At 37.6% G+C, this 135,455-nt stretch overlaps 1 protein-coding gene across 2 annotated transcripts; it reads left to right on the top strand.

Annotated features, from left to right (window-relative positions):
• Window positions 1-26,684: 26,684 nt before the first annotated feature.
• On the top strand, window positions 26,685-132,557 carry LOC127652695 (trinucleotide repeat-containing gene 18 protein-like). 2 transcript variants are annotated; one of them, XM_052139004.1, is made up of 30 exons: window positions 26,685-26,835; window positions 28,093-28,428; window positions 56,953-57,108; window positions 81,292-81,396; window positions 84,246-85,988; window positions 87,943-88,045; window positions 92,000-92,205; window positions 92,812-92,958; window positions 93,127-93,311; window positions 93,774-94,182; window positions 95,464-96,435; window positions 97,238-97,389; window positions 98,300-98,433; window positions 100,150-100,296; window positions 100,382-100,556; window positions 101,149-101,521; window positions 103,156-103,416; window positions 107,886-108,128; window positions 109,222-109,625; window positions 110,019-110,144; window positions 111,868-112,009; window positions 112,958-113,075; window positions 119,789-119,864; window positions 124,079-124,187; window positions 125,077-125,193; window positions 126,005-126,160; window positions 126,497-127,794; window positions 127,913-128,149; window positions 128,310-128,384; window positions 128,475-132,557. In XM_052139004.1, the coding sequence occupies exons 2-30, from the start codon at window positions 28,218-28,220 to the stop codon at window positions 128,679-128,681; spliced, it is 8,787 nt and encodes a 2,928-aa protein (XP_051994964.1). In that variant the 5' UTR covers window positions 26,685-26,835; window positions 28,093-28,217; the 3' UTR covers window positions 128,682-132,557. The 2 variants fall into 2 exon arrangements, with proteins under 2 accessions (XP_051994964.1, XP_051994963.1); XM_052139003.1 differs by having other exon boundaries at window positions 110,016-110,144.
• Window positions 132,558-135,455: the final 2,898 nt, after the last annotated feature.

The raw sequence follows: 135,455 nt of genomic DNA, 5'->3' as shown, positions 1-135,455 counted from the left end.
GACTTAATCTGGATGAAAGACATTAAGTTACTTGTAAAAACTTTCTACAATTCTAATACAATACAATACAAAAGTTAAGACTTAGTTGGATTTTTTGAGTGTACAGTTTATGCTCTATGCGATGTGCTGTAATAAGTAATGCAGAGAACAGATGTGCACACTGCCGTGGTGGTAGAACATTCTGGAGATGCTCTGTACTGTGTTGATATGCTTCTATGAGGAGGGAACATACATGAATGGTAGGTTGATCAGCAAACACTGAAATATATTAAAGCAATAGCCAGTTTACATCTACTCTGTAAGAATAGCAATGGGCCTCTCAAATAGGCCATACAATTCTAGGCTGTTGATCCATCTGTCTGCCTGAATGGCATGCACATGACAGATTTCCACCTAATTTAGAAGACACATTCATCTACAACCTCCTGGGTTGGTATTAGCACTCATCCAATTATTTCTTTACTAAATATAGAGACATTAGCCACATTATTAGGATTTTATTGAAATGCAGCAGGAGAAGCTTATTTTCAAAATTGTAAAATCCCTTTGTAGACTGACAATACATTTTCTACAGGCGCCTTCCCACTGGATTAACTCAGGGCTGCTCAAGAGCACAATGGCGATTCCAGTTTCCAGTCACTGTCTAATTCATGAATTGGCCATACTGGGGTTTTAACCAGAAACCCATAGGATTACCGTTCCTTTTTTCCACTTTTTACTTTAGGTAGCATAATATAGCAGTGAGGAAACAGGAAATGACATGATGAGAGCCAGACCCAAACTTGTTTTTCCGGTATGCTGTTAGCACTTCAACTCTTACTCGCCAGTTCTCCGATACGCCGCAGCTTGTTCCTCGGCCACTCCTCCACCCTTTATCGGACGACAGCCGCGCCTCTCCGGGAGGATCCGAGGCAGTCCTCCAGCCCCTGGCGGACGGAACACCCCGCCGCGTTGTCAGGGCACAGAAGGGGTCTCCCACGCCCCTGGCAGCGGTCCTCTCGCTCCAGGCGGTCGCCAGTGAGCCCCTCCCCGCCGTCTTAAACCCCGCCGCGTTTCAGCGGCCGGTAGGCGACTCCTGCGCCCCTGGCAGCGGCCCTGACCGCTCCAGGCGGTCGGCTAGGAGCCCCTTCTCCCCTCGCGGTCGGCGGCCGTCGTCCTCGTTCAGGCGGCTGGCTCCTCGTCCCCCGGCAGATGGCCGCGGCTGCTCCGTTGGGGTGGACGGTAGTGGCGAGAACTCTACTACGGCGTATCCGGCTTGACGATATAAATAATAGTTTAATGGTGGTAAACTTAAAAGACAACATAAACCATACCTGTCAACATTTGGTTTTCAAAATCCGGGAGATTTGTTTTTTGGGGGGGGTTGTTATGAGCCTACCTCTTCATGCTGTAAGAGGTAGGCTCATGCTGTTAAGTGTACTGCACGTGTTAAGTGTATTATTTACATTGCAATACCCATAAATGAAAACATAACTTAATTTATTAATATTTCTTAATTTTTTTATTTGTCATTTTATTACAACAAAACATCACAGTTTTTAACACTGGTACAAACACATAACACTGTGGTACAAACTAATTTAACACATTTATTTACAGTTCATTCCTTGAGCATCAATAACTGTCTCTCTTTTGTAAACATAAGTACAGTATGTTTTGTAAACATGAATATGTGCTCACTTTTTTTTGAAGTGTTGTAATTGTATGTGGCAAATTTTGCTGCTCTCAGTGCCCTCTTGGACGGAGTGTATTTTGAAACCAAAACGGTGTGGTTTATTTTGCAGGATAGGAGAGAGCAAAGAGTGCTGTTATTCATGCTCATGCGATTTTCTGTAACTCTCTGTCTGTCCTTTCGTGATTTCAGATCGCCTGTGTGCCCTTACTTGCCTCTTCTGCGCTGATGGTGCCGCTGTGTTTTAATGTGCTGGCTAATGTCATTTTTCCGCCGTGGCCTACATTAAAATCAATGCGACATACCTTACAAAAAGCGTTATATGACTGGGTAAGATGCACGTACATTGTTAGGTCCAACATTGTTGAAATTTACAATTGTACTTCAGTTTCTTTGTGGGGACACCGCCTCCTGCCATCATGTCTATCGGCTCGCTTTGGGTTAAACTTTCCGCGACTGCGCAACTGGGTTATACTAGGTTGCCAGGTTGAGGTGACAAATGGGTTGAAATTGTAAATGGTGTGTGGATTGTGTGAATATAATGCATTTAATACAATCTGGCAACTGATCAACATTAGACAAACATATTGGTCCGATTAATAATAATAATCGGCGATTATTCATAAAGGAGTTTGGGCCATGCAAATTACGGGAGTTTCCCGGGAGAAATAACAAACCGGGAGGGGTCCGGGAGATAGGGCTAAAAAACGTGAGAAACCCGGGAAAAACGGGAGTGTTGACAGGTATGACATAAACACGCATGACGGACATGTCCGCTAATGATCTCTCTCTCCCGCACGACACCCTGCAGTCGACCATTAAACCTCAGAGGCTTCATTAGCCTAATACGGGACCGGGTGCGTAGGATCACGACCCGGCCCCTGCCACAGCTGCCTTTATCTCCTTTTTAGGACTTCAATGGCCTGGTCACCATTAACTTGCGTTGAATGGACCTACAGAGCCGAAATATTCTTCTAAAAATGCTTGTTTGTATTCTGCAATAGAAAGAAAGTCATACACATCTGGGATGGCATGAGTACAGTAAATGATGAGAGAATTTTCATTTTTGCGTGAACCATCCTTTTAAGCGTAAAAATAAACGTAGTCCTTTAATAAAAACGTACATTTTGGACTGTTCATCATACAGAGAAGAGTGACACGCAAGTCAAACAGACTACTTTTATGACATGCTTTTTTTAAGCTTTAAAATTAGTCATTATCAGCTGTTATTATATGAAAATAAGCATTCACAACGTTCTTTAATGAGGGTGAATTTGTAATGAGGGTGAGAAAATAATGACAGAATTTTCATTTTTGGGTGAACTATTACTTTAAGCAATTTTACAGCAATCGGTCTATTTAATACCCTCACGTCCCTCACAATGAATGCTCAAGCCTGATGATTTGTCAGTTTTCCCTCACTCCCCTCTTTTTACAATTGGAGAGTTCCATGGAAACATGAACATTATGAATAGTGTTGATACAAGGTTGGCCTAATTAACTCCATGAAGATTCTCAGTCAAAGTGAGGGTTCTAATTTTGGCCTTGCCACAACAGGGTTTCTAGTGTCTAATAGTAATGTTCCTGAACATTTTTCACTTTGCTCCAGTTCTTAGGCGCTTTGAGATGCCTCCAAAACTCGGGAGGAGTTGGATCAACTCTGTGAAAGTTAAACGGGCCAAGATGTGCCAACTGACACCCAATTCATCAAAGGGAGTCATCTCCTATCCTGTGCTGTAATCCCTCTGTCCTCTAAACTGGATATACACCAAAAGAACAATGGTGGCGAGGTAACTTTATGGCTATTTGGAATGACCTTGAGTGAAAAGGTTTGGTTAGGGTTAGGGTAAGAGTTAGGTCTGGGTTAGCGTTCATTTTTACTTTTAACAATTCAACTGTCCTTGCTGTCAAATTTGCTGTCCTTGTTTTCACCTTGGACTGTCTGGTTTTAACAATCTTTCAAAGATAAAAATCCAGCAGTGTCTCATTGTAAATATACTTGTTTAGAGTATTTCTCTTGGGAAAGTAACAAATGTGGAATTCTCATTTTGTTCCCAGGCTGTGGTGAAATATTATTTTTCTTTGTAGCAATCTTCTCAGCAGAGTCAAGGATGTAGCCAAGGTTGGATTCATACTTCCTCTGACACACACACACACACACACACACACACACACACACACACACACACACACACACACACACACACACACACACACACACACACACACAAGCACTTGTGACTATTATACAGTATCTAATAGCTATTTCACAAGTGTCAGTGCACTCAAGATATGTGTTGTGATAGTTTCCACCAGGCGCTGCAACAAAAAGGTACACAGGCAATGGAGTTGGTTTGGTTGAAGGTTAAAGTCATGAAAAGACATGTGAATAGTTAAAATTGTCAATATGTTAGAGCAGCAGTCACAACTGTGGGAGACATACTGTTAACACGAAGCATTCTCAGGGGATGGAGCAGATTGCAAACTTCATGCCACCCCAATGCATTTTTTCTACTCGTATAGCTTTAATGGAGACAGTGTTGAATGTTTAATGACATGCCAGACACTGGGGCCCCAATGTTATGACTTATGCCTTCTAAGCCAGCAAGTGTACTGAGAGGTCCCATTTTTAGACTGATAGATTCATAATGATCTTCCAAGTAAAAGACTAACTCTCATTTTTGAACAGTTTCAATTGGGATGCAGTCACAGATGTTTGGGGTTCAGTACAAGTTGTCAGTCGACAGCATTTGTGGCATTATTGCTGCATCCCAATTCGCCTGCTTGTGCAATGTACTCTTTTTTTTTGTGATGGAAAAGTCTATACTTTTTAGTGTGTAGCAAAAAAGTATGGGACATACTACCACGCCATACAATTGCATCTAGAAATCAAAGACCCCATGGTCGTGCATCCTGTCAATGTATTCCACCTGTCAATCATCCTGTTACATTTATAATGACGGACATGTTTCTCTTTTAATGTTTACTTTTAAATTTTTACTTTTCTTCAGTATTCTTCATTGCATTTCATTAACGCCATCACACAATGCTTCCTACCATATTGAAGGAAAGCAGCATGTTGTGAAATATCTGTTGCAGGTCTTTCGTGTGGAGGGCCGCTGATGTTTATAACAATGCATGTACTAATGTGTAGTTAATGCAAATCAAACTTATCTCTTTTCCTGTCATCATCTCAATTTAATGTGTGTTGCATATGAAATATAATATGGATAACGGTTAATAAATCTTTGAATCAAATTAAAGATATCATCAACTAAAGATTATATACTTAACATGATCATTATATCTAGTCAGTAAAACAGAACATATACATGACACTGCTGGATCACATTATTTATTTATTTATAATTGCCAACATCACATTACAGCTGTCCACTGAAAGAAAATCTGACCTCCGCTATATAGGTGTGATATAATAAATGGCAAAAAGAGACAATTGTTTTAATTTGTTTAATGTTTTTGTTTGAGTTGTACTTTTATTCCACATGGTGCTGACATTTTTCTTAAAAGATTATTTTCAAGAAAGAAAGCTCTTATGAACACAAGAGCAATACAATAATCCACAATAAGCAATACAAATACAGTAGATTGACATGAGAGCATGCTGGATGGCAAGATAGATGTTAAGTATCATTCACTCAAAGTCAAATGCTTTTCTGTTCACTGTGTAAATGAAGCAGCTGATCATCGCAACTTAATGAGCTGGTCAGCATCTTTGTCCTACAGCACGGACAATGTCGTTTCTTTTTAAAGTGTTCATCCATTACAGGTGCACTCAGTCATTTTTTTAAATAGTTTACTTCAAAATAAATAAAACTAAAGTTTTGAAAAATACATATAGTATCATGAGCACTCACATGATGACTACATATAACTACAGTCATATCAGTAACCTTATAAAAGCAGGTTTATTCTACATGGAGAGGGTCTCCTCATGGGGGCTGCCATATTAGGATCACATGACCAGTTGAGTACTCCTCGCTTAATCTCAGTAAGCACCCTGTTGTTGGATACTTGAGGATTAAATTAATTATGGCTGAATGTGAATAGTGAATTTCCTTTCATCTCAGACCTCACTGCAGCTGAACTCCCTGCACTGCCTGGAGTTATGCTGCAGCTTTTGAAACCATGTGTATCTTAACGACTTGCTCCATGTATTTCCATTGTAAGTGCTTCACTGTAACCGCAGTTTTTTTTTTTTAAATAAGCGAGGGTCCAGTCAAAATATTTTTTGTGATAATCAGCATAATGCCACAAATGTTGTACACTGAGCTGAACTTGTGTTGAACATGGAATATTTCTTTAAGCAGGGGCAGACTGGCCATCGGGAGGACTGAGTGTTTTCCTGGTGGCCTGCTGGGTAATTTGGGCCAGCCCGCTGCAGCACACGTACCGTACCATCCAACAGGCTATATAGGCAGCTGCCCTTTGCTCTAACATGCCTGCGCAAACCTAATTACAGAGCAATATTCAATAGCTTTGTAAGGTAAAGCCACTAGAATGTCTTTTATTTTAAAATTACTTACACATCGGAGTACATATCCGTGTGAGCGCATTTACTGCAAACATACAAATCAAAATAATAGTGACAACCAAAAGTACAAGATGAGCACTGAATAATCGCAAAATGACAAATAACTGCAAGTTACAACAAATCCAATAAACAGCAGAGTAAATAAAATCAGCAACGAGTAAAGCTATGAGCAGTACATAGTCATTTGCATAATTTAGTCATACCGCAAACCATTACTGGGAGCTGAAGTGTGGCTTGCTGAATAATGCTCATGCCTGATAAAAATGCAGAAAACAAGACATGTGAAAAATATTACTTGAATAATACTTAAAATATTATTTGAGGATTTCTTTGTTTAAAGGATTGCAGAAACAGCGCTTGTCAAATTATTAGGGCTTTTTCTCAAGAATAATCTGGTGAAAGAAATTAAAAAACTGCAGATATAAAGATGCAACAAACTCACATAAAGTGAAAATATGAGCAATTAATCTGCAAAATATCTGCAAAAACCTACACTTTAAGAGGACTGTTTCTTTTTCTTGTTTTGGACATATATATATATATATATATACTGAGTAGCCCAATCAGCTGAAGAGAGATAAGAGTAGGAGGTGGGGATGCCAGAGAGAGAAAGAGAGAGAGAGAGAGAGAGAAAGAGAGACACACACACAAACACACAGAGCTGTGTGTGTGCTGTCAACGTCTGTTATTATGTTCCAGTTCAGTTTGATGTTGTGTTATGATTAAAAGTCTTTTGGTCGTAAACCGGTTCCTGCTTCCTCCCTTACGATGAGCAAGAGACCTGTCTGCCCAGTGCTACTTCAATCAGAAACAGAGGTTAGACATTATAGCTCTCAGGTGTGTGCACCCATACCACTTTCTCTCTCTCCGGATGAATGCTCGACCACACTCCAGCCGCCACAATATATGATATATTATTATTATATTATTGTTTCCACAATCTCATATTAACTTAAGGTTTGCACTTCTAGAAAAAAGTTTTATAAAGCATATGGAGGTAGTACCTCGGCTGAAAAGAAGATTAAACCAGACTAAGATGCTTTGCTGGTTTTAGCCGGTTTAAGATGGTCTCCCAGCCTGGCCAGCAGACAAATGCCCGAAACTCCACTAAAAAGCTGACAAGTGCCCAAAACTCCTCCAGACCAGGCCAGCTTGGCCTAGTAGAGTACAGTATATATACAGCACACCTCCCTTTTGATTATTAACATGAACATTAACATAGGCTTGTTTGTCACACTAATCACAAGGTGTAATAGTAGCATTCCATCTGGAAAACGCCACCCATATGTGAGTGATGGTACTTTTAAAGTAGATATGTCATAAACCCCACATTTTTTGGTGATAATTGGAATACTTAAACATTGTATGTGTTTGAAACAAATACAGAATCATGGTTTATAATCTAAAATATTTGTATGAAAAACATCATAGAAATTTGGGGATGTTCACTTTTGACTTGGCAATCTAGCAATCATTGTGTTCATATTTGCTCTGTCTCACAGTGACAAAGGATAAACAGGATCACACTGTTCATGCTGACTCTGTTGCTCTCTATATTGTTTTCCAAATTTTTTCTCACAAACCGTCAAATCCTGCCTTTCTACTTTTGGATAAGGAGATAAATACAGACAAAAGATCCCCTTTAAGCAGAAAATGCAATCAGGATTATAATTGTGTTTTATGGTCCTGCATACAAATCAGGTGTCATGACTAAAAATCAAGTCCCTTTCATGCATTAGTAAGCTAAACCTCTTTATGGGCAAAAGTGGTACGACTTTGAATTGGGTATCATTTTTTTTTTAAACACACAAGGCATTACCTGCAGTTTGCAGGATTTCAGTTAAAACCCAGGTTTATATGGGATTATACATGTACTTTTGAAGGGTTTCAGTGGCAGGTTATGGACTGGATTATGATTTGACAGGAAGAGACAGAGTTACAGATTAGTGTGACCTCAATTTTCACTCACACATGCACTCATATGGGATTGAATTTCAGATCAGGTTGAGGAAGGATAGTGTAACACTGGGGAGCTTTGGATACTTTATGTTTGTAATCTGGGCCAGGGAGTGTCTGACGATATTTAGTGAAGGTACTGACGTCTGCAGCATGACAGATCCCCTTGGGTTCTCTTGGTTCTTTAACTTTTTTATTCACAAAGTTTTTAAAGCTTTTTTGTAGAGCCAGAACCACATGAAAAATGTTACCTTAAGAAAAAGAAAATTGGTATCCCATCAGCTCTCAATATATGGCCATTTTCAATTTTACAGCAACCCAGCATGGCTCCACTTAAATGGCTACTAGTAAGATTACTGCATTGTGTAGAAAAGGAGAGCATGCAAACCATGTGACGTCACCTTCGGTAAGCTGCATTCAATGAAAGTAATTTGATGAATTGAAGCTGTGCCGTAACTCTTCTTGGGTCAGGCAGTTCAGCTCAAGTGTGTTTTATTGTTCTATAAACCTGTTTTTTAAGGACAACCACTGTTCTTCTCTCCCACTCACTTCTTATCTATGCCCCTGCTACCAACCGTGTTAAAAATAAAATTATACATAATAAATTATTGTATTGATTTTACATTCAGCCCATTTTCCACATGAACAATTAAACTGCCTCAGGACTCCCCATAGTGCAATAATGTAAATACATATCTCATGTACATATGTAAATTCACTCAGATTTAATTCAATAACTGTACACACCCCTACCTTGCACATATTTTAACACTTGCGCATGTGCATACGCCATTCTATGTTACATATCCTATTTTTTTGTATGTCTATTTATACTACCTTGTTTTATATTCAGTGTCTCACTGTAATGTTCTGTGTGCACTTGTTTGTACTATCACCAAAAAATGTTTTCCTAGTGTACAAGTACATGAGCACACTTGGCAATAAAACTCATTGTCCCATGTCTGCCAACCATTTTGAGGTTGAGATCTGCCTGTCTGCACTGGTCTCAGATAATTTGAAATGCACCCTATGTTCAACTCCATATAAAGCCTCTGAGAGCAACATTGTTTTTCTCAATGTGAAAATGCACAGTAAATATTGGATTTCTAATGAAAACCTTATGCTATTGTACACTGTAGTGTACATTGTGTTTAGCAGTGTGGTGTTTCATGCTAAATCATGTATTTTTTTAAATGGTATATCGGATGAAACTAGAAACACTAATCTTTAGACTCAAACAGGTTTCAATCTTGCTTACCAGATGTAGTTTTGTTGCCATTTTTCCAACAACTCTGCTGTGATCGGCACCATGTTGTTTTGTCATGACTCCATACTAGTGGTTTGGATTTTGGTAAGTGCAGACCCATTTAAGCAGCAGAACTTACGTATAACCTACTGTTTGATTAGATTTTGAAGGTGCGTCCCAAACGGCAATTTTGTAGTGTGAATAGTGCAAGTAGTATGTTAACACTTATAATACAAAAAAAAGAAGTGTACTATGAGTACCTGGATGATGCACTTTTTCAACCATCAAAATGGAGCATGGAATGTTAAACACTTCATGCACTTGCACAAGCTTGCAGCTTGCCTAATGTAGCAGATGGGGTGGAGTTACCTGGCTGCATTACTGGTCTGACAACACAATTCTAGCAAAAACTGAGTGAAGACAGCACCTTATAAATGTAAGTTGAATGCTTTACCATCACCCCACACTGCGTGAATGTGAATATGTATGTTGTTTGAGATACATTTGTTGAACTGACGTTGGCTAATGCGCTAAAGCTAGCGGCAACACAACACATGCGTTTGAACTGTCAGCTATTAAACAGCAAATTCTTCTGTCTAGTTAAACCATTAAGTGTTCCATTTGGGACAATACTACACTTTGAAATTCCTACACTACATGGCTGAGTGCAAAGTATATATTGTAAGTGCATAGTGTATAGCGCGTCATTTGGGACACAGCTTGAGTTTAGTTTTCTGTGTTCTTCGAGTTCCTTACATTTTAGAACATTCAAATTATGTCACTTAAGGGGTTCCATTTCAGTTAGGATACTGCCTTAGAAGGCAGCTCACTAGGTTTTGGAACAGAGCCACTATCTTTACAGAGCTCTAGACTGATTTTGTTATATTTTGCATGATTTACATAAGCTACATTACCACATTTTCTATTTCAAACAAAGATTGTAACACTAGCCAAGACTTGCAAATAAGGCCAGAGTCCCTTAAATATTGACAAGCACTGTCCAAAGGCCAGTTCAAAGAAGACAGCCAAGTCATTGGATTATTCAGATAATGCTGTTTTACTGAATACAGCTATGAAGCATATCTTCACTGAGCAATACAGACAGCCTCAGATCTTGTCATGTGAAATTCAGAGTCCATTTCAATATCCAAGCCACATTTACTGTCTCTATAAAGCACCCCCAAGGATGTCTGGCTTGCCTGTAAAAATGTTTATCCGTCAATGTATCCACTCAAGCAATCACAAATCTGGAAAAATGGTGCGACAGTAAGGACATGGGCACAGGTTTTTGCAATAAAACATATTGATTGGATCTGTGCAAAATGACATAAAAGATTTGTGTAAAACATTTTAAGGTCTTACAAAAGATGGGATGGATTCTGTTTGCCATGTGCACAGGGTTGTGCTCTGTTAAAGGCCAAGAGGGCAGTGCTGCAATGACCCAGATTTGCAGACAGCTGTTTCTATGCACTGGACACACCCCAGAGAGCACAGGTAGATGAAACCATTAGAAATAAAAAGTAAATAAAGTGTTATCAGCCTTGCTGGGCTAGAAATAGCATATGTGTTTTACTTCTTCCTGTACCAATCTGTATTCAGGTTTTATACTTTTATACTCTCCATACAGCTGGGCTTCTCATTTTAGAGGAGGTGTGCTGGTATAGTTTATTTGGTCTGAGCCAGAAAACTCATTAGACAACATGAGTAACAAAGGTTTCCACCCATGCAGTATGAATAACATTTTTGAGACATTACATCCTGGGAGGAGTAAAACTGCATGTTGCATGCAGAGCACTGCAAAGATCAGTTTCTTGCTCATTATTTTTGTCTTTGTTGTCCAGTCAAAATATCGAAACATCCTTTAAACAATATTTATTTTCTCGAGAAGCAAAATCAACTTGCCATATTAAAGGGATTGTACACCCAAAAATGACATTTTTGTGATAATTTACTCCTCCTCTTCTAAACCGGTATGACTTTCTCTGAGGCAGACTGTTCACTCAGTTACTATGCACTTTCATTGTATGGAAAACGATAACGGCCGTTTAACATTTTTAATCCAGTTAATTACATGACATGGTGATTAAGTAATCACAATTAATTTAATTGTCAATATTTGCTGAGAAAGACCCCCAATAATAATATTTCAACATAAATAATAAATCATTCAAATAATTATGCATGTCATATAATTATATAATAAATATAATTAAATATTTTGCATTATTGTGGCAGATGAGCAAAGCATTGATTATACAAAATAAAAACCTTAAAAGTCAAAATATTGTTTGTTTTATTTTCATATCAATGAACATAAGCCTGTTGGCTTAGAGTCCACAGAAATCCATTTTAAGTTGAGTTTGTATCTTGTTCTTGCATTCTGTCCATGCTATTTAAAAATGTTGGTGTATGTATATATATATATATATATATATATATATATATATATATATATATATATATATATATATATATATATATATATATATATGTATGCATCAGCATCCAAAATGCCACATTTTTCAGTCACTTTGTCCCATAAAAAGTAGTGTGAAACTTTGAAAATCGCATCTTGAGATCTTTACTTTCTGTTGTACTTCATTCAGCTGTCAAGAACGCATCTTGTTTGTCCAGCTCTCATTCACAAGTGCTGCTTGTGAGGTTTGTTGAGGCACAGCAACTGCCCCCACTGACGTGCCTCGTGAAAACATCAAGTTACACATAGGCTGCTTCAAGTTTGAATTACTCCAATGGTAGGAAACCTATTTTTTTTTAGAAACTGATGTTTGCATCTGGACACATGATTAATTGGAGAATTCTTGCACTTAATTTATGCGTTAAATTACACTAGCGGTGGCTATCAGTGCAAAACTTTCTGCCAACATCTTAAAGTTATGGAACAACATAGTAATTTATATTTTTAGCAAACTATCCCTTTATAAAGTCTTTCAGAGAAATTAAAAATGTAAGAAAAATACATATAACTCAAAGGGGAAACAAGTTTATTTTTCTTAATTGGCAAATGTTTTTTTTTACGATTTTAGGCATAAATCTCACAACATTTTGTCACATGTCTTCTGAAAACTAAACATATAGCTTCCCAAGCCAATGTATCTTTCTGTTAGGATGGGTAAAAAAAAATATACATTTTTGAGATGGCAAAGACAGGTTAAGGTATCTGTTATAAAGGTGGGGATGTGGAACATGTAGGCTGCAATTCGATAATGTGTCACTTGTGTTCAGAAAGACACAATGCTGAAGGATGTTGAATGTGGGTGTAGTGGTTTACACTGGCTACACTTCTCACATTTTAAGTGAGTAAAGGAACCAAAAGTGGAGAGGGATTATTAAATAGCTGAGACCTTGAGTGTATGAATGTAATCATTGGTAAAATAGTATATTTTTTAAATCCAATGAAAGTGAATGGTAATTCTGCCTAATATCTACATTTGTGTTTCACGGAGGAAATAAAGTCAGATTTGGAAAAACACGAGGTTAAGTAAATGATGGTAGAAGTTCAATTATTTGGTGACTGAACCCTGTAAAGTGTTGTTAGCTATATGAACACATTTCCTGCACATTAGCCTGACACCGTTAGCTGGATATAGATCATCAACAATGACAGTTTCATTAAAGTCTTTCAAACATTTGTCTCTCAGTCTTGTAATATGAAGTTGCTTTTGTGCCAAAGCGGCAAAGCTTTTCTCATCTGCATGCACTTGTCTGCTTTGTGGAGTGACATGAGCAGCTGCATCTGGGCGCCTTTTCAGAGGAAGAAGCCGATACTTATGATGTCATGATTAAAAGAATGCTGCAAAGACAGAGCATGACTATTGTTTGGCATGATAAGTCTCTGCTCCTATGGTGAGCTGTGGTTTTCATGCACAGAAATCGCATGCATGTTGTGGTTAAGAAAGGCTGACACTCGCATACTCTAGAGACTTCAGATTTACCGACTACGCCAACCACACATGGGTAGATGAAATGCTGTGTGGGTGCATTCAGAGCAAGTGGGTGCATATTAACGGGAGTTTGTTTTTATCATGCTGTGCTATTTTTGCACAATAGCTCACAAACTTTAAAGACACATCGACGCTGGGTTTTTGCAAACAGGTTCAATGCATGTAGATTTTTTTTTTTTAACTTTCTTATACCAAAATGCTTTATGGGAACAGAACTAAATTCATCATAATTGACACTTACAAATATACATACAGTTATATGTACTGTACAGTAGTAGAGTAAAAATCCTGTCATAATTTACCCTCATATTGTTCCAAACCCAGACTGATCTCATGGAATTTACCTGACAATGACAAAAACTTTGCAAATCAAAATGATGTGCTTCATTAAAAGATAGGCTGCAGTTTTATGGTAAAATGTCCATCAGGGGGCACGGCAGCGAGTGAAATTATGTTTTAATAGGACATGGTTTTTAAGGTGAATATCAGATGGATGTTTTAATGAGTAAAACGTACTTACATAAAACTAACTGACAGTGTTTCAAAAGCAAATTCAACATGAAAAGCATATTTACTGAAGTAATCGCATAATTTCATGTCGCTTATATGATACATTTGCTTCACTTTCACTAAGAGTGTATTAGGCTGGGCTTGAGGCTCAGTCTTCAAGTCCATAGTCCAACACTCTATCAGGTGAGCTATCGCACAAGCTAATCATTTTGGAATACTTCTGTAAATGTAGGTGGATCTGTAATACAAATGTTAAAATGTATTATTTTTCACATGATGCGTTAGAGTAAAAGTGTTTTGATAGCATAACATAGTTAAGCAATAAGGCACGAGAAGCCATGCTATATTGTAAATTTGGTCACAGCTGAAGGGCATTGTTCACGAAGCATGCCTGCAACACTTTCAGCCGTGACTATATTCACAATATGGCACAGCTTTGATTGCCTTATTGTTTTTATAAAATGTTCACCACATAATAAAATATTAAGGACACAAATGTTCATTAAAACTTTATATTTTGTAAGTAAAATGCTTAATTGCCATTCTTCTGCCAGAAAATATAGTCCCTGGCAGTAAAAAGTAAACAGAACATTGCAATACATCAAGAATAACTGTCAGCTATGGGTGTATCACAGAGTGATACAAATAGAGTTCCTTGAAAAGGTCAGAGCTGTGCTTTATCATGAATAAAACACAGCTGTTGACCAATCAGGATCCAGAACTGGAACTATCAGTTTTATAACAGGGTGTGAGTAATAGAGTGAAAAATACAGTAAGTGTTACAGCTATAGTGTGATTTCAGTGAAAGTGAATAAGTTGTTGTAGCACCACTAGTGTTCATTTCACCAGGAAACATCAGCAAAACTTAGAAAACGGCAAGCAAAACTCAATTTGCAAAAATGTAGTTAAAGTAACATTCATTCTATGAGACTAGGTTGTCCAAACCTGTATGATTTTCTTTCTTGGCAGAAAGATAGCTTTAGTCGCCATTCACTTTCATTGCATCTTTTTTCAGTAAGTGAATGGTGACATTCTGCCAAAAACATGTATTTTGTGTTCTATGAAAGCAAGAAAATCATGCAGGTTTGGAACAACATGAGGGTGAATAAAGGATTTTTGGGTGAATTATCCATTTAAGCATTGTGCTTTAGTTATTATGAGAACATCACTTCTGTTGTAGTTGATTTTATTGGCTTTGCAGAGCAATCTGTTATCATTATCATAAGATCATTATATTTCTGTCCTGGTTTTGATAATTTTTATGTATGTCAATATTAACTACACATTTACCAAAATAAACACAACAAAACAAAAAACAATAGCATCATGGTCAGAAACAATGAAATATTGAACCTGTGTAATGATATATCCCTAATGCATGCACTTCATATTTTTCAAAATCATGCAGGTTTAGAGAAATGTAGGCATCCATCATTCTGGTCATAGCTTCCAAAAGATCAGTAATGCAAAATGACACTTTTTATGTTCAGGCTCAAAGCGAAAGTCTTCCATTTTCTATGTGATTTATTTTTGCGCCAGAAGCTGTCACCTTCTATCACCGCAGCTTTTATCACTAAATAAAAAGCTGGGCTATAACTCTCTAGCATCGTGGGTCATTGTATCACAATGCAGTGCCGCTCAGTCTGTGCAACAACAATCCTCCTCTTCATCTGACCAATTTATTCAAAGCATCTGACCTTTATTTAACACCAGAGAGGTTAGATGACCTTCAAAGTATGTACTGTTGTTAATGATTACTTCATCCAAATTTGAATATTTTCTTGTCATTTACTCACCCTCATGGTATCTCAAACTTATAAGACATTCTTTCATCTGCAAAACACAAACAAGGATTTTTTTATGAAAATATCAGTTGTTTTTGTCAATAAAATATAATAAAGTTAATAAAGACTTAAATTGTGGTCTGTTTCTCACCCAAAGCTATCGTATCGCTTCAGAAGACATGGGTTAAACCACTTATTTTGTATGGATTACTTTTATACTGCTTTTATGTTCTTTTTGGAGCTGAAAGGTTTTGTACCCCATTGACAAAACACCTCATACATTCTTCAAAATATCTTCATTTGTGTTCCGCAGAAGATATACATTTATATGAGTTTGGGACAGTGAGAATTTAAATTTTTGGGTGAACTATTCCTTAAAGAATATTCCTTTCCCTAAACTTAAAGATCCATGTATGTAAATGTTTGGATAGGTGTAAATGAATTTGTGTAAATGAAGTTATTTTTTTATCTTGTGGTATAGAGGCCTACATAAATATCTGCTCTTCAGCATGGGAGAAGTAAAGCCTATATGCTGCACACACTTGTCTGGCCGACTGTGTTTAAGAGATTGTGAATTACAGTATATGACCACTCATTATTCACAATATAACAGGGCAAAATTATGCTTTGATTTGAGCTCTGTGATCATAAACATATCACGATTGTTTTGTTTTCTCAACAGTTTCTTTTTCTCAAAAGCATGCTTGAGCTCTGATGCTTGATCGTTAGTTAATTGTACTCTTGCCCTAATGATGTTGTTTATGCAAGTTTTTATTTTGTATATGCAAATAACGCTCTGATCTCATGCACATAAAAGCTGCGAATAAACCTTAATATCAATTGAGTTACACAGTCTTTATGGCAGAGGACTTCAGAGTGAAGAATGATATAATTTTAAAGTTATTTATTTATTTATTTAGCAGACTCTACAGAAAGACAGGGTGATTACACACTTAGTGATGTGGGTTATAGATGAGACTGTAAAGTATAATCAGTGCATCTCACTCGTTCTGATTTCAATGTAATTTATGTTGAAATGTTAATTGATCTTTGAATGTCTGGACTGCATGTTTCCGTGATATGGGAAATTGGTTTTGTTTATCTGTGTTAATGGCCAAATCTTGTTACTTTTAAACAACTGCTGCACTGAAAAGAAATGTTAATGTAAAATATGTTTAATGTGGTAACATCAAAATGAATTGGCTTTAATCAAAAACATTATCACTTGTCATCATCATGAATACATTAGGTTACACCAACAAAAATGTTTAAGGGTTAGATCAGGTAGAAATAGTTCCTTAAGGTATCAATGGCAGATTACCACTTTTTACAGTGTTTACAAAGGGAATATAATGAAAAGTACTCAAAATCAAAAGGGAAGTCAAGGGGAAAACAGAACATGCACAAAAAAACATTCACAATTCTGAAGAAAGAGGAACATTTTCAAGGAAAAAGTAACTGCCCACATGAGTTATGCTCTAAATACTGGCTGCTTATTGAAGTTTGGGCATGTCTTGTTTTGGCTTACATTATGAGTTACAGTTGCATGTTTTTACACTTCTAGACTAGCTACACTTTGCAGTTTGCAATTCAGTTACATTACGAAACACAACATGTACAACCTTTAAACCGCTTCAACCTCACATATTCCCAAATGTCATTGTTTGGTAAATGTCTTGCATGCCACTGCTAGCTTCACTAAACATTAAAGAACTTGTGAGTGTACAGGAGGGAAAAAACTATTGGCAATGTCTGTGGTTGAATAAGGGAATGCACTGAGATGAGACCATAAAATAAGCAGAGTGGGAAGCAGATAGCAGTAGTCACATAGTCATCAGAAGTCCAATGAAAAGGGAAAATGGGGGATTGCGCATTATAGGAGCTGTGACAAACAAGCGGTGAAAAAAAAACACTCTGACATTTTCAGAATCCATTGTATGTCTATTGATTCAGAGAAGAGGGACAAATGACTGTGATTTTCTGCTTTGTTTCTGGACTCCATAATGCTAATTTGCTCTTGTTTTACTTCATGTCATCAATCACATAATATAGAAATCCTTTTGTTTGATGTATTTGATTTTGTGTCAAATTCTAGGCGAATGTATTGCAGATGTGATGAATCTCATGAGAATTATTGTCTGCAGTCAATATTACAGCAGAATGCCATCGGTAATAACCACTTTATGAAAACCTAGTCTCATAAAATGACTAATTGCAAATACAGATGTTATAAATTATTTGAAAGAGTTGTGGGTTCAGCGTTATACTTTTGGGTAATAAAATAAAAAGTTTACTAAAGTGGACAATTTTTTGTTCATCCTCAAAGTAAATTCTACTGAAAGCACAATCAATATGATGTAATTTCTTTATAATTGTATTTATTTTATTTATATAGCACCTTTCAAAAACACAAGGTCGCTTTATAGAAATGTCAAACAATACAAAACAGAGCACAAAAAAAAAAAAAACTGCAAGTGAAATTAATCTTTAGAAAAATAACACAAAAACATTTTTTTTTTAAATCAGGCAGATAAGGTGCAGCCCTGAGATTTGAGTGAATTCAAAGTCTAGCACCTATTGAAGCTAGTCTAAATTTTGGGACAGCCAAAAAGCCAGCATCGGAGGACCTCAGAGAACGTACTGGGGGATAAACCTGGAGTAGCTCAGCTAGATATTGAGGTGCGAGATTATTAAGGGCTTTGTAAAAGAGAATTAGGATTTTATACTGTATATGCTTAATGATGGGCAGCCAGTGTAGGTGCTGAAGTATTGGAGTAATATGCAGTTGTAGTTGTTGTTTTTTTTTTTAAGTATAATAAGACAAGCAGCAGAGTTATGTACATATTGTAAGAGTTTGAGTGTTTTTGTAAACAAACCACTGTAAAGTGTATTAAAGTAATCCAGCTTTAACAAAGGCATGAATGACAGTTTCAGCATACTTGAGGCTTAAAGAGGAGAGAATATGAAAAATGTTACGAAGATGGAAAAATGCAGTTTGCACAGTCATACTACATTTACATTTATGCATTTGGCAGACACTTTTATCTAAAGCGACTTACAGTGCACTTATTACAGGGAAAATCCCCCCGGAGCAACCTGGATTTAAGTGCCTTGCTCAAGGACATGGTGGTGGCTGTGGGGATCGAACCAGCAACCTTCTGATTAACAGTCCCGTACCTTTCCGTCCAAAAGTTTTGCCATCACAAACAAATTATTAAAAGACAACACCCATAAATTCAGTTATCATTTTCTCTTGTTGAATACATAATGTATCTGTTGTGTCAAATATGTGATCCCTCTAATTTTTTTAAGAATGAACAATATCTTACAGGTTCTGCAATGGGTATATAAACTCATGAGCAGAACTTCCAAAGCTCAAGGGGAGATGATGGACTTAAATTCTGCTCTGGCAACAAAATGATATTCAGGCTGACACTTGAGGACCAGAAGTCAGTAGAATCTGGCAGAAAAAGAGAGCGAGAAGTTCAAAGGAGGTCAGGCGTACTGGGTCATTGGGGAAGAGCTGATAGGAGCTGCCCAGTTCTCTTAATGACTGAAATGTCTGCATCTCGACTACTGCGGTACTCTGCTAGTTTATGATGAACCCAGGGATACTACAAAGTCAGAGTTAATAAAAAATGTCATACCCCTTCAATAGGCCCTGATTTGAACTGCGTTTAATTTTTCATTGAAATAAGTTTAATTTCCTGAAAGCTCTCTCCCCTCTGAGGCTGAGAGAAGCTTTGTGTTAAATCCCTGATTGGATTTCACTGGAAATGTTTGAGCTGCAATAGCATTCTTATTCACAATGTGCCTTTCCAGAGACAGATTAGGGTTTTACAAATGGATTTGCTGTAGTCCTTGTATTAAAAACTAGAAAGTAGAAAATAAGAAATATTTTGTAGAAAACTGCAAAGTTCTGAATTATTTTCTAAGTTGCAGATGAATATCTGAATATATTTCTGCTTATTGACAGTACGTTACGTATGTTTTTACAGTCTTCATCTGTATATTATTCTCAAAGTTATTTCTGAAAAATGTGGCTGGATTATATTTGAACAAATAAGAGTAATAGGATTTATTTATTTTTAGATGATAAGAATATTGGGTAACACTTTACAATAAGGTTCCATTCATAATCATTAGCTAATGCATTATTTATGAACTATCAATAAACAATACATTTTTCAGCATTTATTAATCTTTGTTAATGTTAGTCAATACAAATACCATTGTTAGTTCATAGTGCATTTACTAATGTTAACATATACAACTTTTGATTTTCAAAATGTATTACTATATGATGAAATTAACATGAACTAAGATTTTAAAATGCTGTAAAAGTATTGTTGATTGTTAGTTTACAGTATGTTAAAGGGATAGTTTACCCACAAATTAAAATTCTCTCATCATATAAGCCATCCCGTTTTTAGAAGAATGTTTCAGCTCTGTACATCCATACAATGCAATTGTATGGTGAGCAAAACTTTGAAGCTTCAAAAAGCACATAAGGGCAGTATAAAAGTAATCCATATGACTCAAGTGGTTAAATCCAGATTTTCAGAAACAATATGATAGGTGTGGGTGAGAAACAGCTCAATATTTAAGTCATTTTTTACTATAAATTCTTCTCCCAGCCCAGTAGGTGGAGATATGCATGAAGAATGAGAATCACCAAAAATAAAAGAAGGTGAAAAAGTGAGGAGAGGAGATTGATAATAAAAAAGGTCTTTAATATTGATCTGTTTCTCACCTTAAAAAGTATGGATTTAAACAATGGAGTTTTATGGATAACATTTATGTAGCCATTATATGCTTTTTGGAGCTTCAACGTTTTAGTCACCATTCACTTTCAATGTGGGGACATACAGAAATGAAATATTCTTCTATAAATCTTTGTTTGTGTTCTGCAGAAGAAAGAAATTCATACACATCTGGGATGGCATGAGAGTGAGTAAATGATTCATTTTTGGGAGAAATATTCCTTTAACTGATGTTGTTCACTAATATTAACAAATGGAACCTTATTTTAAAGTGTTATCGAATATTTTCATATCTAGACTTTTTTTCAATTTAGCGCTACAATGAGCAGTCTAACGGTTGTTCTCTTGTCACTCCAAGACAAGCACAGGGGTGGGAGCAGTCTAACAAAAGGCAAACAAACTCATGAATAAAGGACCAGTGACTATATGTGACCATGTAACACTGCCTGGGACGAGTTGGCCGAAAAATTGATATCCCGCGGTACATTTGATTAAACGCCCACAGCAGACAGTGCATGATGAATGGTGCCCAGAGAGAATTAAAAACTGTCATGAGAGAGGGCCACCACACTGAGATTAACCCCCAGAAGGGCTCGTCATCCTGGGAAGGTCTGTGAGCTCAGTGGCAGGTTGTCTCACCCGCCTGTCAAGTGCTGAATTGTCAGTGTCTGTAAGACTGAAAGCATGGGCAGGCAGAAAGCTAGATTCCCTTAGGAATTCCACCAAGGATCCCTCAGAACTGAAGGTCTATAAAGCTCAATAAACTCTATATCCAACCAATGCTATTTCCTGCAAGTGCTGAAGATAAAAAGCGGACGGTATTCAAAAGACAAGATGATTTCTTTCCTGTTAAGTGAAAAAGAAAAGGATTATCCTGTTTCATATATCTTTAAACTAATCCAGAAAATGCAATTGTGTCTCCATAAATTTAGATAAAGCAGTAAATATATTACATTTGTCCCAGGGAAACAATGTAAAGCGTTTATGTGACTGAAACAAAAGTTATGGGGACCCATTTGAATCGAAAAGGCTGAACTTGAAAGAACTTAAAAGGGTAATTTTACTTGTGCATGGGGATTCTTGAAAATGTACCGCATTTTTAGCATGGCCAAACAATCATTACAAAAGATCTCACTAAAAATGTCCCACTGGCATTCCCCTTGCATTGCCTGTTTCAGCTTAAATGACTAGCCCAAAATATTCTTTGGTAGCACAAATTAATCTGACAAATGTATTAAAAGAGTGGATTTTCATCACACACAAAAACATTATTGTAATAGGTTGTAGATGACTTCAGCATTTTAAAATGTCCTCTAAAAATTTTTTCCTTATTAAAAATATTAAAGAATATCACTATTGTTTTTTTAAATGTGCATGATTTTTACTCTCATTACAAACAATATTTTATGGATGAAATACCAATTTCTTTATATATAATCAGCTTTCTTATTCTTATATATTTCCAAATAAACAAAAATAAAAAATGTATACCACATGCAACGTTAGTAATGTGAGCATTTGGAGGTGCTCTGGTTTGCATCTAATTGTTCGTCAAACTTTTATAGAGAGGGGTCACACCATTACTGAAACAGAGGTGAATTTCAACTGCAGTCTTGTGTGAATAACAATAATACATTATAAATAAAAAAATAGCTTAGCCAGATTTTTAAATATCAAGGTTAGATAAAAGCAACCTATTTTGAATGGCATGGGTTGCTAAGGTCAGCCTGTTTTGGATCTTGAGAAATTAGGTCCACAGACATTAACTGCAAATTGTGTGACTTTAAACTTTACAGGGCGCTATTTCTCATAAAATTTGATTTCGGTTTTATTTTAAACACCTAATTACGATTTTATTCTTCCTAGATAACAAGTCAGGACTTAGACATTTTACCCAAAGCAGTTAAGCCATAATTGAAAACAAACTTGCATGTACATTATATGTAAACTATAAAAAAATCTGGATGTCCATATGGAACAGCAAAACACTATCACTGTAACAGGCAGGGTGGAGACATCCCTTGAGATCTTCTTTACATACATTACTTTCACTGAGTCTTCAGACTGTGACTGATCATGAATGAGGTGTAAACTAATGCACTTACTTTAAGTAAATCTTTGCATATTGATACTGAAGCTTTACACACAACTAGCAACACACACAGTTGCTCCCATTCTGTAAAAAACATGAAATTAGTCCTTATAGTCATTTATGATTTTAAAAACCAATTAATATTTTAAGCTTAAATCACTGGGTCTGATCGGTTTGAGATTGTTGAAACAAAAGTCAATAGATAATCAACATACATATATCTTTTCAAATCATGCTCTCTCTCTCTCTCTCATACAGAAATGGGGAGACAGCTTCCTTGAGACCACAGATTTAAAAGCAAAAGAGTCTGTGGGAGGCAGATCATATCTATATTCTTTGGAATGGACCTTTCACGAAACTTGCACAGATGCATAGGTATAGTTCCATAGCTTTGGTTACCATAAGATAAGATTGTGTTTGTTTTAACAACCTTTGGCAAGAAAGTGCCTGCCAAGAATATAAATGTAGGTAAATATTAAAATGGTTAGATTTACAAATGTTAAAGAGTTCATGTTAGGATCTCTAAAAAGAAACAGTATTGTCTGTTGTTTTAGGAAACCAATTCCTTTCTAATCGTGAGATATTTTCCCAGCGTGTTCAAGTCTAAAAATACAATTTTAACCCCTTTACACTATTCGAATTTCGATGTGCCATTCTGCCAGACTAATTGACACACACACACACACACACACACACACACACACACACACATATATATAATTGTATTTTTATGTGGGAATATGAAGGCTTATTTTTTTCTTTTCCAAATTTCAAGTCAAATAATGGACATTTAAAGTCAGATGTCTATTCATAAAGACATAAAGTTGAGCCCAGAATATGTCAATATAGCATAGTTTACTTATCTACAAATATATTTCAGAGGAAGAATATAGAAAAATAAAGTCACAAAAGTTCAATGATTTAACCCCATCATGAATTTGCTGTGTTTGCATTATAATTACAAAGCCATCGTAACTACCTCCTATTTAAATGGCATAGGCAAAAATTATTTTACATGTACATGGGAAGTACAAGCCAATATGACTTGCAAATTCTTGTGAGGCATTATATAGCACATTTCAGGAAAAGGGCCTGTTATGCACACCATGCAAAATCTGGTGTTTGTGGGCTTACATATGTACTTTGCCTATTTTATTGTTTTGTTCCCTTTTGGCCAAAATACATTTGCATATTTGCAGTTGTAAAGGTATTTTCAAGGCCTGCAATTCTGCTTTCATGTCTGAATTGTCCCATAAATGTGAACATAACCAACTTATTTCAATACGCTGACAGTGAACCTCATGAGATGATGAAGGACGATGAAACTGACAATTCCCCACATCATTTTTCACTTCAAGAGCACTTTTATCTGAAGTCTTTTTTATTTTTGTGGTACATGTCTAGAGCATTTCTAAGACCTAAACAAATTCTCAGTCATGTAGTGGCAAGTCTAATGTTTGAGTTATGCAGTATATTTATTCTTTTTATTTGTGTAATTAATTTTCTTTACATAAACTTCATATTTCTTTTCCTTATGGTGGAAGTGAAACATACCAACCAGTAAACATGAGACGTTTCTGTTTTTTATGACTATATCTGCATTGTGCATGTCCACTTCGAACCAGAAATGATATATTCTGTGTTTTGGGGGATTTTTTTGTTGTTGTTGGTCAAATACGGAATTACAAGCAGTTTCCAGCACAAACGTGTTGTACAAAATGCTGTTAAATTGCATGAAAATAAGGATATTTAACCGAGTTTATCTATTTAAAACAACGAACTATTCTGTAAAAACGATAAAATACAGCGTCCGGCCTTTTTTGCGGAATTATCGCTTTCATTCTTTGTAATAAAATCAGTTTTTCTACGCCTACATTATTTCGATTATTTCATCAGATCCATTGCATGAGACAAATGCAGTATGAACAACATTAATTTCAGTAACACTAAAAAAATGAAACACACATGCAGGCTCTGATATATGTAAAATGTTGTTCATTTCCAGGCGCATTCAACACCCACCTTAAACAAGAGATGATGAATCACCATGAACAATGGTCGGGAGAAAGACATTTCCAATCATGCATTAAAAATCCATGCAGGTTTTTAAAGGAGCGCGGATATATGTATTAACCAACAATCCAGCACGAACATTTTTATTTTAGTGTGTGCGTTTTATTGCCGCTCCGTTGTTCATAAATCACACTAGCCCTCAGGCAGCCATGGAACTTTTAGGACTGCACTGCTGGTCATGCATCGTCTCGACGAACCGTTTCCAAAGCAAATCTGCGCTATTGTCCTCGCGAGTCTTTGGAGAAAATGGCCACTCCGATGCTCGGTGCTTTTTCCCCATCCAAAAGTGTTGTCATTTTTGTAAGAGTCGCAATTCATAAAGCCTCTAAAACCTGAGAATTTACACAGGTCTTTTCTCTTGTCTGACCCGTTACCACCGTCTTCACGAGGATGCCTTGAAACCGCCTCAATGAGAGGCGCGCTACAGGGGTGGTTTGAAACCGCAACAGATTTTTTTGTAATCATCTTTTTCTCATAATGTGGAGAGGTCTCGTGAACGGATCGATGCATCGCCTGGAGTTTGTAGTTCAAGTTCAAATATAGAAAAAAAACAAAAAAAACATTTGAAGTAAATGGTAACTCAGAAAGTTTATCAAATTAACTATCTTCTAATGTATCAGAACGCAACACTATTTATTCTATAGTGTCTATTTAGTCTTGATGTTGTCTATTTTACATGGTGAGTAGCCTATTTAAAGAGTTTATAGACTGACCCAATTCACGTCCATTGTAAGTACCTTACTTTAACAATTAAAATAGTTATGATAAACAATAAACAGTAATAAGTCATAATAAACATTATGGCAAAAAAAAAAAAAAAAGGTTTTAATTTTCACTGGCCTGGAACCCGGAATATCTATTTAGTCTAGAGCTAGGCCTATTTTTCCTGTTTCCATATGTCCCCTCATGAATAACAAGAAATATATATATATGGAGTTTATATATATATTTTGTCTTTAGACAAATGCTTTTGTGAATCATCTTATATATATAAGATGATTCACAAAAGCATTTGTCTAAAGATTATTGTTATTTATATCTGTGTGTCAATAGGAAATATAAATGTTAGACTCCCAAACATTACTTTTGCAAATAGAAAAGATTAGAATAGAAGAACAGGGAGCCTTGCAAACAGATGTCATGGCCCCATTAAGCCCCTCCACTGAACATCGTGTCTGTCTGAGATTACATAAAGAGACAGAAGCAATTGAGATATAAATATATTGAAGAACTGTGGTGAATTCTCCAAAAAACTTGGAACATCCTATCTGCCAACAACCAAGAAAAACTGTCCAGGTATACCTGGGAGAATTTGGTGCTGTTTTGAAGGCAAAGGTGGTCACACAGAATATTGATTTAGCGTTTTTTTTTTTTATATATATATGTTTACTGGATTTGTATGACATTAAGTACTAAATTAAATCTATTTGTCATTATTTTTGAAGACATCCTCACGATGCAACTCAGTACGGTATATATCTACTTATACATATACACTATATACATACTGTATATAATAAGGAAACAAGAGTATAGACATATGGGTGAAATCCTTAACTTTTTAACAAATAAACACGCGCAAAACCTTACAAGGGGGTTGAATAATTATCAAGTAATGATAAGCCCTTGGAATAATATGTTAGAAAATCAAATATGTTGAGCACAAATAGCACACAGCCAGCCCTCACATTCTTCCAGCATATGATGCAGTCCAGTTCTCATTAGTGTAGTAGGCCTACTACAACTCATACCATGCATGCTTGGCGACATCGCAACACGATATTATCCTCCACACGTTTAGCCAGTTCATAATATAACAAGTCCGCATTCGTCTTTTTTAATGAGTCGAGTTTAAGCGGCCTTGAATCTGCCCTCCAAAAATTCTTAGCTTGTTTTGATCGTTGAAGTCTTGAAGGAAGGGGGGCTTGAAACAGTTCAACATCCTTGTTCCATAATTGTTTACACAGAGTAAATGGACACTCCGAGAGACCAATCGAATGCGTCGCTGCAGAACGTGTCCGTGTGGGCGGAGCTTGTTTAACAATGCTTGTTTCATTGCAGAACAGTTTACCGAGGGCTACGGCGGTTTGAACGCAGGGCCTTCTCCGTATATGCTTTCGCGCTGCGCCACTACGGATGGTTTGTAAATGGAGTCTAAGACATTTTCCGTCTTACGGATTTCACGAAGAAACTGGATTTTATAAACTGAGTCGCCATTTCAAGTAAGACGCTGAAAGCTGTTATTCCGAATCCGCACCTCATCCGTTACACAGTAAACGTGATGTTTACCATCAAAAGCAAAACCGGAGACACTTTTTGTTTTAAAAAAAAAGAATGTGCTGGTTTCGTGAGAAAAAGCGGAGAATAGTTTGGTTAACAAGGTTAGATTTAGTTGTGCGTTATCCGCAAGTCGCCGAACACCGGGTTTGAATGTATAACGTTTGGGCGGAAAAGTTTCGTTGCTGGAAATGAAAACGGGAAAGTTTGAAACGTGGCTGTCGTCAGGTTTGTGTTGATATCGTGAAGCATAACACTCGCGCATTTAAACCTTGACGTAATCGTTATTTTTTATTTATCGGCGCAATTTTAACATTTTCACGGCACTATTTTAATGGTTTCGATACGGTAAGATCTTGAGTCATTCTGATAAACATGCAACGCTGTATTTAATTCCTGCAATATTAACTGAATTAAATAATACGTGCAAGTATATGTGAAAAAGAAACGAGAAGCAGAATGGCTTGCATTTCATAAACAAATGATAGTAAACTAACATATATTTGAAGTCAATAATACCCAATTCATCGAACCGTTTAGCACGGCTGAACCGAACGATGAGGTAATTCGTTGGTGGGGTTATTATCTTCATCACTATCTTGTTCAGACATTAAAATAGTAATGAGAAGAATACCGTAGTCCATTGTAAATATGCATAACATTTTTTTTTCTTCATGCAAACGTTTCAGCAGAGGTCAACATAATATGTCGCGAGAAGCCACAACATGGAACTAGCTAATTGTGTTCTAGTCACCCAAAATCAATCAGCATGGTTGTAATAGCCTAATATATGCTTTCTATACCAAAATGTGGCGTTTAAATAGCAACTATATGCGGTTCTTGACCTTTTACGTGTAATTATACAATATTACGAACAATTACAATTCTGTCTGTAATCTATTTACACGACTGCTCGGTTTTTACCTAGTACGAGAGAGCCATTACCACCGCTGTTTATCCTAAAACGGACTGTTAGCAAGTAATTTTCAACGTTTTGAAGTCATTTTACAGTATCGTACCTCGTTTGTGTTCTCACCACACGCTATCGAGAAGATTACTCTTTTCCAGTGATCTAGTTTGGATTAAAACTGCGTCATTACATGACAGCCCTGTTTGTTCTATTTCGAAATAATTTTAGATTTAGTTTAGCAGTCATCCGCATATATCCAAGACTAGTTTCTTGTTCTGTTTTGTTTTTATAGGTCGGCAGAATGCCGGATAAGGACACGGATTTGCCTAGAAATATAGGGACATTATAGCCAATGAGACCGGCTCATTCGGAATTACCCGATCGGACTGTTTCTTTGATCAACTTTGGTCATTGTGGATGATGGATGGCCGAGACTTCGGACCTCCCAGATCTGTTCACGTCCCGCCGTCACTGCTCTCGGGGTTGGCCATGGAGTCACACCGACTCGGCGCGGCCGCTGCAGCCGGTAGAATACCACCGTCTCCCGGTCACCTGGGCGCGGGGCACCCGGCGGCTCTACACACTGGAAAATATCTGTCGTCGGCCATGAACATACATTCTCACCACAGTAAGTAGATTTTTTTTATTTATTTCAATTTGCTCATGTTTTAGGGTTTTAATTTAATTTAGCATTTTTAAACGGAAGATGAACAACATCGAAGCGCAAGTGACTTTCGTACTTCTGCTCTCTGGCTTCTGTGTAATGTAGTGGTGTTTGCATATTCGCATTTTGACATTTGGTAAGACTTAACAGTCAGTTGGAAATCCGTGAAATATGGTTTAATTGCACAATTGGGTTTGTTAATAATGTCTTTAATGCATAAAGGCTTTGCGGGGGGCATCATGTTAGCTATCAAACTTGTATATAAAATGCTAGAAAATATAGGAATGATTCCTCTTAATATACATTGTAAAAAAATAAAAAGCAAGCCATGCGTTCAACTGTAGGCTAATCATGAACACATGTATGCGAACAGTTGTTGTTGAAAGCAGCACAGAGTGTATCGTGCAGTGCCGAGTGACAGCGCAGAACTCGCCCGAACGATGTTCTTCCGCTTGCCACAACATAAGGAGAATGCTTAAAACATGGAAAGTATTGCGTGTTGGCACAAGTTTAATTATTTACACGAGGTGTGTTTTGGGCAACATACTTTCAACCACCATCCATTGAAAATCGACGGTATAGATACATGACTGAAATTGCCCCATTTGTTTTCCATCTCTCTCCCGGCCCCCCCACTAGACTGTGGCAAACACTAGAATTATTGCTCTTCTTGAGTAAACTATTGCCTACCTTGTTACTCAGTTGAGATGCTGTGTATTGTCCTTGTGTTTAGTGGTGCTAAACATCTGCTACTCTTTGATAATGTGCTTCATATCAAGGGGAAATTATGTTTGTGAAGGAGCTCCATTTCTAAATCCTTCATTATGTAAATGATCTTGTGTTGTTATGACAAAGGCTTTACATGCAGAGTGTGTCCTACTATAAAGGTAAATAACTGTATGGCGATGTGTGATCTGTTAGTCTTCATTATTGTTGTATGATTGCAGTATTCTTCAAATCATGGAAAATATATGACGGTACAACATAAGAATTTTATTTGAAGAAATGTTCAGACTCAGGGGAACATATATTTTTTTCTGCTACTGTTGTGCTACATATTGCCAGTGGGCCATGATTTACTGTGTGTAATTGAATGTTGATGAGAACATTGTGTTGTGATGTCCCTCTTGACTTTCAAGAATGCCAGAAAAGCTTTGAGGATATTGAGTTATGATGTAAAAAAATAAACTGTTAGTCTTTGCCTCCCTGTGTTCACTGAAGCAGTCAATGCATTTTAGTTTCTATTTTGCCACCTCAGTCAATTATTGGGAAATTGTGGTTACTGTCATGTGCAGTAATCAAAATGAATTTGTTGCAGTTTTATTATGTACTCAAAATAATGGCAGTAGCTGTAGAAATGTTTTTGTAAAACAATGCAATGATGTATTAATATACAGTATAACTATTGTTCATGTCCTGGTGCTGGACCCAATTCAAATAATTTGTAACAAACGTAGAACAGAATGGTATTTAAATCAAACTGTATATAATTGATAGCCGCCTCCCCCCATTCAACTTGAAGATGTAACGCTTTGCAGATGTCAAAGAGAACCTTTAGATCTCTGAAGAAAGAAGATTTTTGCTTTGCACAGTGGTTGTTTATGTGACAGCAGTTTACCATAGATAACCAAGAAAGCTATATATTTGTTGTAGCTGCCCTGACCCTTGACTAATCTCACGTTTTTACACCGTGTCATTGGTTGCTTTATACTGATATATTTGTTACTGCATTCAGGCACCAATTTACCCTTATTTGATTATTAACTTTTATTACTTTATTATTGCCCAGAGCTTTGAGAATTTATACCTTTATCTTACTTGCATAATATTCTTAAGTATAAGAACCAATGCTCTAAATTGACTTAATTTACAAAAACATGTTGTTATTCCACCTAACCTATAACGCAAAGCTTTTATGATTTCAAATGAATTTTGACAACCACTTTGAAGCGGTATCCTAGATTTTAAGGTAAATGCTCATATATAATGTTGTCACAATGACTTCATTCTCACTGGTGTGTTTGTTTGTACTTCATGACTTGTTATACGCTGATCAGCCACAACATTAAAACCACTGGCAGGGGAAGTGAATAATATTTATTATCTCATTACAGTGGCACCTGTCAAGGGGTGGGATATATTAGGCAGCAAGTGAACAGTTCTTCAATTTCATGTGTTAGAAGCAGGAAAATCTGAGCGACTTTGACAAGTGCCAAATTGTGATGGCAAGACGCCTGGGTCAGAGCATCTGCAAAACAGCAGGTCTTGTGGGGTGTTCCCAGAATGCAGTGGTTAGTACCCACCAAAAGTGGTCCAAGGAAGGACAACCGGTGAACTGACTACAGGATCATGGGCGCCCAAGGTTCATCGATAAGCGTGGGAAGCGAAGGCTAGCCTGTCTGGTCCGATCCCACAGAAGAGCTACTGTAGCACAAATTGCTGAAAAACGTAATGCTGGCAATGATAGAAAGATGTCAGAACACAGTGTATCGCAGCTTGCTGCATACCCGCAGACCGGTCAGAGTGCCCATGCCACCACTGAAAGCGCTTACAATGGGCACATGAGTGTTGGAACTGGACCATGGAGCAATGTAAGAAGGTGGACTGGTCTGATTAATCACGTTTTCTTTTAGATCATGTGGACGGCCAGGTGAGTGTGTTCATTTACCTTGGGGAAAAAATGGCTGCAGGATGCACCATGGGAAGAAGGCAGGCAGGCGGAGGCAGTGTAATGCTCTAGGCTATGATCTGCTGGGAAACCTTTTGTCCTGGCATTCATGTGGATCATACTTTGACACGTACCACTGACCTAAAGATTGTTGCAGACCACGTACACCCCTTAATGGTAACAGTATTCCCTGATGGCAGTGGCCTCTTTTAGCAGGATAATGCGCCCTGCCACATTGCAAAACATTTTCAGGAATGGTTTGAGGAACATGACAGAATTCAAGGTGTTGACCTGGCCTCCAAATTCCCCAGATCTCAATTTGACTGAGCATCTATGGGATTTGCTGGACCACTATGTCTGATCCATGGAGGCCCCACCTTGCAACTTACAGGACTTAAAGGATCTGCTGCTAACATCTTGGTGCCAGATACCACAGGACACCTTCAGAGGTCTTATGGAGTCCATGACATGACAAGTCAGAGCTGTTTTGGTTGCACAAGGGGGACTTAAACGACATTAGGCAGGTGGTTTTAATGTTGTGGCTGATCAGTATAAATGGTCCTCATACATGGTAGTAGTGAGTGGATCATATGTTTATGTAATGACTCAGTTTCCTGGGAACTGTCTGAACATTCCATTCTTTCCAATAATAACTGCTCAATAGCCAGATTTCCTCAGTTAGAAATGGAAGCCAGATTTCCTCAGTTAGAAATGGAAACCAGATTTCGGTCCGTTATTCTCCTGGTTGTCCTTCAAAACGACAAGATTCTACAGAATATGTTGTTTGTTATTGTTTTTGAATGGATATATTTGTGGCCAACCTAATGTTGTGGTATAAGCAAAAGGTTTTAAAGTGCAGAAAGCAACATGTAAGTGTACAAAAATTCTAATTGGCTCACCATTCATGCATAATGGTGGGAAGTGAGGTTGTTGTATTTCCAAAGCACTTTGTACATGAACATTGTAAATGAAGCCTGTTTCTGAACCCGAGTCTCAGTGCCAGGTTAGGAGGAGGGAGATTGGCTTCTGTATTTTATTTTTGGATTTAAGTCACACGGTGAAAGACTTTTATGTATGTGAGCATAAATTCATGCCTTAAATTTCATGTGGAGTAACATAATGTGTAATTTGTGTCTTGAATTTACATTGCCTTTTATTGAACATGTGGGGTATAAAAGAAAGCAATTTCATTTTGTTTCATATGTGTGCTTTTCAATGGTTTAAAATGTATTTATATTAGACTGATTTTCTCCCAGTTGTTTGTCATAGTGGATTCTTACTTACGACACCATCTGATAAGGTAAAACCTTATAGATTTGTCCAGAAGAAAGAATTAAAGGAATAGTTCACCCAAAAATTACAATTCTCTCCTAATTTACGTCGTACAATCCCCCGGATGTGTACGACAGCTGAACATTTTTAATAGCATAAAAGTAATCCATAAGACTCTAGTGGTTAAATATATCTTCAGAAGCGATTTGATGGGTATGGCTGAGAAGCAGATCAATATTTAAGTCAAGTTTTTACTATACATTTTCCTCCCTGCTCAGTTGATGTCCACTTTAAATTTCACTTTCACATTCTTCTTTTGTTTTTGGTGATTCACATTCTTCATGCATACAGGGCAGGGAGAAGAATTTCTAGCAAAAATAGATGTAAACATGTGTCTGCTACTCATCCACACCTATTGTATCACTTCTAAGGATAGAGATTTAACCACTTGAATCCTATGGATTATTTTTATGCTGCCTTTTTATATGCTTTTTGGGGCATACAAATTTTGGCACCCATTCACCTTGACTGTATGGACATACAGAGCTGAAATATTCTTCTAAAAATATTCATTTGTGTCCTGCAAGAAGAAAGTCATACGCATCTGTGATGGTGAGTAATGATGAGAGAATTAACATTTTTGGGTGAACTATTACTTTAAGCAATACATCTAGAGGGGTTAGAACCTTACAAGTTGGTAATTTAAATTTCTGGTATTGTTTGTCTCTTATATTTGAGAAAAGTAGCTGTTTGTGCAAGCTAAATGAAGTGCAAGTATCGCTGTTTTCAGAGAATGTGGGTGTACCTTTTTTGGAGTTTTTGCACCAGCTTGTGAAGCAAACATGTATGACACTGAACACTCGTTCCAAAAATTTCACGCATGAATCCAACTCGCCAGATGGCTGTTATTCTTGGATTTCAAAGTGACAACATTTTCTGCTTTACAAATGTTTTTCACCAAAATGTGTTTGCAGATTATTTCTATAGAAAATCAATGTTTTTTTTTGAGGATACAGCTTTTTCTCTGCAATAGAAAAGGCAAGAACCTTCAATAGTTATTGCTTATGAACAACAAATTTATACTCCTAACATTATAATAGAACTATAATTATAATTACACAGCGGGTGTGTAAATTAAGGATGGGTGTAAAAAAAAAAAAAAAAGTTTTTTAACATACAAAAAACAAGTTAAATATAATGCGAATGTGAAATTTATATATTGTTTTATTCACAAACTGTTTCATAATAATGTGACAAACTATGCTGAAATGAACAAAATGCATTAATAAAACATTTTAAAGGAAAACAAATTGCACTCATCTAGAGCTTAGAAACATGGAAACCAGTGCTGACAACATAAGGGAAATGCACATATTCTGAATAAAATCTCAGTCTAAATAAAGGCCATTACATTTTTTTTTTATAATTTCTCATGTTATTATTCAGAAAAAAACAAATGTCTTTTTATGAAATGCGCTCTGCCAATGTAAAGAAATTTAATGAACACATGCTGGAATGCGTTTCTTGTACTGCTTCACAGTTTTTTCCTCCATAAAAGCCATCCTTGTCTGTTGGTTTGTATGAGTCCAACAAGAACTGAATATCAATAGAGTAGAATTCAATAAGAATTAAAATATTACAAGTATTGCTAGAGCTGTGCTAGGCTTTGCTTTCAAACGGCATCATATCTTCTCTCATCAAACACCTCAATGACACACCTACACAGAGTTCCCCAGTGGTCTCAAATGTGCGAGATTTGATGAGGGATTCAGAGGGAAAATACAATATTCAGCATTGCTCACGACTGGCAATGTGCAAAGAAAAGTACATTTGCGATATTCGAGTAGTGTTTTTAATAGTTAACTAGCTGGTGCAGAACTTGTTTAGCCGAAAACTCGTGCACGTCCATCGTGTTAATAGGTAATTTTGTTTGATTTTTTTTTTGTTGTTGTTTCGATTACAATATGTATTATGTTTTTCTTTACATATATTCAGTACATCTCTACAACATTCCTCGTTTGAAGTAATAACTTTTAAAATATGATTTTGTGGCATGTACTTATGACATTTTATGATACTGTAGTTTAGGGACAATGACATTAGAGTGGGTTAATAAAGGAGAGCAAGTTTAAATTGTGTAATACACCGTTTTTGCTTAGTGACATACATGTTCACTGTCTGTCAAAGTAAATTTATCTACCTGGAGATTAAGTGGCTTTTTGAACTTGAAAATTAATAAAAAATGTTTGGCCTGCCTTGTCTAGTTAATAGATTTTGCCTCTCTTTTTGTCTTTTGTTTTGACTGCACATGTTTGAACAAGACACCATTCTTTTTGCTTCCTTGTCTTGATTAGCAATGCGAGCCATGTTTATTATAATAGCCTTGCTAATAGCTGGACGTAATGTTTGCTGAATGCATTTAACATGTAAGGCACGAAATGTGGCTTTTTACTTCATGAGTGCACTTGTATATGTGAAACCATGATGTACCAAAGCATCATGGGAAAATGCTAATTGTTGCATTTTCTTTGAAGTGCAGTGCTTTTTGGAATGTATGATTTATTGATTTTCATATGGTGCATCAGAATCCTGGGGTTGCAGCCCTGCTGGTGGTTTATGGGCTGTTTTTAATAGGGGACCCTGGTGTTTGGCCTTAAGATAGGACTGACTGGCTCCACATGGTTCACTCCCCTCTAGATTTTGGGGTTTATTTTATTGATTCCATTTGAATACCCTCTCTTTGCAAACCCTTAAATGTCAGCTCAGCTTTGAACTTTTGTAATTTCTCTATATTTGTACTTTATACACCCGTGTTGATTCACCCTATGGATAGTTGACTATTTTTCGATTTTATTTTCTGTAATATTGTTTGATATTTTTTAGCTCCAGTGCTTTAATTTGCTCGCTGATGGTGTGCTGCACTTTTAGGGTTTACTTTTATACTTTTCTGTTTGCTCTTCCATCTTAAGAACAATCAAGCGATCAAACTTTCGAAGTATGCACTTGACCGGCCACATTTAACGCATGCGCACTACGATTGCTTTTGATATATTTTTTTAGTACAGTCAGCAGCAGGCTGTCTAAAATAAAAAAAACTGGGCTGCACACAAACGGTCTGCGAGTACTTTGATAATGATAACATTTGCGTCAAGTACACTGTGTGGGAGACGTTCTGGCACCCAGAAAACTAAAGTATATTTTGGCCTTTATGCAGTTTTCATGTTAAAACCATATCCGAAAAGTCTTTAAAATCATGTTAACACGCATAATAATATTTATGTGAATCCCAAATATTCCTTTCAGGAGATAAATTTAGTGTGATGAAATCAACCTTTTCTGTGTAAAGTTGTATACAATTTGACAACTTGCCATGCTGTAATCCGGGTAAAACATATGTCCTAGTGTGATTAAGCACAAAAGGATGCAGATGAATTAAATAATTGTAAGATTTGCATGTGCTGCGTGCTTCAAAGTGGTTAGCTGCGTATGAACTCAAGTACTGCCGGAGGAAGTATTGTTTTTTTTTAATTAAGGATGCACGTTTCGTCCAGTAAAATGGTACGTTCTTTAGGGATAAATGCAAGTAGTATAAACAGACCGTGTTTAACACAGGTTTTTGTGAGACTATGGTGGGTGGACCTCAAACCCTTTAGGGCGTTCTGGGGGCATGCGCCCCCATAATATATTTTTTACATTTTAAAGATGAATGCATTAATCTGGTGCACTTTGAGGATAAAATTAAGAGGCTAGATCTATGAAGAACTTTGTGCTCTTGTAAACAATCTTGTGCTGATGACATGTCAAAGTCTCACCCACAAAGCATTGTAAACAAGACTGAGTTTAATGGAGTTCACAAATGGTCAAAACACAAAATCGACTAGAGCATACAGTTGAACCAGGGCTCAACATTAATCAATGTCATGTGCTTGTCCTCCGGACAAATAAATTGGTCATTCACTTTACAAAAATATACTTGTACGGAGAGAAACAGAAAATACAAATTAAGAAAATTCTGTGCTTTTTAACGTTTATCAAGTTTTCAAGTAAACATTCAGAATGAAATGCAACATAAAACTACTGGTCTTATGATTATAATACATTAATACATTTTAAAGCTACTAAAGTTACCCAGTCAGCTGAGTCAAGAACATTTAGTGTGTTTTAATTATTTATTTATTTTTTTTTAATGTTTTTTTTTTTATTATAATGACAGCAGCAGGTCTATTAGCTTACACGCAGCAATAGAATGGGACCCGCCACGGCTGACCATATAAAACATGGATCCGGATCCATACGGGTCCCAGGTCGGGTCCTCGGGTTAGGGTGAACCTGTGAAGACTTCTAGTGTGAAGCACCTGCAGACTATATATTTAAAGCAATGTTTTCCTAATTATAAAAAACACTTCAAGGAAACATGCAAAAGTTAAAATTTTATTATTTACATTAATATGTTAACTTTTAAATAGGTTAAAGAAATGTTGTAAATGGCATTTAACAAAAAAAGCTGTTACATTGTTATTTCAGCCTTTTTTCCTTTTTGAGTTTCTCCTGTACTGACAGGCCCACCGGCGTGAGTTCTTTAATGTGCACTGTAATTAAAAAAAAGTCTTACCTTCACAGCAGATGCACCGAAGAACAAATGATATATTATCAAGCATATAAATGTATAAATTTAGAAATGTTATGATTCTTGATAAGATGGCTATGCACGCCGCCATATTGTTTACATGCAATGCAACATTGGATTTTGAGTTCGTGATAGAAGCATAAAATGTTCTAAAAACCTAGCACTTCCACTTTCCCAGCACCAGAAGTGGTTAGAATGAGTGAAGTGTGGAGTAGGAGAAGGTTTGAGTGGATTGACTAGTTTGTATATTCTTTGTTTAATGTCAGAAAGCATGGCCGCATCACTGCATCAAAACAGTGCACTCTGACATTAACGGCTTTAAACTTTTATTTAGTAATTGTTTGAATGTTTGTATAACATAAAAGAATAAAGAAATTGTTATGTTGAAAACATCATTTGAGCAGCCGATTCATTATGAACAACCACTTCTGTCCCACTTTTGCTGGTAAACAGCAGCAAGATTTACCGGTTTGTTCGTATGCGTCTGAGCCTAGTGCAATCACACCTGTTTGATCGTATGTGCGAAAGGGTAATCTGTTCATTATAGACATCTTTTGGCTTCACCAGAAGTGACTGTTCTGCCCAATCTAGTTTATCTCATCAGGAAGGTAACAAACCCTTATTTATACCCTGAAGGGTGATTAAGGTGTAAAACCGCTTATAAAAATGGCTTTTGCCATCCAGGTGTTATCCTTCCCCCTCTATAAATGTGGAAGTTTCAAGGATATAGGAACATTCCTATAAAGAGCAGTTGGAGGAAGGTGCTAAACCAATGATTTTTTTATTTAGCAACGGGATGCGGCAAAAGTCAAATTAATATGCGCTAGTCCTCAGTGCTGTCTGGTTCCATCATGGACAAACTTATTCTGTGATCTGCCCACAGCATGGGCCAGGAGCTGGCTGTTATAGACAGTATGAGACCTATCTCTCATTGTGATCTAGTGTGACAGGCGAGGAGAGGCTGAAAGGATGAATAGTAAAATGGAGTCCCGTCCCCCCATCCTGAGTGGTATGGCAGAAGAGAAGGCACTTATGGAAGGAAACTGGGGGAAGTGTGTAAATGTCCTGAAGCCTTGACTTTCCTCTGAATTAAACATTAAGTGTTTAGTGTCCTGGTGCGTAGACTCCATTTGTTCATCCCACATGGGTTATGCACTGTGCACATTTTGAAATAAAATGCCCTGGCTGTTGGACAAGTTAACATGAATCTGTTTTATGAGGATAGGGTATCACTGCCAGTCGTTTGCAGCTTTCTTTTTCTGTGTTTAGTGGTTGGATGATTTACAGTTTTTATTGTAAAAGAGAGGGAATGTAAACAGGCTTTTTTCTCCCTTTTTTTTTTTTTGAAGGTTTTTAGCTATTTTTGCTCTGTTAGCGTTTGATCTAAGCTCTACCTTCATAATGCTTCTCAAATAATTCTGGAAATGCCATGAACTACTTGTAAATTCCCTTAATAATTATCCTGTTTTACTGCAGAGGTGGGGAAATGGAACACCTTGGCTTAATAAATCCTTGATTTAACATCTGCTCGAAGTGGCAGTGGAAAAAAACTTTATTAAAATATATAATTTGACGGTAAGTGATTGGAAGGCTGATTAGATCAGGTTTCTATGTTGCAGAGCCTCTTGGCCTAGAAAAAAATGCAGCATGTCTATGCTGTTTAATTTGGATCCAGTTCTAAAGGACAAGGCAGAAATAGCTTGCTGATTTATGCTAAATTTACATTAGCTCATTCTTTTTATATCACTTATTGGGATTTTTAGTTGATAATTGTATCTAATTTTGCACCCATTGTTTGAAAAAAAAAAAAAAAAAAAAAAAAGGCAGGATCCATTCAGTGATGGAAAGTACAGAGCTACTTAGAAGACGGGCGAGTTTTGTGTGCCCTCGCAATAGTTTTGCATTCCCTCACAATACATTTACCATGCTCTTACTATAGTAACTAGTGTTGTCACGGTACCAAAATTTCAGTAGTCGGTACCAATACCAGTGAAATTTCACGGTACTCGATACCATTTTCGGTACCTAAGTAAAACACAAAAACAGGTTACTGATCAACACTCTTTTATTAACAAAGTTAACAAAACATTAGCAGCAGAACGAAGAACAGAAATATGCCATTGAGCAACACTTTAATTTAAATATATAATATTTTAATTATAACAAAACTGAACAATGTATGCTTAAAGTATTTTTGAACACTTGTATAAGATTTGCTTAAACTTTTGCAAATTTTAATTTAAGTTTTTACCAAGTACTAAAAAACAAAACCTAAATAAACAAGCATAAATATAATGAATAAAAAAACATTTCCAAACTAATATGCAAAGTGCTCTCTTATTAATAAAGCTGCATATTGCCAATTTTCTTCATAAGAAATGTATAGTGATATATATATATATATATATATATATATGATTAAATCAGTCTCGTTCTAATCTAGCTTCATTAAGTGTGCGTGCGCGAGGTATGAGTTCCCCGAGACAGAGTCTCTCTCAGCCGGGTGCAGTTTCAATCTCTCCCCCTTAGATCAGACATTAGCGCAACTTATAGAAGAGGCACCGACCACACAGAGAAATGCCAGTTTCTTAGTTTATAGTTATTAACATGATCTGCTTCTGTATTATTTGAACTTTAATAAAGCTATAACGCATTAAATTTGACTGCATTTAAGATGTAACGCTGGGCTGTTTCCTTTAAAGAGCTCCGCCTCTTTGGGATCTACATAATATAAACTGTGAGAATTTAAACTCACCTGCTTTATTTGCTTGAATAAATCTGGGTGTCTGTCTTTCATGTGCTTTATTAAGTTTGATGTGTTTCCTCCTTTCGTCAGAAAATTGTGAAAGCAGCGTTTACAAATAGGTTTTTGCTGATCTGTGGTTTTTCCCTTTTCATCAGCCTCAAATTACCTGGCAACACTAATAGTAACCATATTTTAACCTTGATATTTGTAGTACACCTATATATATATATATATATATATATATATATATATATATATATATATATATATATATATTAGGGCTGGGATAAACGATTATTTTTTAAACTATTAATCTAGCTGATTATATTTTCGATGCATCGATTAATCTAACGATTCATTTTTCCAGTCCGATTCGATTACGATTCTATTTCGATTAGATTATCTCCCCATTAATTGACTAATAGCAATTTATACATGTTGATTTACATATCTGAATGAAAAAAAAAAAGAATTCCTTAACATTGCAATATATGTTTATTGCTCTTAAAATTCCAAAATAAAAGACTATACAAGTGCAGAGTAATGCATTCTTAGTCAGAGGTAGCATTCAATAAAACCTTGAAGCCTTGAAAACACATAGGCCTAGCTTACTGAAAAAAAGTGCGTCTTGTAATTCTTCATTCACATGCAAATAACAACTTACACTCTGACACTTTCCTTTCACCTTAAGAATAGTGTGTGTGTGTGTGTGTATGTGTGCGCGCAAGCGCTGGTGCATTGCCGTGGTGCTAGAATGGAAGGCCATCTCCATTTTGCAAAGACGACATATCATTAGAATTGAAAGAATTCCCATACTTTAGAGGAACGAGTGCCTTGCACTTCTGATAGTCTGAGGAGCCACTCGTGTTGCTACTACTGTCCGGCGCCGCCATCTTTGTTTTGGATCTGACGAGTCGACGCGCATATTGTCCGTCAACGTATTTTTTGCGTCCGTCGACGTGTTGTCCCAGCCCTAATATATATATTAGTGCCAAGAACACTGGACAAATGTTGCCTGGTCTGATGAGTCTCGATTTCTGTTGAGACATTCAGATGGTAGAGTCAGAATTTGGTGTAAACCGAATGAGAACATGGATCCATCATGCCTTGTTACCACTGTGCAGGCTGGTGGTATATATATATATATATATATACACTCACCAAGGATTATTAGGAACAGCTGTTCAATTTCTCATTAATGCAATTATCTAATCAATCAATCTCATGGCAGTTGCTTCAATGCATTTAGGGGTGTGGTCCTGGTCAAGACAATCTCCTGAACTCCAAACTGAATGTCAGAATGGGAAAGAAAGGTGATTTAAGCAATTTTGAGCGTGGCATGGTTGTTGGTGCCAGATGGGCCGGTCTGAGTATTTCACAATCTGCTCAGTTACTGGGATTTTCATACACAACCATTTCTAGGGTTTACAAAGAATGGTTTGAAAAGGGAAAAACATCCAGTATGCGGCAGTCCTGTGGGCGAAAATGCCTTGTTGATGCTAGAGGTCAGAGGAGAATGGGCCGACTGATTCAAGCTGATAGAAGAGCAACTTTGCCTGAAATAACCACTCGCTACAACCGAGGTATGCAGCAAAGCATTTGTGAAGCCACAACATGCACAACCTTGAGGCGGATGGGCTACAACAGCAGAAGACCCCACCGGTACCACTCATCTCCACTACAAATAGGAAAAAGAGGCTACAATTTGCAAGAGCTCACCAAAATTGGACAGTTGAAGACTGGACAAATGTTGCCTGGTCTGATGAGTCTCGATTTCTGTTGAGACATTCAGATGGTAGAGTCAGAATTTGGTGTAAACCGAATGAGAACATGGATCCATCATGCCTTGTTACCACTGTGCAGGCTGGTGGTGGTGGTGTAATGGTGTGGGGGATGTTTTCTTGGCACACTTTAGGCCCCTTAGTGCCAATTGGGCATCGTTTAAATGCCACGGCCTACCTGAGCATTGTTTCTAACCATGTCCATCCCTTTATGGCCACCATGTACCCATCCTCTGATGGCTACTTCCAGCAGGATAATGCACCATGTCACAAAGCTCGAATCATTTCAAATTGGTTTCTTGAACATGACAATGAGTTCACTGTACTAAAATGGCCCCCACAGTCACCAGATCTCAACCCAATAGAGCATCTTTGGGATGTGGTGGAACGGGAGCGTCGTGCCCTGAATGTGCATCTCACAAATCTCCATCAACTGCAAGATGCTATCCTATGAATATGGGCCAACATTTCTAAAGAATGCTTTCAGCACCTTGTTGAATCAATGCCACGTAGAATTAAGGCAGTTCTGAAGGCGAAAGGGGGTCAAACACAGTATTAGTATGGTGTTCCTAATAATCCTTTAGGTGAGTGTATATATGAAAATAACTATTGTAATAAAAATGTATTTTTTGGTTATCATGGTTTTGAAAATCATAGTAACCTTAAGAATGATCATGGTTAACCTATAGTACAACCATGGTTATGAATGCATACATAAATATATTAATTCAGTACTGTATTAAAACCATAATTTCCACCAAAAAACATAAGATGGATAGCATACCTCATACGAGTCATGGTTACTACCATATTACTATAGTAAAACCATAGTTAAACTGTTATTTTCATAATAAAACCATAACCACAAAATTGATTAATAGTAACATAGTTTGTTTTCCTGTATAATCACTATGGTTTCACTATGGAAATCATGGCTACTGTAGTAAAACCAAGTTAAATTTATTGCGAACACTACACTGATTGCGAAGGAACACTACACTGACACATTGCGAGGGAACGCTAAATTATTTCAGAAAAAAGATCCCTGCCCTATCCTCTACAGGGTCCTTAAAGTCTTAAACCTTAAATTTACTTTTTAAAATTTAAGACCATAAAAACTCTTCTATATCTTAAATAAATTACAAGAAGTCTTACATTTTGGGGTGTGAATAGAGGAGATGCTTAAAACAGCTGAATCAGTCAAATCATCTCTCTCTCGTGCATCCGTCATTTAGTAGCTGGCGCTTGGGTTTAGTGCGAGCGCACGTAGAGAAGCGCATTTTCACTGAACTTACGATTTTACACTTGTATAAACCTTCATAAACCTGTTAATCAGAAATGCAAATGGCGTTATTTTGCATCTCTGCAAGCGAGCACTAACACTGTTGCTTCTGCTTATAATTGACATAGCTGTCAAATTTAAAATTTGCAAGTGTGTGAGGTTGGAGCGGTCTTTTGACGCCTTTCAAATCATTGCACTTCCTTATTTTACATCACCTGTGACAAAAATGGTAAAGCTTAACCAAACTACTCAGCTGCAGAGTTATCCTTGTTATATCTCCCATCTCCACCTCTTTTGAGCTCCATCTGACATAAATGGGTGATTTCTCTGCCATCTGAATCAGTCAATTTACATTTGTTTTTATAATATACAAAACTATAATAATATAATTATATGAAATTATAATATACATAATATGAAAATATATTCCCTATATTTAAAATTTAGAATAGAATCTGTTCTAAATAATAGATTACTCTTTACATAACTAATTATGCAGCACAGTTCTCTTTCATAATTTAATCTATTAACATTTTCAATACATATTTTCAACTTTAAACGGCCATTTTTAATGTAACTAGATATTTCACACAAAAATTTAAATTGTCATCACCTCCCATCATGCTGTTGCAAACCGGTATGACTTTCTTATTTCAGTGGATATCAAAAGGAGGTATTAGGGAGTTTCAGTCACCATTCACTTACATTGAATGAAAAACAAGATGCAGTGACCGTGAATTTTGACTGCGACTAAACGTTTGGCTTAACATCTCCTTTTTTGTTCCTCTGCAGAGAAAAAATCATACAGACTCAAGGATAACCAGTGATGATCGATGAAATGAACTGCCCTTTAACTACTACCTGTTAACGTATTTGGTAAAGGTATCTTCCAAGAAAAAAATAATAAAATATATATATATATATATATATATATATATATATATATATATGATAGATATAGATATAGATATAGATATAGATATAGATATAGATATATATAGATATATATAGATATAGATATAGATATATATAGATATAGATATATATAGATATATAGATATATATATAGATATATATATATATATATAGATATATATATATATATATGTTATTTAGCACATGCTAGACCTTATTCACAACAGCACCAGATTTAATTTTTGACAAGAACGAGGATGTGCTGGATAGACGTGCAGTCTTTTCAATGGGCTGTTCTTCAGTTTAAAATGTTTTTTGGATCGTTCCGCAGACAAAACATTGGAAAAATATGTTTTCAAGGACACTTAGTAGACAAAAAACTCCAGACAACATGAGTTGTGGAAAATTAGATGGGATATTGGAGCTTTTTACAGATTTAAACCGTGCATGCATTGAAGAGATGATAAGTCTATCCATCACAGTAAGTGGTGGCAGAAAGCCCGCTGACTGTTGTGTTAGATTTGATAGAAATTGTCTTAAAGTTTCCTTTTTTTGGCCTTAAAAAGTATTACATTTCATTCCTTCGAACCTGCAGAAACCCTGCTCTAAGGGAAAAGCCTGTAAATATCAGATACATTTAAATTGGAATGGAACATGGAAATGTCATTGAAATATATTGATCAAAAAGTGTCTGTCAACTTCTTGAGCTTGGACTTTGACTGCTTCACTGGAAGATAATTTTACAATTTGTCATCTACAGAAATGTTTTGTTGGTATAAGACGATAATGGCATTTTACAATACACTGAGCCACTAGCTGTAGTAATTAGCGATCTCATCAGATGTTGTTAACTGCAAGTGCACTCTCGCACATGAGGCTGAAGGATGGCCAAAGGGCAGTGAGGGAGGTGTTTGGACCGGCCAGTGTGAGGTTTGGGTAGTACGTGATGGGGGATGGGGCACACAGGGGAGCAGTGACCTAACCTGGGATTAGGCCATGCCTTAAAGCTAACAAAGGATGTGAAATGAAAGCCATTGCTGTAGCCCTGCTCTCATATCACTGACTCTTGTTACAGCGCCTGCATCAAAGTGCTGAAGACCCTCGGGTGATTTTGGCCTGCCCAGCTCTTCCAAACACTTATCACATGCATACTGTTTCCTTTAGTTTCATTTAACCTGGATTTTCATGGGAAAATTTTGTTTGGTTTTGAGCAGAAAGGAACTACTATTAAACCAAGATCGGGTTCCCACGCATCCTAAACTTTTGCAATGCAGTTTTCCAGTTATGGAAAAGTCATGGAAAATGAGGGAAAAAATGTCCTGGAGAATATTTTCATATTCTAAAGCTGTTTGACTGTCACTAACAAGGTTTTTGTTACATGTTCAAAAAACATGGTAACATGGGGGCTGGTGAACTAATGGATAGGTTTAAAAAAATAAACAAATTGGTATCGCTTTGTTAGTGCTGGCGCCTGCATGTTGTGAAACAACATCAACGGTTGACTGTCATGAATGAAGTCCTGTCACTTAAGCTCTTAGCTCACCTGCTGGCATCTCTGCCAAAATAGTTTAAGTATTGACATAGCCTAGTTCAAAATGATTTGAATTAATGATCCAACATTAATTTAAAAAACAGAGTTGTAAACTTCATATCCTGAGGTGGTAGCATGGTGATACTGCCTATATACATTTGAATTAATTTTTTGTAATTAAATGATTGGAATCCGCTTAGACTGCAGTTGCCAAATTTGTATGAAATCTTAAAAGGCTGAGATTTAAAGGTGCACTCAGTACGTTTTTGAAAATGCCGTCTTGGACTTATACTGACACCTAGGGGCATGGATGCAGTATCATTCAAACTCAAAAGTTTTTAGTAACAGATGCCATTGTAGAAATGTATTATACCTAATCCTCCATGATTCATTTAATTCCTTAGTGAAAGGGTTGTTACTGAAATTAAGTGAGTAGTATTTGGTTGGACATATGATACTAACATGGCAGCCTCCATGAGGGGACCCTCTCCATGTAGGATAGTCATCGTTTCATGTGTTTGAAAAATTCTATTAATTGCTTTTAGAAGTAAAACTTTTTAAATGAGGGAAAAATTACTTGGTGCACCTTTAATGAAATAAATATATAATCTGCATGTGCTGCAAGTCTCAAAATGAATGAGTGAAGCCAGCCACTCGTAAACTGACAACACAGAGTCATGAGTATCATTTGTAGATGCAGGTCTACACATTGCGACAGATTAGATTAAAAATTATAATGTGCAAATAGAAGTTTTAACGCACACAACAAGTTCTGTTTCTCTCGCTTGGTAAATCCACAAATTATATTGTGCTATAAACAGCGTTGCAATAGTGAACATGTAAAATCAGTCTGTTTACTTCACTATTGCAAAATATGACACATTTCAGGGTCAAGGTAATTTTACCTTTGAGCTGCGCGTGGGGCCGAGGTCAAGAACCTCAACTTTAGGTGCTGCACGCAAACACAAGCAGCAGAAACTGAGAGGCAATCAATTAAAACAAGATTATTCCGTTTACCCGCAAGCCTGTGAGTATCTAGATGCTTAGAGAAAACAAACTTAAAGATGGTGAGCTTTGGAAACACTGGATCCAGCAAGAAAATACCTTGTGATGTGTTCCTCTTATAGGCTATTCTTATTTATGGTTGACAGATTTATTTATTTTTTGGTTGAAATACATTTAGTATTATATGCTTTATAACAAAGCAAGAAATAAGAAAATGTTTATCTGTGGTGTGTTAGTGTTTTATCTTAACATGATTATTAGTATCGCAGCTTTTTAACACTGGACTATATAGCAAACTGCTTATTCGGTGTTGAGAGAAACACAAACACCAAAATAAATGCTTGATTTAAACGGACTAGTAAAATAAGGAAAATAAGACAACAAGATATTACTATTGTATGGTAATGTTTACTGTTATTATATAATTATAATAATAAAAATGATAATGTATTAAAGCAATATCTCACATGTTTTGTTGTGCAGCAATTCATTTGACAAAAATATATTGTGTTTTGGATTGTGCTGTGAGGATTTTGTATAAAAGCACTTGATTTGATAAAAATAATGCAATGTTATGTTGAAAAATGTAGTTAAAGTATTTTATATTTTAACCGTTTTGATAATGCCATGTAATCAAACTGTTGAATACAGAATTCAGAAAAAAAGAACCATCCAATAACCACAATATACATCATGACCTCTTGTGCTTTTGCATAAATATTATTCCCGATGGGTACATAAAATGTCCTGGAAAATTGTGCAGCGAAAAGAGTGGGAACCCTCCAATCTTGGTGCAGCAATCCATTTATTAGAGTTGTCATAAACAAAATTACTGTGTTTCTGGACAGCTGCCTTGTGAAGGTTGAGAAGGAAAAAAAGAGTGCTACGAATTTGATTTTGGTAACCTACAACTTGCAGTGCAGTTTTTCAGTTATTTATCTGGTAATCATGTTCGTTTTATTTTTGTTTTAGTCCTTTTAAATATATGTATTTAGGTAGCTCATATGGAGGTGTTTCTCTATTCCTTTTTTATATTACACTTGTTCCATATTGGCTTAATTTTACCCTTTTGTGAAGTGTATTTTTTTCATCTTTCTTCCCCTGAGGCATTTGTCATCATGTGCTAATTTGTCTTTGAAATGATGAAAGGGTGAGGTGAAATCACAGTTCCCTTCAGTATTATCTAGAATGACTGGGTCTTGAAGTTGGACACAGTTTTATTTTCCATGTCGCTGATGTACATTGTTCTTGTGTAATGAAAAGGTGATGAGAAGCTTTTCTTCACCACACATATTAATGTTATTAGGGCATTGCAGCACATCCCACAGCTGTTTGAAAAAGATATAAGAAAATTGCAGCATACTTCTCATCTGCCAGTTTGAGTTCATTTAATGCTACGTCTTTCAAGTATTTGAAAAAAGTTGCAAAGAATTTCACTGGGTTGCTCATGTTGTTCCATGACCACAGCTATGAGCATACAGCATCGTAAAAAGACACACAAATGCAACTTTTGTATCATCTACAGTGTTGAAACGAAGGCTTGAAAATGTATGGTCTCAAATGTACTTGACCTTTTTAGTGTTGGCTCATGTTTTTGCCTCCCCTGGTAAATGGGGCCCTTTGAAATCTTTTTTTATTTTATAATTTCAGATTCAAACAAATGTTGTGTTTTAAAGTTTAATTAAATGTTATTATCAGAAAAAACTGTCAAATCAAATGAATTAATAGAACCTTAATCAAATGAAAACAAATCCGCTACTTGTTAAAATATTATTGCAATATTTTTATCAAATTAATTACTTCTATACAGGTCCTCACGACGCAATCCAAAAGACAACATTGCAGTTCTTTTTTTGTCAAATATTGCACTGCACAGAAGAGCATCACAATATTTATGAAAGCATTGATGAAAACATTTGTTCAATACACCACTCTTGCTTGAGAGATATTGCTTAAATATAATGTAATTTATGGTATTGATATATTATTTATTATTACAACATTGAATAATACAATTTACTATACAGTAGTAATATATTTCTGTTGCAGTTTTTTTTCACACATCTAGTTAAATTGAGCTTTAAACTGATTGAACTGATTTAAACAACTGATTTAAACAAAAGCACTTTCAGTTTGTATATTTCTAACTCCAGCTTCTCATGTCAAGATAAGCAGTTCACTATATATATATATATATATATATATATATATATATATATATATATATATATATATATATATATATATATATATATATATATATATTAGTTGCATCTACTACACACAGATCCGTGTGATGCTTGTTATGTGTGTTTGTGTATGATGGCCAGCTTCACACAATCGCTGTGTCCTAATATCCATATTTCCCTACAGTATATAATGCCAAAAAAACAGTATGCCAATGGAGTACAGCTGTGGTAAAAGTATTGGCAGTGACATTCATTTTGTGAAAGTTTTCTGCTTCAGTTGTTGTGGTGTTGATTCACATGGTTTCTAGATTATTGTGCAGAGTGATCAGATGCATTTTAAATAATTGCAAAAAGCTTAATTGGCCAAAATGTTTTACTTTATCACAAAAACCGAAATTTCACAGTTTTTTGGCCCTGGCACAAAATGACCAGCTAACAAAATTTCACTAATCATATCAGCAGCACTTGGGAAAGTGTGAACGAGTACATGTCAGGTGAAATCCTCTATCATTCTGATTGGATTATAAGAGCAGACTGTTTGCTATAAAAGGAGGGAAGAAGTGCTTCCAATCATTGTGTTCTTGTTTGCAATGGTTACCTCCTAAAGAAAGACGTGCAGCCATCATCGCTTTGCATCAAAATGGCCTCACATGCAAAGAAATTACTTCAAAGAATATTGCACTTGAAAGAACCATTTACCGGATCATCAAGAACTTCAAGGAGAGAGGTTCAACTGCAGTGAAGAAAGCTTCAGGACGTCCCAGAGTGTCCAGCAAGCACCAGGACCATCTCCTCCTGAGGAGTCAGCTATGGAATCGTGTCGCCACCAGTGCAGAGCTTGCTCAATATTGGAAGCAGGTTGGTGTGAGTGCATCTGCATGCACAGTGAGGCGAATACTTTTGGGCAATGGCCTGGTGTCAAGAAGGGCAGCAAAGAAGACACTTCTCTCCAAGAAAAACATCAAGGACAGACTGAAATTCTGCAAGAAGTACAAGGATTGGACAACAGAAGACTGGTGCAAATATGTTTTCTCTGATGAAGCCCCCTTCCGACTGTTTGGGACATCTGGAAAATCGATAGTCCAGAGAAGAAAAGGTGAACGTTACCATGAGTCCTGTGTCATGCCAACAGTGAAGCATCCTGAGACCATCCATGTGTGGGGTTGCTTTTCATCCAAGGGAGTGGGCTCTCTCACAATTCTGCCCAAAAACACTGCCATGAATAAAGATTAGTATCAAAATGTCCTGCAAGAGCAACTTCTCCCAACAATCCAGGAGCAATTTGGTCATAATCCGTACATTTTCCAGGATGATGGAGCACCATGTCACAAGAGTGATAATGAAGTTGCTCAAGAGTTCGTTATATTTAAATTTTGGATCCATGGCCAGGCAACTCCCCAGTTCTTAATCCCATATTGAACCTGTGGTCACTCCTCAAAAGGCGAGTGGACAAGCAGAAGCCCACAAATTGTGAGCACTAATAAGGCAAGAATGGATCGCCATTGGTCAGGATTTGGCCCAGAAGCTGATATCCAGCATGCCAGAGCGAATTGCAGAGGTTATGAAGAACAAGGGTCAACACTGTAAATATTGACTCTTTGCATATATTGAATGTTTTTGCCAATAAAAGCCTTTAAAACTCATGAAATGCTTATCATTGTTTTCTAGTATACCATAGAAACATGTGAAAAAATTATCTTCAAATACTGAAGCAGCAAACTATGATAAACACAATTTATGTCACTGCCAATACTTTTGGCCACGGCTGTACTATGTCAGAATCCTCAGTGTTCATAAAAAAAGTAAGAAATACCCGGATGATCTGCTATTTTTGGTGAGATTCTAAATTGCGAATGGACTGTACACTTTACTATCCCATAATGCCTCGAGAGCTGAGACGATGTCACGCTGTATTTATAAAAAAATAAAAATAAAAAACCCCAGCAGAGAATCGTTGCTCGGACGACTCTTCTCAACCTTAAGTGTTATACCAAGAAAGTTGTTGCTTAAATGGTGCTTAACAAAACCAGAGTAGACTATTTTTTTGGTTGCAGTCTTCAAATACTTTTTTCCACATCAATCTACACTCCATACCTCATAATGTCAAAGCAAAAAACAAATTTTTTATAACTTTGCAAATGTATTGGTCTGTACACTTTGATTAGAGTCCACCTGCGGAAAATTCAGGTGATTGGACATGATTTGGAAAGGTCTCGCAGCTGAAAATGCGTATCAGAGCAAAAACCAAGCCATGAGGTCAAATAAACTGCCTGCAGAGCTCAGAGACAGAAACCAGGCACCACTCATCACCTGCTCAATACCATCCCAATGGTGAAGAATGGTGTTGGTGGTGGTAGCATCATGCTGAGGGGTTGTTTTTCAGCGGCAGGTATTGGTCAGGGTTGAAGGGAAGCTGAAAGCAGCGAAATACAGAGATATCCTTAAAGAAAACGGAGCACTCAGGACCTCAGACTGGGCTGAAGGTTCACCTTCCAACAGCACAGTGACCCTAAGCACACAGTCAAGACAACACAAGAGTGGCTTAGGGACAACTCTGTGAATGTCCTCGAGTGGCCTAGCCAGAACCCGGACTTGAACCCAATTAAACATCTCTGGAGAGACCTGAAAATGGCTGTCCACTGACGCTCCCCATCCAACCTGACGGAGCTTGAGAGGATTTGCGGAGGGGAATGGCAGAAAATCCCCAAATCCAGGTGTGCAAAGCTTGTCGCATCATACCCAAAAAGACTTGAGGCTGTAATCGCTGCCAAAAGTGCTTCAACCAAGTACTGAGTTAAGGGTCTGAATACAATGTCAGTGTAATATTTCAGTTATTATTTTTAATACATTTGCAAAGTTATCAAAAATCAGATTTTTTGCTTTATCTTTATGGGGTATGGAGTGTAGATTGATGTGGAAAAAATTAAATAATTTAAAGCATTTTAGCATAGGGCTGCAACATAACAAAATGTGAAAAAAATGGGGTCTGAATACTTTCTGAATGCACCGTATTTGAGTCCAGAATCTATTCATACTACTCTCATTCATATCTAAATAATGTACCGTTTTACTGGCTGAGACATTTGTCATTCATAATACTGACAATAAGTGATTTTGGACACAGCTAATCACTTTGAAGCGCACAACACATACCAACTTTATTTATATTATCAAATCACAGCCTTCTGTTGTTAAATCATCACACTATGACATATCAAGATTTTAATTTGATTAATTGGACGTTCAAACATTAATTTTATCCCAAATATGTGAAATTGCATGACATTTTGTAGTTAACTCAGTTTTCAGTTCTTTATTTACAGGCATTGAGTGGAGCACAAAGGAAAGTCCTCTGACAGCAATAGAACACATTCCTTTTTTAGATTATAGATTTACTTAAATAAAGTGTACCTTTTGTCACTCTCAATCATATTTACTATGCATGTGCTTTGGCATGTATTGTATTCTTTTGCTTAAACTAAAGGACAAACTGCATGTTAAACAAAACGTTCACTATTGTATGCAACAAAGGGCTGTGTGTAATCCTAGCCATTTTCTAGGCTGAACTGCAGCCCAGACAAATTGTTCCACATAGTAGGCTTAGTAGTTGAATGGGCAGCGGTGCCTAAACTTGATGCTTAGAAGCTTGTTTATTAGGCAAGTATTGTTTTGGATTTACCATTATTTGCATCAATTACTTGTCACTCGGCACATCTAAACAGAAGTTTCAGTTTGAGCCCTGCAGTGCTAGTGGGGTGTAGGAATTCAAGTTATTGTATTGGATTCAGTTTGACTTGTTAGAACCTGTACGTTTTGACAAATGTTTTTGTGACTTTGCAGGTGAAGAATTGAGCTGAGATGTAATCCCAAATTTCTTGATTTCCATTTGGCTGTAACACTAGCAATAGTTAAAATGCAGAAACCTGCCTATAATGGATGGAAATGGTTACAAAAGTAACTTTGAGAAAGGGCTGGGTGAAATGCAAGAAATACTTTCACGGTTGTGACGAGGAGGAGGGTGTGGCCGGGCCTTCAGGGTGCAAAGCCTACACTCGTAATCAGTGGGAGAGAGAGAGATAAAGGGGAGCCAGAGATGCCAGTTCGAGAAAAAGAGACACACCTGGTCACTATATGTGTGTGCGTCTTTGTTTTGTTGCTTTAAGTTGAAGTTCTGTCATTAAAGTTATGTTATGTAATATATATATTTGTTAATCTTATTTTTATCCCTTATTACTTATGTCAGGTAGGTAATTTGTTATATATAAATATATTTATATATTAAAACCTGCACCAAGCTGAACTGGTGTCACATTCTTCACTTTCCTCTCTCTTCATTTATTGAAACATGGAAAACTAAAACCAAAGACATGACTAAATTCAAATTATGCTTCAAATGAAAACAATCATTAAAATAAAAAAGTGGTAAAACAAATAATTATATAACCACCTCCCCAAATCCAAACATTTACCAGATTTTCTCTACTGGCCCCATTTGCCATGACGTAAGTATCCGTTTATGACAACAGTTGGATATTTACCAATACAAATGAAGATTATAAAGACAATAAAAAATTTAAATAATAATAATAATAATAATAATAATAATAATGTTAATTGAAATCTAAATAAACCATTACCTTTAATAGTGTTGTGCAATTTTCTCCATTGCCAGATCGTCCTATCGTCAGCCTGTGAGATACACGAAATTATAGCGCGTGGGGGGAGGGGCAATAATTGACTTATTTGCTCATTAATCGTTGTCCATCATTTTGCGAACAAAGATTGAGTTGGTGATAAAGAAAAATGTCATGTCACTTATTTGGCAATATTTCTGTTTTAAACCAGACGCAAAAGGCGAGCCCGTGGATATCACACAGGCCATTTTCAAACTTTGCCCGAGAGTTGTGCCGGTAAAGGAGTCTCAGTCAAACCACAAATATATCTGTACATTTGCGTGCCCACTACCCTGCTGATGCTGCTAAGCTAGCACCAAGAGAAGCTGTAATCAAATAATCAAAGCCATCTATAATCAAAGCTTTTGCAAAAAGCACCTTTGACAAACAGTACGAGCTGCCGGGCCTAAGTACTTCCCCAACGCTGCTATAGATTGTTTCTTCTCACTAAAGATTTGAAAGCGGCTGCGTTTGTTGCTTGATCACAGACATATGGTCAAGCATAAACATGACCCCCTACATCTCTGTGACAGTTCATTATATTTCGGAGGATTGGAAAATGGAGACATTCATCCCGGAGAACCACACTGCAGAGGTATGTATGGTTATATAATTTTTAATCATATAATAATAACCGCAATTTGTTATTGCATTGTTATTAGTATTTTTATTAGTTGTATCATTACCATTTTATGTTAATGTGCTATGCAAAGAAAACGAAATGTTCACCGTGCATGGTCTATCACCTTGCAATTTAATTTTGATGTGGGATGTAGTTTTGTAGTCTGTTTTTAAAACCGTTTCAATATTGAATTTTTATAATCCTCAGACGCACGCACGCGTGTGTCGGTTATATGCGGTGATGTCGATGTGAAAATATATCGGGGTAAATTAATTGCAATATTAATTTGATGATGATGATGATGATGATGATGATAATAATAATAATAATAATAATAATAATAATAATAATAAATTAATGGGAATACTAGCCAAATATCGTCTTGATCTCGTCAAAGGCATCAGCTATTGGCGATATCTCTGACTATCATCGATCCCTGATATCATCGTCTATCGGCACAACCCTAACCCTAACACATAATAGCTACTTTAATAAAACTACTACAACCATTTGTTTACTTCACTTATTCTGTGCTTAAACTAATAGAAAACACCAGTTTAATTCCATGCCTGCAAATTAAAAACCTTTCCTTAGAGTAGATGATGAATACAAATTGATGTCACAAAGATATGTGTTTTGAATAACTTTTGAATAACATTTTCTGTCGCCCTTATTATTTTTGCCCTAATGGCATTTCATAATGTGTTAATGCCTGTTTAACCTTAATTATGACATTTCTAATATATGTTCTGTGTTTATCTAGTTGCCAAGCAATAGTGTATTTGTTTGTTTGTGTCTGACTCTAGAGAGTATGTTATAACTGCAATGGAAATTGTTTCATGGTATTCAGAGAACATGTCAACAGTAAAATGGAGATGCAACTGGCATCTTTATCTTTATGTTCAGCAAATGAAATTATTTAATTAATTTACAACTGATAATTGTGCATATTATCTATTGACAAATTGGTGGATTTTGTAACCGAAATGAGAAAAACTACTGTTGATTGGCCAAACGGGCAATAATAGGATTTTAATCATGCTCTAAATGAAATTCATAGAGTGAAGTATATTCTAGGTCGGGATCGGAAACCTTTTTGACATGGAGTGCCATTTCTTTTTTTTTTTCTTTTTTTTTTTTTCCCTGGTCAATGGCTGTGCCATGGCTTATTTTGAAATTAATAACACAGCGTAATGTTATACTCATTATTTTTTTTATTACATTTTAATTTAATTGATTACTCTTTTTAAATGGTTTTTTTTTAAATTATTTATTTTAACTCCACTACAAAATGACTCTGTGCCCATCCCTAGTACACACTGCTTAATAACAATTTCCCATAGCATGGCCTTCCTGACTGCTATCTCTTCCATTGCACCCCATCCAGAGGTCTAATCTATCCTGTGGTTAATGTTTAGATGAAGTCCAAAGTGTTCACATCTGCCGTTAGCGATGTGCAATACAATGGCCCAATGGTTCATCAGCAGAGCAAGACTGCTTCCCCCCTAGGTTAATCGCATGCTAACCTCTACTACAAAAGGCTCATGTTGTCACTGATGGCTTGTTGTTCCTCCTCTTTTCATGCTAATGTACCATTTACACATGCAAAAGTGGACCCATTGTTCCAAGATGTCTGCGGCACAGAGTGTGTGTGTGTGTGTGTGTGTGTGTGTGTGTGTGTGTGTGTGTGTGTGTGTGTGTGTGTGTGTGTGTGTGTGATCGAAAATGAAACTGTGAAAGTGTGTCTCAGTCCATTTCTGGTTGAATATAATAAGTGTGAAGCGCTCCTCCCACGCTGGATTGAGGAAAGACATGTGTGACCTGAGAAAGAGGTTGTATCGAAGGAGCCGGGGGAAGGGCTCATTAATTTAGACATGCCTCCCCTGTTCATGTGTCACGCTTGAATAGACAGTGTAGCATATGGACGTGAGGGGTTTAATTCACTGATTTTAATGCAAGCAATATTGTAATTAGACACTTCTGGATGTATCCAGTAGAGGTTGGAATCAGCAGGGACCTAATGAAACGATATTACATCAATACCTGTGTAACGATAAGATTACATTAATTCTATATGTTTGAAGTATTGTGATTCAAATAAGCTGATTTTGCAATCTTCATCACTTGTTTCTGATTCATCTACATTGGATTACTGCGCTTTGTTGCAATTATTTTCTTAGCTCCTTCTGAGTTTGGATTGTGGTTGAATAAAAATTGAGTTGACTAAATGTTTCAGTACACTTGCTCTGAAAGACACCCCCTCAAAAAATACGAAACATGTTGCAAATAACGCGTCTTGCCATGAGTATATCAGTAATGTTTTGTGAGGTAAAATACCGCTCTACTTATTTGTAAATAGAAGTAATGGATCTAAATATAATTAGTAAATGTCCTTTTTCCCCACTCTCACACCCTCAACAATGGATGTCAATCTCTTGATATTCTGAGAGTGTGAAAAATAAAACTAAATTCTGGTTCTAGCCATGAGCTTTATTATGAAAGAGGTAAAATATTGCAATACTTGATTCTTATTGTAAATATTAAATTTATTTCAAATATTTCCCCCACCTGTAGTATTCAATTTGATTAATACATATTCTTATCAAAACAAGTGACCTATCCCAATTCTCTACATACCCAACCAGCATTTTAAAATATTTTTACAGATATCTGTGGAGAAAATGCATGTGCCATCACTGTTGATTTTATCTATCAAAATTTAAAAGCTCTGGAGAGTCCATGAACTGAATACCATATACTACATCTCTGTGTTTTCTCGAGCTGTAATGTCTAAGCCAGCAAATGGAAACAGTTTTATTTAGACATTCCCACTCTTGAAGCTGCACATCTGGTGGGCATTGTAATGACATTTAACATAACATTTAGGATGATTAATAATTATTCACAACATTTGTTTGCATGCAAAGATGTTTATTGTTTGTGGTCTTTCAGTTACTCTCTGTAAACATCTCTTCTTTGAAGGGAATTAAAAGCCTGTCTGGTTGTCGAAACAGGTTTGTGGCTGCGGTTCCTGAATTTCAAAAGCTTTAGAGTAATCATTTCACTTTTGCCAAGCCTATTCCCCTGAGTATCAAATGACAGTGCTTACGGTCTTGATTTTTCATTTGATTCAGTCACTTCATAAGCAAATGTTTGATCAACTCCTCTCTTTCTCAGGTGATTCATTCCCAGGTGCCTCAAGCCCATTTCTTAGCGGATATGCCTCCAGCGCTCATGGGGGGCCTAACCCTCTGTCCTCAGATCCAGCCTACCGAACCCCCAACCCAGCCAGCCTACAAATGGCCCAGCTCTGGGCATCTCACCCTCATGAAGGTAAGAACAAATGCCTTTATATTTGTGGCAGAAGGGAACACGTCACTTGTTTAAAACAAAGCAGGACCTGCCTTTGTGCATGGCCGCTTGAACGTATTGAGTTTAAAGATTAGGTTTGTTGGCAGATCAGTGAACTCAGACAAAAGCTTGGTGACAGGCAGGGCTGGGTAGACAGGCTAATGGAAGAAACACGCCCTCTGTGGTATGACCCATGGGGACTTTTAGGCAGTTTTATATTTGAAGTTAATGGAAATCGACTTGGAATTGGAAGTGCAAAATGTGTCCTGGGCTGTGCTTGAGCAGATAAAGGCACAGTATTGTTTTTGATAAGTGAATATGTGGCTGGGTAAGGCTGCGGCCCAGTGATGTGTAATATGCAGGCATGTCTGATGTCTGCAATGGATTAGTCTCTGTCTCTCTCTCTCTTGAAATCAATAAACTAGAGTTGTGTGAATGGTGTGCAATGACTGTAGAAAAGGCAATAAGAAATCAATTTCATCCCTGCAATCCTAATGTAGAATAGCCAGCTTCTGACAGCCGCACTGCTGCAACGTAATTGCAACCAATTCTTTTCATGAAACAGCTGGTGTTGGTCAATATCCAAGAGCTATGAAAGGGGATATTACTGCTGCAGTTCTTTGTAAACCTACTACCTGTGTATTATGATTTTGCTGTCCTATACAGAAGTTATAGAGGCCTCTCTTTCAAAACCTAGTGAGCTGCCTCAAAACCTAGTGAGATGCATTTTAAGGCATCATAGGCATATGTGACTTAATTATGGGTAGTCAACAAAATAATGCTGCTTATTAAGTGTTCATTGCAACAAGCTCTGTGAAAAAAATAGGCTTATACAGAGATGGTGGATTAAGTGAAAGAAACGTTGATTGTAAATAAATGTATAATTCATTAGGGCTCAAGCACTGAAAGTGCAACACCTAGAACACAGGCCTGTTGGGGGGAGGGGGGGGCTCTGTAGCACATCCCTTTTGAGCTACAGTCACCAGACTTTGTACACGTATAGATCTCATCAAGCCGGACAGCGTTTGTGCTGACAGTCACAAGTTCTACCCAAAAGGAAGTTGGCCATTTTGGATTGTTTGAAAAAAATGCATGCTCTGGAATTTGATATACTCCTCCCAGTGATTTCATGTTACAAGTACCAAATGTGGGCGACATCATGCAAAGACATTGACTGTGGTAAATTAGGAAAGGATTTTTTGATGTATCGAATTGTGTTGCCATGTTGAAGCGATAAATAACGTAAATAATGGAATAAGGAAATGTCTCATCGTCTGCATGCATGGTGTGATTTTACATAAAAATTTTGCCAAATTATTGTCCTTGCAGGCTGATCACATTGATGTGGCTGTTGTGGGTCACGGCCATAATGCCACCAACTGGCAGAAGGAAGAGTGTCACTTTTATCAGACTTTGAAATATACCTATTCTTTTAACCTGAATTGCTTCAAAGATGCACAGAGAAAAAAAATGCACCAACAAAATTACAAACCTAAATGACTTCTGTGCTCATAATAAAGTCTACTTGGACTACCTTAACATCTAATGCCAGTTTAATTTTATTTAATTTAAAATCGGTATATGGATAAATAAAAATGGTAAATAACTTACAATATAATCTTTAGATCTACATATTTTACATCAATAAATAATTATTACACTATAGCAAAAATGTAATTTATCAGTTAGCAAAAAATTAGATAGATTCTCTGAATGCTGATTCATGAGACTGTCACCACATTTAGACAACATTATGCCAAGATATCGAAGATGCTAAATTGCAAACAGATTTTTAATATCGAATGGTGTTGCGATGGCTATTAACTAAATGAATGGCAAAAATAGGGAAACAGGACGTGTCTCAATTCTTCTGAGTGCATTGTGTGATTTAGATTAAAATTGAGTTGTATCTTTTTTTTCTTGGGGGCTAATCACATGGATGTGGCTAATGTTGGTCACTGTCAAAGTGCCACCAACTGGCAGCAGGAAGTGTGGCACTTATAACAGAAAATAGAAAATAATAGAATAGAATATATTTTGATATTTAGTTTTCATATATCAAAGAATTGATGCAGCAAATATAGAACAGGTATCATTACTTCTGAAATCATTACCACACTGAAATTTCACGAGACACAACAGGCTGTCAAACGCATTGAGCTACACATTACATAAATTAAGCTACACATTTGCTACATATGTATTTTCTCACTCATTTTTTGAGACTAAATGGATGCACAACTTGCATAATTTCAATAATACACCCAAATGACAACAGCCAAATCATACGGTTCATGTTTTACACTTGCTATAGTTTACTTCACATTGCGTGTTCATCAAAAAGCAATGTCAAATGTAAATCAAGTCAATCACTGACACATCAGCACCACCTTGAGTAAGAAATAGCTCTATATATACACTCACCTAAAGGATTATTAGGAACACCTGTTCAATTTCTCATTAATGCAATTACCTAATCAACCAATCACATGGCAGTTGCTTCAATGCATTTAGGGGTGTGGTCCTGGTCAAGACAATCTCCTGAACTCCAAACTGAATGTCAGAATGGGAAAGAGAGGTGATTTTAGCAATTTTGAGCGTGGCATGGTTGTTGGTGCCAGACGGGCCGGTCTGAGTATTTCACAATCTGCTCAGTTACTGGGATTTTCACGCACAACCATTTCTAGGGTTTACAAAGAATGGTGTGAAAAGGGAAATACATCCAGTATACGGCAGTCCTGTGGGCGAAAATGCCTTGTTGATGCTAGAGGTCAGAGGAGAATGGACCGACTGATTCAAGCTGATAGAAGAGCAACTTTGCCTGAAATAACCACTCGTTACAACCGAGGTATGCAGCAAAGCATTTGTGAAGCCACAACACGCACAACCTTGAGGCGGATGGGCTACAACAGCAGAAGACCCCACCGGTACCACTCATCTCCACTACAAATAGGAAAAAGAGGCTACAATTTGCAAGAGCTCACCAAAATTGGACAGTTGAAGACTGGAAAAATGTTGCCTGGTCTGATGAGTCTCGATTTCTGTTGAGACATTCAGATGGTAGAGTCAGAATTTGGCATAAACAGAATGAGAACATGGATCCATCATGCCTTGTTACCACTGTGCAGGCTGGTGGTGGTGGTGTAATGGTGTGGGGATGTTTTCTTGGCACACTTTAGGCCCCTTAGTGCCCATTGGGCATCGTTTAAATGCCACGGCCTACCTGAGCATTGTTTCTGACCATGTCCATGCCTTTATGGCCACCATGTACCCATCCTCTGATGGCTACTTCCAGCAGGATAATGCACCATGTCACAAAGCTCGAATCATTTCAAATTGGTTTCTTGAACATGACAATGAGTTCACTGTACTAAAATGGCCCCCACAGTCACCAGATCTCAACCCAATAGAGCATCTTTGGGATGTGGTGGAACGGGAGCTTCGTGCCCTGGATGTGCATCCCACAAATCTCCATCAACTGCAAGATGCTATCCTATCAATATGGGCCAACATTTCTAAAGAATGCTTTCAGCACCTTGTTGAATCAATGCCACGTAGAATTAAGGCAGTTCTGAAGGCGAAAGGGGGTCAAACACAGTATTAGTATGGTGTTCCTAATAATCCTTTAGGTGAGTGTATATAATATGTATTTGTACATGCATATGAAATACTGAATTCAGCATTGTCACACAGAAAATCAATGTTATAGTAGTCAATTGTATGAAACCAAGAAATATATTTTATGTGGTAGTAAGATTATATAGATATTAGGGGTAACGATGAATCGATCTGGACCGCTGCATCGATCAATTAATCAACAATACGATGTCATCGATGCAAAACATAAACATCAATGTGTATATATATATATATATATATATATTTTTTTTTTTATTAAGATGCACGTTTATTTTGACACTAATTCCAGCCACATCCGTGCGCATTTCTGTCAGGGGATTTAGCAACCTTACGATATTTATCTTGATTTATAAGCGCTACATATGCTTCTGACTTTGGACATGGATGTACGTGAAGTGATTGAAGCCTGAAGTTGCAGTTTACACTATCCTTGTGCCTGCGTCAAAAAGGCTGTGAGCTCCAGTAACAAGATAGCACAGAGCTGATCACATGCCCGATTTAATCGGGCTTCCCTCGATATCGTGGTGCATATGGATTCTACTTGAGAATTTTCTATTATGGAGCAATTCAACCTTGTCAACCGGTTACAGAGCCACAATATTCTGAACAGCGCTGTCAAGGGAAAGCGAAAACACCAGCATCAATTTCAAGACTTTTCACATAAACCCCCAGCTAATATTTATCACAGTAAACTGTAACATAATTGTTCAATACAACTGTGGAGTTTGTAGCTAAGAAAAACACCGATGGCACATACTCTCCTGTCGTGGGTATGTACGTATTTTGGATTGAAAGACTTGCTTGATTGTTGTAGAGATGACATCATGTCATTGTAGTGTTTACTTCATTCCACAAAGCAATGAGCTGTCATCAAATGATTTATGATCACATGTATGTGACCTTTATTTTTTTTATGATTTATTCTTCTGGATAATTTTTATCTAGTACCTTAATTTGTTGTTGATGTCCCAATATGTATACTTGTTTGCACTTTTCATAGTTCAAATTATTTATATAGGCCCCTGAATCAAATCGTAATCGTATCACGGCAAACATCAAATCGCTGGCTTAGAGAATAGATGTAAGATCGTATCATGATGAAACTGGTGATTTACACCCTTAATAGATATGAAATTATCATAAAAATTTGATTGCATGTGCAAATAAAACAAAACAACACTATTACATACCGAGGGTCTTTAATGACCCTATACATTTACAGTAGTTAGGCAGTTATAAAATTTTTTTCTTTTTTTACACTGTTCAAAGAGAAAGGTTGCTCCAAAAAAGTATGAGGTACAGGGGAATGGAATAAGGTCCCGGGTCATTAAAGTCCCGACGTATGAATTAAAGGGTTAAACTGATTTAAATCAATTAAACACATTTGTATATTTGGATGACTGGCAGAGGTGTTGCTTATGTAGGGCATTCAAAAGTAGTCACTTATGAGGTTCCATAACCTTGGAGGTTCATCTTGCACACAGTGCGTGTGTGATATAAATTTAATCATCGACACAGCATGGTCACAGAAGCAGACTATAAAAAAAACGAAGCTTAATGCGGACAGTCCGCATCTTTGCATATCTTCTGCTCATGCACCTGACATTGACCGTGTCGTAGCGTGCATGTGTCAAACGTATCCATATGCGCTCACATTTGACTGTGTGTGAGACTGAACAGCTTGTGAAAAAATTAATTGAACCCTTACTAGGTTTTGGAACAGTACTTGAAGCACTAGAATGCTGAGATTACTTTGTGCCTAGCAGTTGCATAACACGTTTCCTTCCTATTCAAACCTTCTTGTCTTTTATAATGCGTTAATTCAAGCCTTCATCTGCACTACAACTTTAAACTTGTGTGCTTAAGAATGATGATTCATTTTGCCACTGAAGCCATTCCAGCCCCTGCCATTTTGAGAAGATAAAGATTTCAGTCCTCAAAATGGTTCACGTGTATACCAACCAAACAACTGAAAGAAAAGCAATGCTAGCTCTGTAAAAGGCTGTGGGTGGATTATTAACAAGGTCTGTTGAAGGGCCTTGTTACCCATAAGGCCATTGTTTCATGTCCCTGCAGAGAAAGTGAATTGTCTGAAACCTTGGCACAGATCATAGCACGCCTGCTTCACTCTGCCTGCTCAGAAATGTGATGAGTAGCTAACATTTAAGTGTACTCTGTCTCTGCTGCCTGTGAAAATATTTGAGCATGCTGGTTAATTCTGAAGAGTGCACCTGGTTCTTATTAACTGAAGGAAGTCAAAGTAGCAGCTGTGGAATTTGGCTATTTTTACATGAAATGTGTGAAAGAATCTGGCATACTGCACTGCCTCCTCTGTGGATTGCAAATACACCATGACCAGAGGAAAAAACTGCTGCAGTGCTGTCAGATTTATTTTTGAAGTGTGTTTAATAAACATGAATTGCAGCGAACTGCGATATGTTGCTGTTCTTTTGTCCATGATTTTATGCTATATGTACTAGGGATGTGCGCTACGACTATCATTTGCGCTATGCACTATGACTGTTGTTTAAATGGAAGTTTTGTAACCGACTAGTCTAAAAGTAAGAAACCCCCTTAAGACAGTCAGATAACTTTGTGTGTGTAAAATAGGCCACATATATGATATGTGTTTGCCTTGCGTTAGGATCATTTAACATTTAGGCTGTCATAAATAAACAAGCATACACGTCGCTTTAGCCAATTTAGGCATATTTATTAAAATCAACTGCACCAGTGCTGGACAAATAAGTACCAGTAATCAATAGCCTATTATTAACAGAATTCTTCAAATAATGTATTCGCAAACATATTACGTCAAAATATGTCAAAAACAGGTGACCACTATTCTGTTAAGAAAGTTAACAATCAAGGAATAGCATAAAATCGGCCTTTGAAAAACGTCATTCATATAGGCTATATCCAAATAAAGACAACATTCTCCGAATAAAAATGTATATGCATTGTATATTAAATAGTTAATTTAATAGTGAATTTATTAGCATTTTGTTGAAACTATGTGAAGAACTAACTGTAAAAAATTATGTGGAACTGATATTCATATCCACATGGGATTTTTAAAGTCATTAAATTAATTATTTTGTAGAAAGTGTTATAAATGATTTTCAAAAATATTTTAAATCAAATTGGACTCAAAGATTAAATTTGTCCGAACGTGAAAACTAGACTATGTTGTTAACAATGTCCAACAATCTGTTGTTATTGCTATCTATCTTCTCCATGGTCTCTTTCATATTCACGAGCATGTTCTGATGCGCCAGCTCCAACCTTGACGTGATAATTTTCCTCCCTGGTATTGTGTATTCAGGCTCGATGAAGTCCATACATTTTTGGAAACCCTCAACAAAACTGAGTGGTAGCATGTCTCTTGCTGTCATCTCTGAGATAAGCTCAGTTATTTTTTTCAGAGTGGACAGGGTCACAGCAGCGGCGAGTTGAAGTGAATGACTTGATGGGCATTTGCTTGCTTCGGCTAGTCTCTTTATGCTAACACCTATGCATCTGTGCTGAATATGATTACGCATGGGTCCAGTGGAATTATTATATGGCAGTTTGGCATGACATAGCCATAAAACGTTTCCATTTTCTTCTAAGTCAAAATACTCCCACACCTTGCTCGTCTTTCGAGTGGTCATTTCTGAGCCTGCCACGATCTGACACGAAGAAAACGCATGCGAAATCTGAAGTAAAATAAAAAGATTTAGTTTCTGCTCCAGATACACCTTTAAAAGTGAATTTGAGTTTGAATTCGTTTTTAAAAAAAAACGTAATATTAAAATGACAGTAATTTGAATGATTTTTGTGTGTAATCGACTATTGTTTCAGTGTCACCTAGTAGCCGCTGTGTAGTCGACTAGTCTTGCACATCCCTAATATGTACCAGGTCTTTGTACGATAACCCCTTGAGCTGTGGTTAACTTTAAAATTCTTTATGAATGCATGAATGAGATTTTGCATGGATGAGGCATTTCACAACAATGGGGCTCTGTGTGTTCATATTTGACAAGAATCAGACCATCCCTGGAATGTGTCGAGTGCGAGATTCTTTTATTGTTCTTAATTATAAGTATGTGTCGGTGGCTATTATCTGCACCGGGGTGTGGTTCAGCAGCACTGCAATTAAATGCGTGGCCAGTGAGTGTCCCACCTTTGGATTGTGCAGAAGCTGATGGCAACTGCAGGGCGGCGCTCTGTGATTGATAGATTTTCCATGGCTGCTGCTGTCACGCGTTCCGCTTGGAGACGAATGCACCTCTTTGGCTATTATGATGGATTTGCTGGTGCAGGTAGTGCTTTGATGTTTGGTTGTGCTTCCAATGGTGTCCCTGGAGTCCAGATGATGGTTTTGAATGCTGATGTGTCTTTGAAATTGGAGATGTATAATAAAGATAATGAAAAGAGTGAGAGGAGAGACAGATTCAAATTTTGAGGAATACTTGGGAGGTGGTCTCTTGAGCAGATGAGGTGGCAATTAACAAATATGCTCTGTCTGAAATTGGTCTTTTTTTTTTCTGGATTTTTCAACCTTTCTCTACCTAAATGTAAGGGGTCTGTCAGGATGGTCAACTAGTTGTCCAACAACCGAATATTCCAGCCTTTTGTGAGGTTGTGTAGTTTTTTTCCGATATTTTGCTGGCTGATTAATTATAAGACGTTTGTATAGGAAAACCATCTCAGAAAAGTTGCAGTTTTAAATTCATCCCCTTTAAACTATCACCGCTACATCCAAACACTTGCAGGCATACATCTTTTGGCTGCTGTGTTGTCAAATTGTTTGTGTTTTTGCATTTTAAGTTTGAGTGTTAAGTTAAAAGTAGTTTAAACTTTTAAAATGGTCTCAAGACCCCTGATTTCTGTTATATTTCACTGCGCTCTGTCTAGCTGTTTTGAATGCAAGACCCTCAATGGCCATTTATGTGTTCTTGTTAGGGCTGGTTAAAAATGAAATCTTCATTTGAAAGATCTCCGTATTGTTTCTCAAATCCCAAGATCAATCTTTCACTCTGTGGCAACCCTCTAGAATGTAAATCACTTGCATGTACAACCATATCTCACCTAAATATTTCTATTTTCATGCCTTGCCATGAATGGAACAGAACATAGGTGTCAAGACCACTGATATATAATATAGAACTAGATTGCTCATGACGTCATAACAGGGCGGCCATATTATTTTTCACATAAGATTGATCTTATGATGATCTCATCAATGATGCTACACGTTGCAAGCTGCAGACAGCGGGGGTGAGAGACGAGTATCTCCGTGTTAGTGCGCATCAGCCTCTTCCTGTCTCGACTCCCGCTCAGATTGGGTCTCAAAGCTGTATCTCGCAAAGCTGTGATCTGTGTTTCTATCAGACACTCGAGCTGTAGACAGCGGGGGTGAGAGACGAGCGTCTCGGTGTTAGTGCGCATCACCCGGCAGAACTTTAAATCTCTCCTTTCTTGACTCCCGCTCAGATTGGGTCTCTTCCGCGACTGGTTGAAGCAGCTCTGACCGCACAGAGAATGACAGTTTTGGAGTTTGTGCTTATTTACATGTCACGCTCCCATATTATATTAACTTTAATTATTTATGAAATAAAGACATATCGCCAAGCCATCTTCATACATTGTTTCAAAGCAGCTTTACAGAAAATCATGCATTAACAATTAATGAAACTGTAATATCTACAGTGTTTTGGATTCATCATTGCGTAGTTTGATAAAATACGATTGTGAATTGTGTTTAAAAATAAGTAATTAAATAGTAATTGTATTTAGAAACCCAGTGAGTAAGCTGAAGGTGACTGTGGCAAGGAAAACAAAACTCCATAAGATGTTGGTTAATGGAGAAAAATTACCTAAGCCAGTTCCCCTCTGGCTAACATCATGAATATAATGCCAATATTACTTATGTATAGTGAAATTCGTGGTTTAAAATAATTAAAGTAAGTGTTAAGGGTCAGTGTTTAAACAAAGATTTTGTATGAACTGTATGATTAATGACTAATGTCTTTGAAGTCCATCCTATGTTAACTGCAAAAGTTCACATAGATGCAATTGTCCTTGTTAGTTGGCTGTTGAAGGCTTTTGTTGGCAATTAATTGATACTGTTATAATGGAATACATAGACTTGGCATCAGTTCATCCTCTGAAGTCCATCGTAATAGAATGAAGTGATGTGTTGGCTGGCACCAGCTGCATTTAGTCATCATCACTCAAACATATAGCAGTGGAGTCCAATGCAAAGCATGAATGGAGATGGATCCAGCCAGTTCCGGTGACCTCAGGATAGGAGTACCAAGGTTGAGACAGGGAAACAAATAAAAATAATATTTGCATAGATGCCATTCAATTTATTGCAGAGTTATAGAGCGTGATCAGTGTTTCTGGTTGCGGCAGACCTAACTATAGCAGCCTAATTGTGTGTTGAAGGATAAATTATGTGTATGCCTGGCTAAATGGATGAGACTTTAGTCTAGACTTAAACTGAGGGAGTGTGTCTGCATCTCTAACAATGTTAGGGAGAATATTCCATAGTTTAGGAGCTAAATATGAAAAGGATCTACATCCTTTTGTGGATTTTGGATATTCTTGGAACTATTAACAGGCCAGAATTTTGTGACCATTGTGAACGTGATGGAGTATAGCATGGTAGAAGGTCACTTTGGTACTGTGGAGCTAGACCCTTCAAAACTTTGTATGTAGTTAACAGAATTTAAAAATGAATACGAAATTTAACAGGTAGCCAATGTAACGACGATAAAATGGGGCTAATATTATCATATTTCTTTGTTCTAGTCTGCACTCTGGCTGCTTCATTTTGAACCAATTGTAGTTTATTTATTGAATTGCTGGACATCCTCCCAGTAATGCATTATAGTAATCTAGTCTTGAGGTCATGAATGCATGAATTATTTTTTCGGCATCAGCAACAGAGAGCATGTGTCGTAATTTAGCAATATTTCTTAGGTGGAAGAATGCTGTTACTGTTCTACTGGTAATTTGATTTTCAAAGGTCTGATTGGTATCACCTGTCATATAACACCTAAGTTCCTCGCTGTTGAAGGCGATGTTAACAGCACATCCATCGAGAGTCTAATTATATTTTAGCTGCTTTTTAAATTGTTTTATTTATTTATTTATTTATTTGAGTTTTTTGGTCCAGTAATTAGTACCGGCAAAACAGTGAAACTTATTCCACGATTTCTGATAATATCTCCCAAGGAAAGCATATACAAGGAGAAAAGCAGAGGCCCTAAAACTGATCCCTTTGGCACTCCATACTATTGTTTGGTTTGACAATTCCTCATTTACATAGACAAAGTGGTTGCGGTCTGCTAAATAGGACCTAAACCATGCTAATGCAAGTCCACAAATGCCAACATAATTATCTAGCCTATTCAAGAGAATGTAGTGATCTATTGCGTCAAAGGCGGCACCAAGATCTAAGAGCACTAGAAGAGAAATGCAGCCGCGATCAGATGATAAGAGCAAGTCATTTGTAACTCTGATATGTGCAGTATCTGTACTGTGATGGGCCCTAAATCCAGATTGAAATAGATAATATACACTCACCTAAAGGATTATTAGGAACACCTGTTCAATTTCTCATTAATGCAATTATCTAATCAACCAATCACATGGCAGTTGCTTCAATGCATTTAGGTGTGTGGTCCTGGTCAAGACAATCTCCTGAACTCCAAACTGAATGTCAGAATGGGAAAGAGAGGTGATTTAAGCAATTTTGAGCGTGGCATGGTTGTTGGTGCCAGACGGGCCGGTCTGAGTATTTCACAATCTGCTCAGTTACTGGGATTTTCACGCACAACCATTTCAAGGGTTTACAAAGAATGGTGTGAAAAGGGAAAAACATCCAGTATGCGGCAGTCCTGTGGGCGAAAATGCCTTGTTGATGCTAGAGGTCAGAGGAGAATGGGCCGACTGATTCAAGCTGATAGAAGAGCAACTTTGCCTGAAATAACCACTCGTTACAACCGAGGTATGCAGCAAGCGTTTGTGAAGCCACAACACGCACAACCTTGAGGCGGATGGGCTACAACAGCAGAAGACCCCACCGGGTACCACTCATCTCCACTACAAATAGGAAAAAGAGGCTACAATTTGCAAGAGCTCACCAAAATTGGACAGTTGAAGACTGGAAAAATGTTGCCTGGTCTGATGAGTCTCGATTTCTGTTGAGACATTCAGATGGTAGAGTCAGAATTTGGCGTAAACAGAATGAGAACATGGATCCATCATGCCTTGTTACCACTGTGCAGGCTGGTGGTGGTGGTGTAATGGTTTGGGGGATGTTTTCTTGGCACACTTTAGGCCCCTTAGTGCCAATTGGGCATCGTTTAAATGCCACGGCCTACCTGAGCATTGTTTCTAACCATGTCCATCCCTTTATGGCCACCATGTACCCATCCTCTAATGGCTACTTCCAGCAGGATAATGCACCATGTCACAAAGCTCGAATCATTTCAAATTGGTTTCTTGAACATGACAATGAGTTCACTGTACTAAAATGGCCCCCACAGTCACCAGATCTCAACCCAATAGAGCATCTTTGGTATGTGGTGGAATGGGAGCTTCATGCCCTGGATGTGCATCCCACAAATCTCCATCAACTGCAAGATGCTATCCTATGAATATGGGTTAACATTTCTAAAGAATATTTTCAGCACCTTGTTGAATCAATGCCACGTAGAATTAAGGCAGTTCTGAAGGCGAAAGGGGGTCAAACACAGTATTAGTATGGTGTTCCTAATAATCCTTTAGGTGAGTGTGTATACCATTTCTCTGTAGAAATGAGCATAATTGGAGGACACTACCTTTTCTAGTATTTTCGACGTAATGGGAGATTTTAATTTGGTCTAAAATTAACCAGTTCTTCAGGATCCAGAAGTTTCTTGGGACAAGTCCTAAGCATAGCGAGGAATTAATAATATTAAGAAGAGGTTCTGAGATTACAGGGAATACCTCTTTTTAGAGCTTAGTTAGTATTGGATCTAACATGTTGTGGCTTTTGATGTTTCGATACATTTTGTTAGCTCTTCATGACCTATGACAGTGAAGGATTGAAGTTGCATGTGAGGAAAATTATGAGACCCTGTTTTTTGAGGTACAGATGATTGCATAATTCCAAATGTATTTCTGATTATTTACATTTTATCAGTAACGAAATTCATGAAGTCATTACTATTGTGCTGCGACTGAATATATGGTTCAGTTGAGGCTTTATTCCTAACCAATTTAGCCACAGTACTGAATAAACACCTAGGTTTGCTGTGGTTATTTTCTATGAGTTTGCTAAAATATGCTGACCTGGCGGACTTTAGTGCCTGTTTGTAGCAACAGACACTATCCTTCCATGCACCGCAAAGTACCTCTAATTTTGTATTCTTCCACTTGCGCTCCATTTTCCTAGCTGCTCTCTTGAGAGCATGAGTGTGATCATTGTACCATGGTGCCGGGCTTTTTTCTTTTATTTTCTTAATCGAAGGTGGGTGACACTATTAAGAGTGCTAGAGAATACTGTATTTATATTTTCAGTTATTTCATGTTATTTAAAGTTCTTCTAGACTTTGGGACTTTTTGAGTGTATGAGAAAGATCTCGAAAAATATTAGTGAAGCTATCTTTAGTGGTCATGGTTATTGGCCTCCTTTTTTTGAATGTTACATTTTGAGCCAAATTCTCCTCTATATGTAGCCCACTTACATGTAACCTTCAACTGTTCTTATTCATAGATCCCTGAAGAATGAGCAAAGTTAAATGATTCTTATGCTCCAGAAAACCTTATATCTTCGGTTTCACAATCACGCTTGTCTAAACCTTAAATCTTAAACCTAAAATTTTTTTTTTTTAGTTTGGGAGGTTCTTGATCTAGCTTTCTGGCTAGTCAGGCTGTTCATCTGCATCAGCCACATTAGCTGGGTTTCCATCTAACATTTTTTTTATGCGCATTTTGAAATTGTGCATAAGAAATCCAGAATGGGATTTTACACATGGGAATGACACTTGATATGCAAATAAACTCAAAATTTACTTAAATGCGCTAGGGGAAGATGGATTTTCACATTAGATAAAATGTGCATTATGATAAAGGATTATTTGCAAATTTTGACATGTTTTGACCATTTATGCACATGTTATGAGTGTGCAACAGGTTGATGTGACTAGCTCAAAGAAAGGTCTAATCTTGGCACACAATTTTCCATGCATAGCCCTTGGTATTCTGAAGTGTTTAACCCACAGCTGATCTTTAGAGTGGGTCCTCACAATCTGCCAGAACAGTTTTGAGCGCGAGCACTCCCATGTATGTGGAGGCATTTCAGCCCTCGTTATATCAGATAGTACACTTATTCTGTGGCAACTCCTGGTAGAATTTAATAAAACGAGGTGAAATGGCTCCAGTCTAGTTAAGAAATCTCTCCTTGTACCAAGGAGGTCATTCAGATGCACCATCAAGACAAGGTGGGCTCCCTCAAGATAATGTGCATGACGTAGTTGATGGAAATTCGCAATGATTAGTATTTTCTTTAGTAAAATGTTTAGAAATGCGCTTAAAAACTGTGACAAATTTTGATGAAAAACCAGCTATTGTGGTGCAGAAGGGCAGAACGTTGGGAAAAGGCAATGGCCATCAAAACGTATTATCTTCAAGATGTTGTAGAGGCTTGGGTTTGCTCACCATTTCACATTAACTGAAGGGGATATTAACTGCAATTTAGATATATTGTGCATTGAGAGCATGCATGTTTCTGCCCTAACTCTTTTACGGCATGCAGAAGAACACCGAAATAAGTGGGTCGCTGTAGTTCTAGCCCTGTTACTAAGAACAGGATGTCTTCAATAAATCTCTAAACATGGTGTCAGAATGCAATCTGCCATGTCACCTGAGATGTACTAAATATACTGGCAGCCTTTGAACCACCAAACATTTTAGAGGGCTATTTGTAGTAGTGGTAGTAATAGATATTCATGTTTTTAAATAGTGATCCCATATAGGACTGAGTGATATATGGAATTTTTACAATATATTCAGTGTGATTTTTCTGGCGATATAAAATGAAGCAGCATTGTGAATACTGTAATTATTTTAATGTGCTTTTTATTTTGCCAGTCAAGTTTACTGAAGACTGTGTCTAATGACTGAAGACAAGTTTTGCCTTTCCTCTTTGTTTCATGACTAAGATTAAGACAAGAGATTGCTGTTCAGGCCTATTACCATTTTAATTGTGCATTTAAATGAAAATGATTAATTTTTAATTAATTAATTCTTCTTGTGCTCATTTAATTAAAACGGTGTGGAAGACAATGTAGATTTTTACAGTTTTTAAACTTTTATATCTGCTTTACATCAATGACTGTTTGGTTGAAATGATTGAAATAAAAATCACACTTTTAAGCCATTTCAGACCAAATACATGAATATTAAGATAGGGTTGTGCCGATAGACGATGATCTCGGTGATCGACGATGGTCAGAGTGATCACCAATAGCTGACGCATTTGACGATATCAAGACGATATTTGCTCATTTTCCTATTAATGTATTCAATTATTATTATTAGGCTATTATTATTATCAAATTAATATTACAAATAATTTGCCCATTGACACACAGACACGTGCTTTAAGAAACGCTCTATTTTATTTTATTATTAGAATAGATGACAGAAAAGCATCTATGTGCATGTATGACATGCTCTTTGTATGGAGGTGTGCAGTCTCGTGGAACATACGCATGTGAAAGGTTTTCAATCTTTGTTTCTGTCTTCTAAATTGTTTTTTTTGCAAGAACGGTTGCAAAAAAAATGTGCGAGTGCTGTAAATTACCTCAGATATCTCAGTTCAGGAGGTGTTTTGAGTTCAGTTCGCTTTATTTCCACAGAGCAGTTCATTGTGATCACAACTCTGCAGCCTATACATCTGTGAATAAAACATAAAATAATACATAAACACGTTCACCACAAACCATGATTTATATTTCAGTGATTATCCTCATTATAATTTTTATTTTTACATTTATAATTGTTTTTATGTCTTCATTTGTGTAAGTAATTTTCCACCTGCACGTTTAGGCGGATACTTGCCTGATGGTAAATGGAAAGGTGGTTACTTTTTTGTGTGTGTGTAAGCGTGAGCATGTATTTATCACTTTGTGGGGACCAAATGTCCCCAGAAGGATAGTAAAACCCGGAATGTTTGATGATGTGGGGACTAGTGTTGTTACGGTACCAACATTTCAGTTGTCGTTACTGATACCAGTTCAATTTCACGGTTCTCGATACCAATTTCGATACCACAGCAAAAAAAATGTTAATGTGCTATTGAACACACCAGTTTAGTTTATATTTAATTATTTTAATAATTATGGTTTAATAATTATTATTTTCCAGAACATTTTTTAAAAGTTTAATTTAATTTATTATCAAAATGGTGTCTAATCAATAAATTCTTAAAACTTTTAACAATGGAACATAATTTTTTTTTTGTCATTGCATTTCTTTTTTTTGCCAAACTTTTAATCAACAGTTGTCTTGCTTGTGATACTTTGATTAATTATTATTATTATTATTACAGAGAATGTAACATTTTACTATAAAGTTGTAATATATTTTTATTCAATTTCTTCAATTTCAGGCATCTAGATTTTATTTTGAATCGTGCTTTTATGATGTGTTTTTTGCCGTATGCTCACTGATCTGCTTCACTTTTCTGGATAAACAGGTTGCGACACTGCGCAGTGTGATCATTGAAGACTTTTAAGTCACGTCTGAAATCTCATCTTTTTATACTGGCATTTAAGTCTGACGAATGAATATATATTGTATTACTGTGACGCACTTTGGTTAACTGTTGTTTTAAATGCGATATAAAAAAAACTGAGCTGAGATTAGAGTGCAGATGCTGTGATTTTAATTATATAAATATATATTTTACATGATTCACAATGGATAAGTTTTCTGCTTTGTCATCTCATACAACGTGAATAATTCTCAATGCTCAATTCTCTGAGTTTCTAGTGGATGAGAGGTTTGATTTAACGTACAAATCTCTTCCACAGTAAAATTGCAGCCTTTATCGGTTTAATAAATCATACTAGGGCATATCACGATTTTAATTTGATTAACTGTCCTTTTCAGTGTACAAGAAGTAACAGAGCAGGAATTCAAAATAAGCCTGTGAGCATTTTAAAGCTGTCTTGTGTGTGTCATTCATACTGTGCGCTGGTACCGGGTAGATTCGGTGCTCGGTAAGTACGGTACTTCAGAAACACTGGTATCTTTTTTTATTTTAGTATCGACTTGGTACCGAAGTACCGGTACTTTTGACAACACTAGTGGGGACATTTTGTCAGTCCCCATGAGGAAAACAGATTCTAAATCATATTAAATTATGTTTTTTGAAAATGTAAAAATGCAGAAAGGTTTCTGTGAGTGTTAGGGGATAGAATATATAGTTTGTACAGTATAAAAACCATTATGTCTATGGAAAGTCCCCATAAAACATTGAAACCCAACGTGTGTTTGTGTAGTTACATTTAAGTAAAAAATCAAGTTCAAAGTTTGAAATCAAGGCATCTTGCTTTATTGTGTAGGCTTAACCCTAACCCTGCTTAACAAAAATGACCTCATAGTATCACCTTCCAACCAGCAGTAATACAGGTGTTCGTCGGTTTGAAGGTCATTTTTAAAATTGTCTTACTAAATAATATTACTACACTTGCTTTGTGGGCTGACATTTATATAGCTTACTGTTGATACTACAGCATGTTTTAAGCTGCTCAGCCTTTTCTGACTGAATAATTTATGGAATGTTAGACCCACAGTGAGACCCACACAGAGATTCAAGACACCATTTTGTTTTCTGAGCCTTTGAGACTGTTTCCATATGCCCCCAATAAACCTTCGTTGAGAGCGCTGGCAACACTCATTCATATGGGCTGACCTTTGACCCTGCCCTTCCAGGACCCTGTATCAGCTATCTCTATAAACATTGCTTTGCAGAAGTGACTGCTCTTGGTACACATGAGTAAACCATAACAGTTGATGTAACCTGATGCAAATAACTTTGTTGGTAAGAACTAATCCATTAAACATAAGACACTCCTGCTGTTGTTTATATACTGAAATTGTCAATATTCGCTCACAGAAGAGACTGGTTCGTTCAGACTGATTAAACGGCAGCGTGAATTTGAATGCCTAGAGTGAGGGGTAGAACTGTGGATGATTTATCAAATTCTCATGGTATATTTGTGATTCATTTTCTGCCAATATACAGTTGTAGTCAGAAGTTTACATACACATCAGCCAAATACATTTATACTTGTACATTGAAAAATAAATTTTTCACAATTCCTGACATTTATTCGTAGAAAACCTTCCATGTAGGATCACTACTTTATTTTAGGAATGTGAAATATCAGAATAATAGTAGAGAGAATTATTTATTTCAGCTTTTTTTCTGTCATCACTTTCCCAGTGGGTCAGAAGTTTACATCCACTTTGTTAGTATTTGGTAGCATTGCCTTTAAATTGTTTAACTTGAGTCAAACATTTTGGGTTTCCTTCCACTAGCTTCACACAAAAAGTTGCTGGAATTTTGTCCCATTCCTCCAGACCGAACTGGTGTAACTGAATCAGGTTTGTAGGCCTCCTTGCTCGCACATGCTTTTTCAGTTCTGCCCACAAAAAAAAAAATCTGATTGAGGTCAGGGCATTGTGATGGGTACTCCAATATCTTGACTTTGTTTGTGCCATTTTGCCACAACCTTGGAGGTATGTTTGGGGTCATTGTCCATTTGGAAGACCCATTTGCAACTGAGCTTTAACTTCCTGGCTGATGTCTTGAGATGTTGCTTCAATTTATCCACATAATTTTCCTTCCTCATGATTATGGATGGGCATTTTGGTCATTTTGTCTACTCGAGTACTTGGATCAATTACTCGTCGAGTACTCTGGGTAATGACATGTACATAACTGTATATATAATTACATAAACTTCTTTGGCTGCTGCAAGCTGCATTGCGTCTTGTTGTTCCAGTGTATCACTTATTCATTATTATAGGCTGTTATAAAATAATCTGTTTTAAAATGTACAAAGATTGCATAATTAAAATGTAATGCATCATATTTTGTCATTATGTGAATTTTTTTGTTTGTTTTGTCTGTTCTTCCTTCAGGTTACCTTAGTAATCTTAGAGCGCATCAGTTTTTTTTTTTATTTTGCAGTTGGCTTAACAGGAGACTCCATAACCACCAATTTTTAATGTGTGTGTTGAAGTTAAGTTTTGAAGATGCTGAATTCTGTTCCATTCTGTTCCATTGCGCTCTCTCTAGCTGTTTGAAACACTCGCATGCTGTATATGCGGTGCTTCAGTCCAATGCCACACGCCTGGTGAGTGTATGCCTGTGTGTTGTTTGTGTGTGTGTCTGTCCCCAAGTGCTCGCTCCTATTGGGAAAGCCACGATGCAGCATTTTGTTGTTGCTGTGATGATTCGTGAAGTGTTCCATTCAACTCGGAGTGTCGGAATTTCCACCTTTTAACTGGGGAAAGTGCAACTGAATGACACATTATGTTGGACTTCTTAGCTTGGAAACTCATGTGTAAATATTCAACTCCCATTTTGTAGAGATGCGGGCGGGTGTGTTACGTCACCCAGGGCAGGGAGGTTTACAGTCAGTGACAAACATTCACTTTTATTAAATAATATCTATTTACGAGTCAAAGTTCTTCCATTTCAATGATAAAACGTGTTTAGTAAATGTTTTGCAGAGACTGGTTTTCAAAACACGGTTAATTACACTCTTTTGATTATCGGAATGATAGCATTGCAGTGTTGTATCAGTTTGGTTTAGTTGACAGGTAATTGTCACGGAATTCCAAATGCGTGATCACCATTGATCATCGTTTTCATGATTGATAATTGCTGCCATGTCAGTGTACTCATGCCCATCCCTACTCATGATGCCATCTATTTTGCACCAGTCCCATCTACAGCAAACACCCCTACAACATGATGCTGCCACCCCCATGCTTCAAGGTTGCGATTGTGTCCTTCGGGTTGCAAGCCTCACCCTTTTACCTCCAAACATAAACAATGGTCATTGTGGCCAAACGGTTCCATTTTTGTTTCATTAGATCAGAGGACATTTCTCCAAAAAGTAAGATCTTTGTCCCCATGTGTACTTGCAAACTGTAGTCTGGCTTTTTGATGGTGGTTTTGGAGAGTGGCATCTTCCTTGCTGAGCAGCCTTTCAGGTTATGTCAATATAGGACTCGTTTTACTGTGGATATAGATACTTGTCTACCTGTTTCCTTCAGCATCTTCACAAGGTTCTTTGCTGCTGTTCTGGGATTGATTTGGACTTTTCGCACCAAACTACATTTATCTCTAAGAGACAGAAGTGGTCTCCTTCCTGAGTGGTATGATAGCTGCGTGGTCTTTGCGTACTATTGTTTTTAGAGATGAATGTGGTACATTCGGGCATTTGTAATTGCTCCCAAGGATCGACCAGACTTGTGTAGGTCCACAATATTTTCTGAGGTCTTGGCTGATTTCTTTTGATTTTTCCATGATGTCAAGCAAAGAGGCACTGAGTTTGAAGGTCGGCCTTAAAATACATCCATAGGTACACCTCCAATTCAGTGCAGCTCCTATCAGAAGCTAATTGTCTAAAGTATGGAGCCATAAATATGCCAAAACAATTTGAATTTGAATTATAAGTGTGATTTTGCTAAATTAAATATTACGTTGTATTTTAAATAGGTTTGAATATGAATTTTTTAAACTACAATCCTGGACATTTCATATTTAACCAAATTGAATTGGTTTTTTATGGCACAATTTTATAAATATGTTTTTTCAAATGCGAATTCTTAGACTGTAAATATCCCGTTTTAAAAAATACAGCTTCAAGTTTTCACTAAGAAGAAGAAATTCAGAACACCAAATTCAAACCAGAAATTCAGAACTACAGAAAGTGGGTCAGAGACCAAGCTTCCGTGTTCCACAGGGAAGAGTAGAGGGTCTCGGAAAAGTCGAACGGAGCATTTTGGCCAATTGCAGGTCGAGGTGCAATAATTCTGTGGCGGTAGCATGATTCAAAAGGTCGCCTTTCTGACCATGAAGTGGTTCTTAAACTTTTATGATTTATATTTTTATGGTTGGCACGTTAGCACATTCTCAGCACGAGACATTTGTCTAAGCGGTCTCTGGTATTTGTTTTAGTATAAAGTATATTTAGTGTGAAAGTGTTTAGTATGCGTAAGAGTAAGCATCACATATAACTCAATAATGAATGTAATTCTACTTCATTCTGTGATTGGAATCCACATCAGATCCAAGTCGGATGTTATTTCAAACACTTGTTGGTGTTTGTAAGTGCGTTTTGAGCTCAAGACATGAACATCACGAATGATCATTCAGATGTGTGTGATTTAGCAGGCGTGATTACGTTAGACGATTAATACAACGTAATATTAAATTTGGCAAAATCAAACTTATAATTCAAATTCAAAAGTCTATAATTCAGATTTACACAATTCAAATTGTTTTGTCATATTTCTGGCTCCATACTAAAGGCACAGTTAAATTAGTGTATGTAGACTTCTGACCTACTGGAATTGTGATATAGTCATTTAAATGTGAAACAATCTCTCTGTAAACAATTGTTAGAAAAATTACTAGTTTCATGCACAAAGTAGATGTACTTGCCTAAACTATAGTTTGCTAATATGAAATCTGTGGAGTGGTTAAAAACGTTTTAATGACTTCAACCAAAGAGTATGTAAACTTCTGACTTCAACTGTAAATAAAGCCCTAAAGTGGATATTCTAATGATTTTAACATCATTAAAAAGTTTGTGATCCTCCCTAGTCTCACGACTTGAGAAATATGAGTGTTAAAACCGACATCTCTGTGATATAAACCTATAAATCTGATTTATAGTTGGTAAGTTTGATACATTTTTGTGAATGTTAAAATTGTCAGTGTCAATGTATTGACGTTAATATTGATGTATTCACGATTTGTTTGCGTGATTACTCTAAAATGTTCACTGAAGTCTCTCCGTGCCATTTTACATGTAAACCTAAATGTTTTAGTGAAAATAAATATGTATATAAATAAATATTGCTGTTTTATTATCATGTATTTTTTTATTGGTGCATATAAACTACCTTTTTAAATACAATTTCTTTAGGCTCATTTAGTGTGTAAAAACCTTGATTATAAGCCATTTATTTTTTACTAGATTTAAGATTGTAATGTTTTTTTAATTGATAGATTTCCCGATTCACAATTTCCGATTCTGATTTTGATTCAACATTGGTTCATATGGGTATCGTTTATGTTTTTAATGTAAATTGCACAGTAAATACATTTTCTCCCAGCTAATGCTGTTAATTATATAGAGGACCATCTAACTAGTTAAAATATGATAAAATTAATAATACTAATAATTTTTTTATTATTCGTTTTTCATAATTTTGGTCAAATTTATCTTGAGAGACACACTACACAGAATAAGTTTTACTCTCAACACGGAGTGAAAGGATCTCACTGCTGAATACTCTACCACTATACTACACAATTACTGCTGAGTGAAATGTAAACATTTACCAGCCAGTTGCCAAATATACAATTTCAATCGCATGGTGCGAAATTTGGTTGCAAGTGTGAGCAGAGAATTGCACATAACAAAAAACAATTGGCTAAAAATATTGATCTTGAGATTTAAGAATCAATATAATGATTGTTCAGATGAGGATCCCGATGCCTCGGGGAAATCTATATTTTTACCCACCCTACTTGCATTAAACAGTTTGAATCTTGTGGCTGTTTGGTTGACTTGATGGTTCCTCTGATTGAAGAAAATCAACACTTTAACAAGCAATTACAGAGCAGGAACATAAATGGTGGATTATAGTGTATATTGAATATTGTCAAAAGGCTGAAAATATATTGTGAAATTATATGGTTAGATATATCGCACCACCTTAGTGAGGAGTTTTTGTTTTGCAAAGGCAGCAGTGTTGTAAATATTCCAACTGAATCTCTGTTTATTAACACCTTTCTCTCAGGTCTTCTTTACTTGCAATAATTAGTGAAATCTTAAAGGTGGTTTGGCTGCCCCTGTAACTTGGCCGTAAATCCAAAATAACGCCTACGTGACCTTTTTCCAGCAAAACCTCTCTGATTGTGTTGCAATTTTGCCAGAGGGCAGGGAGAAACGTACATTCCTGCTTTTCATTCCATTCATTTGCAGCAGAGTCTTTAATGAAGCTGCTCTCGTATCTTTTGAGCAGCTAGTGTTCAGCGCAACCTCATTGTTTATTGTGAACTCTTTGATTTAGTGGTTATTCATCTCTTCAGGGTCTATGTATGAGTCATCCCGACACCACCTGATCTTTCTTCAAACTGCCATGCCTGCATGACGCATCCACTAGTGTGCTGAATAATTGCATGCTTAAGACGCGGCCATCTGAAAACAAACATTTCATTTGCCTGTCTGCGTGCTGTTACGAGAGCGCAGAGTCACTGTTGGATCAGCATGTGCCAGGGGCCAGGGCGGTATGAGCGTGCACTGTGCTGCCAAGTTGCTCCGTAAAAGCTGCAACAGGTCGCGAATGCGCTTTGGGTCTTGCTGGCTTTAAATGCAAGCCTGCCCCACCCTCTTGCACTGGAGTTTCTGAGTGAAGGATCTGATCCACCGAATTAAATTTTATCTGCTACAGCTAGGACCTTCATGACCCTATATTCGGGAGGATTGTGCTCTAAGCATTTTGTCCTCCTTTTTGAATGTCAAGTATTTCTATCTTTAAAGAGCTATTTGGTTTTTAGATTTGACAACTCTTTTGTCATTAATTAAAGCTTTCTTTTAAGGAGGAATAATGTTGTGTGTCAGCACTATTTGTGAGTGCCTTTGTGTTTTATGGCTGTTTGTATTTGCGGTTATGAATGTGCAATTATGTGTGTATGGACTTGTGTGTCTTTGTCCTTTTGGTGAAACCTACATTAAATTCATGACGTTGCATGTGTGAAAGGCCGCTCCCCAATGACCAAATGTCAGGCGTGAGAAATCCTTTTCTGCTTTGGGTGCTAATAAAGTCAGTTTTATGATTGGACTGAGACGTGCTTCAGCTCGGACTATGAAATGGATTCATAAATTGACAAGATAATAAATCTTCAAATCTTTGTGCTGGAGTGTTTGTAAATGTGCATAGTTTGTCTTTGAATAATGATACCAAAAGTGAAAGATTTTTCGCTCAATGGGAGACAGGTCTTGAGAAATCATGTCCAGGGAATATCATAAGAACACACACACAAAAAAGCCAATGACTCAAGTACAGCTGTCATAAAGTATTTTCAAAGGATATTGTACTAACTTCTGCCTGATGGTATCAGTCACCGATGCTACATTAAATACTGGAGATAGAACAGACAGTTTAGGCCACTTCCTTATTTTCTTTAATAAGACCTCTAATATGCCTGTACTTTTTCATTTTCAGGTTTCTCTCACTTGCCAAGCAGTCTGTACCCCAGCCCTTACATTCCCTTGGGCCACCTTGAGCATTCACAACTCGGCCAACATGCACTCTTTGACTCCCAAAAAGGTGTGTATCACATTTGAACATTATCACAATAATGTATTCAACTTGTAGTAAACATTACATATCGGAGTGAATCTCACGAAAACGGTCAATGCCAAAAGGTCATATTTCACCCCCAAATCAAGCACCCAGGAAAAAAAAATAAATTAAGGATATTTTGCATAAAGAAAATTAAGCCTTTTTTAGATTTAGGATTTTCTGCATTGTGATTTTTTATTTTTTTTTTTTTAAATACATTAGCCCACTTTAATGTGAAAACATTATATTAAAGTGTACATCCTTACAGTATTTTTTGTAGTGGATTTAATTTATGCTGATTTTAGTAAAAAAATTTTTTTTTTTTTTATAGCAATTACAGTAATGAGAATGGGATTTTGTTGTTAAAAAGTTCATTAAACAAATTTTATTAGAAAAGATCACATTTATTGTATAGTGATCAATAAGTGATAAATATTTATATGAAATAATATGACACTGACCTGAAGTAATGACTGTTTGCATGGGAAATTGATTGCTTCTAATTTTTGGGTGAAGTATGTTCCAGAAATGTATAAAAGTGGTTCACCCACCAATGTTATTTATTTGAAAATATGATTATGGTGTTACCTTTTGCCTTTTTATTTTTACTCTCACATTATTAATATGGTATGTAATATGTTATCAACTGGAAAACAGTACGACTGTACATTGTGTATGAAGGAGTGGTATGATGGATTAATATGCTAGATGTGTTGTATAATTTGGAGCCAGTGCTGGGTGGATTACTTGTGAGTTGTAATTAGGTACTGAATACAAATAACATGACAAAAAATTTAATCAGTAATGTAAACTGAGTTATGTCTGATTACTTTTGGATTGCTTTCAATTTAATTATATTTTATTTTATGTCACATACATTTGAGTAGGATAATCATTTTAACATAAAAGTACAGTGGAAGAAAATATATTTAATTCTTTATTACTAACAAAACGGGAGAAAAAGAGCTCCTTATGACATTTTATAAAAAAGTACATTAAATATTACATGAATGAAATAAAAATGTAATCTAACAGCATGGCTAAAGTTTATAATTCAAAACGGAGACATCAGTTTCATTTTAAGTGTATAAAACTATAGCAGCATTTTGAACTGTTATTTCATGATCATAAAATCAATGTTGCCTAGGTCAAAGCTTTCATCTAAAAACTCTAAAACACTTAACCCTTACTGCTTACTTGTAGTCCAGTGCCTATTCCTTAGCTGAGGTGCATATTTTACTGTTGTAACATAAAAGGAGCTCATGCTCAAAATGTTCATCTGTGAGACAACTGCATTTTGGTTTAAGTTTTATTATCTGTATTGTTTGCATTTACTGTATGTTATTAACATTTCATTCTTATTTAATTGACACACTATGCATCATAAGAAAGGTCTAATACTTCAGCTTTGATATTTAGCCAATGTTACACAATATAAATGTTACTACTGGAGGAATTTCTTAAAATATGTCAACATATAAAAATATCAAAGCAAGAGTTATGAAAATGAAACCGTTGTAAAGACGCTTGTACCTATTCAATTATGTAATCTCTATACCAGTTGTCAATAGCAGGCTTCAGATAGCAACATCCAATAGAACATTTAGTCCAACAGTGTACACATTTATGGTAATACTGATGTGTTCTCATATTTACTTTATAAATAATTGTTATTTATGTAAATTTTCCACTAAATTACACGATATGATCCGGTTACACGCTGTAATTCTTTCGTAACCTCCACGATGCTAGAAGGCGCACATGCACAATTCTCTGTCCAAATACGGTGAAGATAAGGAGGAAGTTATGACATCATGCATACCTCAGTGCCCACATGACAGGGGATTCCCCATCCCATACCATAGTAGGATAAATTACGTATCAAGCATAAAACGAATCACTTATTGTAAATAAATAGACTATTACAAAAATGTATAGTTTGTCTATTATGTCCATGCAGTCTCTGGTATTTGTATGATTATTGACAGTTCTGTAGATGTAGAAAAGATGTACATCTATCATCTTCACCTGCAAATAATCTGCTTTTTGCTTCATTATATGGTTGGAATCCACATGAGATTATTAAAACACACCGCTATAACAACTCGATTATGATTGGAAGTAAAATATATGGACAAGATCATGTTTATTATATAATGTTTACTGTCTGTATTTAGGCGCTAATGCTAACGGCTAATGCTATTTGCGGCCAGAATAACAAGACATGGTCTTGGAAAATGATTCATATAACTAATTGTTTTAAAGTTATCATCCTCAAATTTGAAATAAAACATTATCAGACTTGTGGCTTCGCTCCAATATGTTTCTATGCATCAACAAGTTCAGTGTAATATATTATTTCATATAAATATTTATCACTTATCACAATAAATGCGATCTTTTCTAATAAAATTAGTTTCATGACATTTATTGATCTTTACTTTTTAACAACAAACTTCCAACGTCCAAAATTATGCCTGTAATACAATGTGGGGATGTTTGGAACCCTGTGTACTTGTGTACCTGTGTCACAGTAAAATATTACCATGTAAAATGTTAGACCTTATTCTGCCTCAGCAGAGCTGAGGGAAAAGGGCAGCACTTCGTTTTTGTAAGCATTCACCCATTAGCGCTTGAACTTCTGCAAGTCATTTATGCATCGCTGTACTCCAAGATATTGCCTCATTCAAGATTATTTCACAAGTTAAATAGAGTATAGCACATCTTTTTATATACTTTCTGCACTTTAGGGACTTTGAGCTGTCTTATCTTTTACACCAGATGTCTTAAACTCTGTCAGGCTCACTCGTTCTTTTTTGTTCTCATTCTCTCAGAGGGGTTTTACCTGCCAGGTTCAGTGCACTCTCAGTCTGCAATGGCAAGGAGCCCAGTGGCTCACATGCCTGGCTCCCTCTCCAGGGAAAAGGAGGCCCTACCTCCTCACAAAAGCTCTAAAGACTCTAGCAGAGATCTGGGAAAAGAGAAGCCCTGTAAAAATGACATGGGCCACTCCCTCCATAGGAGGGAACGAGAGTGGCCAAAAGAGGAGTCGCGCCCCCACAGTGTGGTGGACCTCACCCAGGACGTCAAGGCAGAAGATGAGCGCAGAACAGGCAACTCAGAGAGACCTGCGAAGACTGCAGAGCACACTCGGCCTTTCTTTCACCAGCACTCTCCTGCTCTGAGCACCACGGACACTAAACCCAAACAGACTCACCTGAACTTATACAGTAACTGTGGGACCAGCAGCAGCATGCCAGTCCGACATAGTACTGAACAGGAGAGGAGGGACAGAGACCGGGATGATGAAAACAGCCGACCAGGAGGCCATGTTTCCACAGACAAGCAGAAAAGATGTGATTCAGTAGCTACATCAGTTGGCACACTTCATGTGTCGTATGCCAGTCCCTCTTCCCTGCAGCCCAACCCATCCCATCTCCCATCTAGGCTGGTGTCCTCTGGCACCTACCCTCCCCCTCACCACATGCCACCTAGCATGTGCCCACTCTACTCTACAGCTAAAGAGCCAGGCAGAGAACACAGAGTGATAGCTCCTACTTATGTGCCTTCTGTCGAGGTTTACGATGAACAAAAAGGGCCAATTCAAATTGCCTCCCAAGCTCGAGATAATAAAAATGACAAAAGCAGAGAGAGGGACTCACACAGATCATCCCTGCAGGTGGGCAATGAGAGAACACATATGGACCATAGTCGGCCCTCTGTTAGAAGTCAGTCGCCCGCTCACGGGGACATCAAGAGGGATGTTTTACGAGAGGAAGGTTCGGTAATTAGGTCAAATGGTTTGGCCTTGAAGAAGCCTCTCTATTTAGAAGCATCCACTAATAAATCTGGAAATGGCCCAGATGCCAGGAACTTAACTAACACTACATCAAAACACACGATCAAATCGGGACTTGAGGCTGAATCCCGTTGCCAAGAGCGAGACCGGTTACAAACGTCTGCCCATTCTGGAATGGATCCAGGCACACTTCACTCAGAGCAACACCCATTAAAGGGCTTGGGTTCTGCTGAGCCAAAACGGAAACCTTTCCAGATGGGGAATTATGCTACAAGCCACATTGCGGCATTGGCAGCCCAACACACCCATGGCCCTAGAGGCGAGGAAGAGTGCAAGCAGATGTACCTGGACACTACAAGCATGCACAGGCCAGTGGGCAGCGGTGGAAGTCCAGAGGGTCATGGGGAAGTGTCGGCAATGCAAAGTCTCATCAAGTACAGTGGCAACTTCTCTAGCGAGTCTGGCTCCAGGCATGGTTCTGATAGCTGCAGTCCATTTGGAGGGCTGGGCAGCATGAAGCTGGAGGCTAGTTATCCCGGAGTAACCAGAGTTCAGCACCTTCCACCCCAACAGCCTGGAAAACAGCTAAAGAAGGAACCTGAGAGACCAGAGAGTGCCAAATCCTTTGGCAGAGATGGAAGCTCTTCTCAGGGGGAAACAGAGATTCGGCATCCCCCAGTGGGCATCGCAGTGGCGGTTGCTCGTCAGAGGGACAACGGCAGCAAATCCGGTTCAATATCCGACAGGGACCGGCCTATTCTTGGAGGAAACATCAAAGGTGAGCTGCTTTGTTTTAGTCTATTGACAGTATTGTTCTTAATGGTGAATTACAAAATGTTCAAAATGAGTGCACCATAGCAACATTGGCTAAAGCAGTGAAATATGGGGGAGTGTTTGATCATAATTTTTGCAATTCCATTTGAAGACAATACTAGATCATAAATAAATCTTTATATCTGAGGGAATGTAAATTGTTTAAAATTTCCAGCATCTGTTCATATAAACTTTCTAGTTTTTAAATGATGAAACCAAAGAAAAACATGTTTACGCTTTCTCACTTTTTCCCTGGTCATAGCCCATTTACGTGAAGGTCATTCATTCCCACCTGTGTTTGGGAGGAGGGCTGATTCACATTAATTTCTGAAACAACATAAGCTTTGCGCTTGCTTTGGCCCAAAGTGTTTCCTATTCGCAAAGTGTGTTTAAAATTTTCACCAAGACATCGCACACTCATCTGTGGTATAAACATAATTTACAGAGCACAACTATATGTGGCAAACAAGCAGCACATTCTAATATGACTTTAGGTTTGTTGCTTAGCAATCAAATCCGCCTCAGAAAGGGACAGAAAAAGAGGTGGGGAGAAAGGCATTAATTTATGTCCTCCTGTGACAAAGAAATTGAAGTAATAAAATTAGTCCCCTCACACAGAGAGATGGTTTGAATTTACATTTTAAAAAAGTGTTAGAAACAGAGCATTGCTTGACTAATTTGCCCTCTTTTTGATGCAAACGGATGGTATGTCGGACAGGCTTTTGGTTACCTTGGAAACGGACTGAAACCTTTTCCCTGGAGCATGACAGAGATCTGTGTGCACTTTGGTCCCCCTCCTCGGTTTAGAAGACAATCTCTTCTCAGCTGCTGCCTGTCAATACTGAAAGGTTCAATACACTTCTAAATAAATCCAGCTCAGAAATATTCTCTAGGTTTATCTTTTGGTAAACAAGCCTGTGCATCTTCATGTTTGTTCTTTTGGTAATTTGAAAGCTTTTTAGTTTTGTTGAGATTGTGAAATGATGCTTAGTTTTGTCTGTCACATCTCAAAAAGTTTGAAAGAGCAGTATGACCTATGCATGATTCTGCAGTGGTGTTGAAACATTGATAAGCCATTAATGGGCCTCAGTGGGTTCTTGTAAATGTGATATGTAAGTCTGCCTAGGTTCTCTGTGGTTTTTCCTCTGCACAGCTTGTAAAGGGTCTCTCTGTAATCTCATACATGTGTTAAGACACTGCTTATGACTGGCGCAGAGTGTTAGGACTGATGTGTTTTTAGAGGTTCAGAAACTCTTAATAAATAAGTCTTGCCAGACTGGCTGACACTAATAAGGCTTTGATTACAAAGGGATATTTTGCCAAAATTTTTTTAAGTTTTTCATTATTTAATAGCATGTGTGAGTAAATGATGATATAACTGTAATTTTTGGGTGAGCTATCCTTTAACAATGGTCTAGAAATGCATCAAGTATGGAGCATCTAAAAGTTTGTGATAGTTATCAGAAATGTGAAATTCTGAAAATTATATGGGTCAATAATGCTTTTTAAAATAATTTTAACATCAAGATTATTTAGGGTAGAATCTCTATAAGGGAAGATTTTCCTTTTTCTTAGGACCATTTGTTTAAAGTTTTTACAGTTCTTATTACATTTTTGCATCAATTCAAATGGTCCTGCAGGGTGTCAAAATAATTTTGAAGAGAAGGAAAAAATATTCCATGTAGTCCTTTGGTTAATGGGGCCATTAAAGCTGCATGCATAATTATGATAATAGAACTGGCAAAATGCAGTTTTGTACAATGGCACATGTCACACCATAGGACATGTCAGCATCCCAAAAGTATTTCATGTCAACTAATATGCCATTGGAGAACAAAAATGAACACTGAAAATATAAATTTATAGGAATTTTTGGTCAGTTGTTAATGTCCTTTTTTTGGTCTGTCCTAACCGTACAGGCCCAATCCATGTAGAAGAGGAACATGGAGATGAGAGGATGCGTCACCGCAATGAACGTTTACTATCGGGACGCTTGGAGCGTGAGCAGGAGAAGGTTTTAAGGTAAGATGAGAGTTCATAACTGCTGGTGTAAAGCACCCTCCCCGAGTACTTTGAATGCTCTCAGAGAACCCTAGAACTGAGAAGAGGCTGTCTAAGTTGCAAACTGTACCCTTTTATACAAGTATTACTTCAGTAATGTGAATACTGGAACGTTCCACTTTTTTTTTTTTTTTCAGTTTCAGGTCATAATTCATTTATTAGGTTAACTTATGTTGACTCACTCTACATTTGTGATTTATCCAAGGGTTTGTGTTTCATTGGCTGTAAATTTTAACAGTGTAGTGTCCACTGCGAAGTTGCTCTGTAGGAGACCGGGGGCTAAAATCACTTTGACGTTAGTAATTTTTGTGGTAAGCCAGACATTCAGACATGGGGAAAATATGGCAGAACTGTGTTGTTAATGGTCAGAAAAGTTGTAAATGTACTTTTTTTTTTTTTTTTTTTTTCTTTTTACTTTAAGCCGACGTCATACTAGCTGACATTTCCAGTGATTTTCAGGTTCCATTTACATAATTGTCGGTCGGTAGGTGAGAGACTGTGCGCACTAGTGTCTTCCAGCGGGAGTTAGTTAATCCCTTGACCGTTGGGACACACTGCTGAGTTAATGGTTCCAGCACCTGGAAAAGCAAATAAAAACTGTTAGTAAAAAAAAAAATTCTGTTGCCGGGATAGGCTCTGGTTTCTGGTTCTGCTGCTTTTACTGAAGAAATGACAAGAGGTCATGCTGATCTAAACATTTTCATCAGCAATCGCACTCAGCCGCATATCACAAATCATACAATTCTGTCACCAAGAGTTTTTCCTGGGATTCTCTGCTGCGCAGGCAATAACGTCATAGCCGCACGTAAACATGTCATTGGCGTGGAAGATCTTCACTGTGAGTGAAGAATACATATAGTTCGAAATTTGTAATAATTGTAAGGCCAAAGTAAACCGCGGGGGAACCACCACAATAACTTTCGGATCAACAAACCTAATTAGACATTTAAAACACAATCACCCAGCTGAACATGCCCATTTTAAAAAAGAAGCTAAAAAGTGAAAGCGGCTAAAGCTAGCCAGATCTCAGAGCCAGCCACAAGTCAGCAGCCTCTCCTATCATTCCTTGGTATGAGCAGCGAAAAGACCAAAGCAGTTACGAGGAAATTATGGAATTCATGGCCCTGGATGACCAGCCGTTCTCCATAGTTGAGGACAAAGGGTTCAGAAATCTGATAAATTTCCTCGATACAGAGTAGGAGGTGCTTTCCGACGTCGCGATGCCCGAGTTGTTTAATCTTATGTCATGTCACACACGCAGCCTGTTATCTGTCAACATTTGGGTACACAAATCCGGGAGAGGGGAAGTGGGGTGCTGGTTGGCAGAGGCAGGCTAAATACATACAAATTGTGCCGTTGTGATTTAACGTAATTTTTCCCACCGTGTCCGATGTTAAAATCAGTGCGACACACATTGCAAAAGGCGTGGGCATTGTCGATATGGCTTCGGGATATGAAATTAAATTCTTCCATCCAGCTGTTTTAAATTTACATGTATATTTAGTTTTTTTTCACCGGAGCACCAGCTGATTCTTCTCCTCCCATCTACCAGCGGAGGCACTAAAGTATGTTTTTTTTTTTTTTTTTTTTTTTGTATTAAAATTTTTTTTTTTTTACAAAAAGTAATTTCTATATTCACTGAAAGCTACATGTGGACATACACATTCTACGGCAAGTCTTGAGAGGATAAATACACAATCAAACACATTTACAAGCTAGTTACTCCTGTAATCACTCTATTATATTTGTTTATGGTCATGCAACACACCTGTTGTTATTTCGGCGAGCTCCATGTGACTGAATCAGAGTGTTGGAGTTATGTCCATCACCCCTCCAACATTTTGTATGAGCAAGTGTGACATACCTCTGACTGAAGAGAGCGAGATCTCAGCAAAACAGTCAGCAAGCATGACACCGTTGACACAACAATGTTGATTGGAGTCTGCTAGTGTGACGCCGGCTTTAGGAGCTTCAGAGTATCCATTAATGTATGATTGCATGTACACATGAATCATGACCATGGCGTTGCTCGAGCCATGCTCGACTACCAGTTGAGCTACTGGATCAGAACAGTAATATTTGCACTACTTTCATGCTGTATTTCATCTAGGTTTTGCAAAGTGTGCTTTATATTATTTGTGTCTGCTGTCAAACACTGCAAAAACTTTGAACGGGTAGCTTTTATAATTTTCCGCAAAATCACAGCATTTAGCTTGGAGGCCAAAAAAAGTGAGCTGGTGAATTTAAAAAAAAATTTGTGTGCACCCTGATGTTGTGTGGAGGCTGGTGATATGGGCAGCTAATGCATAGATGTCCTGTGAAGGTGACTAATTAAAGTCTCTTCAGTACAAAATCAGTGACCGCTTAAATGTGTGGATCTTTAAAGATAATACTCTCTGCTGCCTGGGCTGAAGCTAGTTTAATCTCAGCGGACATTTTAGCACCAGTACTGAAGTGATAATTTGTGCCAAAAAGGAAATTTTATATATTCAAGTATCTTAAAAATGGTTTTAGAAGACTGAATGTAAGTCCTTTAATTAAAATCACCCTTTTATTAAAATAATTTAGGCCTACTTTGTAGCACGGCTTGAGCATATCCAGTAAATGCAAATTGATTCCTGCTTCTTTGATACTACCGTTGGCTATATGGAACAACATTTTGCTCTCATTGGTCACACTCTGTGTGGTTTTCTTAGAGTGAATGGATTTAGGCTGTGGCAACAGTTCTCAGCAAATATGAGCCTATTTTCGACGTGTGGCTCTCATTTCGAGGAGCAGAAAAAAGCCAGTCTTTCCCACTGGGGAAATTGGTGCTTATGAAAGTGACTAGCTCTCTCAGCAGGATTCTACTATCAATGTCTGTCCTAAAGTGTAAAGGCAGAATAGAAGACCACATACTAGTGATTTTAGGTCTCAGTCAGAGTTTAATTGACACCAGTCCTCCTCTTGGGCTTGAATAAGGAAGGATTTGGGAATTTTAAAGCATCTATGGCTTTTTATGACAATTTCCTGATCATACGATGTGGACAACTGTATGTTGGGCACTTGGCGGTCTTTTAAAGGTACACTCAGTCATTTTTTATGTATATCGTCTTGGATTTCCACTGACACCTAGTGGCATGGATACAGCATATCAGATGCCATTATAGAAATTCACTATTCACAGTTAGCCAGGATTAATTTAATTAATGAGTGAAAGTGTCCAATAACAAGGCAGTTTCTGAGATTTAAGCGAGTAGTATTTGACTGGTCATGTGATCCTAATATGGCAGCCCCCATGAGGAGACCCTCTCCTTGTAGAATAAAACTGCTTTTATTATGTTACTGAAATAACGAGTCCACATCTCATGTGAACGTTCAGGATTTTATACAACATTAATTTCTTTTTTTAAATAAATTTTTAGGAGTAAAAAAATGTTTTAATGATGAAAAATGACTGAGTGCACCTTTAAGGAATTTAGTATATTGATCTACAATGCAACATTTCGTTGAGTATAGCAATTATCTGATATATTTTGCTGAAAAGATTTAATATTTGTCTCAAATATCCTTTGTCAGCAATTCCCGTCATATGTTTTTGTCACAGACCAAAATATACAGTAGACAGGGCAAATTAATTGGGTGATTATTTAGATATGTTGGGATATATTGCCTGCTTGGTCAATAACAGAAGTGATTAAAAATGTACTGACTGGCTTTTGACTAGAAAAGTTTAATTTTCTGTTTTAAAATATCTTTGAGTTAATGTTCAGTAGATTATTGTTTATTTAAGTTCATCATTGTTTTTATTTTCATTTGCCACTTATTAAATTGTATTCTTTTGTATATACTTTATATTTGGCTAGTTATCGGCACAGGGCATTGAAAACCCCATATTGGTCAACCACTAACATGTATGTCTCTTCTAATTTGTAGAGAGAGCAAAGAGTTGGCAGAATACACTCAGTTGCATCCACCAATGGTGTCTGCTAGTGGACTGAACCCCAACCTGATGGTGACTGGAGGACCGACTCTGGCTGGTGCAGGCCGCTGGCCTGCTGACCCCACCTCCCACTTGGCCTCCCACCCCTGGCTGCCACGCCCTGGAGCCCCCTCCATGTGGCTTTCTGGCTCTCCATATGGTACCCACCTTTTCTTCTGTTTTTGTAAAACTGATGTCATCTTTAAACTAGTTACTGCCATGCACTTTATTCTTATTTTAATGAGAATTAAATGATTGTGGGTCATAATCAGTTTGTAATGCGGCTGAACTGTTGTGAATGAAATTTGGACACTGAATTATTTATTCTAGGCAGTCTGTTGGACCTACCAGACTTTTCAAGAAAAGCATTTCAAAAGCATTTTGCCTGGGCTGAGTGTTTTAGACATTCTTAGAAACAGTCAGTCTCTCTCTATTACTTTCCGTCCAAGAATAACAGTGAACAGCACGGTCAGTTCACAGCTCTCTGACGTACATATTTCTGTCTAGACTTCACTTAAAAAACAAGAATGACCCCTAAGAAAATTGCTGCAGTTAAAGTGCTGTGACTTTTGGCAGGGATTCAAGGTGGTCCATGCTCAGCACACAGGGGTGAGATTATGGTGGGAATGGTGTTTCTCTTGGTAATGAAATCTTCAGTGTCCGCAAAGCTGCCAGAATGCAGCGGAAATGGACCATCAACTAAAAGTGTGGTGAAGTGAAGGGCCCCTGTTAAGTCAACCAATGCTCTTCCCTCTGTTATGTACAGGACTGGGCACCCCCTCACTTCATCAGGGCCTGCCTCCAGGATATCCTTCTGCCTTAACAGGCTCCATTCCACCACCATACCAGTTGGCTCGAGACCCACAAACTGGACAGCTGGTTGTTTTTCCCACTGAGCATCTGCCACACTATGGTACATCCCGCACATTCTCCAAAATTTCTTTATTTATATATTTCAGTGTTGTCTATATTGTGTGAGTGTGAGTGCTATATTTTAACATGTCATATTCTATGTATGTAATTAATCAGAATTTATATACATGATAAGTGATGCTCAAGTCTTCCCCTGTTCTCTGAAAAGCTGACATGCTAGAACGAGGCCCCCCGCTGTGGTCAGCAATGTACCCGCCAGCAGGAAGCTCTCTGCAGCACGCCCATCAGCTGCAGCTCCTCTCCCACCAGCAGCTCCTGCGCCAACAGGAGCTCTACATGATCCAGCACCAGACCGCACAGGTCATGGAACTGCAGAGGAATGCACAGTTAGTGGTATGATACTTTGTCTCTGTCAATGTCATTATAATGTGGGGAGGTACTTCTGTGTTTCTCATTTAGTAATCCATAAGGCCTTTTCACACCAGGTTTTAATTTTTGGCATGGAAAAACATGCATGATGACGATTTAAAATGAAATTATGCATCTCTATGCACTCCTTCATATTGAGTCCAAAATATTGTACTGTGATCTGTTGTTTTTATTTGAAGAATATAGGTTTTTTGTTTTGTTTTTGTTGTATTGTTGTTTTATGTGAGGAAAAAAAATATCCTGCAGTAACAAAGCTTGCACAAAATCAAGTATTTATTGAGACCACATGCAACCTTTGTCAGGCATGCCCTCTGACAGTTAAATCACTGTGATGGAAATTTGGCTTCTGACTATGTGTGAAGAGACTTTTACATTTTACACAATTTAGGTGTGTTTAACTATAGATAATTTTTCTCACTGGTGCAGGAGAGACTAAATGCAAGTCAACCGAGGGCACATTTGGAGGAAAAACCAGACAAGAGAGGAACTGAGGGGACCAAAGCCGCTCCATCAATTCACTCACGCAAGCCTCACTTGCGCTCCCCGACCCCCTCCACGTCTTACAGCAAAACCCTCACACCCCTACCTGTCAAGCCGCTGCCTTCACCTGTCACTGCACTGAAGTCTGAGGAGAGACCCAAGGTGGAGAAGTCTCTTTCTCAGCAGTCCTACTCACACCCGCCGTCTCCTGCTCCACACCCGGTCAGCCCTGTTTCTGCCTCGCCCTCTCCTACCTCCCCCATCCAGCCCAAAGAAGAGACTGTAGAAGTGCCTGAGAAAGAATCACTTAATCTACAGAAGCAAGCTTCTGCTTCCTTCCCATCCATGTACCCTGGTAAGTTGGAAGCATCATCTTTATCAAATGAAATGTCCAGGATTGAGCCTGCTTAAAGGGAATAGTTCACCCAAAAATGAATATTCAATCCTGCACTCAGTCACTTACTCACCTTCATGTCGTGGTGTAGTGTTGGCGTAGTGGGCTAAAGCACATAACTGTTAATCAGAAGGTCGCTGGTTCGATCTCCACAGCCATCACCATTGTGTCCTTGAGCAAGGCACTTAACTCCAGATTGTTCCTGGGGGATTGTCCCTGTAATAAGTGCACTGTAAGTCGCTTTGGATAAAAGCATCTGCCAAATGCATAAATGTAAATGTCGTTCCAAATCGTTGTCTGTCTGTCCTCTGTGGAACACAAAAGGAGAAAGTCTGAACACTGTTTAGGTTGCTCTCTTCAATGCAATTTTGATGAATGGGGTCAAGTTCTGCCCAAAAAGGACTCAAAAAAAACACAAAAGTTATCCATATTACTAATGCGCTATATTTCAAGTCTTTTGAAGCCATACAATAGCTTTGTGTGAAGAAGAGACCGAAATCTATTCTGTCAGTCTTTCAAAATCTCTACATTTTTGTTACACAGAAAAAAGCCATACAGGTTTTATAGCATTATGAGGGTGGGTAAATGAAAACAAGTGCATTTTTGTTTGAACTATTCCTGTTATTTTCTACTACATAAATGCTACAGCTATAGATTTGCATGTTTGCATAATGAGAAAGGTGGTAATCAAAAACCAAAAAGAAAGTTGTTTAATCATGCTTGGCCATTAATAACCATAGTGCTATTTTTTTGAAAATATGTTTAGGCTGGCCCGGGAAGCCACACAGGATAGTAATCAAAAGCAGTGCACTATTCCTCATGTCAGAATTTACAGGGTAGTGCAGTCTTAATGAACAGTCTGCAAATATCCACACGTATGGGATTACCAGCTGCCACTTCACTGGAATAGAGACTTCTTATGATAGCAAGCCTTTTGTACCCATATCCCCTGTTGGTTTCCCTTTAAAAATGTTCAATGCTCAAAATAAATAGATTTCCTGCTCACGTTGCATTCTGAATGTATGAGTATGCACATGCGTGTTGCCCTATGTGTATATAAAGGCTTTTGGGATGCTCATGCTGAGGCCATTTGGTTCATGAAAGTTTCATAAAGCCTCCATGCCAAAGAATATGTTGGGTGATTAATCACATTGTCATTCTGTCACAAGGAACTAAAGCCTCTCTACTCTGCATAAGCACCCCATGCCCCTCAAACTGCTCTGTTCTCTGTTTCCTTGGCAGAAATTCCTCCCGGCTACCCATACCAATCAATAACAACTCCATTCGGCAGCCATTACCCATTCCTCCTTCAACCGGCTGCTGCTGCAGACGCTGATGGCCTGGCACCAGATGTGCCGTTGCCTGCAGAGACCTCGGAGCACTTGGTGAGCGCTGCAGATGTCAAGCCTCTGCACTTGTGTTCTCCAGTGGTGGTGGAGCCACTGCAGGCTGCCAGAGATCCAGAGACCATGGAGGAGAGCAGCGAACAATTAAAAAAAGAGCCAAGCCTTGAGGACAACAAAGATACCCTTACCGAGGATGTCCTGAGACCCCTCCACTCAGTTAGTGGTGCTATATCCATCAACACTCAAGGCTCTAGCAATCCCATAGAGGCCGAGGCCCACCCTAGATCCAGAGCTGAGAATGAAGAAGAACAGGAAGGAAAGGAGGCCATCAAAGTCGAAGTGACCTCCTCAAGCCATCCAGAGTTGTATAACACATCAAGCCCAGACTCTGAAAGAATCATTACAGCAGAAGCTGCAGAATGCTCAATCGGTCTTGTAGACCGAGCCTACCAAACCTCATCGAGTTACGTTACTGTGTCTTGTGACATCCAGCCAGCAAACCCGCCCATAGATCTTTCTGATAGACTGAAACCGGTAGAGCTCCAGGAACCTGCCCCTGATGCTCTTGACCTGGTGTCCAAACATGACAATCTATTCCTGCCAAACCACAGCCCTCCTCACCTTCAGCCCTCTTCCCCACCAGTGCCCATCCTACCTGACGACCCCATGGCAGGCTTGATTGCCCTGGTCACTGCCAGTGAGCTCCCGCAGGCTGGACCTGTGTGTATTCTTTCAGAGGTGTCTAGCTCTAGATCTGAGCTCTGCCCGGGTGTCAGTCCACTAGAGTCCACTGCTCTGGAGGGCATGGCCCTGCTCAGCCAGATTGCAGAGCTGGAGATGCAGAGGCAGCCCAGCGATGACACACAGGGTGAGTCTAATTTAAGTGAGAGAATGGAAATGTGAAGGATGAAGGATATGAGTTGTACTCTTGTGCACTCCAACAGTGTAGAAAAGTGGGGGCGGTTTATGAGAGATATAAGCTCTATTTCAAGACCAGATTACTGCCTACAAAGGCAGCAGCATTTAAAAGCAGTATCCTAATGGTCATGGCACCTCATAAGTGACCACTTTGGAGCAGTCTATATAGGCAGTGACTTTATGTGCCATACACATAGTGCTCCTAACATGAAGAGCAAAAGAGACTTGAATCGACATTTAAATAGTTTGAAATATGACACTCTTATAGGCTTAAAATATACAGCATTCAAATATAAGGTAAAATAGTCCATTTTTGATTAAATCATCTACCTTATGGAAACGCCTTTTAGGTCTGGAATGTACCTATGATGCCTTAAAAATGGTGCCTCAGTAGGCAGATCATTACATTTTGGAACATAGCAATTGAATATTTTTATTTTAGCGTAAAATGTGTTGAGTGCAAAACTTGTTTTAGCTCAAGTGAGTATCTTCTCTGGAATGATGAACGGTGTGCCAGCCAGCGCTACTTGCTCTTTCCATCACCTAGAATGCATCATGCAGTGCATAAGTACATTTAAAGAACAAATAAATGCACAGCTAGCTGGTCATTTTCTCACATAACCTGTTAAATCCATTAAGGCATTCTGACACACAAACACCCATATTTATGGATGTTTTGGAGAAAATGGGGCTGCCCGTGCTGCCTGGAGGTAATTAATGTTGGTATTGATTGTGTGTTTGTGTGTGTGCAGGCGTAATACACTGTGGGCTGGACAGTCTGCTCGAAGCTGCCAGGCAGGTCCTCCTGAAGGCCGTCGAATGTCAACCTGAGGTTATCATCCGCCTCCCACGAGAGCTCAAACCGAACAAGAAATACAGCTGGAGACAGAATAAAGATGAACCTGTATGCAGGCTTTTTTCTCACTTATTTCCTCTGCCTTATTTCAGCCTATGCGCTAGAGGTTAAACTCTCTGTTGCATTGAATTTGCATGTTTTTGACACATTTTATAGTAATTCTGATTTGTTTCTAATTTGAAATATTTACAAATTCTAGTAGTGTTTTAAGAATAGGATAGTACTTAATTCATCCCCTGATGTAAATTGAGTAATACATTATCGAGAATAAAGTAAACATTTTGCAACGTTTTAATGTCTAGCTATGTAAAAAAAATCTTTTTTACATATTAGCAATATAAAAAATCTAGCTGTTTTAATTTTTTACATTTGGAAATGCTTGTATATTATACCATTTACATTTTTTCTTCTGATTTTTTTTTTATGAACCCTAGTTATGTTCTGATTTCTTTGTAAAGCAATGTTTACAATTCTAGATGTTTGAATTTTTACATTTAGCAATGTAATTTTTTTTCTTCCTATGTTCAAAAAGTTTTTGCAGCATTTACACATTATCGATGTTTAAATGTTTACTATTTAGAATTATTACATTTTGCAATGTTTAAAAAAAAAATTACTTTTAGAATTTTACTCCGGTTACAAATTCTTGCTATTTTAAAAGTTTCACGTTTAGCAATGTTTACAAATTCTAGCCGGTGTTTGAATTGTTACATTTTGCAGTGGTAATTATAGCAGTGTTTGCCATTTCACACAGGAATTTTGGCAAAGCCAATCCAGTCTAAGCTATAGGCCTATATCACAGCAAGCATTTTGTGAATAGCACTTCAGAGTTCTAACATTTTAACATTGAGGTGATTTAACCCAGATGATTAACCCACAGACCCTGTTACATCTGCTGACTAAGTACTGGCTAAAGTAGTAAAAGCATAGGCAGTAATCCTGTTCTCTCTCACTTTAGATGTTCTCCAAGTCTTCTTTGGGGGCAATGGATGCTGTGGAAGTGGACTACCGCATGAGACTCACCGAGCTGCAGCAGCGCTACAAAGAAAAGCAACAAGAGCTGGGCAAACTGCAGAGACGGAAAGACAAATCGTGAGTCTCCCAATTGCTATCTTATCTCCCTTTATACTAGTGCTTCTGGACTGGTTTTTCTCTGTACTAAGATTTTACATTGAACATCAAGTGGCAACCCAACACAGTACCAGATTTTATTATTAAAAACAAAAAACATTACATTTCCTTAAAATCTAATTTATTGATATTACTATAAACTAGGTATGTCAAAAGTACAGGTATTTTGGTACAAAGTTGATACTAAAATTAAAAAAAGATGTCAAAATAGCAGTGTTTCTGCAGTACTGGAATTACCGGCTTAATTCGAAACACCCACGCTGTCTAACTGACACAACTGCTTTCAAATGCTCACTCACAAATTTGACATGTTTAGGAAAAAATTAATGCACAATTATTCAAATTAAAATCGTGATATTTCCTAGTATGATTATTATACCACAGAAGGCTGGTCCAAATATACATACTTCCCTACTATAGTATGCCAATGGAGTAGTATGTTCAAATCTTCAGTATTCATTAAACTGTAAGCGAGAAATACCCGAATGACCTACTATTTCTGGTGAGATTCTGGAACAACTGGACACTTTACTATCCCATAATGCCTCTAGTGCTGAGGAGATGTCACCTTCAAACGCTTGATTTAAAAAAAAAAAAAAAAGATTACTTCAGAGAACAGCAAGTTGGATGGCTCTTCTCAACCAGTGAGTGATATACTACCAGATTGGTTCTTGTTCTTAAATGGTGTTTAACAAAACCAGAGCAAATTATTTACATGGTTGTTGTCCTTACGTCATATATTCGAGTCACTGGTCAGTAGTCACATCCCTGGATGAAGTATGTCCGAAATCTATTCATACTACTGGCATGCAGACCTATAGAATGTACTGTCCTTCATCAAATACAGTACTTACTGTGACAGTGCACAGTTTCGGATGCAAGGTTATTCTGCATGTGCTGTGTGAAGTCACTCTTAAAAACTCTAAATCTTTGCCACCACATGCGCTATGCATCTTGTAGAAGGTGACAAAGCAGAGCACTCGTTCACTGGAAAGCGCACAGCACATGCAGACTAAAGTTCTATCAATTAATTTGATTAGATACAATTTTGATGATGAGATTAAACATCTTTAAAACATGGGGAAGGTCCAGTAGAACCAATGTTTACTGAATTGTGAAACACCTGAAGGAAACATGTATCTGTTTTTATTTATTATTTACATTTGATATGTAACTTTTTAAATAGGCTACGTAGCCTGCTTAATAGCAAATTACAAATTTTTGCTGTGGTATCAAAATTTATGAGAATTGTGAAATTGTACTGGTATCAGTACTGACTACTTACATTTTGTATCGTGACAACCCTACCATGAACTTATTAACAAAATCTTTGAATGTGCAAACAAAAAGTTGAATAGGAAAAATAATTACTTTGTAAATGCATAAATGACAGCAGAAGTGAGATTTACTTGACACATGAACAACTGCTGGGACAAATATTGTATTAGCACTAATATTACTAATCTTTTGTGATCCGTTTTCCCTCCCTTTTTAAAAGTTAATAAACCTATTTATTTTGCTCTCTTTACCATGCTCGATTATACGGTTAGTTGCATTTTAATATTTCCATTTAGCATTGTATTTTCCCTCTGTCCATTAACTCTACAGTAATATCAGCCTTCTTGATTTCCACTAAATATCAAGCAATCTGTAATTTATAATGCCTGGGATTCATAGAGAGAAAGATCAGCAGCATCAACAGTTCCAGCAGCAGGAGAGGAACAGGAGTTTGGCCCGCAGGGGCCCGGGACGGCCTCGAAAGAGGAAACATGGCTTGTGCGCACTGTCTCCACCCTCCAGCAAGCTGGATTCGAAGTGTGCAAAGTGAGTGTGTATCTCAGGCCCCTATAGAGCCCAGCTGTGCTCCTCAAAGCCTGGCCCTGAAGCTGAACGCTGTGTTGTTTTGCAGGTTGGGCAGAAGCATGCTGTACTCTGAGGACTCTGAGAGTGGCGAGGTGCTAAGGAAGCGCTTTCGGGCCTCTAATAGAGATGAGGAGGAGGAGGAGGAAGATAGCAAGGCATTGAGATTGAAGAAGAAAAAGAGCTGGAGTGAGCATGAGGCATCTTCAAGCTTCTCTCACGAGGTCAGTCTCTAGTCATACTAGAACCCTTTAAAGCATTTCTAGGTCCTATATATCTGAATGAACAATTGGGTTTTTGGTAAATAAACATTTTGTTTACAGTCAGAGCTGTGAAGCAGTGAAGCGTACATGCTCCAGACACTTTGAGCTGTGCCGCTCATACGGGTGACTGAGGTTCAAGTCTGGCCCACAACGTGTTCTGATGCAATCACTCGAAGTCTGATTGATAAAGAGGCAAAAGCATAAATCTGGGCCCCACAGTCCTGAAAATATCAGGGAATTTAAAAATTGTGAATTCCAGGCCTGGAATTGTAATGGAGCTATATTAAATCTTGAGAGGCCATGGAAATATCTATATTGAATAAAATCTTTTCTAGGTGTGCCCAGTTTTAAAATATTTTATTGGCTAAAAATGGCTCTTTTGTAGTAACCTCTAAAATGATTAAAACGTATCTATTAATCACAAACAACTACAAAATTCTTGGAAATTAATTGGACAAAAGGTGTGGGAACCCTGCAAAGAATGTTCCGATTCTTCTGATGCATTTGTTATTGCAGGACTCGTTCTAAATGTAGCATTGTTCTCTGTTAACAGATGCCTAAAATGGGCATGAAGAAGAGCAGAGTGAGCGAGCAGGAGCAGTTGGCATCCAAACTCGACAAGGCCTTGTCCCTCACTAAGCTGAGTAAACTCAGCAAGCCCTCTTGTAAATTTGTAGACGGTTCCTCAGGGAAGTCCAGGGCGGCCTCTGGAAGCAGGATCTCATTATTTACTGACATAGACATGAGACTCAAGAATGAGAAATCAAGCCTGTCAAAAGATTTTGGCATTTTTCGCAAGTCTTCCAAAGGAGGTAAAAGTAAAATGGCCACCAAAACGAAGCCTTCAGATCCATGCCTTAAAGGGAAAGGCCAGCAGAAAGCACCTTATTCTCCACTGAGGTCAGAAATCAGCAGCTATTCAAACAGTAAGTCAAACATTTTTTAAATTCTGATTAGGCGAATAAATGCTAAAGAGGTGTTATTGCTGATGTAAACAGTATACACTTATATTTTTTTCCTCTGCTAAAAATATTTTCCCTCCTTTTTTTTTTTTTTGGAAAGCGCTAGTACTCTAGAAATGGATTTGTCACACAGCAGGACCATTTAAAATAAACTAGTGAAGGCAATAAAGTTTAGATTAAAAGGTGTTGAAAATCTTAATAGAACTAGGTCCTAAAATGTACACTTTACCTTTATACATTAATATTTTAAATTCAATAATTTTGTTCCATGAACTACCGTAATTTCCTGACTATTGAGCGCACCTGAATATAAGCCGCACCCACTGATTTTTAAATCAAATATTATTTTGAACATAAATAAGCCGCACCTGTCTATAAACCGCAGGTGCCTACCGGTACATTGAAACAAATGAACTTTACTCAGGCTTTAACGAAACACGGTGTGGCAGCGGGGGCGTGGTCAAGCGCCCGTCCGGGAGAGAAAAGCGGTAAGGGCGCTTACACCTGAGCTAAATTATGTCTAACACCGGTGTCTAATTTCAGTAAGCATGGGGAGAGCGGTATAAAAAGGCAGCAGCCACAGAGCTGAGAGAGTGACACACGTCAGTCTAGTGTTGGCGCATAGAAGAATTGAGAAACTTTATCAAATTGATTGTAAACATTGCTGTGGCCATTAAAAGCCTTACCTGGAACGTCAAGTGCCCTGCTGAAAACTGTCACACTGGTGCCCGTGTGACAGTTTTCCCAAGAAGGACACGTGAAGCAGGGCACTTGAAATTAGACACCGGTGTTAGACATAATTTAAGCGCAGGTGTAAGCACCCTTACAGCTTTTCTCTCCCGGATGGGCGCTTGACCACGCCCCCGCTGCCACACACGGCTTGTAATAAAACATTTGCAGTAAACAGTAGCCTACCAAGAAAGTCATTGGTCACTATCTTCCTCGTCCTGTGCACTGAAACCACTGAAGTCATCTCCTTCGGTGTCGGAGTTGAATAGCCTCAGATTTAGGCTAGTTGTATTTTTGCACTGAGTCAATTCCTCACGCTGCTGTTTCCAGCGTCTTATCATCGACTCATTAAGACCAAGCTCCCGTGCAGCAGCTCTATTTCCTTTTCCAACAGCCAGATCACTCGCCTTCAACTTGAAAGCTGCATCATATGCGTTTCTCCATGTCTTTGCCATGGTGAGGGTGACAAAATTACTACCGTAATCAGAATGATGGGAAGTTTGAGCGCGCTCGATTTAATCTAAACAGTAAACAAAAAAAGTTGTTATGACCTTAACCCGTTCGGCAATTTCATTGGTCTAATGAAAGCTTCACGCCGCCAAAAAACTGAGCACGTCACAGAATGTTTTTTTTTTTTTTTTTTTTTTTTATAAAATTTGAAAGCGGGAAAAATCCATATATTAGCCGCGTCATTGTATAAGCAGCGAGGTTCAAAGCGTGGGAAAAAAGTTGCGGCTTATAGTCCGGAAATTACGGTATATGCCCCAACCAAGTATACGTGTTAATCGGTTTTTAGTTTGAGTTTTGATTTTATGACATTCAAGCTTTTAGACTTCAATCCTGAATTAAGTTTTTGTCATTTGCTCCAGACACAGATTCAGAAGAGGACGAATCACTGAAGGATGGATGGCCTCCCAGCTCCATGCTGGGGAGAATAGTCCCACGTCCACATCTCCCCGGCCCGTGCAGCACTCCATCCAAGAAAAAGCGCTCGTCGACCAAGAGAGTCTCTTCATCTTTGTCATCATCACTTAAGTCCAAGCAGGCGGCCAAAGAGAGGAAACATAAGCACTTTGCTTTATTGCTACAGGAGGCAGGAGTCAGCTCCTCCGAGGACTCATTTGACCAAGGTTAATAAAGCATACCTCACTATACACAGAATCGAGATGGCAGTCCCCTCGGTTTTAGCTTCTTTTTTTCTTGTCTTTTTTTTTTTTTTGTGTGTGTGTGTGTGTCTTGTATTTTTAACTGTGACCCATTGGTCATTATGACATTTTTCCTGAGAAGCCATTTTAAGATGCTTGCGTCAGAATTTGCTACCTCACATCCTGTATATAATATAATTGGCTCTTGTTAGAGTCCCTTTTAAATGCTTACTTTTATAAAAATATCTTGCTATTGTGCATTAAAATGTGTGTAGCTGTGTGGAAAGTTCTTTCTCAATTGTATTACAGTTTGGTACCCAAGCTTTATTAAACATGCTGAGTTCATTTTTATTGAAAGTAAACAAACGCAGTGTTCTCTCTGTCTCTCGCTACATCTCTTGCTGTAGAGTATTAGACTGCAATTCTCCATGCTCCTGATTTCCTCTGTTGTTCAAATATCCCTTTTATCAGTGAAAAGCTGACACAAGGACACCTGCATAAATCCAGCACTCATGACCAGTGTTGATGAGATTCATCAGGCCAAAATGAGTTTGAAAGTATAGCTAATTTGTTCTTGGGTTCTCTAAAGAGATCAGATATTTAACAAAAGAGAAAATGTTGAATTAAGATTAGATTGATGTTGACTAATAGTTTTCTGCATTTAAACAAATGTATATACATTACTCACTACTTATATTTGAGCTATAAATTTGGGCAGCTCTTGTTAAAATCAATTTTAGCTGAGCTTACTACCTTTTTAAATGAAATTTCACTCACTAAATCAACATACACTATTAAAAGTATTATTTACTCACCCTCCTGTTGTTCCAAACCTGTATGACTTAATGGGCTTGAATGAGGGCGAGTAAAGTTATGATAAAATTTTTGGGCAAACTAACCATTTAAAACAAAATCTACACTGTAATATGAGATTATAATGGATTTACAGTTCCAGACATTTGTTTTTAATATTTTAACATCCAATGTGTGAACATCAAAGTATTATGGGATATTTGGAAAATAGGGTTCTCCCTGATTAACTAAAAAATGAATAACCTAGCTTCTCTAGACTGCTCGCTCTCTTCTTGCAGCTGCTTGGCCACCCCTCCACCTCTGACCCCTTCTCCTACCCATGATGCTTTTGAATGTCTTATCGGTCTGTGCATTTGCTTGTCCTGCCGCAACAAAATAAGAAGCAAATTGCAGGGCAGCCAGCTGTCAGCGTGAGGTCACTGTCCATGTCACCTGAGCCATGAGCATTGTTCTGTAAGTAGGCCACCACCCTTTTTTGCTGTGACTTCTCAATAATTTCTACTAATTTGTGCTTACACTGTTAAAGAACCAAAACACAAAGAAAATTTATTAAAAGGAAGAGGTGTTGAAAATGCCTTTTTATCACGCTCTACTCCTGTTACAAGCCCTGAATCCATGGTTTTGTTCAGATTGGGCTGAATCACAACTTCAGGAGAATTGCTTTTTAGTTTTTCCATTCATATTATGATATTGTTTTTTTCCTCCCAAGAACACTATTTATTTATTTGTGTGCAGGTAGCTTACAGCCACTTAATTTTATATTATTTGAAGCCAGTACATATACCGCGTGCCCAATTATTAGGCAAATTGTATTCCTCCAGGATTCATTTTATTGTTGAAAAAAACACAATGCTCTCAGTCAATCCAAAATGTTAACACAGAAAAAGTGAGTTTTGTCTTTCTCAGTGGAATATATGTGTGCACAATTATTCGGCAAGTATTAGTGTGCCCAATTATTAGGCAACTAAATGACAAAAATATTTTCTCCCAACTCAATTGTTTATTCTCAATTTTTAGAATAGACGCAACAAATAAGTTACACAAAATGACAATGAAATAAATGTGTAATTTTGGGCCTTTCAAAAATATTCAGTGACCAATAATAGCCACCCTTTTCAATAACTGCCATGAGCCTATCATCCATGGAGTCTGTCAGTTTCTTGATCTGTTCACTTTCAACTTTCGCTGAAGCAGCAACCACAGCCTACCAAATGTTGTCCAAATTGGTGTATTTTCTTCCATCACTCTATGTCTCTCGTTTGAGAAGGGCCCACAAATTCTCAACAGGATTTAAGTTAGGTAAGGAATGGGACCAAGTCATTTTTTGGGCATCTTTGAGGCCCATACTGGCTAGCCAAGCAGTGGAGTACTCTGATGCATGTGATGATGCATTGTCCTGCAAAAAGATCATGCACTTCTTGAATGCTGAGGACTTCTTCCTGTACCACAGCTTGAAGAAAGTACTTTCCAGAAACGGGCAGTCCATATTCAACTCGAAAAGGTCCAACTACCTCATCTTTAATGATAGCAGCCCATACCAGTACCCCTCTTCCACCTTGCTGGCACCTGACTTGAAGTAGTGCCCTTTGTCCATTAGTGATCCAGCCACAGGCCCATCCATCTGGTCCATCAAGAGTCACTGTCCAAAAAACCTTTGAAAACATCTGTCTTTATGTATTTCTTTGCCCAATCTTGATGCTTGAACTTGTGAATATATTCAGTGGTGGTTGTTTCAAGCCTTCTTGACCTTGGTCATGTCTCTTATCTCTTGGCAACTTGTACTTCTGGAAACTCCAGGTAGGTTGCAGTTCTGGAATATGGTGGCATTGGAGGATAATGGGTTCCTGATAGCTTCACATTTAATTATTATCAAGTCTTTTGCATTTAATTTGCACCTGTTCTTGTTTTTTTGCTCCCCAGTTGACTATTCGCAAAACATTTTTGATTGTCCGGTGCCCACACTGTTTAGCTATTTCAAGAGTGTTGCAAGTGTGAAAGGCATTTAACAATATTTGACTTTTCAGTGTCAGTTAAATCTCTTTTTTGGCCCATTTTACCAGAGGTAATATAGCTGCCTAATAATTATGCACACCTACTGCCGGATTTAAATGTCACGTTTAGCAATTCTATTTGGTGACGCTAGTTGCATAGAAATTACACACTACTTTAAAAAATAAAAATAAATCTTATAAACAAATCATTATCTACATTGTGACTGTCCTCACAGAGCCTGCTTTGTGATTTTCTTTCTTTCTGTACACATCCTCTGCTTGCTATCATGTAATACATGTTTCAGATTTTAACCCTGTTGTCAGAAATTGTGGCATCTGTAAATTTATGTGCATGGAATGACAAATGGAAGTCCTTGTCTGCTACAAAAACCTTGTACCTTTCTCAGGCCTATAACAACTCACCTCTGGCTTCGGCAACTCATAACTGCACTCAAACATCCTGTGTGTCTGTGTCTGTTTCCATCTCCTAACGTGTCCCTAACCCTCCAGAGATCAGGAGAAAAGTGGGTGTTGCTGAAAGCGGGTACCAACTGTCTTACAGTTAGTCTTTAAGAATTTTTCTGCCCTTTTATCTGTTTAGACAAGCGCCATGCCGAACAGCCTTTCTTAGTGGCTTATTTCTATTCCCATTTTTCCCTCTGCGATTCGGCTCGTTCAGTACAATGGTCAAGGCCACTTTTCTGGCTTCTCTAATTTGGTCTGGGCTTTTGCCTTCACGTCCCCTTTCAATTTGGAGCAAACCAGCAGCCATGCTGATTTTAAATCCTGCCCTAAAGCTCTGTGGGTTTGAAAGTTGCGAGATCCTGGCAACCCATCTTAGTATGAGACCAGGCTTTGTCCCCCACTGGTAATCTTGTGTAGTGGTGGGTGGGCTGCAGCATTTTAGCAAGAAGACATTAATCTAGAGAAAGTCATCTTCCATGGTGCTATATAGAAGATGGGAAATGCACTATCCTGAGTGCCAGAATGATCCATTAGGGTTAGTGATCTAGTATTCATTGCTATGCAGATTGAATTCAATGGTTTGTTTCATACCGCAATTTTAGGACTTGCAGATAAAATGGTTATTATATGTCAGATATTTTTTATTTAATTGCCTGGGATTAAAGACCTCATCAAATTTCTTGACAATTTTCTGTCCTGCGGTTTCTTTTGGCAACTGGAAGTTTAGGCAGGATATATCAAAAAGGTCATTAAAAATAGGCTATATGCTGTAGTTATTATAAAGCCATGATTCATGATTTGCTAGTCAGATCCAAATGGTATTACGGGTAGGGACATACTCGTTCTAGAGAGCATTTGTTTGGACAAAAATGTGTGTAGTGCAGCATGAGCCATTCAATAGTTTTTAAAAGAGAGCTACAAAAATTTAAATATTTATATCTGTGAAAAGTGAAGTTTGACGACTTTTAGATTCCACTAGAATATTGATGGCTTCAAAAATAATATACATGGACTAAAAATCCACAAAACTCCAATTTGGTTTCTTGGGGTCTTTAAGCACTTGATTAAATGGCAGATGATTAAAATAATGGGTTATATCATGGGTGAATTTAAACTTTATTCAGTTCTGAAACTTCAAATGTTCCAGCAATATGTATTAAATATTCTTCTTCCCATCGTTAACAGAATATTTCACCGAGGGGGATGATTATGAGGATGATGATGACGATGAAGAGGATGAGTATGATTATGAGCTTGATGAGAGTGATGGGCTGTGTTCATCATCCATAGAAGAGAGTGGGCTTGGTCTACTGGCACGCTTTGCCGCGAGTGCCATCCCGAGCCCCATTGTCACCAATCCACTCTCCATTGTCCAGCTGGAGGCCAAACAGAAAGCCAAGAAGAAAGAGGAAAGGCAGAGCCTTCTTGGTAAGAAAGTGCTCTTCCTGCTAGGATTGTATGTTGCATGTATTTTTCTACACTTATCTCTCATCTCTCCAATGTGAGATCAGCTGCTTTTCCAAGCCCTTGGGACTTGAATTCCCAGGTGACAAGGTGATGATGCATTGTTATTGGCTGTCATTTGTCATGCGTGTGTGTCTGTCTGAGTGTGTGGGGAAATTGAAAGGTGCTGGCAGATGAAAACACATTGTGTGCTTAGAGCAGTCACTCAGTAGGGGTGTTATTCAATATAGACACCCATCAGTTGTGCCCCACCTTGAGAATAGTGTCATTATCCTCTTACTGTGTGTATGGTTGTGTGTTTGCTGCGCTGTACGTGCTCACTGCGAATGCAACGCTGACAGGCCTTGCTTTGATGAGGTTGTGCTGTGATCTAGAGCGGGTACCCAGCAGCGCACGCGACAGGCTTGCCAGCAGAGGCCAATAGCCCCCTTCATTAACCATTCCAAAACCCTGCAACAGCGCCCAAGCAACTTATTTCTGCTCCCACATCTGGCCCAGTTTATTTCTCACATGTGCAGGGTTTTTTTTTTTCTCTGCATTCATAGTTTGCAAATGATGAGTGAACAGATGTAAATGGTTTATAGTAAACAGTGCAGTATTTACATCACTGGTATTTGTTTAATAAAAGGCACAATCTGCCCTACAAAAGCAAGACGCGGTAACTTCGCCAACACTTGGTTGTTTTAATCGAGCTACAGCATGTTTTTGCAGAGTCCAGACTCCAGCTACAGTTTTATCTGTCTGTCCTAGTATAGACACAATATGTAATTGCATATTTGAAGGAAGGACGTCAGCTGAGTAAGTGTTCAATACACATCTCTGTCTTTTGGAGCACACGCAAAACGGCCATGGCAATTGTGGTCTGATGAATATGTATACTTGCTGGACAAAGCAGAGTTACAAAGCATTATCTAGGTCTGTTAGTCCAACTTTATTAAAATCTGACTTGTACAATTTCTTTTGGGCTAAACATGACATTTAAAAATTATTGTTGTTGTCCAACTGAAGTGCATGTAACCATGCTGTCTGAAGTCTGGTTGTATGTTCTGGATTGTAGGTACAGAATTCGAGTTCACTGATTCCGAGAGCGATGTTAAGTCAAGAAAGAAGTATCCATCTCTGTTGCATGGTAAGCGGTCTGCTCCCGAGCTCCCTCATCTACCACCGGCGAGTGTCATGTGTGACGAGTCCAGCCCCAGCAAGCGTGGCCGCAAGCCAAAGAAACTCAAGTCTCGCCGGGAGTTAACTTTCGACCTTACTGCAGACGGAAGCGAAGACGAACAGTGGACACGTCGGAGGAGTGAACGGATCTTCCTCCATGATGCCGCCCAGTCCAATCCTATCTCCCCGTCCAACAAAACTCCTCTTCCGCTCACTCCTAAACCTGCCCGGGGGCCCAAACCATCCCTGCAGAGCCACAAGGAGCTGGCCAAAGCCAAGGAGGTGAAAGACCCCAACAAGGTAAGTGCTTGTTTTATTGATGTAGATCGAGTCCCGTGTGCCAACCGCAATGAAACAGCCAGAGTGCTTGATATCAGCAGGTGTCCTGCTACATTTGTCGGACAAGAATGCCTCCCGCTGTGAGTGTCATGTTGTTGGGCACAAAAGGATGACTGCCACTTGCCAGGCTACAATTACCAGCTATCACCACTCCTCCCTCTGCATCCTCCCTCAATCTTTTTATAGTGCTCAGTACATAACTGCCTATTAATGTTTACTTGCACATCAGATGTTGTTGAATGGCTGTAATGTCTGTGAGAACTAGGCTTGATTGTGTCTTGCATTTGTATGAGTCTTTTCTCTCTTGTCTGTGCTGATGGTTTGCCTTTGTCTCTTGTGTGAATGTTCTAGAAGAAGAGGATTAAGGAGACTCCCCTGTGTCTGCCCCCACCACAGCTCTCTAGTACACCCACTGAGCATGCAGCAGCACTCCCTTTCAGTCCAGGGCACAAGAGCAAGTTGAAGGCCAAAGCTAGAGAGGTATCAGTTGCTTGACCTGCTGGCATTGCCATTCTGTGATAGACTGATATATCGGCCATAGCGATTTTTCGGCAGCTATGTGAACATTTAGAGATTATTGTCAGACATTGTCAAACCTGCTTGCTTGTCTGTTTAAATGGTAGTTCCTTCTTGTCAACTCAAAGTCTACCTGCATCCGTGAATGATTAGAAAATAAGTGAATGAGTGTATTCAATAATCTTTTTTTTTTCTGGCCCATTTGGCATCATTAAATTGTTATGTATTTGGGTAGATGAAATTAGAAATATAAATTTTTTGGAGAAGTTGACATGTCCTGAGATGTGATGTGCTATAATCCATAGCATTGGAAAGTCTTTTTTATTTTAGCAACTCAGTTCGTTCAGACTTTTTTTTTTTTTTACGTTTCGAACAATTGACACATTTGACAACTATACAGTGTTCAAACATCCCCACTCTGCATTTTTCAATTTTGTTATTTGAGTAAATTGGCCGTTTATTATTTTATAGGTTCTGTCAGATGTTATTGTTCCAACATTAAAAACATCACTAACAATACTGTTGCCAATATTAAAAAATAATGGAATTATTATTAATTTTATTAAATTATTCAAATTTTATTAACAACATTGTTGCCATTTCATAGTTTTAGTCCTGAACAAAGATCTACCAAAGATTTGCAAATCGGTTCAGTCGCTTCATTAAAATAATTGGTTCAAAAGAACAATTCATTTGCAAATTGTACATCACTAATACATCTAAAGCTATTGTAAACAGCATTTTGCTAATTCTTATTTAATATACATCCAGCATTTATGACAGAATTTTCTTAAACATAAACGATATGGCAACCAGTTATTGGACCAAGATATGAACTTTCCCATATACTTTCATACTAGCATTTTAAACTGATGTCAACATGTTCATGAGAAAAAAAATCCATGAATGCCCTGCTTTCTAGATATCTGCCATTGAAAACCCCTTATCAGTTTACTACTAATGATATTGATGACAAAATATGCTACTTTTGTTGATCTCTCCTAACTCTGCTGCCTGTTAGTATGTAAGATACATAAAATAATAAAATAATATCACTGCCAAATTATAAATATTTGAAATAAACTAGCAACCATTTTTTTATGCTTGTGAATCTGCAGCGAAAAGGATTAGAATAATTTTACCTGGCAGGCTCAAGGCCCCTCTTGCATGGCCTGTTGGGAAAAGCCTTGCATTTAAATGAGACATCCCTGCCTCACTCTGTATGGGCCTGCCCTCCTTACATACCATGCCCAAAGGGAGCGAGGTGAGATGGGCAAGGAGAGAGAGAGCAAAAAGGGGAGAATGTAGTGGAGCAGCAAGCCTAATTAGACTGCACACACAGCGGGAAAGCAGTAAAATTAGCCAAACGCCATCTCCCTCCATTCATTTTCCCACCACCTCTACTTGATTTTGAAGCTCTCTGCCACTGATATTTTTTCATCTTATGTATAAATCACATTATAACACAACGGGAACTCCTCTGGGGTATTTGCCGCATTTAAAATCAAGAAATCCTACATCTCGCAAGCTGAGCTTGCTACTCATATAAATAGGTTTTACTGAATCAATTCTCATCTATTAAGCACATGGGTCTCATCTTTTAGAACTGAACCAACAATGGATCCGCGTTCAATATTTTGTATTGTCTCAGGAATTGGGGCAAAATGTGCTTGAATTACTCCTGCAGGCTCGATGGAAGGGCGGTGCTGTCAGTAAATTGATGGAAAGTATGGCTGCTGATGAGGACTTTGAGCACAACCAGGACAGCAGCTTCTCAGAAGACGAGAATCCTTCCATGAGCGCTCCGCCTGAAAGACCCTGCACCCCTGGTGAGACACGCACAAGTCTTTTCTGCAGAATTCTGCTTTTACAGCAGGATTACTCCTCAAATATATGTACATACCTACATATATGCATACTGTAAATATACAATTAAAATGACATTTATTACAAACATTTGTGCAAATGTGATTCAGTTTCACTACTGTCATATGAACAAGGGGTAATGCCTGATAAGTTTCACAAACCTTCAAGTACACAAAACAATTCTCGCTTCATTTCGAGTCAGATGTGACTGAAAGTGAAGACTTGCAGTTCAGTAAGTGAATCAGATTAATCACTCTTGATTTAGTGAGTTAAATCAGTGAAGGATTCAAACATTGTTTGGATCGATTAATTAATTGAACTGGCTTATAAGAGTCATTTGTTAGTTAACCGGATTGCACATGTCACACTGTATGTTCACTTTTGAGAGCAGCCAGTGAGCACAACAGAAAGACATGGTGTTTTTATCGTTATTTTGCAGAACCTGCTTTTTATCTCATCACATTAAATTCAGACTGCAAGCTCTCAATTTGGGTAAAATATAATAATCTGGAGGAAACACTGACGTTTATAAAAACGCACACATACTCCACCTCATTCACATTCCCTCATGTCAGCAAGACCGCTGAGCTCTTTTCCCCAATGCTCTTCCATTTTTAATTGCTGTTTTACGAATAAATCAGACTTAATTTTCTTGGCCGCATGCAATTAAAAGTTAATGTCTTTTGAATGACGTGAGGGAGAGGTAATTTCACAGCTTATCTTATCTTAATCCACCATTAAAAATCAGAAAATCGATTCGGCCTGATTGCATTCGTACGTTAATTGGATGAGCTTACACTTGTTTTCTACAACATTTAGGCAACGATGAGATGGCTCAGACTTTAGAGGCACAAGTTTGGACACGTCTTCCTCTTTTTAGCCGTGCTTACCTCCCTCTGTTTCCTCCTCAGCCCCCCGGAACTGTGTCATTAACAAAGATGAACTGCAGGATGGATTACGAGTCCTCATCCCTATGGATGACAAACTCCTGTATGCCGGACACGTCAGCACAGTTCACTCTCCTGACATGTAAGAGACCCCACCCAAGCTGTTTTCATTCTGTTTTATGCCATGTTTTCTGTATACTGTTCTGTTTGCCTATTGAAGTTTATTTATAGACCACAAAAGTGGGGTTACAGAAGTAAAAATCTCGTTCAGAATAGTCTAGCAATTGTGAATGCTTTTGTTGAAATGATAAGTGTTATTTCAGACAAAGTCCTACACTATTGATTAATGCAGCAAGATCCACCAATCAGTGAACTCAGCAGCTGGGGTTCCATCTATGTATTTTTAAGTAAATATAGGGAGGTTGCATAAAAAATACTGGATGGAAACACCAAGATGCAAATAAAGTTTCCAGAATGTGCTCAGAAAACTTTGATGGTAATAAGCCTAGTGTTCAATGATGCTGGGAATCACAGCAAATATGGTTTTTGCAGGTTAATTGAGGCATTATATTTGTTATTTGCTTGCTATCAACCTAATGTTAGTTCTGTGGCATTAGGGCTTAAAAGTTCTAGTTTTATTTCTGATAAGGAAAAACAGCCTAATTCAATAACATAATTTTCAGTTATTTGGGCTAATTATACATTTAATTCATTACCCCATAAGATTACTTTACTTGTACCTTTGTGTTTTTTTGACAGATTTTCAGAATTTTACTTTGAATGAAATGGTCTCAAAGATTGTTAGTTTGGTTCAGAGCATAGAACTCTTTATTGAAAAACTTTTTGAAATGGCTGTGGAGAGCAAGTAAGGGGAAAAAAAACTTCTGGAATTAAGGCTGTAAAACAAGTGGACATTCACTGTTGTGGTCTATTTCGCTGTAGCTCTCTGGCCATTTACAGGTTAGAGGAAGTTAAATATTGCCAGTTTTCCATTTGTAAGGTCCTGTTCGAAGTTCTTCAGTGAGAAATCTGGAAGTGCACCATTTTGTTTGGTCAGGAAACAGAAGGGGTTTGAATAGACCTTTTTCACACTCTGGGTTTTGGAACACGGAAGTAAATGTTTGCAGGGTAAACTTCTACATCGGTGAAAGGGAGATCACAGCAAATATTATTTTCACTTACCCATTTACTCCAAGGGCAAAATAAAAAAAATCTACTATTACGTTTGAATGACTTTCCAGGAGAAAACATAAAATAGAGAGTTGTGAATTAAGACAGTCAGATGGAAGATGATTCCAAATGTACTGTACTGTACTGTCACTCTCAGCAGCTGGAATCAAAACCCCCTCACAGCTGTGGTAATTCTTTTTTTTTTTTTAACTAATTCCAGGGTAATATAACACACAGCATAATGTTATAAACTTAATCAATATTAAAAAAATATATCATATAAAAAAAAAAGGAGAGATTTACACTGAAAAATGGAAATGCATCACCACAGTCTGTGATAAAGGTCTATTGTCTTGAGGGACAAGACGAGAGAAAAGGGCAGTTTTGCTTTGTTTGGATTTTGTATGCATTCTGTAGTCTTCCATGTCCTATTATCCACTTGGATGAACAAGTTTTAGTCTATTGAGGGGTAAGGGACATCCTCTCAAAGTCATTTCTATAAAGGCTAATCTCATTTGGTGAAAAAATATCAAAAAGTTGCAGCATCTAGTTGGGGAAACTTTAATGAGAGGGGCTCTGTTGCGTTCCTGCCATCTGTGAAGCATGTTGTCCTCATGTTAGTTTCATTAGAGCAAGGACACACAGCAGCTCAATGATTGTGTTTAGCATTCAGCTCAGAACTTCGTCTTCCACTTATCAATCTGAGAGGGGGAGCAGCCATCATTTAAACACCCATCACAATCCTTCCACCGATCTATGAGCCAGAGAGGTCAAACAATAGTCTACCGAGGGGGATGCTAGTTCTTCGGGTGTCTGGGAAACCTGTTTGAAAACAATAATCAATTAACAATAATCATTATTTTTGCAGTTCTGATTGGTGTCTCAAATGGCACAAAAATTATACACTTAAACAGGTTATTTACAAAGCAGTAAGGCAACACTTTAGCTGTTAATTTACAGTAGTATTGCATGAAATAATTAGAGAGATTCATCATAATGTGGCAGTGAAATATCGCTCACTCTTTCACTCTGACTGTGTGCGTGACTCATGTACTAAAAATAGCTTGTTCCAGCTAAGGAAGGTGCCTTTGTGCAGGACTCTATGCTTGACTCTCGTGTCTGTACCACTGATCTTCAAAGTGGGTGTTTTGGTGTGACTATTATAATTGGTAGAGAGAGAGTATTTTATATGATGAGAACAAGAGTCAGGCGCTAGCATGGAGGGCTTGACTCGAACAGTTTGCTTGTTGTCTGTCCTGCCCTCTGGAAATGTAATTCTGTGGCAGCATGTGCTACACAACATGCATCTAGAGATTGAAAATCCATGTTTGGCCACTGAGATGTTTATTTGCCTCCGCTTCTGCTGCTGTTTATAAGCCTCGCCTGTCTTCATTAATGGTGCCTGTTGTGGAGAGGCTGGGCTTCTGCGGATATGAACATACTTGCAGTTCATGACAGCGGACTGCTTAATTGTGCAGTCAATAATTCACACAGCTAATGATGAATTGTAACTGAATCTAATCCAGGGAAAGGAAACCTGTCTGATCTCTGCCTGTGCTTTCATGAAGCCTTGTGTGTCCATTTCTAAAAATGTTCTTTAATTGCATTTTCGATAAGTGGCTCTGTATAAAAATAGAAGTTTACCACAAAAATTCTGTCTCAAAGATTTTTGAATGTCACCTCTTGAGAGGAAATGTATGTGGCAAGTTGCATTGTGTGTCTGTATATAACTATTTATTTTGTGCAGTTTTCTTAATTGATCTGTATATTGAGAAATCAAAAATCCTGTTCATGCTTCTTTGCTGAAACAGATTAAGAAGCATGTATTTATATGAAAAGTTAATTTATTTATTGAGAAGTTTTGTCAAGATAATATACATCTCAGGGGTCAGTAAATATAATGACATTTAGTTGCAAGATATGCAAACGATAATGCACAGTCAGACAGTAAGTATAGCAAAACAGGTTAATCAGGTCCACAACGTGGCTTCTTATTAAATGAATGAATAAAAGGATGTAAAATATTGATCTGTACATTTTAATTATTTGATCTTGTGAGAAGATCACAGAGTGCTACAAGAGACATTACACTACCACAGGTAGTGTTGGAATCTGTTGCAGCAGACAACGGTCAGTTTTACAGTTTAGCAAAATCTAAATATTTGACTTTGGAATGTTTTGATTTGATCAGATTCAAATATTCCAAAGATCTTTGAAATGTACTTGATAAACAACAAAATCTTGATGGATAAGAATCAAGTATTCCAGAGAGCTGTTATTTAAATGTAATTCATAAATAAATATAGATTGAAAGACAGACAACATTTGTAGGGCAAATTTAGCTAAATAGAAGAGGATAAACTATTTTCAACAAGAACATTTATTGCCATTATAAATTACTCCATACTGACCATTAGTACAAAACACCTTCCATTCCACTGACGAACAAAAACACATTTTAACATTCCCATATTGTAAACCTATATCGGGCAAGCCATCCACAAACATGACAGATATTTAACCCTGCTACATGTGGCCTGAGCCCCCTGAGGCAGCTGCTGTGAATTTATCCCAGGCTTTGCAGACACAACCAATCAGGTTTGGCTGGCAGAGTCCTCCCCCTCAGGCCAGCTTCAGGAGGAAGCGTTCTGGGGAGACTGTCCCACATCACCTCCCAGGTCCATGTCACAGTAATAAGGCTGCCAGTCAGTGATGGACACCTCAGAAAGCTGGCTCTGGTTCATACTTAAACTGCAGGCACCCTCATGAATCCAAATGAAAAAAGGCCAAACATCCAACTGTCAGAGTGTTTTTTTTTTTTTAATCGGAAGTCCTATCTCGGCCGTCACACATGGAGGCCTGATATATGTGTGCTCACACCCTGTTATTTGATACAGAGTGAACTGCACCTTAAAGGGCCACCTACCATGTTCTCTCTTTTTCCAATAACCCATACGTCTCCTGTCCCCTTGTATGTCATAAGGACTACATTTATGATACCTTTATGGTGCTTTTGCATCCCTTCAGAAGCTTGAATGCTACAGTCCCCTTTCTTTGTAATTGCATGGGTGAAAAGTTTACCAGTTCATTCTTTTGAAATTTCTTCTTTTGTGTTCCAAAAAAGAAAGTCATACAGGTTTGGAAAAAAGTTAGGGTGAGTAAATTATTGAATTTTCATTTTTGTTTGAACTATTCCTTTTAAGCTGGGATTGGCTCACTGGCGGGCCTGAGAATAACAAATTATCAAAATATTAATAACTACAGTCTTGGCCAACACAAAATATTTATCATTTTAAAGCTTAGAAGCTTTACTTGACAATGCCTGTAGCCATTATCGCCAAAACTGAACAAGTGCTTTGAAATTTACAGACAAATCAGAAATGTTCTGTTTTGATAATGTATTAATAATGTTGCACTGTACATATTATTGTAATTGGTAAAAACGTGTAACTGATAAAATAGGCAAATAATGCTAATAATGTCATTGGAAAGCTCTCAAAGATTAGAATGCATCCAGCCTATATGTTTTACTCACAAACAAAAATATAGCAAGTACTAGCTAAGTACATGCTTTTGACATTTACGTTTCATGTTAAAAGGTGTTGCTTATATGATGCGTTTTCACTTATAATTTCAAGAAAAATAAACAGAACATTAAATATAACATACCATTACTTGGAGGATGGGATTCCTGTGAAAACGAGCCCACATGCAACTTCATCGGAAGCATAGATAATAAGATAATCCACACCAAACACAGTGTGTGCACAGAACATAATGTGCAATCTGGCTAATAACACATTAGCTTTCCTGGATCAGAATACTTCATTGGAAATTTTGTAGTACCTTGTCCAGTGTCATGAAACACTAAACCAATCGTAATATGGTGGAAGTCATCCAAATATGGCCAGAGAGGATCGTTCACACTAATTACATTTGGCCACCAGGAGATGGTGCCAAGTACGTGACACAGACTCAACGATGGCTCAAATGACACAGATATGCATGCTTTGGGGAAAAGCATACCTTTAACCATTGTTATGTAATTAGTTATTTTTATGTTTTATTTGTTTGGATAGGCTTTGGGATACTTGAAGACATTTTTGGACACTAGGATAAATAATCTTTGTAATGCTATACTTTTGATTGCTTTGTTGTATCAACACCAAGTTTTACTCCATTTCAGGTGACATGATTGGGAACACAACAAAAGCAGTTTTTCAGAGCTGCTTAATTTACACCCTTTGATATACGTTCAAATCATAAAAATAAGAAAATATTTGTTTGTTTTTGTAAGTTATAAGCCTTTAATTTTGGGCATGCATTTGAAACAGGAAATCTTTAAAAACACCTTCAGATCTTAAAGGGTTAAATCTTGATACGTTTGCATGGTTGTACACTTTGACAGTGGAAACAGTAATTGTTCTTGAGCTAGTAGTGGGCGTTGCAGATTTTTCTGACGTGACAAAATGCCAACTTCCTGGAATAATATTCCATGTCTAGAGAGAGAGAGAAGCCTATGTTTGGGATTCTGATGTGCCTATGCACTGACTTACCCTCTCCTACCTTCTTTTATTCCTTTTTTTCCATTTGTGTCAGAGCTCATTTTGGATCTCACATGTGATATGTCAAAGAACTGTTTGACTTCTCTTGCATATCCCCACTGCACTGACTTTTTGACAGTAAAGACAATAAAAGAGCCGCAAAAGGATAAACTTATCAGGCAAGGAATTCAAAAAAGAAAAGAAAATAGGGCACCCCCTCCAAATTTCATCCCTGAGGTCAAGCATGAATAAGGTGGGAGAGCAATTGGCAAGAAAGCCAGGCTCCAGTGGGCATTGTGAATAAAGGCCGGTTCAAAGCTCTATAGTTCTCAGAGGAGCCCTGTCTGCATGTTAGAAGTGCTTTTGGGCTGCTGAGTCTTTTGGTTTAGCCCCTCTGCATCTCTCCACTACAGCCCACTGGATATATTCTTAGACAAAACCATTATGCACAGAGCACAGTTTCTGTAAACAGATTTTGTATCCTCACGTACTGTGCTTTAAAGTCAACAAAAAAATGAAAATGGACAAGATTTACCTTCTTAATACATGTTGCTGGACTTATTTTTCATGATTCATCAGAGCAAGTTATAAATGCGTGTCCTTGTAATCCTTCAAGAAAATGTAATAACTTGCTCAGTCACTGAAATGACTTTCCTTTGCAACTGACATCACTTTATGTTAATGTTAACCAATAGCCATATAACTGTAAGCATTCTTTTATGCTACTGATTTTGGTAATGTAGTCTTTATTAAATCTTGCCAATAGTTATCAGTAATTTAATATTCTTAAGCATAATCTTCAGATTGCGGTTGAAAAGCCACCTCAAAAGTGAGCACTGGGGTTTCAAGAGTGAAAATAATCCGCCACAATAGACTCCAAACTTTAATTTAGGTTTAGCTCCATTCTGGAATAGAACGTCCCATCAATTCCCGTTGGATAAAATCGAGACCTGTCCTACATTTTTGCCCTTGTGCATTCTTCTGTTTCACTCAGAAGTATGTCAAATTATTTAAGTTAGATTGGTTGCAAATGCTGTTTTATGTTGACTTCAATATTTCCAGAACAACAGGAAATGTATACCCTTTTTTTGCCCTTTTTATAATTCGTATTTGGTTCATAATGGTGTGTCCTGTCTTACAGATACAGTGTGGTGGTGGAGGGCGAGAGGGGGAACAGGCCACATATCTACTGCCTGGAGCAGCTGCTACAGGAGGCGGTCAGTACACAACACTGCCCTGCACCAGTCACTGACCCACATACACGTTACGGCTCACCACAGCGTGCCTGTTTTTTACTCCTGGCACACTCCTCAGCTTCCTCTCTGCTAATAGGCCTGAGGCAAGCTGTAATATAGTAGCTGTTTAGCACCTACCCCTGCTGTTAAGCCGAGGGCATGTTTATCACCAGTACATATGTCTTTCAGAGCATGTGAGCGGAACGATCAGAATTTCACTGGAGTGAGGAACGCATTTCACGAGACTGCGATCAGCCCCGTTCCGGCTGCTCGCAAGGTGCTCAATTTCCGTTCCAAACAGAAAGCACTACATTTCGTGTGTGGCCACATTAATATGTATTTGCTTCTACACTGACAAATATCTGGTGTTGGTGGCTGTATTGGGTCCAAGATTTCAAACAGAGTGGATTATCAGAGATTAGACAGCGTTTAAACTCTGTGTGATTCACGAGCTGATTGTGGTAGGGGTACATATATGGGTCATTATACGAAAACGTGCCATTTTGTGTCCCTCAGAAAAAAAGCTCTGTAAATCTTAATAAACCATAAAACAAATAAAATATTTTATAATTTAGTTTCCATAATATGTCTCATAATATAAGAATAAATTAATTTCTGTATCTTTTTGTTTTTAAAGGATTTTAATCACATTTTTGTGCAAAGCATCTTGCAGAAATGTTGAAAATGGCCTGTCCCTCAGTATGATTTTTCTACTTCTACTTGCTATCGAGGCCAAAAACGTCAAACTATCATAAAAAAAACATATACTTGTATAAAGCCTCTTGTCAATGAAAATGAAAGTGTCAGTTCATTAGTCATGAATGGATTTTATTCTTAACATGTCAAATTGTGAAAAATAAAAACACAATTTAGTCGGGTCCTTAGGTTCTCGTCAACCCTGTTACTTTTTATGAAAACACCTCTTTAAAGATAATGGACTGTTCCAAAAGTTGTATCAGTTCCGGGAAGTGACATCATCTGCCTTTCATGAAGTTGATGGTAGAAGACAAGTAAGTGTTCTCTTCTTTTTATGAATTTTATTTGAGTTTATGTCTGAAAGATGGGGACACGCTCATTGTTTCAGCCCTGTTACCATAAAAGCATACGTTAAAAAGTTATTTGTACATATTTAAAAATGTACATGTATAACAACATTTAAGCCTCTCATTAAGGCACATAATGTGGTGTCATTACCTATACCTCATGGCTAGTAATGGCCGGCAATAAAAATTTTCGTCAACCCTGTTACCGTCAACCCTGTTACCATTCCAGGGTAACAGGGTTGATGAAAGTATGATTTTGTGTGTCTTACCCATGTTGTATACCCAAGAAGGGTTAAATAAAGGGCAACTGGACTTGGTACTTCCATATCTGAAGATGTTTTGCCTCTCATCCAAGAGGTTTCTTCAGTTCTAAATGACTGATGGGGAGTGCCAAGTGTACCTATTAAGCCCACCAAAATCTAAGTTTTTTTTTTTTTTCATAGATATTGACATAGTTTATAAGAAAAATCATTCGTTAAAATGCAAGATTAATCTCTCATTTGAAAATGTATTAATTAGGTAATGTACAATTTAGAATATAAAATTAAGATAATTTAGGAATAAAGTCAGAAGTCTGGCATGGGCTTAATTGGTACTTTGGCACCATTTAAGCCCGCATGTGTTCCAAATAAGCCCACATCCTCATTGATTCACAAAATGTAAAAATGAATTGATTTAGTACTTTTTATTGTGCCCACATTGAGAAATGTTACGTTTTTTTCATTTAAGCTTAGCTTGTATTGGCTTTTGTGGCACTGTACCATTTAAGCCCATCTTTAAAAAAAAGTTAATTTATGAAAATAATCTTCTCTACAAAACAAGTTATGATGTATTTATTTGTAAATGAATGTAAAATGAATCACAAAACATTTAGTGTTTGCAGTTCACATGCTTAATTCTTTGGCAGTCCATCTTTCTGTAAGGCTAATGGTTTGACCTAGAGATTAGCTTTGAAGCAAGCTAGTAAAACTCATCTTTCCATTTAAAGGAAAATGATATAAAATGATAAAGTATTATTTGTTCATACACAAAAAACAATACATTTAACTCTTACTTGACATAATATCAATGTAGTTACCAAAGAAATTGCTGAAAATTGCAGAAATGTGTTGATTTCTGAAGGGTCCTGAAACACCAAAGTTTTGAGGTGACTTTGTGTGAGGTCCCCTGATACAGCATGCACATGGGTGGGGCTAACTCAACATTGCCAAACATGTTCAATTGATCATTTAATTGCAATGTAATTAATTGTTTTAATAAAACAATTGGTTTACATTTACATCCGCAGAATCATCATAATTTTTCATAATTTTTATGCTAAAATATCTCAAAAGAGCTGTCTCCAAAATATGCTGATTAGTCATGTTGAATTAAAGGTTTATGAATGTCCAATTAAGACTCCATTACACCCATAACTGTTACTCAAACAAGCAGTATAACCAATACGGTAACTGTTGTCAACCCTGTTACTGATGTGTCAACCCTGTTACTTGTATAATATTATAATATTTATTAATTTTTCACAGTATATTATATTTGAACTATACATGTATTTAAAACCTTTTCAAAAAGTAAATAATATGTCGGTAACAGGGTTGACCAAACACACACATTTATGTTGGTTATATGAAAAAAGTAAAAAAAAATAAGATGGCCTGAGATGGCACGGCACATTTTCCTGAGAGGTAAGGATCTACTTCATCCAAAAAGGGGCTTAAAGATTTTCAAAACAGTACTTTGAAAATCAAACAATAAAAGTGGGAAATGGCACGTTTTCGTATAATGACCCATATGTCTGTTAAGTAAAATAATTTTATTAGGCTGCCAAGGACATCTGTAAGGTTTACAGTCAATTCTCACAGGATAAGCTATGTCTGTATAAATCACAGAGATGAAAGTGTTGACTGCCTTGACACACTGCAGTCACAAGTAACTGACCCATCAGAAAATATATGCTATTTAGCTGTGCTTATTAATTATGAAGTAAGTATTAAACATGTTCATATGTATCTGGGATTATTAGAAAAAATTTACTTCAATATCTGGCAAAATAGAACAGAACTGGTTACATTACCAAGCCAGTAATCCTACAGTACACTCTTGAAACTCTTTAAAAACTAGATAGTCTTTTAACATTTATGTAATTTTATTTGTCTCTCCTGAAAAATATTTTGTGAAACACGGGGCTCAACGCAATTTTTCCCATTCACTATGCTCAAATCACAAAATTAGGACTTGTTTCTAATTTTCCTAATCAAAAGAAATCGTGCTCGTTTGTTTCTCATGCATCACTCCATACACAACAGCTAGTATTAGATGACTTTTGAAGCATGTTTTAAATTTTTTGGTGTCTTCTCCATGACCAATAGTCACTTGCTGAAATTTAGAAATAATGATTAAAGGGTTCAGCAATGCAGATTGACTGGCTTTTTACCAAAATATCAATTCCCATGGGATAAGAATAACAGGGATTATTTTTTACAGAGCATTTGATAGGTAAAAGGCTCAATTGTGTTAACCAATGTGGGATCGCGAAGCCCGCAAAAAGTCCAGAAAGATTATGGACATGAACGATTAGCACAGGATTAAACTAAATTAGAAGCTCTGGTAATTAGGCTGTTACATTACCCCACATAAAATAACTATATCAAAATAGGGCAGAGAGAACAAGGCTATTTTTTAGTAGCCTACATCAAGGCATTGTTTGTGCAGTTGTTATTTGCACCATTAAATATTAGGTTGTATGCCAATATGAAGAGGGATTTTTTTGTACCTGATTTCTTCCTTATTTCATGCCGTTCTGCTCCAACATTGCTCTTGGTCATGAGTGATGACTTTTGAACTTGAGTGCTGGAGTTGAGCGATCGCACATGAGCGAATATTTGAGCGGAGTGACAACTCGCTCCACTCCACTTACATGCTCTGCACTCTTGACTACTGCCTTCCTAATGTATCTGGTAGCAGACCAGTGCCAAAAGCAACCTTAACAATAACAGCCTCTCTAAGATGGATTATATACTCAAATACATTTCCTCACCAGAAAATTCTTCATTAGTTATTCAGCTTTGCAGATAGATGACCGCAAAGTCTCACACCATGAATGCACGCAGGTGTTGATTTTAATATTTCTCTCTCACTACCTCTGTTTTACAGATTAGTGATGTGAAACCCCCCTCCATCAGATACCTTCCCCAAGGGACCAGGATTGCAGCCTACTGGAGCCAGCAGTACCGTTGCCTCTACCCTGGCACTGTTGTAAGAGGTAGGGCTTGCCTGTTCCACACCTTTTACAGGCTAATAGTACCTATTAAAGGGATAGTTCACTCAAAAAATACAATTATGTCTTCTACTCACCCTAATGTCATTCCAATTCTGTATAATTTTGTCATCTGTGGAAAAGACACTTTAACCACAGTAAAAGTAATTGTTATGACTCGTGCTATATATTCATAGTCTTCTAAAGCAATACAATAATTTTGTGTGATGAACAGAATGAACTAAGTCGAATTCACTCTTAAATCAGTCATATTAATAAAGTAAAGCACTTAAATCAAATATGACGGCTACAGCGATAACATCCAGCCTCATTGGTTCTCATCATGTCTCATGAGTAAAGAGTATAAATAATGAGAGAGGATGAGGACCAATGAGGTGAATTTTATATGAAGGCAGTGTATTACTGCATCTATGTTTCTGAGAGGAAAATACATACAAATGTCCACTATTCTCTGAACTGAGGCTAAGTAAGAGAACCTTTCAGAGTACAGGCTTGTTTCATTTCCTTTAATCTAAATCTTTTAGCCAAGTCCATAAGCACTGCCAGATAAACTGAGCTGGAGATTGAAGGATGATGTGGTTAGCTACATGTGGAGCTCTGCCCTATTATTATTTATTTTCCCTCCTGCTAAGGAACGGAGGTAGCCGGAGACTTGTCAAGAAACTCTTAAAGGGATGTTGCTGCTACTGCTGCTGTCAGCCAGTGTGAATGAAAAGGCCCTGTATGAATCCATGCAGCTTCTACTGCAATGCTTAGAAATATGTGGCTGATCTCTCTTTGCGCAGCAGTATTTGCGGTTTCATTCAGTAGAAACATAAATTGAGGTGATCCACATTCTTTTGCGTCAATCTTCAACCCTGTTACATGTCCCCAGGGAGTCCAGACATGGAAGAAGTGGACGACTTGATCACAGTGGAGTTTGACGATGGAGACACTGGACGGATCCCACTCTCGCATATTAGGTTGCTGCCGCCGGACTACAAGATTCAGTGTGAGTATTCAGCAAAGTAGAGAGTAAAAGCCAAAGCACGAAGGAGTGCCTGAAACATTACCTGAATGTCAAAGTTATATAAAAACCCCATATCTGCTCTGTTTGTTTTGGATTCCATGCAGCCACTGATTTTGTTTGGTTTTGCTCTTGAAGCTTGATGATGGATTAAGTAAAAGAGATGTTTTTCCTTCACCTGCCAGTGGATTGCTTATGATTGATAGTGAGACAGAGTGGTTTGAAATTATGTGCCATATTAAAGAGCACTTTGTAAATATTAATGTCTGTGTATTTATGAAAATGTTTGTTATTACTTTCAAAATATGTAAAAGTAAAGGATTTGGAAATTTGCCAATAGTTTGGTTTGACACTTATTTTTTTTTATTTTTTTTTTTGCTGTTTCATACATGAGCACATTGGATAAAATATTTACAAAAAATTCCAAACTATTTAGGTGTTTACATGCACAACAATACACTGATAACTGTAAAGAATGAGAATTCCAAAAATCTGATAACGCAAGATGACAGCTTTTACTCAAGAAGTTATTTGTTTTTTCTCTGTTATTGATGTCGAATCATAAACAGTCATGCATTTGTTTATGAGCACATTGGAGAAGCCGGTAAGAATGTCAGTAAAGGTTTTTAGATGCAGAGCAAAAACAGGGTAATGGACAAACAACCTGTGTGCTGATCAGCTTTCACAATGAAAGAAAACTATACAAGGCATTTACATGACCTTTCACACTTATTAAGCATAATAATGTGTAAACATGTTCAATTATATTTTGTAAACTGAATGAATGTCTTAACAGGTGCAGAACCATCCCCTGCCCTCCTTGTAGCCAGCACTAGAAGACGAGGAAGGAAGTGCAGTAAGGATGTCCCTGAGGGCAAAGAGACGCCTCCCAAAAACACAGAGTCTACTCCAAAAAGTAGGGGTCGAGGGAGAAAACCAAAACCAAAGCCTGGTAATTTCCCCTTCTTAGACCAAATACTTGCCCTTGCTGAAATTTAAGCAGTTACAAAAATCAGAACGGAGTTTGTTTTCTTTGTAAAGGTGGTTATTGCTTTGGTTTAAATTAAACTTCAAGCAGTCAGAACTGGTTATACAGAAATTAGAAATGTTGTGATCTTGGAAACATGGATTAAATTGGTGGTTTCATAGATTTTAAATAATTTTTTCATGGTTGGAAAAAGGCTTACTGCCAGAACAGGAACTGCTTTCAGCCTTCCAGCATTCTATGTAGGTTAGTGTGTTTTTGGTCTGGCATATTAAAAACCTTCCCTCCTGTACTGCTTTCCAGAGCCTGAAGTTGCTCCAAAGGAGCATGAAAAGACTGATACACCGGCCCCAACACAGGTCCCCAAGAGGCCCCTGTCCAGTCAAAAAAGCAGCCCACGGCCAGGTAGAAAAATTAAGCTAGTTGGCACAGCCGGCTCCTCCATCCCCATATCTAATGAAAGCCAGAAGAGAACCACAGGAATCAAGCCCCCAGCTAAAGTGCGTTCCCAGCCACAGTCTGTCTACTCTCCACAGCTCTATGGAAAAGTTTTGTCTGTGGATCTCTATAATGAGCCCTCCACTTCTCTGGCATCCTTTATTTCCAACGAGACAGCGAGTCCCACAGGGAAAGGAAAGCCAGTCAAGCGTTTGCGAAAGGCAGAGGAGGAGACATCAGGGTTTGGTGTAAAAATGCATCGCAAGCAACCTCAATCTGAGATCTTGATCAAGCTTGACCATGAAGGAGTCATGTCACCCAAAACCAAGAAGACCAAAGCCTTGATGATGATGGAGGGACAGAACCTCGCCAAACGAGAGAATAAGTCAGTGATTGGCATCAGCTACACTACAGTATCCGCCACCACTGATAAATCATTGAAAGCGAAGACCAAGCCGGTTGATGCAGAGCCCCTTATTGCAGAAAGCATGTCCACCTATTGCGTTCGTAAGCTGGGGAGTGGCAGTGATGGACTGATGAAGGTGAGCAAATCTGTGGAAAAGGGAAAGAAGAAACTAGAGTGTCCCAACTGCAGTAGTAGTAGTAGCAGCAGCAGCTCTGAATCGGATGGAGAAGAGGAGCATGGGGCCTCCCAGGAAAAGAAGCCCAAACAAGACTCCAACAGCTCACGGGCATCAAGCCACACCTCCTCCAGCTCTTCAACCAGCAGCTCCTCATCCTCAGCCGGATCCCACTCTTCCTCCTCATCTTCATCCTCCACCACCACCAGTGATGAAGAATCTTCCTGCAGCTCAGATGAAGAACATGTCACTGTTTCTCAACCATCTCCTCCTTTGGAGGAGGTGCCACCTCAAGAGGAGGAAGAAAATACAAAGGCAAAAACGGGGCCTTCAGCCAACATCCATAAGCTCCAGAAGCAGCATGCTTCTTCCAGCCAACAGCATCACCAGCAACAAAAGCCCCAGAAGCAGCAGAAGGTGAAGCAGGGTGTTGGTCGCCCTAAAAGACGTGAGGGAATCCATCTCCCAACAACTAAGGAGCTGGCAAAACGACAAAGGCTACCCTCTGTAGAGAACAGACCCAAGATCTCTGCTTTCCTTCCTGCCAGACAGCTGTGGAAGTGGTTTGGAAAGCCTACACAGGTAAGTTGATAGATTTTAGGGTTGTATAAAAGCCAACTTGAGAAGGCGCCACTATATAATGTGTTTTTGCTTTATTACAATTCCACTAGAATACAAGTTTTCTTTCAACTTTTGACAGAGGCGGGGAATGAAAGGGAAGGCAAAGAAGCTTTTTTACAAGGCCATAATGCGTGGGAAGGAAATGATCCGTATTGGAGACTGCGCTGTGTTCCTGTCTGCTGGACGACCGAACCTCCCCTTCATTGGACACATCCAGAGCATGTGGGAGTCCTGGGGAAGCAACATGGTGGTCCGGGTCAAATGGTTCTATCATCCCGAGGAAACCAACCCTGGAAAGAAACTTAATGATAAAAAGGTTCCTTTTTTTCCTTGTGCTCAATAAACCAGTGCAATATGTGTTGCAGATGTAAAATGTGTTTCAATGCTCAAGTCATTATTTGAAAATAACACTGGATTTGTACTTTTATCTATCCAAGTCTTTCCTTACTCTGGGATCTTACATTTTTGTTTGGCAGAACTGGGATCAAATGTCTGGCCAAAGTCTTCCTGCTGTTCTGCAAGCTTCCAACCAGAGAAAAGACTTCATGGAGGTAAGAAAATCAATGCAGTAAATCGTTTGATAATCTTTGTGTTTGTGTAATAAAGATTGATTGATCTCCATTTGCTGTTGCTTTTTCTAGCGGGCGCTCTACCAGTCATCTCACATTGATGAGAATGATGTTCAAACCATTTCTCATAAATGTCTGGTAGTCAGCATTGAGCAATATGAGCAGATGATTAAAACAAAGAAGTACCAGGACAGTGAAGACCTCTACTACCTGGCAGGCATTTATGAACCTACCACTGGAATGATATTCAACACGGATGGGGTTCCCGTCATTTGCTGAGGAGCAACAAATTATGAAATATGTGGAACTAAGGAATAAGATACCAGACACAAGGGCTAGACAGATTTGTTGGCTTTATGCAAAGTCCAGCTCATCCAACAAGTATGGAAAATGTTCTAACAAAGACACAAACACTCACAACTGAGATCAGAGTCACTATCTGACTGAAGGCTACGTTAACAGATGTCATACCTATAACATTCATGTGATGCTTTATGTTTTCAAGTCAATGGTAACTTGGAATTTCTCAGTATTGTAGAAATTATGTAAAACCTATTCGGAATTCGACGTATACTTCTTTCCCGTTAATGGAGCACCTTGTGTTGTCCACTCTTACTTGATCCGTTGACTTGAATGTGATGGACAAATTATGTCTTTGGACTTCTGCAGTTAAGGAATCTCCGTTTAAGAAAGCGAAGAGGAAAATGTAACAAAGAAACTGAAAACATATCCAAAATGTCTTTTTAAGGTCAACTGCATCTGCACCGCTGCACCCTTTCGTCTCGTCCGTCACCAGTGCCACTGGATGGAGATGACTCTACTTTTGCTGCACTAAGTCTCCAGGGTAAGAAACGTGTTTGGAACCAGCTTTCTTGGCCCTGGGAACAATGCATGGAAAGAGTCATTTAAGCTGACAGGGCATGTCACACTTGCAGTTCCTATCTGCCCAGAGAGCCATCTCAACCACATGCTCTGTTGTCCAGTGTACTACTACTAAGACCCCTGCAAGTACTCAAAGGGACAAGGGCTGGCTAATGAACTTGGACAAGTAAAATAACAACAGACTTTTAGCTGAGGCCCACATGAGGAGTACTTATAAAAAAATAAAAATAAAAAAAAAGGTCTCCCCACGTCCTCATGACCCAAAGACAGAACTATGGTCTGCAAGCCTGCAAGAACTGTTTATTCAATGGAAAAAGTGAGTCACATTTCCAACCAAGCAGCCCGAAAGATCTATCTGAATATTTATACTATACTATCCCTCAGCCACGGAGGCCAGAAAGGTATCTTTTAATGAGTCAAGGGCTCTACAGGGACAGTTGATTCAGAGACATCATGCAGATGACCCTGTTTGTAAAAACATGCATACACGCTATATACGATATGGACAAATATATTTTATTTTCGTGTACCATAGTTTTATGTGACAGTACTTTTTTTAAACCAGAAAAAGAAGAAAAAAGCTTTAATTAAACTGTGAATAAAATGTAAGACAACAAATATCAGGAACTAGTTTATGCGCAAAGACCTTGTAAGTTGTTTCTGGAACCTTTCTCAGATGCCCACTACATTGACGACATATGTAATGTAATCGTGATATCAAAATAACTATTACAGGACAAATTGTTGGTGGGATTCAGTTGTCCCATAATGCAGTTTTACAACAGAAAGCACTTAAATTCTGCCCTTGATCTTACACAGGACAGACTTCCCTCGACAATCCCCTGCGCAGGTGGGCGGGGAAAACATTTCTGTTCTCTCATTGCTTCTCGGGGTCAGTGAGAGATATTGAGATGAAGAATGACAATTTTCAAAGCACCGTATAATCAGTCTATGCTCGCTTTTTGTATCTGTTGTACTTGGCTTTTATCCCAAATCTTCCCCACAGAATTATCCCAAATCTTCCCACAGAAAGCAATTACATCTCATGCATGAAAGCACTTTCTTAGAATAAACAAATAGCTGAGCAGGTCAGAGCAAGGCACAAGGTGACGTTATCTGTTAGTGAAAGCTGAAAGCTGAGGTAATTTTGTCTTTCTAAATATAATTTTTTTTCTTCTGGTTCATGGCCTTAATAGCCTTAACCCTGGTCCCTAAAGGCTGCTGCATGCTGGCAGAGTGTTGTATTTGAAAATAGGTCCCACTGATTGATATATACAAAGAATGTGCCATCAGTCATCAGAGGCTTTGGCATGCTGTTAGGACCAGGCTATGTATTCGCTGCTTCTCTAATCAAGACCAGTCAAATGTATTTGATTTATGGCTTCATTGTATGCTGATCTGGCTGAAAACACTGTTTTTAAGCCTTGCAAACACCTTGTTATCTTAATTGTGATAATGATTCATTATCTGTGCCTCATTTATATGGTTCAACAGAAGTATGATTGTCTCTCCTTTTTTTAGATTGGAGACGTATTTGGCGAATACGTGTTTTGTTAGATGCTAGGAAGGAAAGTGTTCTTGTGCATTTGTCATGTCTTTTAGACAGATACTTTTAAACAACAATTATTATATCTGCATTGATTTTTATAAACATGTAGTTTACAGGATATATTCAAAACACAAGTTTATTAGCTGCATTTGATTAGAAATTTCTGCAGTTGCCTTCCAGTTCAGTCTCCATCTTTATTTTTTATTTTTTTCATTATATCCAGCCAAATTTTTCTACCTCCCACTTTGGTATCATGTTTTCATTTGAAAGTTTCTCTTAGTGGTATTTTTACACTCATGAAATGTCACCATGCATAGACTTTTTAAATCATGACCTGTTTTTAAGTTTATGAATACCCCAAATGACTCTTCCTGATTCTTTGTTGCTTTGTTTTTATTTTTCCCCCATTTTTGAGGGAGTATAGAGAGATCAAGAAGGGTATGGACACTAGATACTTCCAGTCTTAGTTATTGGGAAAATATTCTGCCTACTCCATATTTAAGAAATACTTCTGTATTTTAGAAATGTGTTGACACTATTATAGATAGAATAACGGTAATAATTGAAATGTCTGGATTATTATTTTTTTTTTTTCATGTGCATTTCATAACATTGCCCAGTCTCTCTTAAAGAGATGATATCTTGTTGATATTCAATAGGTTGTATTTCTTACCATGTTTTATCATTGTGTGGGGTCTTGAGGTTTTGAACAATATTCAGCATATTCTGTTTGACCGTTTAATCACCTAATTTGGTTGAGAATTTTACACGTACCCAAAGCCTATTTGAATGCCAAATAATCTTAAAATGCACATAGAATCTGACACAACTTTACACAAACTGATTTGATTTGACATGGATTTGAATACAGAATTTATTTTGTGTTGAACATTTGCTTGTTTATAGAGTTGTACAATTTAAGTGCCCCTCAAAACAAACGTTTACTCGGAGCTTGAGTCAAGCTGTAAAGCACTTTTTAGAGTATTTTTGTCTGCATGTTTTAGAAATAGCATATATGCTTCTAGAAATAATATTAGAGCAATCAACTAAAAATATATATTTTGCTTATTGTGACGTAGTGTAAAGTGAATGGAGATCAGAGTCTATCCCTTTCCCCATCAGGTCACTGTATGAGTCAGTGGCCTCTGCTGGTAGCATTCATGAGGGATGAATTGGTGATGTCCTCTGCTACTTGTCCAGGATCCGTTTTAAGTGTCTCTTATGATGTGTAAGGTTTAACTGGCATATTAGAGAAAACCATGTATAGTCTAGTAGATGCTTAATAGAGCTCACTATTTGCATGATTTTTATTTTTGTAAATCATTGTTTTCTTTCTTTATGACATTCCCCCTCTCAGAGCAATCGTCCTCCATGCTTAATGTGCAATACTGCTGAATTTGGATTCTGTGAGGTAGCTGCTAGTGAGGGAAGGATCATGATCATGAATGTGGGAGATGATAGAAAGTTATTGTGGACTGGAGGCTGGTCCTTCACTGGTCTTCATCAGCTGTTCCTTCAGCATTGGTAAGGTCCTGTTACAAAAAAAAAAGAATAATAATAAAATGTTAAAAAGCTATAGTTTTGAAATTATTTGAAATTTTAAAGGTTCATCAAGGTTTTGTAAATGGTTCTTTTATGAGAGGGGGAGATAAGTATGGAGATACTTTGTACACACATTTAATCTTGTAAAAAAAAATACAAAATAAATTTCTAAAAAACTGAAACCAATATTAAGATTGCTGTTGACTTGTGTGTAAACTTAAATGGAATTGGATTTTTTTTTTTTACAGATGCAACCAGCATTATCAGTGTTTTTCGATTCTTTAAGTGTCTCAGTATTTTCTAGTTGATCAATAAACATCATGAAATGGAATCGAATTTGTCTCCTTTTGTTTTGATTGTCAAAGGAAACGTTCACCCTAAAAAGGAAAATTCTGTCAATTCATTTAACCACATGTTGTTAAAAAAACATGTCACTTTCTAATGCACAACACAAAAAAATAAAATTTTCAAAAGAGAAATTATTGATAGGGATACTATATTAATAGAGAAGAAAAAAAGTTTAATGGTGGAGTAGCTCCTTCACAGTGGCTTGTGTGTTCACATGAGAATTTGCGCTTTTGTAAATGTAAACATGCAAAAATGACTTACATTTTGGGATGTTTCTTAACAAAACAGATCTTATGCCTTCAAAACACATGGACTACTTTTATACTTTTGAGTGTTTTTTCATGCTTTAATCAACTGACAAATATGACCGGATTTTCATTTTTGGGTGAACTATATTGCTTCAAATCCTGTGTTACTGAATTGTATCTATAACCCACATTGTAATTGTTAAGCTGAAATAATATAGATAAATTTGACTGGCTGTTATTACGACCTGATGAGCTTTTCACAGCCCCTGTCATTTACTGTGAAAGTGCTTCTCATTGGCTGTTTTTATTGAGGTGGTCTGTCCTATGAGAGCTAAGCAATAAGACTGAAAGTGTATAACTCCCTCCATATATCCGCCATCATACTAAAATCCACCATCATGGGAAAATTGGTTACCTTTCTGTATGACAGCAAGGTGCTTCAAAGTTGATTCATCCTACAAAGTGTTCTGTATCCTGTGAGCCAAGCCATCTTGATGGTCAACATAAAGGAAAATGAATGTTATCCTCTGTGAAAATATTGTGGTACTCTATTGAATGAATGTTATTTTTGTTATGGTAGTCTTTGAACCATTTAGCCGGCAATGTTTTTTCCCCTCCTTTTAAAAATCCCATTTCTGAAATACATTTTTTTCAGCTTGCGTGATGATTCATTGCACGGTATGTGCTGCTCACAGTGGTTCAATAGACTGAAAATGTCACCGGAGTATTTTATTAGGCAAAAGGTGGTTTCTGAATCTCCCTTGTGAGCAATCCTATTCACCAGGATACCATTTCAGCACTTCCTGGAACAATTTAGAATTTATAGCTGATGTATTTGCATTGAACTGAAGCTCAGCTTGGTTCACTAGGAAAGCTAGTATGATGTCTTAAGCTTGCACTCTCTGAATTCTCCACTCAGACTGAGTGAAGCTTATATTATTAAAGACCACATAAACTAAAAATGTGAGTTTTAAGGCTTTAATCCATGTCTATTATCTTTGAAGCCATCTTACTATTGTACTCTTTTAAAAAAAAATAAATAAATAACCTTTAGCAGATATATGCATTTAACCTGCTGTGATCAGAGCATGACTGCTGTTTGCGTTGTCCATTTCATTTTTTGATTTGCAAATAGTATCACCTAATAAACATGCAAAAATTAATCATAATAATTGGTGTTCATGTATGTGAACAGTGGGACTAAGTTTGACATTTTAAATAATACCAAGCTATCAAAGGTCACATTTTTAGCCAGTTGTTTGTTTTCAGGAGTTTATGTTTCTGACATTACATCAGAAATTAAAATAAATTATTCTGATTCAAAGAAATGTCCAGCATCATCAAATAACTGCCAATCATGTTCAAATGAAATGATACATTATACGTTTTGAATATGTACCGATTACCATTGTCCCATGTCAAACAAGTTGAGTAGTCCAAACATAATCTGCAGCCTGAAGCAGCCTGGTCTCAGAACAGTTTTAGCAGCTTATTTTCATTCTAACTCCATTTAAAGCCTCTGAAAGCAACATTTTTAACTTTTGGATGAACCCATTGATTCTCAATGTGATAAGCGCAATTTTTTCCTATCCTATATTATTGTGCATTAAGTACACATTAGTGTGTACTTAGCAGCATGGCGTTTCGCTATAAATCTCTTAAATTAAAAAAAATTGCATATCGGATGAAACTAGAGACTAATCTTTTGACTCAAACGTAATTATATTACCAAATGTAGTTTTGTTGCCGTTCCTCGCAAAGACAGTCTTTGATTACTGCTATGTTGTTTTGTCACATGACTCTCTCCTTTTATTGACAGTCCAGTATCTTCTGAACTGAGATCAGTTGATTTAAAAGAATTTTAATGATGCGTTGCATATAGCGAAGCCAAAATACAACGTCCACGCATGTGTACGTGGGATTGCAAGAGATTAATTTACAGTCTCTCAATTCTAGGAAAATGGACTAGAAAATATTCTAAAAAATATTGAATACTCAGCCTGCACTACACAGAGTTTTGTCCAATCAAATGCTCTCTGAGAATATCCCTCTCTCTAATAGCAGCTGCCACTAACGAGCAAATAATGGTTTTATACAGATGTGGCCTATCTACAACTTATTGCCTATATAAAACAAACGAGGGATAATCCCTTCTATGTTCCACCCAATCCTCCTTTTTCAATAGGAAATAACACTGTGCTTGTGAAGCTATTTAATGGGGTCTTTAGGAGGTTAGAAGCAGATTCCTAAACAATTAATGTTACCAAGGGATTTGTGTATGCTGTGCTGACCATCTTTAAACTATTTCTTCAAGTGGAAACGAGAGGCCTCCCTTCCAAAAAAAGCAAAACAAGTTTTACATAAACATCTTATTTGTGGACGGGTCTGACTTTGATTTTACTGCTGAAAACCATTTCAGATGCTTTTAAACTGTTCCGCCATACTAATCCAAGTAAGAAATGTTGCATTTTAAGTGCTTGTCAA

Source organism: Xyrauchen texanus, chromosome 12 (assembly GCF_025860055.1).
Source record: "Xyrauchen texanus isolate HMW12.3.18 chromosome 12, RBS_HiC_50CHRs, whole genome shotgun sequence".
Lineage (NCBI taxonomy): Eukaryota > Metazoa > Chordata > Actinopteri > Cypriniformes > Catostomidae > Xyrauchen > Xyrauchen texanus.
The sequence above is the reverse complement of the archived record's forward strand: the minus strand, read 5'-3'. Positions and strand labels throughout refer to the sequence as shown.

Coding starts and splice junctions, on each gene's coding strand:
- LOC127652695 (XM_052139003.1), top strand. CDS start 28,218: ATGATGGATGGCCGAGACTTCGGACCTCCCAGATCTGTTCACGTCCCG. Junction 81,397..84,245: donor ACTCTTTGACTCCCAAAAAG/GTGTGTATCACA, acceptor TCATTCTCTCAG/AGGGGTTTTACCTGCCAGGT. Junction 128,150..128,309: donor AGAAACTTAATGATAAAAAG/GTTCCTTTTTTT, acceptor TTTGTTTGGCAG/AACTGGGATCAAATGTCTGG.